Source organism: Schistocerca gregaria, chromosome 4 (assembly GCF_023897955.1).
Source record: "Schistocerca gregaria isolate iqSchGreg1 chromosome 4, iqSchGreg1.2, whole genome shotgun sequence".
In the NCBI taxonomy this organism is placed as follows: Eukaryota; Metazoa; Arthropoda; class Insecta; order Orthoptera; family Acrididae; genus Schistocerca; species Schistocerca gregaria.
The window spans coordinates 120899933-121044111 of record NC_064923.1 but is presented as its reverse complement, the minus strand read 5'-3'; the positions used below and the strand labels follow the sequence as shown (position 1 = coordinate 121044111).

General features: G+C 42.1%; 1 protein-coding gene across 4 annotated transcripts; it reads right to left on the bottom strand.

Moving 5' to 3' along the window:
• Positions 1 to 48336: 48336 nt before the first annotated feature.
• On the bottom strand, positions 48337 to 135964 carry LOC126266590 (two pore potassium channel protein sup-9). Of its 4 annotated transcripts, XR_007548899.1 has the most exons (9): positions 135848 to 135964; positions 135531 to 135702; positions 135127 to 135367; positions 110473 to 110646; positions 76449 to 76604; positions 66750 to 67093; positions 61745 to 61863; positions 51779 to 54009; positions 48337 to 51682 (listed from the first exon to the last, which is right to left on the bottom strand). XR_007548899.1 is itself a non-coding variant. In XM_049970902.1 (6 exons), the coding sequence occupies exons 2-6, from the start codon at positions 110597 to 110599 to the stop codon at positions 53709 to 53711; spliced, it is 1047 nt and encodes a 348-aa protein (XP_049826859.1). In that variant the 5' UTR covers positions 110600 to 110646; positions 135127 to 135287; the 3' UTR covers positions 48337 to 53708. The 4 variants fall into 4 exon arrangements, 1 of the variants encoding a protein (XP_049826859.1); XR_007548901.1 differs by lacking the exons at positions 135531 to 135702; positions 135848 to 135964 and having other exon boundaries at positions 51779 to 52480; positions 52792 to 54009; positions 135127 to 135287; XR_007548900.1 differs by lacking the exons at positions 135531 to 135702; positions 135848 to 135964 and having other exon boundaries at positions 135127 to 135522.
• Between the last annotated feature and the right edge of the window lie 8215 nt (positions 135965 to 144179).

Sequence of the window (144179 nt, the reverse complement as noted above, 5' to 3'; positions counted from 1 at the left end):
TCTTGCATTTGCAGCATCTCAGGAGTAGAAGTAGCGTCTGGGGAAATTTCTGTCATTTGTAAGAATTTTCAGGTTGAGAGAAGTCACATTCACTTGTATTATTTAAAATCTCTGTAATCTCATCTACAGTTAACTCAGACTGAAAGGAAACATGGATATTGTAGAGACAAACATTCCTGAATTTACCTAGCCTTAAATGCTCATTGTTATGTGGATGAAAAAAAGTTAAGTTTTGTATTTTATATGTATTTAAATATACTGAAATAATTTGTTCACTGCTTCTTATTTGAGTTGAAATTATTTAACATGTACTGATTGAAAACACATTTTCCTTGTAACAAAGGATCTCTCATATCTTTTGTGACAAAGTGGCTGCCAAATTCTGTCCTAGTGTTCTTAAGACATTCTGAGCAAGGCCAAAGTTAAGACTTTTGGACTAGGTCCACTATTCCTCACAGAATGTACTGTGTGACATATATAAATGTGTAGCAGTGGAGGTTGGCGAACTAGCCCAAGTTGAAGGGTAGTTAAATGCATGAAAAGCAGACATTACATAAATGCATCTTAGCATACTAGAGGGAATATTTGTAATTCTATTATGAGAAAAATAAATGTAAAGAACTGTAAGAATTATTCTTTTTGAACTTTGTTTTATGAATAATAATAATAATAATAATAATAATAATAATAATAATAATAATAATAATAATAAGTAATGTATTTTATTATTGATAATGCCTTTTAACCTGTCCTTACGTCCATGTTATGAAAGCACTTTCAAGCAGTAATATGTTTTACATGAAGACTACAGGTTACTAGTTGCAGTATAAGGTTATAAGTGAGAAGAATATTGCCCTAAGTATAGGAACAAGAACACTGATGACGCAAAAAGGGAATGATGGGCAGACTAAATAAGCTGCTCATAATCTGTTAATGTTAATGGCTGGTTAAATGAATTTTTATTTAGTTTTAAGGAGAAAAACATTATGCATTTGCTCCTAATATATATTCAACCATTGCATTATGTGTGCGTCAAAAACTTTACAATGTAAATGAACAGAATGTCCATTGATGTAACTTTGCAGAGTGAGGATGAAGGTGATGGCATTGTTAGTTTCTTGACTGTTAAGAATGCCTGACAGATTCCAAACCAACAACCACTTTCCTAGCTGCCATGGCCAACTATATCCTCACCCACAATTACTTCTCCTTTGAAGTCATTACATACAAAGAAATACAGGGTATGGCTATGGGCATCTCCATGGCACCATGGCACCATCCTATGCCAACCTATTCATGAGCCATCTAGAGCAATCCTTCCGAAAAACCCAGAATCCTAAGCCCCTCACCTGGTTCAGATTCATTGACGGCATTTTTGCGATCTGGATCGAGGGTGAGGACACCCTATCCACATTACTCCAGAACCTCAACAGCTTCTCCCCCATTTGCTTCACCTGGTCCCCCTCAACCCAACAAGCCACCTTACTAGATGTTGACATCCATCTCAAAGATGGCTACATCAGTACCTCAGTACATATCTAACCAACTATCCATCAGCAGTACCTCCACTTCGACAGCCGCCACGCTTTCTATACCAAGAAGCCTGGCCACCCGTGGTTGTCGCGCATTTGCAGTGACGAGCAGTCCCTCTTAAAATACACCAAGGGTCTCATTGAAGCCTTCATAGACCGTAATTATCCTACCAGCCCTGTACAGAAATAAATCTCCTGTGCCTTATCTTTCCAGTCTTCCACCACCTTCCAAAGTCCCACTGTACGGCCACAGAGGAGCATTCCCCTCGTAACTCAGTACCATCCAGGACTGGACCAACTGAATTACATTCTCTGCCAGGATTTTGACTACCTTTCGTCATGCCCTGAAATGAGAAATGTTCTGCCCACTATCCTTTCCACCCCACCCAAAGTGGTATTCCGTGTCCACCGAACCCACACTATATACTCCTCTATCCTTACACAACCCCTGCTTCCAATGCTATACCTTGTGGCTCATACCCATGTAATAGACCTAGATGCAAGACCTGTCCTATACATCTTCCCACCTCCACCACCACCTACTGCAGTCTAGTCACTAAAATAACCTATCCCATCCAAGGCAGAGCTATCTGGAAAACCAGTCATGTGATCTACAAGCTAAGCTGCAACTACTGTGCTTCATTCTATGTGGGCATGACAACTAACAAGCTGTCTGTCTGCATGAGTGGCCACTGACTAACTGTGGCTAATAAACAAGTGGACTATCCTGTTGCTGAACACGCTGCCAAACATGACATTCTTCATATCAGTGACTGCTTCACAGCCTGTGAATTATGGATCCTTCCCACCAACACCAGCTTTTCTGAATTGCGCTGGTGGGAACTTTCCCTGCAATACATCCTACGGTCCCGTAACCCTCCTGGCCCCAACCTTCGTTAGTCACTGTCCTCACCCATCCAGTCCCTTCCCTGTTCCCATTCCAGCACTATACAGCCATCATTCCACCATCACATGCCTGCAGTGTGGTTGCAGTTGCCTGAGACTGCAGTTGTGTGTGTGTGCGTGTGAGTGTGTGTTTTCATGAAGGCCTTACTGCCCAAAAGCTTTATTTGTGATAGTCTTTTTGTTGTGCCTACCTGCGACTCACCATCTTCGCTATATGGTGAGTAGCAACTTTCCTTTCCATAATATTGTTGACTGTTGATGTACGGGAAAGCTCCCTTCAGTTTCCAATAATTGCTCTCGTGTACTGTGTTGAGGTTTATGGCAAACGTGAATACTCAGTTTGTGGTCTGCAGCAAGTTTCTCAGCTTTAATCACAATTGTTATCTGTTTACAAGTTTGGTGCAGGATGTACATAAATCTGTTTAATGTCATCTAGTGTTTATATGGTGCTTCTGCATGCAAAGTTGGAAGTGAGTAAGTAAATGGTATCGAATTACAGGCTGGAATAATTTCAGAACCAAATATGAAATAATCCAGAATTCTTAAATTTCTATCATAGGTACAAAAAGATCTATAGGAGGGTGCTTATTGCTGCAAAAAAGTCATTTAATGACAAAATAATATATAAATCAGAGAATCAAGATGACCGCTGAGTGAGATAACAGGTATTTTCTTCGTCCGCTAAAAGAACTTATTTAAGAGGAAATAGCGTCAAATTTAAATTTTCTTTGTTTTGTATACTTGCTGTAGTGTCTGTTCTTGTCACACAACTAAATATTAGCATCCCAGCAGCACTTGTCCTTGAAAAAACTTGTTCTTTAGCAGAAGTCCCGATAATCGTGACATAACCTGAAATTTTGCATGACATAAACAATAAAATCTTGGTTGTATCTGATCCTCCATTCCCCTGTATCTGCATCCAGAACTGGACCAAAGATCTTCCGAAGCACTTTTCTCTCAAAAACAAGGAGCTTATGGAAGTCCTGTTTCCGGATACTCCACAACTCACTGCTGTATAGAACAACAGGCTAGATCACGGTTTTGTACAGTTGAATCTTTAGAACTGTCTGGAGAGATATCTGGACCGAAGCAATTGTGTTAGGCTGTGGTAAGATTTGATTCCTGCTTGTATTCTGGCATTGATCTCTGTTTCATATGACAAGTTCTCAGTGAAAAGTGCCCCTGGGTATTTGAATTCATGCACTCTCTTGTAGGACTGGTCCCCAGCCTGCAGTGATTGTAGATGACCAGCAGTCTGACAATGACCATGCGTCATAATGAGGTACTCTGTCTTGGCTTCGTTTATGTTTAGCCCAAATTTGCTGGCAGCCTCCTTTTGTGCTTTGGTCATTTGCTCCTCTTCCGACCTAGAGAGTAAACAGATGCCATCTGCATAGGCTAAGTATGCCAGTCTCTTTCTCACTGATTTCAATCCCTTCATTCTCTTGGAAGGTCTCACGTACGATATTCTTGAAGGCAAGGTTGAACAGGATAGGGGACAACCCCTATCCTTGCCTGAGTCCTGTCACAATTTCAAATTCCTCAGTTACCCGATTTCCCAACATCACCTTTGCATGTGTTTCGTTCAGACAGATCTTTATCAGATTGATGAGTTTCACTGCCATGCCAAACTTCCTTAAACAGTTGAGCAGGCTCTTGCAATGTATGCAATCACAGGCCTTCTTAAAATCGAAGAGTAAAATATGCAAATCTTTACCATATTGACCCAGTTTCTCAGTGAGCTGCCGGAGACTTAATTATTCTTTCGAAACTGACCATAAGTGAGAAATGTGGGAGCTGTTATAGGGTAGTGAGTAGAGGGATTTGTTGCCAATCTTGTAGGAAATATTTTCACTGGGGGGGATGCAGTGGGGAGAATGTTGGGAGAACGGAAGAGGCTCTCTCCTGGAACTGCAGAGTATGCAGTAGGAACATACTGATTGGGGAACAGAAAAGGAAAATCTGTGCCCTTCAGGCACAGTTGGAGGAAGCACGGAAGGAACTCATAAGGATCAAGGGAGATAGGGGGGGGGAGGAGGGTGGTTGGGAACTGGCAGCTGGTAGGAGGATAGGAAGAAAGAGAACGAGATCTAACAGTTTTATCATAAACACAAAAAACAGGTATCTACCACTGCCAGAGTTAAGTGGAGAAGAGCCTCAGGTAGAACGAGGAACAGGAAATGTGCAGCACACTTCAACCGAGGCCAAGAAGCCTAGGGATGTACAAAGTCTCAGGAAGAAGAAAGTGCTGCTGCTAGGTAGTAGCCATGGGCGAGGTGTAAGCCTCAGTTACAGGAAAGTTTAGGGGCAGCGTACCAGGCCACCAGTATCTTCAAGCCAAATGCAGATCTAAATCATGTGATAGAGGACCTAGGGTCTTTATGTGAGGACTTTACTAAAGAGGAACATATAGTGATAGTGGGTGAAGTGGGGAACAGTTTGGACAGGGATGGGGGGACATAGGTGGTGACCTGGACAAGATAGCTTCCCTGACTCATGGCACCAATGTACACTTTGTTGAGCTGTTCCAGCATCATGATCAACCACACCTTGATGGAGCTGTGAGGCGAATCAATGTGGGGTTAGGGATAGCTCTGAGGCGGCCAACTTAGCTCGTGTCTCTCTGGTGCCCGTCGGGACTATCAACAGATGGGGTTTCACCAGGCATGGTCTACACCTAAACGGGACTGGGAAGGGAAGATTGGTACAGCTGATTCTTGAAAGTATAGGGGTGGATCTCGGGCTACACATGGTCAAATACCTGTTGTCATAGGTAGGAAAAGTAGGTCTTTTTTAGGATAAATCCAGACAACAGGTTCCCCTGCCTAAAGAGTATCTCCAGCACTTTAAAAAATACTGAAACAATCACTCACAAGACAGATTTTAACACCTCAAACATAACTTATACCATATGTCAAAGAAAAACAAACCACTGGAAAGAGTAACATGGCGCATTTCACAGACTTAACAATCCTTCATCACAACATGCAATCAATAAAAAATAAAATACAACTATTATAAGTTGAGCTCCAATCTTTGAACTACACTGTATTTTGTATTACTGAGCACTGGTGTAAACACAGAAATCCAACATGTAGTATTATCATTATATGAAAAGGCAAACTTTTACTGCAGAACTACTTCAAGGAGTGGAGGATCATGCATTTTATCAGAAAAGGAACACAGTTTAAATCATGACATGACCACAGCACCGTAAGTGAAGAGAAACACTTTGAATTATCAGCTATTGAATTAATAGGGCTCGATATCACCAAGAAATTAATCATTTTGTGTGTGTATGGATCTCCCAGTGGTAGTGTGGAAACCTTTTTGAATAAGTTAACAGAAGTTCTAGATAAAGTCTCAAGTACAAAGGTCAACATAATTCTATATGGGGACATTAACATCAGCACTACCATCATAAATGAATCCAGCAGCACCTTCATAAACATCCTTCAAAGTTTTGGCATGTCCCTATTGGTCAATATTGCAACAAGGGTTATCACGACGACTTCATCAGTAATTGACCATGTAGCCACAAATATGGACAGGGAAAAATGTGATGTAGCTGTAAAAGATCTTGGACTATCAGACCATCTCTGTTGTAACAATTCTGATACTAAATGTAGCACTTCTGCTACTAAATGTAACTGGGTTTTCTCTCTTGATGCTGGTCACTTGTGAGGATGAGCATTACTGCAAAGGGCATTTGATTCTAAAGCATTATGTCAGGGTGAAAATACTAAATAAATTAATTTTTCTCTCTTAACAGTATGAGGTAGAATGAAACAGCATTTTTACATAAGATAACTTTTATTGAAAGTTTTGTACAACTGTTTCTTACTGGATGTTCTGGTTCGGAGAGCGGCAGCTGTGTCATTTGCGAAGCCTGCTGCAGCAGTGGCGGCGTCTGATTACACGTGGCATTGTGTATCTCGTGTCGACGTATTGCCCAGTTGACTGGAGACACGCAGCGCGAGGTGTCCCGTTTAATTATTGCGAGCGAAGTCGTGCATCGGATGGTGATACCTTGGATGTGGCGTCCCAGTGTTTCTCTTCCCTAAGCAGCTGCGTGTGTTGTGTGTCGGCCAGCGGAGCAGCGCGGCGGGGGAAGGCCAGTGTCCTGGACCCGAACAACGGACTCCCGCCTGCCAGTCTTCGGCTGTCAGATCTTCATCCCAGCACACAGGTGACTGCTGATGTGAGGCCGTCTCCTTCCCGTCCTCACGAGTCTCCTGGGTATGTAAAAATCTGTCTTCAACTACCTTTTAACTTCTGTCTTCTGGCGCTGAGGCTGCTGCTTGCTATTCCATTACAGCAGCGGACTTGGTGCGTCTGTGCATGATGTAGTCTCTTCTTGCATGATGGTTTTCAGCACCAAAACTGAATGAAAACTACTGCTACTCTTCTTCACTTCTTTTTTTCTTCATCTCTCAGGCCCACTGTGTCTCGCATATTTATTCACTTCAGTTTACTGGAGGTGAACGACTTCACGGTCATTGCCTCTTTTGTCACATTGAAAAGCTTCTCGAAGAATCTTCTTAACATCGATCATTGGCTCTAGGAATGTAGGCAAGGGCCTTTGCTCACATGTGACAACTGAGAAACACGTGAGCCGGTCGGGCGATGCCCTGACGGCTGAATCAACATTATGTGGAACTTGCTGACTTCACGGTCATTGTCTCTTCTGCTCTGCTGTTCTGCCCGGTGTTTGCCAGTATGTAACTCTCTAAACTAAACCAATTTTTTCATTTATATTCTAATTTCTACTTCACTTTGATTTCACATATTAAAAACAAAGATTCCAAGACTTACCAAGCGGGAAAGCGCCGGTAGCCGCCGGTTGCGAAAGCTCGAAATTCTGTGTGTGTGTTTTATTCATTGTGCCTATCTACCGGCGCTTTCCTGCTTGGTAAGTCTTGGAATCTTTGTTTTTAATATATTTTTCCCATGTGGAAGTTACTTTCTATTTTATTTACATCACTTTGATTTCATTAATTTATTTACTTAAGAACCACTCAACACTGTCAAATAACAACAGTTAAGTCAGGCATTGGATCATTCCCTAAACTACGAGCCTACAAACATCTATCAGAAATCAAAATAAAAGATTTTTCAAAAGAACTAGAAAAACAAAGCTGGGATGAAGTGTGTAAGGAAACCGATGTGAATATGAAATTCTCTAAATTCTCCACATTGTTTAAATTGAACTTTGAAAAGGCATTCCCAAAAGTATGCACGTCTGTATCAACATCTCACAAAAACAGATGGGACAGCGGGTATTAAGAAGTGCTCTCCAACAAACACCTCAGTTACATGAAAAAGATTCGCAATGATCCAGAATTCTTAAATTTCGATACAAAAACATCTATAGGAAGGTGCTGACTGCTGCAAAAAAGTCATTTAATGACAAAATAATATTTAATGCAGAGAATAAAAGCAAAGCAGTCTGGGATGTTATAAAAAAGGAAATGGAGAGGCAAACAAACACAGGATAACATACTGCTAAGGGAGGGCGATAACGTAATAAATGATCCACAGCACTTGGACGAGCATTTTTCAAGTATTGCAGCGAAGTTACAGCAAAAATTCCCCCAAGCAAATATAACACCTGTAAATAATGTTGCACTAAATACAATGATGTCACAACCACAGAGAATGAATCAATAAAACAATTAAAAAATAAAAAGTCAGTAGACTTAGATGAAGTACCAATGTGTGTACTGAAACAATGCGTATGGATTATGCAAGGCCCCTTAACGAATGTAATAAATGAATCCTTCATATCAGGGACATTTCCAGAGCAGTTAAAACAGGCAAGAGTTGTACCTTTGCTTAAGAAAGGTAATGCAGAAGACATAGAAAATTACCAGCCCATTTTCCTGCTGTCAGCATTCTCAAAAATAATAGAAGCAATTATGGAAGACAGATTAATGAATTACCTGAATACAAACTTTTAAGCGAATCACAGTTTGGTTTCCGAAGTAGCAAAAATACTGAGTCAGGCATAGTAGAATTCACAAATGTTGTACTTGATGCTCTTGATAAAGATGAGTGTGTCACAGACATATTTTTGGACCTTTCTAAGGCGTCTGATACAGTCAACCACAAGATTCTATTAAATAGATTAGAAGTATTAGGAGTAAGAGGGGTAGCTAACGACTGGTTTCGATCATATCTAACAGATAGGGTACAAAGAGTAGCGATAACACATATTTTAAATAGATCTAAACATTTACTAAAACACTTATTAGATCCAAAATACATTAATATAGGGGTTCCACAAGGTAGCATATTGGGATGAATACTGTTCCTGATATACATCAATGACTTTCCCAGTAGTGTTACTCATGGTGAAAAAATCCTCTTCGCTGATGACAGCAATATTATAGTCACTGAGAAAATGAGGACTCCTCACCAAGAAAGCAAATGAAACTCTCAAGGAAGTTTATGATTGGTCAATAAGTAATGAAGTGACATTGATCGTAAAGAAAACTAATGCCATGAATTTCAGTTTGAAGAGGAAAAATGACAATGTTAAATTAAATGTAGATGGCACCTCAATAGACTGTGTAACAAATGCATAATTTCTAGGAATGAATATTGATTCTCAGTTGAAGTGGTGTGAACACACAAAAGTACTTGCAAACAGGATGTCATCAGCATGTTATGCCCTTAGAATCCTATCATCAGTGTGTAGCATGCAGTGTATTTTAGTTACATATTATTCATATGTACACTCAATTTTTAGCTATGACATTCTTTTTTGCGGAACAAATGCACAAAATATGAACACAATTTTCAAACTCCAGAAAAGAGCCATAAAAATAATAACCAAAAATACTAGTCGAGCTCATTGTAAAGATCTGTTCAGAACATTTGGGATTTTAACTGCTCCATGTGAATACATTTACCAGTCGCTTGTACACATCAAAAATAACATTGGTAATTACTGCACCAACAGCTCTGTCCATGACCATGCAACAAGAGATAGACTGAACTTACATTTACCAAGAAAAAATAAACATAAAACTCAAAAAAACATTTACTACCAAGGAATAAAACTGTACAATAAATCACCAAAAGAGATTAAAGAAATTGCCAAAATACACTTATTTAAAAAGGCAGCTAAAAAGTATCCGTTATGCAATACATTTTATTCATTGAAGAATTATTTAGCTAAAACAGAGTAAGGGGTTTGATAAAAAATGTTATACAAATACATAATAATAATAATAATGATTATAAAATATCCAACATTCCACATAACACCTTCACTTTGTTTTTTTTTTTTTCCTTCTTTTTTTCATTTCTAGAAATACTTACCCCAAGCTATGCGTAGCACAATACTAACACTTCTTCCTCTTTCTGAGCTCAACATCTCATTCATTATGGAGGGATGCTGACTCAGTTTTTCAGGATAGCAAATGGTAAGTTGCGGCCCAGAGATGAGATCACCTGTGTGTGTGCGTGCGTGCATGCGTGTGTGTGCGTGTAGTGAGTGAAGCGTTATGAAATAATTGTGTGTATAGTGTGTGCAGTGACTAATAGTGAGATATGAGTGAAACAATGTGACATTACATTATTTAATAAGTTATTTGTAAAAAAAAAGTATTGTGTACCAGAAGTAAATCTAATGATTGTCTCTAACTAGAAGTCTGTAAATATATGTGTATACGAATTAGTTTATTTTTAATTTATCTAAATTTTTAAATACTTTGACAAGTCCTATATCCTTGTAAAAAGAGATCTACGGATGAATAAAGCTGCTACTACTACTACTACTACTACTACTACTACTACTAACAACTATGCAAGTCAAACCTGCCTGCGGCCTTTCCACGATGGATATATTAGTTCTCCCACGGCCTTGGCATTAAGTAACGCCTGGCCTAGTTAAGTGTTAATTTGGTTTGGTGCCCACCTGGGAACCAGGCGATGTTGGCTCAGAAACACAGGTGTCACTTATGTTGCATCCAGCTGAAAGACTTGCACCGGGCTATTGAGCCTCATGAAATTAATATTGTTAGAGCCAAATAGAATTTAAAATATTTTAGCATGGAATGAGTTGCAAAAATCTGTCATATTCCAATATAAAAGATAATACTGAAGTTATAGGTCCCACCAAGCTGGGGTGATCTAGCTACCATAAGTATGTGCAGAGGAACAAAACTGCAAGCATCGTGACTTTATATATAATAAAGTAAAAGTACAGTGAGACTTTTTCTGTGTCATAGATTTAATTTTTTCCATAACTCCTTTTTGAAACTGGACGATAACTAACCTTTAAGTTTTAGTAAAGAACAAAATACATTACTTGCTACTTATTACAGTTGAGTCATTTGTACTACTTACACACATGTATCAATACAAAATGCTTTTTTCAATTGAAACTGAATCTGATTAATGTTAATTCAATAACATTTCGTCTGTAGGACCTCATGTATGGATGGGTACAATAAGACACAACATGGATCCATACACTAGAATTCACTACTATATTCACATTATGTATGTACACTGCTGTGAACTGAATGTCCTAACGTAACACGGGCTGGGTCCAGACTAACCTGGCAGAGAGCATCCACTAGGTGATGCTCTACAGTCAGAGATATTGTGTTGGGAAGTCTCACTGGTCAAGTCCCCACAGAGACCAGCCTCCCCCCCTCCCCCATTCCATCTATTGCAGAGCACAGGATGAGGACCTGTGTCATGGCAGGCTGCAGGACAGAGCATGGGCGGGCAGACTGTTTCTCATATGGTGAAGACGCAAATGTGTATGAGGCATAACTGGACCATTTCTCACAGAGATTGTAGGTTATGAGTCATCAGGTTGAGAATTCATAACTGTGACATGGGCAGCAGATTGCATGCCCTGCTCTGCAGTTGCCGTCTGCTGTGAGAGAGGATTGTCTGAAACCAGCAAATTATATCTCATAACTTGGTCACACAAGTGTTCCACTTGTTCAAGAAGGAACAGTGTGTAACAAGTTGCCCACTATATGTCAGTGAAACCATGCTATGTTGTTCAAATTTCACGTTCAGTACAGTAACAGCGTTCTCTAGGCGATTCTGCATGTGCAATGTGGGTCACACGTGGTCGCAAATTCTCCAAGGTCATCTGTACCTGCATGTGGAAGAGCCAGATCGCGGGTGGAACCAGCATAGACATGTGGCACATAGTGAAAAACCTGCATCCATTTCACAACAAATTGTTACGTCATCTGACAGCCACTGTAGGGAAGTGTCCCCCCCCCCCCCCCTCCCCCTTGCGAGGCAGTGATCATTCCAGTCATGTCATCTTGGTGGAGGTATGACATCATGGCCTGACTGCCATGGCAGGGAGACAACACCAGCTTCTACAGTGATGGTTGGGAGACGTGATACATCAGCCAGCTGGGATGGCACGGTGACGAAGATGTCATGATCGGTGACATTTGGCTGCATTCATACATGTTCAGGTTCTTGCCACTGGGAGGTGTGTGGAGATTGCAATGTCATGATCGGTGACATTTGGCTGCATTCATACATGTTCAGGTTCTTGCCACTGGGAGGTGTGTGGAGATTGCAATGAGGCAAGAAGGTTGCCATTGTTGGTTACACATTGTTGACTGTACAAAATAACAGGGCAGAAAATAGCATGTGAGGACTGTTTTGGCTGAAAAGCACAATCATGAAAATGTGTACTGTCCGAACATGGTGTAGTTGAAACAGTAGCATTGAAAAAAAAAAAAAAAAAAAAAACTATCTAACTAGTTGGATAGGGTGTCTTCATCTGAAACTATAATGACACTTCATACTGAATTTAAGTCCCATGGAGAGCATTCAAAACGCATTTGTGGAGCACCAAACTTGTCAGCTGTATATTCCATGTCCAAATGAGCTATTTCTTGCACAGTGATGTATGGCGGAACACTGTAGATGCAGTGGGTGGTTGGTACACTGCACAGTTGATTTACTGTTTCAGATTTGAACCAGTTTGATGGTTTGCACAAGAAGGTTCTATGTCGTAGCGTGGCGTGTAAAACAAGGATGCAGGAAAATCGCTGTCGGTTTGCACAAAATGTGTAACGATAGAGTGCGTTAATAGCTGCATTGTTATCGTGTAGCAACTGACTTGGCAGTAAAGGGAGAAAATACAGTACAATACGATAGTCAAGGGTAACCAATGCAGGATCTTGGGTACGGATGGGTGCAATGAGATACAACACAAATCCATACATTAGAGTTCACTACTTTGTTTACATTATGTATGTACCCTGTTGTGGACTGAATTTCCTAACATAAAACAGGTTGAGTTCAGAATAAACTGGCAGAGATTATCTACTCATCACTGCTTGATAGAGATGTTGTGTTGGGGAGTCTCACTGTTCAAGCCCCCACGTGTATAGTTTGTCATTTGTTTATGTACTTCATTCTTTTGTAATTTTCTTTATTATAATACATTGGTAGCTTTACTGAGTATTGAGAGACTTGTGACAAAAGCAAAATTCATTTGTTTCCTTTAAAACTGACCACTGAAATCAGAGACTCAATTATTAATGATAGTCACTACAAAAATAAATTTATACAGAAACTAAGTCTTAACATAAACAGACTATAGTAATCATGATGTATTTAAATTGAAATAGTATGAAGAAAAATTATTGTCTGAAAAGGCTCTCAATGAACTGAGAGTGAAGCTTCTTTGATGTATCTTCCTTGGTATAATGCTTTATAGTGACATGAATTGTAAGTCAGATTTCATGTCATAAATATGTGTTGAAGAAGTACTGCATTAAATCGAATTCTGTTGACATGAGAAATGCTAAAAGAATAAATAAAATGTGGAAGATCCAAATGAACAGCCTGTGATAAATTTGTTTAAAACTGTGTATGAGATGCCACTGAATCTGGGAAAACACCCTTTTTTTTCAAATAGGAATCTTCAATCAGACAACTGTGCTAACAATGAGAGGGATAACAGATGGATAATCAACAGGACATAAGTAGAACAAATGTTTGCTTGTTATAGCTGCAGTTTCAATAGGTACAGAGAATCTAACTTTGCCTCTTACTTCTCAAGTTATGACAAAACTAAATACAAGCCACATCACACTGGGAAGTTAGTAATGGTTGTTAGATGATGACAATAATAATAATAATAATAATAATAATAATAATAATAATAATATAATTATTTCAAAGTGTGCCAGTGATACTACGAAGGAGGTAAGATTCTGAACCAAGACTTGTATCTTTGATTTGTAATGAATGCTTAGTGACTGAAAGAAAGAAACGTGCACAATTAAAGTTACCCACTTACAAAACATGCTTCTTATTGCAATAATATTTTGAAGTGCTCTTGCAGTCAGATAAATAAAAAATAAGTCTATAAAATCCTATTATTCTGAACCAAAAACTTTCCACTGCTAAATGATATAGTAAGTAGACCTAGACATATTCTGGAAATTAACAATGACCAGTGTGACCATGATGTTTCAATAACGTTTGAAATTTGCAATTCTCATGGATAAATACATTCATGCTACAAACTTTGTACAGCTTGTAGCATGGGTAATATTTTGGTATTCAGTGAAAGATTTACTATTTTGTTGGCCACTAGCAGAGAATTTTACTGGTGAGGGTATTTTTCAAAAAGTGATTGATGACTGCATGGCTCCAAAATGTGCAAATGAAAATGAGAAGATTTGGTGTAGAAGATGAGGATACACAAGATGAAAGTACCTGGAGGTACATTTTGAAGAGATTGTGTTAAGTGCTTGTGTAATATTCACTGTAATGAGTTACAATTGTATTGTTGTGTTGGAGAGAAAGCTTCAGCATTTGAAAGATAAATTAGATTTTGCCTGTAACTTTGTCCATGGCATAAAAACAGGGTGTATAAGACCCGGGACAACCGGGAGATCCGGGAAAAACCTGGAAATTTTTTCATCTGGGAGAAAACCGGGAAAAACACGTTTTTTTTTTGTTTTTTTTTAGAATTCCTGGAATTTTTTTATTGTTTTAGTTTTCAGTTAAATTTTTGTAACTGACAGGTAAGAACCAGTACTCTAACAAAGAATATTACTGTATCTCGCTACTGCAGAATAATACTGCAGCAATACAACAAGAATGAGAGGAAAAAAAGCGAAAATAAAACTTAAGCTGCAAAGGAAAAGCACCATATACAACAACAAAACAAAGTGCTCATACAAGCGTCTGCCAACAGCAAATGTGTCAAAGGCTTAATGAAGACTATGCAATGCTTCATAATAACAAATTGCCTCCGATGAGCGTGGCGTCACAACTGTTTCCATTAGATTCGTTCGAGTGGTTGCGAGCGAGCTTATGCGCATGTGCAGTTTAGTTGCGTATAAGTAGTACCACAGTCTAACATAGACTGTGGTAGTACCTTCTCCCGCTTCAGCTACAGAAGTGTGGCAGTTAGCTGTATAAGCAAACGTAGCAAGCAGCTAGATGCTATCCGGAAAAATTTCACTGGTGCGCCTAAGCTGTCAGATTCGCATATGCGCAACAGGCCTGGAACTAGGGGATGGGGGTAAACTGGGGTATCTGCCCTGGACGTTTCAGGATGGGGGGCAAATTCATATTATTGAGGAAAAAGACCTTGTTTCACAAAGCACCTAGCATCCAGCGTACATTGGTCTATCGATTACTCATGTGGTTTTGAACGCATCCCTATTGGTTTTTGAACAAATTGTAAGTTGAGTTCTGAATGAATCATAAGCTATTTTTTTAATGCGTGCATAGTATACGTGATATCTCTGGCAGGGGAATCCCCATCGCATCTACAAGTAAACTTATTTGCAGACATAAGCGAACGGGTCTATATGAGCTGAGTGGAATAAAGCTGAACAGGTGAATGCCAATTGGTGTTTATGTGGTTGACTGGGTTTGCAAAAGATCAGCGTTGTTATAATTACTAGCGAAATCCATAGATTGGGACTACAAAAGTGGAAATAAATGACTAACAGGAATACATATTGTCTTCTCCGTGTATCCAAGAGAATGAAATTTTGACAGAAAATTTTTGGCCAGACCGATACACTATTAAGGGCCAGTTATACAGTCCCCGGCTAGCAGCCGCTAAAGTTCTATTCTGGAAGTAGCATGGAAAACGCGTTGTACGAACAGGTAATAATGCCTAACTGGAGAATAAACGCTGGATATTAAACCGGTGATTGTGGAAGGGTTAGTGAAGTTAACCAGAGAATAAGTTTTGACACTGGCAGGAATAGTTACAGAATTAGTGATGGTAATATTGTTTGTTGGACAGAGGAAGGAGAAGAAATGGGGATGCACACAAATTATGGAGGAATATGATGATTCCAAATTTATATAAAAATTTTGTACTGACAGGAATGGGGGAAAGAAATACAGTAGAAGAAGAATGGGTAGCTTTGAGGGGTGAAGTAGTGAGGGGAGCAGAGGATCAAGTAGGTAAAAAGATGAGGGCTAGTAGAAAGCCTTGGGTAACAGAAGAAATATTGAATTTAATTGATGAAAGGAGAAAATATAAAAATGCAGTAAATGAAGCATGCAAAAAGGAATACAAACGTCTCAAAAATGAGATCGACAGGAAGTGCAAAATGGCTAAGCAGGGATGGCTAGAGGACAAATGTAAGGATGTAGAGGCTTATCTCACGATAGATACTGCCTACAGGAAAATTAAAGAGACCTTTGGAGAAAAGAGAACCACTTGTAAGAATATCAAGAGCTCAGATGGAAACCCAATTCTAAGCAAAGAAGGGAAATCAGAAAGGTGGAAGGAGTATATAGAGGGTCTATACAAGGGTCTAGTTTGGACAAGAAGAGAATAAAAGCTTTCGAAATGTGGTGCTACAGAAGAATGCTGAAGATTAGATGGGTAGATCACATAACTAATGAGGAGGTATTGAATAGAATTGGGGAGAAGAGAAGTTTGTGGCACAACTTGACTAGAAAAAGGGATCGCTTGGTAGGACATGTTCTGAGGCATCAAGGGATCACCAATTTAGTATTGGAGGTTAAAAAGTCGCAGAGGGAGACCAAGAGATGAATACACTAAGCAGATTCAGAAGGATGTAGGTTGCAGTAGGTACTGGGAGATGAAGAAGCTTGCACAAGATAGAGTGGCATGGAGAGCTGCATCGAACCAGTATCAGGACTGAAGACCACAACAACAACAACAACAACAACAACAACAACAACAACATGTACTCCAAGAAATTTAGACACATCCATTCTTTCTATTGGTTGACTTCCACATGTTACATTTATTTATCTCACTTCTTTTGTTTTTGTATGGAACTGGATAAAATTTGTCTTACTTCAGTTTAGAAAGAGACCATTGACACTGAACCAGTAATCACTTCAGAGAGTATGTTGTTAACTGACCCCTCGAAATTAACATCTGATTTTCCACTCATGAAGATGGTGGTATCGTCAGCAAAAAGAGTAAATTTGCAAGGCAGGCTTGCACACAATGGTAAATCATTTATAAACATCAAAAACAAAAGTGGCCCTAGAATTGAGTCTTGAGGCCCACCACAACTAAAAGTCCATTCCGACTGAGCGGAGGTATCCCTTGACTCATCTGAGCTGTTTAAAATTACTTTCTGTTTTCTTTCCTGAAGATAAGATTGTAGCCAGTTACCTGGGACACCCCTTATTCCAAGTAGTTTGGCTTTCTGCATGAGAATTTGGGGATCTACACCATCAAATGCCTTTGATAAGTCACAGAAAACACCAATTCCTATCATTTTTTGATTTAGACATTCAAGTACTTCATTTGTAAGTGCATACACTGCATCCTCAGTTGAACAGCCCCTTTGAAAGCCAAACTGGCTCTTGTTGATAAGTCTGGTCATTATGAGGTGCTCAGTAATTTTATTGTGCATTAGTTTGTCTAGAATTTTAGAGAAGGCTGTTAACAGTGAAATAGGGTGGTAGTTAAGTGAGCTCAGCTCTATCACCCTTCTTGTGTAGGTTCTTCACAATGGAATTCTTGAGCTTTTCAGGAAAAATGCCTTGTCGAAATGAAGCATCAAAAATATGGCACAGAATATCACTAATCCATATACATGAAAATTTCAATAAATTATTGGATCCCCCCTCCCCCCGCCCTCCGTGAACCATTGACCTTGCTGTTGGTGGGGAGGCTTGCGTGCCTCAGCGACTCAGCGATACAAATCGCCGTACCATAGGTGCAACCACAACGGAGGGTTATCTGATGAGAGGCCACACAAATGCGTGGTTCCTGAAGAGGGGCAGCAGCCTTTTCAGTAGTTGCAGGGGCAACAGTCTGGATGATTGACTGATCTAGCCTCGTAACACTAAACAAAACGGCCTTGCTGTGCTGGTAATGCAAACGGCTGAAAGCTAGGGCAAACTATGGCCGTATATTTTCCTGAGGGCATGCAGCTTTACTGCATGGTTAAATGATGATTGTTTCCTCTTGGGTAAATTATTCTGGAGGTAAAATAGTGCCCCATTCAAATCTCTGGGCGGGGACTACTCAGGAGGACGTTGTCATCTGGAGAAAGAAAACTGGCATTCTACGGATCGGAGTGTGGAATGTCAGATCCCTTAATTGGGCAGGTAGGTTAGAAAATTTAAAAAGGGAAATGGATAGGTTAAAGTTAGATATAGTGGGAATTAGTGAAGTTTGGTGCCAGAAGGAACAAAACTTTTGGTCAGGCGAATACAGGATTATAAACACAAAACCAAATAGGGGTAATGCAGGAGTAGGTTTAATAATGAATAAAAAAATAGGAGTGCGGGTAAGCTACTACAAACAGCATAGTGAACACATTATTGTGGCCAAGATAGACACGAAGCCCACGCCTACTACAGTAGTACAAGTTTATATGCCAATTAGCTCTGCAGATGAAGAAGAAATTGATGAAATCAAATAAATTATTCAGATAGTGAAGGGAGACGAAAATTTAATAGTCATGGGTGACTGGAATTCGATAGTAGGAAAAGGGAGAGAAGGAAACATAGTAGGTGAACATGGACTGGGGAGAAAAAATGAAAGAGGAAGCCGCCTGGTAGAATTTTGCACAGAGCACAACTTAATCATAGCTAACACTTGGTTCAAGAATCATAAAAGAAGGCTGTATACATGGAAGAAACCTGGAGATACTGACAGGTTTCAGATAGATTTATATAATGGTAAGGCAGAGGTTTAGGAACCAGGTTTTAAATTGTAGGACATTTCCACCGTCAGATGTGGACTCTGACTACAATCTATTGGTTATAAACTGTAGACTAAAACTGAAGAAACTGCAAAAAGATAGGAATTTAAGGAGATGGGACCTAGATAAACTGACTAAATCAGAGGTTGTACAGAGTTTCAGGGAGAGAATAAGGGAACAATTGACAAGAATGGGAGAAAGAAATACAGTAGAAGAAGAATAGGTAGCTTTGAGGGATGAAGTAGTGAAGGCAGCAGAGGATCGAGTAGGTAAAAGGATGAGGGCTAGTAGAAATCCTTGGGTAACAGAAGAAATATTGAATTTAATTGATGAAAAGAGAAAATACAAAAATGAAGTAAATGAAAGAGGCAAAAAGGAATACAAACGTCTCAAAAATGAGTTCGACAGGAAGTGCAAAATGGCTAAGCAGGGATGGCTACAGGACAAATGTAAGGATGTAGAGGCTTATCTCACTAGGGGTAAGACAGATACAACCTACAGGAAAATTAAAGAGACCTTTGGAGAAAAGAGAGCCACTTGTATGAATATCAAGAGCTCAGATGGAAACCCAGTTCTACGCAAAGACGGGAAAGCAGAAAGGTGGAAGGAGTATATAGAGGGTCTATACAAGGGCGATATACTTGAGGACAATACCATGGAAATAGGAGAGGACGTAGATGAAGATGAAATGGGAGATATGATACTGCGTGAAGAGTTTGACAGAGCACTGAAAGACCTGAGTTGAAACAAGGCCCCAGGAGTAGACAAAATTCTATTACAACTACTGACAGCCTTGGGAGAGCCAGTCCTGACAAAACTCTACCATGTGGTGAGGAAGATGTATGAGACAGGTGAAATACCCTCAGACTTCAAGAGAAAATATAATAATTGCAATCCCAAAGAAAGCAGGTGTTGACAAATGTGAAACATACAGAACAATCAGTTTAATAAGCCACAACTGCAAAATACTAAGGCGAATTCTTTACAGACGAATGGAAAAACTAGTAGAAGCCGAACTCGGGGAAGATCAGTTTGGATTCTGTAGAAATATTGGAACACGTGAGGCAATACTGACCCTAAGACTTATCTTAGAAGCTAGATTAAGGAAGGGCAAACCTACTTTTCTAGCATTTGTAGACTTAGAGAAAGCTTTTGACAATGTTGACTGGAATAATCTCTTTCAAATTCTGGAAGTGACAGGGGTAAAATACAGGGAGTGAAAGGCTATTTACAATTTGTACAGAAACCAGATGGCAGTTATAAGAGTCAAGGGACATGAAAAAGAAGCAGTGGTTGGGAATGTAGTGAGATAGGGTTGTAGCCTTTCCCTGATGTTATTCAATCTGTATATTGAGCAAGCAGTGAAGGAAACAAAAGAAAAATTCGGAGTAGGTTTTAAAATCCATGGAGCAGAAATAAAAACTTTGAGGTTTGCTGATGACATTGTAATTCTGTCAGAGACGGCAAAGGACTTGGAGGAGCAGTTGAACGGAATGGACAGTGTCTTGAAGGGAGGATATAAGATGAACATTAACAAAAGCAAAACGAGGATAATGGAATGTAGTCGAATTAAGTCGGGTGATGCGGAGGGAATTAGATTAGGAAATGAAACACTTAAAGTAGTAAAGGAGTTTTGCTATTTGGGGAGCAAAGTAAGTGATGATGGTCGAAGTAGAGAGGACATAAAATGTAGACTGGCAATGGCAAGGAAAGCGTTTCTGAAGAAGAGAAATTTGTTAAAATCAAGTATAGATGTATGTGCCAGGAAGTCGTTTCTGAAAGTATTTGTATGGAGTGTAGCCATGTATGGATGTGAAACATGGACGATAAATAGTTTGGACAAGAAGAGAATAGAAGCTTTCAAAATGTGGTGCTACAGAAGAATGCTGAAGGTTAGATGGGTAGATCACGTAACTAATGAGGAGGTACTGAATGGTATTAGGGAGAAGAGCAGTTTGTGGCACAACTTGACTAGAAGAAGGGATCGGTTGGTAGGACATGTTCTGAGGCATCAAGGGATCACCCATTTATTATTGGAAGGCATCGTGGAGGGTAAAAATCGTAGAGGGAGACCAAGAGATGAATACACTAAGCAGATTCAGAAGGATTTAGGCTGCAGTAGGTACTGGGAGATGAAGCAGCTTGCACAGGATAGAGTAGCATGGAGAGCTGCATCAAACCAATCTCCGGACTGAAGACCACAACAACAACAATATTGGATACATTATCTACTCCTGCAGAGTTCTTACACTTTAAAGACCAGATGACTGTTTGAATTTCCTCTACAGTGATAGGATTAATGTACATTTCTGGTATTATGTTGGAGTATCCATCCTGACATTAAGTCATAGCTTCCTTAACAGAGGGCCTACAGCCAATTTGTTGGGTTACTGACAGGAAATGTTTATTAAAAGTTTCAGCCACACTTTTTTGATTTTCTATTAAGTTACCCCCATGCCTGATTTTTAGGTCATCTGTGTCGCTTGCTTTTGTCTTTGTCTCACTTTTTATAGTGTTCCGAATTGTTTTCATTTTATTAATAGATTTATCTATTTTCTCCTTTAAGGGCTTTTGACTTCTGTATTACTTTCTTTAAAATTTTGCAGTACAATCTATAATTATTCCATTTTTGTGTATCATTAGTTGTTCCAATTTTAGCATAAATTTCTGTCTTATTTCTGCATGACTGTTTAATACCTTCTGTGATCCAAGGATTACTTACGGAATTTCGATTCATATTTTTGACCCATTTCCTTGGAAAAGATTCTTCGACAAGGGCTGAAAAATCATTTATAAAATAGTTAAATTTGCCATTAGAATTATCAACGTTGTAAATAAAGGACCAGTCCATTAGCTGCAACTTACAGTTTGTAACAAACCAGGCTGTATCCTCACCCGGGGAACCACATGTAACGTGCCGGTCTGTTTCCTTTGTATTAGTGCCACTTAAAGTTCACGTCACAACCGGATGTACCGGTATTGAAACATTTCCTCACCCAATAGATAGTGCGCAGTATTCTCGACCTACCTTGCTTTGTTTATTCAGTATTGTCTTCCCGGTAGCTGCACCCGTCTCATCTAAATAAGCCAAGATCCTATGTTAAGTTTACCAAAATCAAAAGACAAGATTGTATTCATTGTTGAACATTTATCTCAACCACAGTACGATTTATTTTTTATTACTCACACACACAATATTCATGTGACCAGGCCTCTTACACTTAATTGTCACATTAGGTAGGTTAAAAAATTCCAGTATTTAACAATGTTCACAATTACACTTTTTTGGTATGACCTGAAAAATTAACTGATTGCGCACTTTTTCTCCAAGAGAATCTGACCGAGAACTAACTGAAAACTGCACCAGCTCAGACCTTATATAGACGAGCGCTTGAATATTTGATTATTTCTGTTAATATATTATAGTTTATAATTTCCCAGGGTTAAAATGATCCTTTCTAACTGGTTTTGAAGTTAACTATTGGGTTTTATTATTTAAATAACATGACAGAGCTGTATCTATTTAAATACGCGGAAGTAACTTATACATCCGCCGTGGGAATTCCCGACTTATACCCACGGCAGCCCTTTTGAACAATAATTTTTACCTATTCACATATACTTAATTCTTAATTAATGCACTTACAAAGTTAAGACTGGAATTATTTTATGTAAAAAAATAAAGGTAGCAAAAGTATCGAAACAGATCTCGGAATGATTTGGTAGTTTTGTCATAATTGGCACTGAAAGTCATACAGGCTACAGATTTTAAATCTTAATATCTATTTAACTAATAGACTTTAGGTTAATTTAAACACTTTGCTGGAATCAGTAAAATTTAGGCTTTCTTTTGGATACAGTCTTATAGCTGAATTTGATCTATTAGCTCACTCGAATTTTACTTAATATGTTTTGCACAATATATGTCATTGTTCATAACTGTTAATATGATGCATTTCCAACAAAACTAATTAGCTCATTACTTTCAGAATGGACATTAGAATGTACTGAAATAATACATTTTACAGGTGGAATTTTTATTTAAACTATTTCTGAATTCTGTACTACGAGGCTGAAGACCACAGAATCTGTAGTCGGAATCTGAGTAGTGAAAATGAAAGAAAAATAAATAAAAGTTCATTGCTTAACTAAGTTACTGAAGGAGTGTAAAACCAATACAGGATAGCAGTGGGCAACACTGCTTCATTACAAGTTGAAGGATTCTTTTTCCTCTTTGTTCATTATTCTTATACATTTCCACTGGGTAGGTAGTTTAACAAGAGGGTTAACACTGTAAAGAGTGGTTAATTGACCATCATGGTCTGTGAGACCATTTATAACCCGGTTTACATTAATGTTCTGGTATCTACTTACATTTAAAAATACATTGTCTATTATAGTTTGGGAATCTGGTGAGATTCTAGTGTGAAAATTGATTACTGAATTCAGATTATAAGTGGACATCACATTCTGGGAGTTACTTCTATTGTTATTATCAGTCAGACAGTCTACATTAAAATCACCTAAGCCTACAATATCCTTTGTTTTTGAAAATAAAACTGACAATACCTGGTCCATGAGACTAAAAAATATTTTTATATTTCCTGATGGTGCCCTGTAAACAGCCAGGACTATTAATGAATTGAGATTAGCTTTTATTTCAGTAGCACATGCTTCAAAATGTTGGTCCATACAGTATTTTGTAATGTCAGTTACTTTGTAGTCAAAATTTTCCTTAACATATATTGCCACTCCCCCCATTTCTTTATTTACTCTACAGTATTGGGTTGCTAAGTTGTAACTTGGTAAAAAGCGCATGATGCAATTGCTAGGAACATGGTGAAAGTGAAGCACAATATCTGGGCATTATTTATAGTCTTTCTCATTAATGTTGATAAGCAATTGGTCTATGTTGTTAGGGAGGCTTCTCACATTTTGATGAAAAATTGATAACCCTACGTTCTTTATTTTGTCAGTGCTGTTATTTCTTGACTGAGATTCCAGAGGAGTCTGCCTAAAGTCAGTTAACTTAATTAAACTCTTGGTTCATTTTAAATGTAGTCATCATTTTCACTTCTAATTCCAGAGAAAAATGTAGTAGCCTACCTAGATTTATAAATTTAAGTACACAGTGTTTTTAACATGTGATTAAAAACACTTTATTTTAAACATGCCAATCCTGAGTACTGCAATATTTGGAAGGACGGACAGACAGAGACAGACGGATGGATGAAAAGGCTCTGCGAATGTGGTACTAACCTTTTTGGCAGATCCCCAAAAAGATGACCGTTTATTGATGTAGTGTATACGTTAAAGGTCACTGAACCTGTAATTACTTTGCAGGTTAAATACAACATTATTTGTACCTTCCTTTGAAGCATATGACTACATAGCTTGATTTATGTATCACCAAGAGAATGCCTGCTGATGAACTTAAGCTTAGCTTTCTTCCACAAGCATTCCTTCACAAGCAATTAATTTCCTCCTGGCACATTTGTTTCAATTTGTCAGCATGCTGCTAAACATATGCATATAGAAGTTTTATACAAATTCATTTTGAGCAAAATGACATCAGTTTCAGGGGTCTCAGTGGACACAGTGTGTGACTAAAATGATAAGAAGCTTTTTTTTATCAAAGGAAAAAGCTATTCATCACATTGTTCAACAGCGTTTATCGCAGTGACAGGTTTTTGCCCTGCAGATGTCCAATGATTGTGTCATATCTCATAATCACTCAGAAATTCCGTTCTTGTGTTTTCATCTAGAAATATTTGTGCTATCTTTGTATGATTTGCCTTTGTCTGGAATCATTACGAGTTTTGTCAGGCAGAAACATGGGAATTTCCTTGATCATTTCTTTATGCTGCTTAAAACAAATATCAATTTTATAATCACATGTTTAATAAAAGGAAATTTATGTTTCAGTGGTAATCAGATTACCTTCCATTAGGAATGTGGAGGCACTCAACAACTGTGATAAAAATTTTAAATGAAGGAGCACAGCAGTTGCCCTTTTCTTGCAGGTTTTATTAAGCAAATCTAGATTTCAGCTAGTGCCTAGCCATTATCAATGCATTATTTCATAGTATCAATGCATGTCCTTCGTTACAGTTCGTTCAAGGGTCTTGAATGAACTGTGACAGAAGTCCAAACATGATAGGAATGGCTATAGTGATGGTCATGGGAACTGTAACCAGAATTTCCGTGCGTATGACATTCAAAATTATAGTAATGGCATGCACCATAATTCAAATAGAAATCATAAATATAATGACAATTTTATTTGTGATAGCAATAATAATGACAGGAATTTCAATAGATAATGGGGAAATATCGTATTTACTCGAATCTAAGCAGCACCTGAAAAAAAGAGACTCGAAATCAAGGGGAAAAAAAAAATCCCGAATCTAAGCCGCACCTGAAATTTGAGACTCGAAATTCAAGGGGAGAGAAAAGTTTTAGGCCGCACCTCCAAATCGAAACAAAGTTGGTCCATTGTAATATGAGACACAATTTAGGTCGAATGAATGACGATACAGCTACAGTAGTTTGATTCGAGTCGTAAGGTTGTTAAGCTTTACCAGGAAGTCATTGCTATGCGTCAGACGCTCCGTCCGTATTTATACGTACCCTTCCTTTTTGACGTGCTTCGTCTGGTCTGAATCGATTGCGTATTTTTCTTTGATCTGATAGTGCCGTTCTCTTTCTTATAGGTGTTTACGGCACTCTATGCGTCCTGCACTATTTGTCGCATTCTGATAGTGTGTACGACCTGTCGCCGCTCTTGCTTTTGTGCGCCCTACCGCCGCTTACAATAAAAAAACAGAGGAATTGTCTCATTAGCGGAACAATGGCAAGACACTGATATTTGTTGTTACTTACACTGCTGCTTTCTTTGATAATGAGCAACAAGAACCAAATAATAGACTGCGTATGATAAAAAATGTTCTGAACGAGAGATTAGCTAAAATTTTTCTCCGTTTGAAATTCTTTGCAGAGGCCTCTTTTGTACATTACAATCTGCACAGAAATTAGAGTCATTTTAGATTTACAAATCTAGTCAATTGGCGTACTTCATTTCTGACTGTATCACTATTAGGCATAAGAATAATACGAATATAAACATGACATTATTTGTATATTCTTCCTCATTTGCTGTTGTCTCACACTAGTATCGTAGTATATTAGGCTGACAGGACGTAAATGAGACAGCAGCAAACACGAAAGAATACATGGCAAAATGTTTATATCCGTATTATTCTTATGGTGAAGAGAATACTGCATGTGATTCACAATTCATAAAAGTTCCTATTAGCATCCGTTTCTTCTCACAGGTAGGAAAATATTCAGAACGTAGAGTTGGCCATATTGACAAACATCCCAGTCTTGCCAGTCGGATTTTCATAGTACATTGGAATGCTGCTACATTCGAAGATGAACAATACGAAATTTGTATTTACTTCGTTGGATAATGTATGAAAATGCAGTGGTCGAAACTCGGGGCGGAGAAAAGAAAGCTCGTTTTCCACCTTTTTTTAAATTTATTTACTGACGCAGATATTTTGGCCCCAGTATTTATCTTTGTGCCTGCTCCCTGCCGCCGTTGGATAAGCAGCTGCAGCAGCAAGTCGTATAACCCTAGCTTACTTATTTGTTAGATAGTTTAATTAATTTCTTTGCGTGTTTTTGGGTACTTGCATTGTTTAATTCATATATTTCGGGCGTATTATAGTATTTGAGGGTTGTAGCATCGCGCCTTAGTACCTGAATAGTGTAAATTCGCGTAGTCGTCTGTCTTTTGTTTTTGTTTTGAACAGCCAGTGTCGGTTGGTCACAGCCATTGTGCTCACTGCCGCCGTTGGATAAGCAGCTGCAGCAGCAAGTCGTATAACCCTAGCTTACTTATTTGTTAGATAGTTTAATTAATTTCTTTGCGCGTTTTTGGGTACTTGCATTGTTTAATTCATATATTTCGGGCGTATTATAGTATTTGACAGTTTTAGCATCCCGCTTTAGTGTTCACTTGGTGGATTCTTATTTAAATTGCGTGTGAGTTTTAGTTACTGTAATCGTAAATTCAGCAGATTGTAGCGCAGTCGTTAGGCATTTGTACAGGTTAGTTGATACATTCTTTGCGTGTTTTGCTTGCGTTATCTAGGCACGGACTCGTGTTTCAGTAACGGTTGTTCAACATCGATTAGAATGGACAGGGACTGCGATTGATGTGTTCGGATGAGGGCTGACTTGGCATCCCTTCGCTCACAGCTGCAATCAGCGCTGACTTCAGTCGCGCAGCTTGAGGCTGTTGCCAATGGGCACCACTGTGGGGAGCCGGACTTGGGTATCACGGGGATGTCAACCTCGTCCCGTCTGTCCCCAGATCGGTCTGCCGCTGTGGTTGCCCCGGTTGCTGCCCGCAGTGGGGCTGAGCCCTCGCCTGTGGTTGATTGGGAGGTCGTTCCAAGGCGTGGCAGGCAGCGAAAGGCGTCCCCGGAGGCTGATCAGAAAGCCTCCCCGGTGCGTCTGACAAACCGGTTTCAGGCACTGTCTCTGGCTGAGCCTGATGCAGCTGCCTGCCCTGTTTCAGAGGATCATTCTCAGCCTTCAAGGTCCGGGCAATCGCAGAGGGTGGGCTTACTGGTAGTTGGGAGCTCCTATGTTAGGCGCATAATGGAGCCCCTTAGGGATACGGCGGCTAAGGAGGGGAAGAAATCCAGTGTGCACTCCGTGTGCATTCCGGGAGGAGTCATTCCTGATGTGGAAAGGGTCCTTCCGGATGCCATGAAGAGCACAGGCTGCAGCCAGCTGCAGGTGGTGGCACATGTCGGCACTAATGAAGTGTGTCGCTTTGGATCTGAGGAAATTCTCTCTGGATTCCAGCGGCTATCTGATTTGGTGAAGGCTGCCGGTCTTGCTTACGAGATGAAGGCAGAGCTCACCATCTGCAGCATCACTGACAGAACCGACTGCGGACCTTTGCTGCAGAGCCGGGTGGACGGTCTGAAACAGAGGCTCAGACGGTTTTGCGACCGTATTGGCTGCAGATTCCTTGACTTGCGCCATAGGGTGGTGGGGTTTCGGGTTCCGCTGAATAGGTCAGGAGTTCACTACACTCAGCTGGCGGCTACACGGGTAGCGGAGGCTGTGTGGCGTGGGCTGGGCGGTTTTTTAGGTTAGAAGGCCTCGGGAAAGTGTGGGATGGGCTGCAATGTCAAAGGGTGCTTGGCTATTACAGGACGTGCTTGGATCAAGGAACAGTCGGAATTATAGTTGTAAACTGTTGTAGTTGCGCTGGGAAAGTCCCTGAGCTTCAAGCGCTAATAGAAAGCACAGAAGCTGATATCGTTATAGGTACAGAAAGCTGGCTAAAGCCTGAAATAAGTTCTGCAGAAATTTTTACGAAGTCTCAGACGGTGTTCAGGAAAGATAGATTAGGCAGAATTGGTGGTGGAGTGTTTGTGTCTGTCAGTAGTGGTTTATCTTGTAGTGAAGTCGAAGTAGATACTCCGTGCGAATTGGTATGGGTGGAGGTTATACTGAACAGCCGAATTAAGTTAATAATTGGCTCCTTCTACCGACCCCCAGACTCCGATGATACAGTTGCGGAACAGTTCAGAGAAAGTTTGAGTCTCGTAACAACTAAATACCCCACTCATACGGTTATAGTTGGTGGGGACTTCAACCTACCCTCGGTATGTTGGCAAAAATACTTGTTCAAAACCGGTGGTAGGCAGAAAACGTCTTCCGAGATTGTCCTAAATGCTTTCTCCGAAAATTATTTCGAGCAGCTAGTCCACGAACCCACGCGAATTGTAAATGCTTGCGAAAACACACTTGACCTCTTAGCCACAAACAATCCAGAGCTGATAGAGAGCATCATGACTGATACAGGGATTAGTGATCACAAGGTCGTTGTAGCTAGGCTCAATACCATTTCTTCCAAATCCATCAGAAACAAACGCAAAATAATTTTATTTAAAAAAGCGGATAAAGTGTCACTAGAAGCCTTCCTAAAAGACAATTTCCATTCCTTCCGAACTGACTATGCGAATGTAGACGAGATGTGGCTCAAATTCAAAGATATAGTAGCAACAGCAATTGAGATATTCATACCTCATAAATTGGTAAGAGATGGAACGGATCCCACCTGGTACACCAAAAATGTCCGAACGCTGTTGCAGAGGCAGTGGAAAAAGCATGTGAAGTTCAGAAGATCGCGAAATCCCGAAGATTGGCTAAAATTTACAGACGCGCGAAATTTGGCACGGACTTCGATGCGAGATGCCTTTAATAGGTTCCACAACGAAACATTGTCTCGAAATTTGGTAGAAAGTACGAAGAAATTCTGGTCGTATGTAAAGTACACAAGCGGCAAGACGCAGTCAATACCTTAGCTGCGCAGTGCCGATGATACTGTTATCGACGACTGTGCCGCTAAAGCGGAGTTATTGAACGCAGTTTTCCGAAATTCCTTCACCAGGGAAGACGAAAGGAATATTCCAGAATTTGAAACACGAACATCTGCTAGCATGAGTTTCTTAGAAGTAGATACCTTAGGGGTTGCGAAGCAACTCAAATCGCTTGATACGGGCAAGTCTTCAGGTCCAGATTGTATACCGATTAGGTTCCTTTCAGATTATGCTGATACTATAGCTCCCTACTTAGCACCCATATACAACCGCTTGCTCACCGATAGATCTGTACCTACAGATTGGAAAATTGTGCAGGTCGCACCAGTGTTCAAGAAGGGTAGTAGGAGTAATCCTTTTAACTACAGACCTATATCATTGACGTCGGTTTGCAGTAGGGTTTGGAGCATATACTGTATTCAAACATTATGAATCATCTCGAAGGGAACGATCTATTGACACGTAATCAGCATGGCTTCAGAAAACATCGCTCTTGTGCAACGCAACTAGCTCTTTATTTGCACGAAGTAATGGCCGCTATCGACAGGGGATCTCAAGTTGATTCCGTATTTCTAGATTTCCGGAAAGCTTTTGACACCGTTCCTCACAAGCGACTTCTAATCAAGCTGCGGAGCTCTGGGGTATCGTCTCAGTTGTGCGACTGGATTCGTGATTTCCTGTCAGGAAGGTCGCAGTTCATAGTAATAGACGGCAAATCATCGAGTAAAACTGAAGTGATATCAGGTGTTCCCCAGGGAAGCGTCCTGGGACCTCTGCTGTTCCTGATTTATATAAATGACCTGGGTGACAATCTGAGCAGTTCTCTTAGATTGTTCGCAGATGATGCTGTAATTTACCGTCTAGTAGGGTCATCCGAAGACCAGTACCAGTTGCAAAGCGATTTAGAAAAGATTGCTGTATGGTGTGTCAGGTGGCAGTTGACGCTAAATAACGAAAAGTGTGAGATGATCCACATGAGTTCCAAAAGAAATCCGTTGGAATTCGATTACTCGATAAATAGTACAATTCTCAAGGCTGTCAATTCAACTAAGTACCTGGGTGTTAAAATTACGAACAACTTCAGTTGGAAGGACCACATAGATAATATTGTCGGGAAGGCGAGCCAAAGAAAGGTTGCGTTTCATTGGCAGGACACTTAGAAGATGCAACAAGTCCACTAAAGAGACAGCTTACACTACACTCGTTCGTCCTCTGTTAGAATATTGCTGCGCCAAGCACTTAAATGTGAATTGCAGAGTAGTCATGTAGATGTAGATGTAGATGCAAAGCATGCCTGTGTAGCGCTACATATATTCGTCGGCTGAAGTTATTTGTGGCGGCACCTACGAACATTTTTCTGAATTTCCGCTTACTTTGCACTCGATTCTAAGCTGCAGGCGGTTTTTTTTTATTACAAAAACCGGAAAAAAAGTGCGGCTTAGATTCGAGTAAATACAGTAATAATTCTGATTCTTTGAAGGTATCTAGTGCTGCTGTTGCGACCGAACAGCGTTTGCAGATACAGAATCATGATAATAATAGGAATAATTTTAACAATTCACAATCTGTAAAAGGTACAGCTAGATCGTAGCCACAACAGCCTAATCACAGTGCAAAAATTATCAAAGTTACTGACGAGTCACAAAGTGGATCTTCCACTTCATCAAACTAGAGATGGCCAATCTTTGTCTTCTGAGGCTGGTTACAGGGAAGGAGGAAGCAATGTGGAAATCCATGTTTGTATGTTAGGGTATAATGATGGAGTAAAGTTGGAAGATGAGCTCAGTACAGAATCAGGAAAGTGTAAGACAGCAAGTAAAAAGTCGATACAATCTACAGGGTGAGTCGTGTAAGACGTAACATCCCCTTTATTCCGGGGGTGATTGCACGTATCGCCAAGCAGTTTTTGGCAAATCGTAGCGGACTATGGAGCACATTCGTTGATACATGCACATTAATCATAACGTCTATATTGACTGAGATAATGAGGCAAGTACATGTTTTTAAATGGGACGCTATACTTTTTTTACCATAGTTCGAACGCTCAGGAAAAAACGCGTATAGTGATGTACCGCATGTTGCTATTGTGATTCAAACTTTGCTTAAAAGACGCTGGGAAATATTGTACAACTGAAGGTCAAGGTGGTCGGAAGTGGCTGCAGACTGTAAACACACCTAATGCAACCCAGAAAGCAGGCCGCATCATACAACTAGTAGGTCATGTGACATTGAACCAGTAGGACGTGCATCTCCTATCCAGATGTAGTTGCTGCTGGAACATTACATCCAAGTATGTACACAAATCAGGAGAAGTTAGACATGTTACTTCTGTATGGCGAATGTCGTAGGAATGCTGTTGAAACTGTACGGCGGTACAGGGATATGTATCCTGATCTTCGGTGTCCTACTCACCAGGCCATTGCAAGAATGATTACTACACTAGTGCGAACAGGCAGCTTTAACATCAAAAAATGGAGGAGGAAGAAGACTGCGACCAACAGAGACGATGAAGAGACTGCTCTGGCCATGACGTTTATTGATTTTCATTGTGGCACGAGACATACTGCCGCAGAGTGTGGGGTCAGCCAGATGAGTGTCATGTGCATTCTGCACCGGTATAAGTTCCACCCGTATCACCTTGCACTCCATCAGGCACTTGAAGGATGCGATTTCGAACGTTGTATGGAATTTTGTTGATTTGCTCTGCAATGCCTGCGAGATCATAATACATTCTTCAAAAGTGTGCTCTTCACTGACGAAGCAACATTCACTAATCACGGGAATGTAAATGTATGTGACATGCACTACTTGGCTGCTGAGAACCCACATAGGCTGCGTCAGGTACAGCACCAAAGACCATGGCGTGACAATGTGTGGTGCGGCATTGTAGGAAATTATATCATAGGACATTATTTCATTACAGGAGTATTAAATGGGAAGAGGTATGGAGACTTTCTTAGGAACATTCTACCCGTTCTGCTGGAGGAGATACCACTCAATGAGCGCCTGTGTATGTGGTTGCAACACGACGTTTGCCCAGCTCACTCCTCACGTGTTGCAAGTCAAATATTGAACGAGATATTTCCTGACTGCTGGATTGAATGGAATGCTGCAGTACAATGGCCTGCCAGGTCCTCACGGTTTGACTCCACTTGATTTCTTTTTGTGGGGAACATTGAAAGATGTGGTCTGCCGTGGAGCCCCAACAATGCCAGATGACATGCGCCGCCGAATCGTCATAACTTGCTCCGCCATATCATCCACCTTTCATCTGTTACCAGTTCTCTTGAATGTCAATTATAGATGTGTCTTGCAGTGGGGGTAAACCGTTTGAGGACATGCTAAAGTAAAGTTCAACGTCATGTTTTGTTAAGAACACTGTGAATTGTGAAGGTTATCAGTAGGTACCAATATATTATTAAACGAAATGTGTCAATGACCAGTAACATCCTTGAAGAATAAATGTAACATGTGTCGACAATGTGTATACCATGTAGGTTGTCCTTCTATCATGTTGTTTGGTGGGAGGTGGTCAGCATATGAATGTGAATAAAATGATTATCTTATCAAATTTGTATTCTCTGTAATTACAATGTCCAATACTATCTATGGAAACAGTAGTTTCACAGCGGACACTTTATTACCCCATAGGCACACTCAGGCATTACCCAGTGAAGAGTTTCCCAGGACGCATACATCAATAACATTATCAGCAGCTTACTGTGTGTCAGGTGTGGCATGTAAACAGGACGGGGGCAAAGCTTAAATGAGAAACAGCATGACAAAGCGGTTGCTATGTTCACACAATAACTATTCATTTCAGCCTGGGAATGTCCAGGCATTTGGCACAGTTCTCATAATCCCCTTTTTCTATGTGATTAGCTAGCATGTGCTACAGTTAAGTACAAAACACGACTTACCAACCTTGTACCTATAGTGTATCGTGAAGAGGGCGAATAAGGATTTACCTACGTAGTGTAGTTACCACCCTGCCAGTAACGGCATGGTTGATAAATGATGCTATTCTCTGAAGGCAGCCCTCGTGCTATGGTACATCCTGGACTTCTACTGTTCTGATAATTCCCCTGGTTTGAAGAATGATATATAAGCAATATTTGGACTCCTCGGCTGTGGAATTAGTCTATGTAGAACATTTGCTTCCTCCTGGGAGTTCGTTGAGGCCAGCTCACTATAGTTACCAATTCAAAATCAGTCAGAATTCCTTCAACAATTGAGAGCCATGTCACATGTATACAACCCCCGCAGTCTCCAGACCTGGTACACCAATGACTTATTTGCAGTGCAGCTTGGAAAGCTGCTTGCATGTGATGCTTTGAATCGGCAATGTTAAGATTCCACTGCAATTGCCTTACACTGGCCCTAATTGTGTCCTGTGACAAAGCATGCAGACTTTAGACATTGTGGTAAACAGCAAGAGTACAGCTATTTGTATCAAAGATGTATACAGGCTCAAAGAACAGCACTGAGACTACAGCAGACTTCAGTACTGGCATCACAGTTCCTACCGCAGGAGCAACGACTGAGCAATGTCGACCAATGAGAGAAACACATGACTCGTTTTGGCCACCAAGTACATTTTCCAGCCTGGTCCCGTAACACTACTCCATTTCAGCTGTGGGGGCTGATGAAACAACTGCTACAAAGTTTATGCCAACCAGTGATGTTATTGTGCTCAATGGTGCAGTGTTGTGGGTCGCAGCTGTCAAACAGCTTCCTTGTGAAATTCCAGGTGTGCTGTGTTTGGTAATACATTTTTAAGTTGTCTTGTATTGTTTATTCTTTGGCATGTAAATTTTTATATGACTTTATATGTTCTGTGGTTTCGTGTTCTATGATTGTATCTGTCAACAATTGGTTTTGTGACTCGCTTCTTCCTTATTTATTCATACATTCAGAACTTTGCACCTCTGAGTTAAACATCTGGATTCATGCTTAGGGAGTAGTCGCTTGTCTAATCTGTTCACTGTCTCTAATGACTTCTTTGTCCTCCTCCAATCTGTTCAGCAGACACTGTTGCCACAATAAAGAATTTTGTTCCACTGAAACCTCCAGGCTCACTTTTTTTCACGCTCAGCAAAGGCCAGTTAGCCCAAGCTGTGCCAGCTAGCCCAAGCTGTGCTAATCCTGACAGTACTAATTTCACTTGTAATACTGAATGGTGGTCACATACTTCTATGAAAGCAGTTGCTGGTGTGTGCTGTTAGTACAAATTCACCTGCATTCCTATTTTCTTGTTTATTATGAGATCCACTCCTTTATAAACCCTACTGACAAATTTGTAATCACCTGATCAGAAATCCTGTACCATTAGCCACCACACTACATCCCATCTATTTCTCTTTTCAAGTTTTCTAACGTAATAATATTATTAAAGAATTTTATGTTCCACATTCTTCCTTGCAGTAAATCAGACATGGTTTTTTTCTTTGGCCAGCATCACACGGCTTACTGCTGGAGGATACCACCATCATCAAACCATGCAGTAGAGCTGTTTGTAACTACCACAATAAGAATGAATTTAGTATTGGCAATGTTGTAACTGAATGCTAATTCTAATTCAGCCCAAACACATGTAGCAGCAGTAAAGTGGTTTTCATGTTATAGTTATTTAGAGGTGGCAGACTGCACAGTATATGTGTCAACTTAAACACTGACTTGACAGGGCAGTACTAGAACAGAAATGTGGCAACATAATAAGAAATTACCAATAACATTTATTAAGAATAGGTTACACAATGGTACTTAACTTCGGCACAATTTTATGCATGCCACTCGATGTTCTATACTTAATACGATGATATCTAAATAACTTTGATAGCTCTCGGCAGTCTATGATCGTGTAACTATGACTGAATATAATTATGCAGACACTCTTGATTGTCTTCTTACTCCATAAACAGTCACTTCTAAGATGGAAAGTTGTTTTCTCAATAGAACTCACAGAACTGTGCTACTTATCATAACTGTGGAAGCTATTGCAGCTTGTTGCAGGCATTGAACTGTGTCATTTTATAGCAGGGTATGAACTGTATGTGTGTCCACTGCCAGCACAAGGCAGAAGCCATGTAGTCTATGATTGACAGTGCTCTCTCTGGTGGCTGCATCATTACTGGCCAATGAGACCATGCTCAGATGGACATGGTGCAGAAGTGGAAAGTTGTTCAAAGCTCTCAGTGCCATCTGGAGCTGCTGCTCGGAAGTGAGAGGCACCAGGTGAGTGGTTATGCCTGTGTAGTGATGGCCTCACATGGTATTTGTTGTGTGCCCTTAATCCCAATACATGAAATCTATGTACACAGTGTAAATTGTGTTTGATGATATCTAACACTTAAATTTTTATCAAACCAAGATACTAGAATCCGTGAGCAGTAAACTGGATGTTCCATTGGAAAGTTACAAAATAAACGTTATGTTGAAGGAACTTAAGTGTTAGTGTGATTTTGTTTTTGAATAGGTTCCACTTAGAGCAAACATGTTTCTTTTCTTCTTTTTACACAGTCACATTTGCTGACCTTACAGAATCATCAATATTAGTTACACAGAACACAGAAGAGTGCTACAAAGTTAACAACCATCATTCTACAGTCACAGAGTACCTTATGGATATGGAACAGAGACCACCAGACATGAATACTGACCTAAAAATTCTCAAATGTTGCAACAACTCCCAACAAACTAATACTGAAGAAAACTTCTGAATACAGAAGGCCATAATAGAAGGAAAAGAAATAATAAACAAATACATATCTCTCTACAAAGTAACTCTGTTCTCTGTCCTCAAAGAACTGTGAGACGATTCATACATGCCCCCCCCCCCCCGCCCCCCTCGCACACACACACCCGCTCTCTACACATTCACTCTGATACAATCTTTTGTTTTCATATCTTCTAAATTGTGGGCGTGGAGTTTCACAATGAAGACAATGTGGAAACCTGTAAAAGTAATATTCTAACATTCCCAGTCCTAAATTTTCGATGTAAGTAAGTTTTCTATGTTAAGTTTTCTATAATGCAAATGTTAAACTGCAGAAGAAGTATGGTTACAGCACCTATTACAGAAAGCCATAGACACCAAATATGTTAAGAAGGTAGCCATATATAATCTTTTTGTGCTTTGAGATTTGTGAACAATTTACTTAAAGAGTATAATTTGATATGTGCAGACAGTAAAAAGCTATTTTTATGGTATTTGATAGAAAGAAAATAAAAAAAAACTCACTGATGATATTGTAACTTCTACGAAACATGTCTGGGAAGACAAGAAGAAAAATTGTGTTTGCTCATAGTAGAACCTAACCAAAAGCAAATTCATTTGTAAGCAAATATAGACACGAGTGAATTTCAACCTCAAACTGTTAGTGTGTTTAGATAGAGTGCAATATTGAGTTTCTTCACATAATTCTGTTCTGCTTATGTCTGGTGTTATTATAAATATATACATTAATTAAGGGGTAACTGACTTTCTACAAACACTCCAAGTGTCTTAAATAACACTACTAAGACATAACTGTGCTTTTGAAAGAAATAATGAGAATTTTTTCTGGAAAGTACACAACAATGAAATAAGAACTTACTTTTGAAGTTATTGTGTTCAAACTTTGAATTTTTAATATTAACCACTATAAAAAATTATCAAACTATTTTCGGCTGCTACGGAATGTATTGTTATCGTTTTTGTCATCTGCAGATAATGCAGAATTACTATATTACTGAAGAAAGCAAATGAATTTTCATACAGTGTTAAATGCACTGTCCTTAAATCAACTGAGATCTATTATAAAGTTACAAACCAACCATTTTCTACTAGGAGTATAATGCTATAACAATTTCCTGCCCATTGTGAAGAGTTATCTGCTTATGTATCCATGTACATGCAAGATGGCCACGAGTGTGGAAGTCGGAAATTTTAACACGAGAAATAGTTATAGTTATGTAGTTAAAAAGAAAACCTGTGAAAATTATAGAGCTGAAATTACAACCCTAAACGAACGAATTTCAAGTCCACAATTCATAGTCAATAATTTAAAAAGGGAAATAGCTGCACCGAAGAAAGAAATCGGCGAAGTACAAACAGTGGAAAATTCGTGTGAAGTGAAAATGATACACGTGAGAAATCATCCAAGTGGATAGCAGTGTCGCAAAAAGTCCGGTCTCAAATCACGAAAACTGTTAAAAGTGTTACTTTCTTAGATAAAAACAAATATGATGTCTTGTGTCATAACGAGTGTACAACTCATTGTGATTTTGTAAAAACCTGTAATTCGGACACCAACAGTAAACTTGGAAACAGTGGTAAGGGCAAGCACGTATCATTAAGGAAAAAGTGTGGTATTCGCTTGCTTGCCAACAGCCACGGCAGAAATCTATCAAGCATGCTCCAAGAGAAAAATCGAGAAACGGCAGTGACTAGCATAGTGAAACCTGGAGCGGGAACACACCATGTTGTAGACACTGATCTTCAGATGAACACAATACAGGGTAATGACTTTATAGTATGTATAGCGGGTTTGAATGACATAGCTAGAAATGAATCCGATGCCTGCATTAAAACTCTACAGAACTTTCTAGAAGTGAATAAATCCCTAGGAACACAATAGTAGCCACTGTGCCTCATAGACATGACCTAATTTACAGATCGTGTGTTAATGTAGAAATTAGGAAAACTAACATTGAAATTAAGAAATTGTGTGCAGAATACGCAAAGTGCGATGTACTGGACGTAAGTAAAGTACATCGAAACCTGCACACCAAACACGGAATGCACCTTAATTACGACGGAAAAAGTGTTATGTGCGACCACATCAGTGAAATAATTAAAGAAAGGCTATTACAAAGCAAATCTGTCTATCAGCCTCCTGAACAACTTACAGGCAAAAATGAAGTAAGCAAATTCGACAAGAATGAAGAAAGCAGGAAAGAGGAGACATCAGAAGATCCACAAAGGACTGCAGCAGCTACATCTGTAAGTGTTAATTTAAGATCAAGTGAGAATATACCCAAGAAGGAGGGTTTTTTCTATCCCCCTCTGAGAAAAGAAGAAACTTAGCATCATCAAACAAGTTAAAGATACACCATAAAACTTGCAAAGGACTCCATTAGCAAATTGTAGTAAATAAGGTAAGGTCTGAACCTCCTCACCAATGTATAAAAAAATTAAACAAAAAAATTCTTGATCTAAAAGTACACATCCATAATGTACAAGGGCTCAAAACCAAACTTAATGAATTAGAAATTTTATTATCAGGTGCAAGTGAACTGTCAGATACACAGATATTACGTATTAATGAACATTTCATGATGTCTTTTGAAATAGAAAATGTTGTGATACCAAATTTTAAACTTGTAGGTCACTTCTCAAGAACATCTTACAAAGGTGGATGTAGTTGCATATTTGTAAAAGACAACATTACACCTCTTGATATTTGCAATTCATATAGTATTGAAAAAGATATAGAACTGTCAGGTGTAGAGCTTACAGATCTAAATGTTTATATAATAGCACTTTACAGGTCACCCTCTGGTAACATAGGGACTTTCTACAAAAATCTAGCAGCAGTAATAGAAAATCTAAGTAAAAGAAAATCATATAGTGTTCTAATATGTGGTGACTATAATATAGATTTTCTCTCAGAGAACTCTAGACATCTAAACATTAAAATTTTTATGAACGGCTACAACCTAGACCTAATGGTCAACACTCCAACCAGGATAACAAATCGCAGTACCACTTGTCTGGATCAAGTAGCAAGCAATATAAATTGTACTGTATCCTCTGTCAAACTAGGATTTTCAGACCACAATGCATTAATTATGCAGGTCTGGTTGCAAAATAACAGTCACAAACACAGTAAAATCACTGTACAGAAGAAAACTTCAATAAAACTCACATGCATACTTTCCTCTTTGATATACAAAATGAAAACTGGCAAAATGTATATGAGGCTCAAACAGTACACAGCAAATATGAAGCATTCTAGGATATTTTCTGTTATTATTTTAATTGCCACTTTCCCTTACAAACAAAATGTATCAACAAAGATAGAAAACTCTCCAGCTGGATCACCCCAGGAATCATTAATCATCACAAAGAAAAAGAGAACTTTTTTACATTAGCAAATCCAAACTAGGCAGTAGTGAAGCATTTAAGTCATACTTTAGTCTATATAAAAAGATATTAAGGAACACAGCCAAAAAGCTACAGAATGAGAACTACCACAATTTGTCATCAAATAAGAGCAAAAGCATGTGGCAGCTTATTAATATGGATAGTAATAGAGGAAAACAACTACAAAGTGATATTATCTTAAAAATAAATGGAAAATTAGTCTCCAGTGGGAAAGAAACAGCAGAGGAATTCAATAACAACTTTACAGAAACAGTAGAAAACCTGGCTAACCGTCTTAAAAATAGCTGTCCCTTACAACTAAAACCAAACTTATGCTCTGAAATTCTATTTTTAAGGCCTACATCTGAAATTGAAATAGAAAAGACGCTTCATAGCAGAATTAAAAAAAAAATCAGCTGCTGGACAAGATCAAATTCCATGCTTCATCCTTCATAATTGCAGTAACTTTATCAGTAAACCCCTAGCCCACATAATAAATTTCTCATTCCTGAATGGTGCATTTCCTAGTATGCTCAAAACTGCAAAAATTATAACCTGTCCACAAAAAAGGAAGCAAAAGAATCCCAGTAATTATTGACCCATTGCACTGCTTTCAACTTTTACTAAAGTATTTGAATATATAATGGCCACCAGAATCATGTCCTTTCTAGACAAAGAAAATATCCTGTCACCTGCTCAGTTCGGCTTCCAAAGCAATTGCAACTGATGCAATACAAGAATTTATAGATCATGTACTGGAGCTTGTGGACAAAAAGCTCCCAGCCATAGGTATCTTCCTAGATCTAACAAAGACCTTCGACATGGTTAATCATAGTATACTTTTGCAAAATATGCATTCCTATGAAATAAGAGGGAATGCCTATGACTGGTTTAAAAGCTATCTGGAAGATCGACAGCAGTATGTCGAATTAAATGAAACTAAGCTCTCAGGTACAGCTAGCACTGTACATTCCTCCATACATACCATAAAGCAAGGCGTTCCCCAAGGCTCCATCCTGGGCCACTTGCTGTTCTTACTTTACATAAATGACCTTCCTCACAGCCTACCTGACACACAAACCCTTTTGTTTACTGATGACACCTCCATACTCATATCTGCGCCCGAACAAATTCTCCAATCTAATATGAAATAAGAGCTAGACTGGTATGAAGTGTATAAGGAACCCGATGCAAACTTGAAATATAACTTATTTCACAATACATTTTTAAGGGTATTTGAAAATTGTTTTCCCAAGAAAATAGTTAAACATAATTCCAAGAAAACATATAAAAAACCTTGGCTAACTAAAGGAATAAGAATATCCTGCAACCGTAAAAGAGAACTGTATCTAACAGCAAGAGGGAGTACTGACCCCGAAATTGTTCAATATTATAAAAACTATTGTGCGATACTAAGAAAAGTTATTAAAAAGTCCAGAAGCATGTGTATCATGTCTGAGATCAGTAACTCTGATAATAAAATTAAAGCAATTTGGAATATTATTGAAAGGGAAACAGGGCAACCAAGAGCACAGGAAGACTTTAGTGCAATAAAACTGAATGACAAGTGCACTAACAAACAATCAGAAATTGAAAATATTTTGAATAATCATTTTTTAAATGTTGTGGAGAAAATAGGATCTAGATCTTCACTAGAAGAGGCAAGGCTATTAATAGAAGAGGCCATACCTGTGCAGTTTGAAACAACTGTAATTCCACCAACCTCTCCCTCTGAAATCAGTAAAATAATAAACTCACTGAAAATTAAAAGCTCTTACGGAATTGATGGCATTTCCAGCAAAGTACTTAAAGCTTGTTCCCCACAGATAAGTAGGATTCTCAGCCACGTATGTAATAGCTCTTTGGAGCAGGGTGTTTTCCCTGATAGACTGAAATATGCCATTGTAAAACCATTGCATAAAAAGGGGGATACGTCGGATGTCAACAACTACCACCCAATCTCTCTTCTGACAGCTCTATCAAAAATTTTTGAGAAAGTAATGTATTCAAGAGTAGCTTCCCATATTTGTAAAAATAAAGTACTAACAAAATGTCAGTTTGGTTTTCAGAAAGGCTTTTCAACAGAAAATGCTATATATGCTTTCACTGATCAAATATTAAATGCTCTGAATAACCGGACATCACCCATTGGTATTTTTTGTGATCTCTCAAAGGCCTTTGACTGTGTAAATCATGGAATTATTTTAGATAAGCTTAATCATTATGGTTTGAGGGGGGCAATGCGCAAATGGTTTAATTCATACTTAACTGGAAGAATGCAGAAAGTTGAAATAAGTGGTTCGTGTAATGTTAAAACAACAGCTGATTCCTCAAACTGGGGTGCTATCAAGCACGGGGTCCCACAGGGTTCGGTCTTAGGTCCTTTACTGTTCTTGATATACATTAATGACTTACCATTCCACATTGATGAAGATGCAAAGTTAGTTCTTTTTGCTGATGATACAAGTATAGTAATAACATCCAAAAACCAAGAACTAAGTGATGTAATTGTAAATGATGTTTTTCACAAAATTATTAAGTGGTTCTCAGCAAATGGACTCTCTTTAAATTTTGATAAAACACAGTATATGCAGTTCCATACAGTAAATGGCACAACTCCAGTAATAAATATAGAATTTGAACAGAAGTCTGTAGCTAAGGTAGAATTTTCAAAATTTTTAGGTGTGTCCATTGATGAGAGGTTAAACTGGAAGCAACACATTGATGGTCTGCTGAAACGTCTGAGTTCAGCTACGTATGCTATTAGGGTTATTGCAAATTTTGGTGATAAGAATCTCAGTAAATTAGCTTACTATGCCTACTTTCATTCACTGCTTTCGTATGGCATCATATTCTGGGGTAATTCATCGTTGAGTAGAAAAGTATTCATTGCACAAAAACGTGTAATCAGAATAATTGCTGGAGCCCACCCACGGTCATCCTGCAGACATCTATTTAAGGATCTAGGGATCCTCACAGTAACCTCACAGTATATATATTCCCTTATGAAATTTGTTGATAATAATCCAACCCAATTAAAAAGTAATAGCAGTGTGCATACCTATAACACCAGGAGAAAGGATGATCTTCACTATGCAGGGTTAAATCTGACTTTGGCACAGAAAGGGGTAAATTATGCTGCCACAAAAGTCTTTGGGCACCTACCAAACAGCATAAAAAGCCTGACAGATAGCCAACTAACATTTAAAAATAAATTAAAAGAATTTCTAGATGACAACTCCTTCTACTCATTGGCTGAATTTTTAGATATAAACTAAGTAAAAGAAAAAAAAACTTAACCATTAGTGTCATGCAATATTTTGTGTAATGTAATTTCTTGTACAGACATCTTTTATTAACCTGACACATTCCACATCATTACGAAGTGTCGTATTCATGATCTATGGAACAAGTATTAATCTAATCTAATCTAATCTAATCTATGGATAGGACCACAGACCAAATAAGTCGATGGCTTCAAAGTAACAGGCTGCTTCTTAATGCAAAAAAAGACAATTGGAATAACCTTACACACTGCTGAAAACAGAAATCCATTATTACCAACTATATCACTGGAAAAAATAATGTTAAACTTGAAAATAAAATAAAATTTTTGGGGTCACTATTACTGATACACTCACATGGAAAAGGCACATCGATGCTACCAGCACAAAACTTAGTAAGGTATGCTTCATGATTAGATCAATAAGGAACGTCACTAACACAAGTATCCTAACCACAATGTACCATGCACTCTTTCACTCTGTACTTAACTACGGAATCATCTTCTGGGGCCAAAATTCTGAATCAATTAAGACATTCAAACTGCAAAAGAAGATAGTCAGAACAATTATGTTCAAAAAACAAAGAGACACTTATTTAAGAAACTAAATATTTTGCCCTTCCCATGCCAATACATACTAGAATTATTATTCTTTACCAAAAAAACTATCAACAAAATTAGCAAAAATATGGATTACCATGATTATGACACAAGATCAAAAACCTCTCTAAGAATACTTACCCACTCAACAAAACTATACAGTGATTGTGTCATGTGCATGGGAATAAAATTATATAACCATCTTCCAACTTTTATACAAGAAATCCAGACGGTGAAATCTCTTTTAATAAAAGATTGCTTTTATACCACCCAGGAATATTTTGAATCAAAATTGTCTTAGTGCATGATAATGTATCAAAGCTAAATGTTATTAATTCAATTTTGTCACATCATGTAACAATTCTCTGTAAAGCTATAACTTTAAGTAACATAATTTGTAGGTAATGTAAAATAATCATTCTTCTGTTTTCTTGTTTACTGTTTTGGACTCCTGTAAACTGTATATTTGTGTTGACGTATCCCATATTAGTTGTACAAGCCAATGTACTGATTTGATCTATGGGACAAATAAATAATAAGTAAATAAATAAATAAATAAATAAATAGTCATAATATCTCCAGCTGAGAGATGAACAGATTTTATATGACAATGTTGGCTGCATTTATTATTTGATGATGATTGTTTTATGACATATCCAATGAGAAAAGTAAATTAAATAATTTTCTCAAACAGTTGGCTGATTCATATTGTGAATTTTATCCTGTCAGGTGGTGTTTGAGATGTTGTGGAAGATCAATATACATGTGTGCAACATGTCATTTAATGACTCTTGTTTAATTTTTGTCTGTGGTACTAACAACTTGCCTTCATGGTAATAAACATAAAACAATTAACAGTACACAAACTTGTTAACTTAGAAACATTGTGTATTATCTACCGAATCATCAAAGAAGATATTTTTAACATATTGATGCAGGAAACAGAAGAAAACATCAAAGAATTAAGACCTTCAAGTGGACATTATCATGTACTTTCTCTCTCTTTCTCAGCCACACTACCAATTTTCCACTTTGAATTTTGTTTGTTCATGGAGGAGTGTAATTCAAATACATTTGCTGGATGTGTGTAAGTATTTCTTTGTTTCTTTTAGAAGAACATGATGAAATACTTCATATCTACTGAATCTTTTGTGCTTTGGAACAATGAAACAACTGATATTTTTACAATTTTTACATATCCCATGAACCATGGACCTTGCCTTCGGTGGGGAGGCTTGCGTGCCTCAGCGATACAGGTAGCCGTACTGTAGGTGCAACCACAATGGAGGGGTATCTGTTGAGAGGCCAGTCTGGATGGTTGACTGATCTGGCCTTGTAACACTAACCAAAATGGCCTTGCTGTGCTGGTGCTGAGATCGGCTGAAAGCAAGGGGAAACTATGACCATAATTTTTCCCGAGTGCATGCAGCTTTACTGTATGATGATGGTGTCCTCTTGGGTAAAATATTCCGGAGGTAAAATAGTCCCCCACTTGGATCTCCGGGTGGGGGCTACTCAGGAGGACATCGTTATCAAGAGGAAGAAAACTGGCATTCTGCAGATCGGAGCATGAAATGTCAGATCCCTTAATCGGGCAGGTACGTTAGAAAATTTACAAAGGGAAATGGATAGGTTAAAGTTAGGTATAGTGGGAATTAGTGAAGTTCGGTGGCAGGAGGAACAAGACTTTTGGTCAGGTGAATACAGGGTTATAAATACAAAATCAAATAGGGGTAATGCGGTAGTATGTTTAATAATGAATAAAAATATAGGAGTGTGGGTAAGCTACTACAAACAGCATAGTGAATGCATTATTGTGGCCAAGATAGCCATGAACCACAGTAGTACAATTTTGTATGCCAACTAGATCTGCAGATGAGGAAGAAATTGAAGAAATGTATGATGAAATCAAATAAATTATTCAGATAGTGAAGGGAGACGAAAATTTAATAGTCATAGGTTACTGGAATTCGGTAGTAGGAAAAGGGAGAGAAGGAAACGTAGCAGGTGAATATGGGTTGGGGGGAAGAAATGAAAGAGGAAGCCGCCTGGTAGAATTTTGCACAGAGCACAACTTAATCATAGCTAATACTTGGTTCAAGAATCATAAAAGAAGGTTGTATACATGGAAGAAGCCTGGAGATACTGACACGTTTCAGATAGATTATATAATGGTAAGACAGTGATTTAGGAACCAGGTTTTAAATTGCAAGACATTTCCAGGGGCATATGTGGACTCTGACCACAATCTATTGGTTATGAACTGTAGAATAAAACTGAAGAAACTGCAAAAAGGTGGAAATTTAAGGAGATGGGACCTGGATAAACTGAGAGAACCATATGTTGTACAGAGTTTCAAGGAGAGCATAAGGGAACAATTGACAGGACTGGGGGAAAGAAATACAGTAGAAGAAGAATGGATAGCTTTGAGCGATGAAGTAGTGAAGGCAGCAGAGGATAAAGTAGGTAAAAGGACGAGGGCTAGTAGAAATCCTTGGGTAACAGAAGAAATATTGAATTTAATTGATGAAAGGAGAAAATACAAAAATGCAGTAAATGAAACAGGCAAAAAGGAATACAAATGTCTCAAAAATGAGATCGACAGGAAGTGCAAAATGGCTAAGCAGGGATGGCTAGAGGACAAATGTAAGGATGTAGAGGCTTATCTCATGAATGGTAAGATAGATACAGCCTACAGGAAAATTAAAGAGACCTTTGGAGGAAAGAGAACAACTTGTATGAATATCAAGAGCTCAGATGGGAACCCAGCTCTAAGCAAAGAAGGGAAAGCAGAAAGGTGGAAGGAGTATATAGAGGGTCTATACAAGGCCGATGTACTTGAGGACAATATTATGGAAATGGAAGAGGATGTAGATGAAGATGAAATGGGAGATATCATACTGCGCGAAGAGTCCGACAGAGCACTGAAAGACGTGAGTTGAAACAAGGGCCCGAGAGTAGACAACTTTCCATTAGAACTACTGACAGCCTTGGGAGAGCCAGTCCTGACAAAACTCTACCATCTGGTGAGCAAGATGTATGAGACAGGCGAAATTCCCTCAGACTTCAAGAAGAATGTAATAATTCCAATCCCAAAGAAAGCAGGTGTTGACAGATGTGAAAATTACCAAACGATCAGTTTAATAAGTCACAGCTACAAAATACTAACGCAAATTCTTTACAGGCAAATGGAAAAACTAGTAGAAGTCAACCTCGGGGAAGATCAGTTTGGATTCTGTAGAAATATTGGAACACGTGAGGCAATACTGACCCTACGACTTATCTTAGAAGCTAGATTAAGGAAAGGCAAACCTACATTTCTAGCATTTGTAGACTTGGAGAAAGCTTTTGACAATGTTGACTGGAATATTCTCTTTCAAATTCTGAAGGTGGCAGGGGTAAAATACAGGGAGCAAAAGGATATTTACAATTTGTACAGAAACCAGATGGCAGTTATAAGAGTCGAGGTACATGAAAGGGAAGCAGTGGTTGGGAAGGGAGTGAGACAGGGTTGTAGCCTCTCCCCGATGTTATTCAATCTGTATATTGAGCAAGCAGTAAAGGAAACAAACGAAAAATTCGGAGTAGGTATTAAAATTCATGGAGAAGAAGTAAAAACTTTGAGGTCCGCCGATGACATTGTAATTCTGTCAGAGACAGCAAAGGACCTCGAAGAGTAGTTGAACAGAATGGATAGTGTCTTAAAAGGAGGATATAAGATGAACATCAACAAAAGCAAAATGAGGATAATGGAATGTAGATGAATTAAGTCGGGTGATGCTGAGGGAATTAGATTAGGAAATGATACACTTAAAGTAGTAAAGTATTTTTGGTATTTGGGGAGAAAAATAACGGATGATGGTCAGAGTAGAGAGGATATAAAATATAGACTGGCAACGGCAAGGAAAGTGTTTCTGAAGAAGAGAAATTTGTTAACATCGAGTATAGATTTAAGTGTCAGGAAGTTGTTTCAGAAAGTATTTGTATGGAGTGTAGGCATGTATGGAAGTGAAACATGGATGATAAATAGTTTGGACAAGAAGAGAATAGAAGCTTTTGAAATGTGGTGCTACAGAAGACTGCTGAAGATTAGATGGGTCAATCACATAACTAATGAGGAGGTATTGAATAGGATAGAGGAGAAGAGAAATTTGTGGCACAACTTGACTAGAAGAAGGGATTGGTTGGTAGGACATGTTCTGAGGCATCAAGGGATCACCAATTTAGTATTGGAGGGCAGCGTGGAGGGTAAAAATCATAGAGAGAGACCAAGAGATGAATATGCTAAGCAGATTCAGAAGGATGTAGGTTGCAGTAGGTACTGAGAGGTGAAGAAGCTTGCACAGGATAGAGTAGCTTGGAGAGATGCATCAAACCAGTCTCTGGACTGAAGACCACAACAGCAACAACAACAACAACAACCATTATTATGTTTACAGATGTGTAATTATAGCAATCTACCAATTTAGTTTAAAGAACTATGGTATCTTAAGTAATAGATGTTATCATAGGCAATAATTATATGATTGTATGGGTTAAAATATACTGCCAGAACTGCAGTTTTGTCTCAAGAGTACCATCAAATGATGTGCAGGTCTTTAATTCCAGTTTAAATGAATTAGGTCATGTGACTCTGCTGTGCCGTTCTTACATCAGCCACAGCACATCTAGTGAGCATTTTGGCACACGGTGTAGCTGTTTTACTAACAGCATGGCAGAGTCACAATTGATTTCCACTGCAGCTAAAGGTCAGTCAATATCAATCCTACCATTTAGTTACTGTTTTATTTTTAAATGCTGTGTCAGTAGTGGTGCATTCTAACACAGTTTGACAATAATTTTCAGCACCTAAATGCAGATTGAAGTTATCCAAACAATTCATGTGTTTCTCTTGCTATCCAACCTTTCTTACCTGTAAGAAGAAAACTGCTATTATACATGTAAGCATATTTTTCAAACAATTTGATATAGTAGCTTCCAGATACCTCAAACATGAACAAAACAAAGACTAACTGGTCATTGCTTAGAGTTTCTGAACAGGATTCATCAGATTTAAGGTCAGTATTGAAAATGAAAATAACATTACTAAAATAGCAAAATAATCTGAAATTTAAAAAATTATGATTCTCATGAAAGTATAATAAATATTAATAAAATAACAAAAGAGGAGCTATAACTGAAGTATGTTCATGTGATATATGTTTAACAATTAATTCTAGACTTATTAATTGATGTTGTCCAATTTTAATTATTTCAATTTACCTTAGAAAACATCTGCGTATTAAAATCAGGTAACACGTTGTTGTTAAGTGCATTTATTAACACAGACTATGTTACAGACATAAATGGGAATTATGGTCAGTGACACAGAAAATAGGATATTTTAGGTATAGAGATTAGCTTATAAATTTCTTGTAACTTCATATGGAAGACAAAATGTAAAATCTTTATTATTTGTTTAGTACACCATTTAACAACAATATAAAAATAGGAAGTGTGAAACTGGAAAAAAAGCATTTCATCCATAGTAATTATCATTTTGTAACATGTATTACAGTGTATCTTTTGTGTGTAATACACCAAAAATATACTAAACAATATTCAAATAGAAAATATGTATTCTCTGTGGAACACATGAATGAGGGTTTCTTGTGACAATTGATTGTGGTTGAGACCATCAATGAATTGTATCTTCAATGCCTTTAGCTTTACTGTGTGTTTCATTTACAGTATGGAGAATATTGTTTAGTGGCAGTCTGATGTACAATTTTGACAGCAGATTGTGTAGAAAACTCTGCAGTCATACCCTAGGCACAAATACAATTTATAAGACCTGATTTTTACTGATCTATCTTTTAAATACATTTCAGTGTTAAACTCACTAGCTGATGCTAGAATGGGCAGTTCCCAACTTATTCTGCTTGCTTGAGATTTTTCCAAGTAACTTACCTTTTAGTTTTGTTTTCATTGTTTATTCACAATCCTTGTACAGTCATTCTGTGTACCTGTTCTCAACAAGTTACCTCATAGTGTTATGCTGCTGTGATGCCATATTTGCTAATGCAGGACTCTGTGGGAGAGGTCTGTAAAACTCTGATTCCCTTTTCTGGTCTCGGACATGGAAAGCATTTTACTACCCATATCAAACCAGAAGGAAAGCAGACTGTATACAGTATGAACAAGTGTGTAAGCATTGTGGATTAAGTACTGATTATTTAGTTTCGAGTTTTCTCTCTCACATTTCAGTGAGTAATATTATGTAAATGTCTCCTCTTTCACTTTGTGTGTCAATTACATTTTCATTTTAATTACAAGTGGAAAAATCGTTCTACTTCATATGCACTCATCATCTGCAATTGTACCTTACCATGAAACTTCAAACAACAGAAAGAAATATGCACACTGAGAAGCACATGCACTGACACTTGTATACAGCTCAGTACATTTGTATATTGTTTATTGTTTTCCCATCAAGGTATAACATTGCTGCCATATCATTTAGAGAGCTTGGTGATGGTTGTATCCCAGCAAATCTAAATGAAGTACAGGCTTGTGGAACGATCCACTGACATGACTGTAGATTGCAGAGGAAATATTACAGTGGAAGTGAGACTGTGTCTGCGTTAACATACCATGGAAAACCCAGAGCACAGTATAATAGTATCATTGATTCATTGGTAGCTATGCTCATTAGACAGGTGCTTATTGGATCTTAATAAGTGGAAGTCACTTGCCTAGTGCAGACCAGTTTGGATGCAAATGACTGTAGAAATGCATGTCAGAATAATGAGGGTTATTTTCCATATCGAGAATAGGTCTATGCACACTTGTCAGAAATATGGTACAACAGTTCATTGGCATGTTGTTCACAAATCACACAGGTGCCTCAGTCTTTTTTAGAAACAGAGGTAACCCATTTTCATGATTACAATGTAGCTAACCATTGCCAACAAAGAAAATACTGCTGATATTCGTTACACTTCTAGTCCATACAATGGTTTTTTACCTCTGGGCTAGGATGAAAAGTAGATAGCTGTGCAGCTAGCCAATCAGTGCAGCTAGCCAATCAGTACTCATCCAGTTTCCGCGTTCTGTGCTGTGCGAACGTCCATCACATTTGAGCATTCTATCATGTTCTACATGTGCAAAACTATGATTGATTGATTTCTGTGTATTCTGTGAGTTTTTTTTATAATAGCTGAAACACTTAGAAGGTGCTAAGAGTTTCACAGACAGGGAAGGGACCTTATATTTGAAGTGTACTCGTTCTTCAAATGTGAGGCAGGTTCAGTCGAGTTTGTCTGTGAGGTTGCCAAACTGCAGGAACACACTGCAGTGGCTTGTGGCGATACTGGTGAATTTTCAGCTGACAATGGAGCATTTCTCAGGAGCTGTGTGGCCAGCGGCCATTAACACTGCCACCGACTATAGAAGCTGAACATTGATGAGATTCAATGGAACAAAATGTGGAGTTGCACAGTATGCCTCACATATACAGGGTGACAATCATTGAACTATATGAATTGTTATAACTTCTGAATGGTTTGTATTAGGACGTTCAAATTGCACAGTTGGCCACTGGGCACAATGGGGATTAGTTTGTGCACGCACATTTGGTTTAGTGACAAAGCCTACTCTCATTTCGATGGGTTTGTCAATAAGCAAAGTTGGCGCATTTGGGAGATTGAGGAACCGTATTTCACGATCGAGAAGTCTCTTCACCCTCAACAGGTGGCTGTGTGGTGTGCAGCATACAGTCATGGAACAATCGGTCCAATATTCCTTGATAACGTGGTGATTACCGAATGGTAAGTGAAGGTTTTGGAAGATGATTTCATCCCCATTATCCAAAATGACCCTGATGTCAAAAAGATGTGGTTCATGCAGGATGGAGGTCGACCCCATCTAAACAGGACAGTGTTTGATGTCCTGGAGGAGCACTTTTGGGACTGCATTCTGGTTCTGGGGTACCCAGAGGTCACTGGCATGGGCCTCGATTGGCCACCATATTCTCCGGATCTGAACACATACAACTCCTTTTTGTGGGGCTACATTAAAGACAAGGTGCGCAGCAGAATCCCAAAACCATTGCTGAGATGAAAACAGCCATTCAGGGGGTCGTCAAACAGCATCGATGTTCCGACACTTCGTGGGTCTCGCAGAATTTCACTATTCGTCTGTTCCGCATCATCACCAGTGATGGCAGGCATATCGTACATGTCATAACCGAAATTGGAATATGTGTAGTGACGTTTATGTATTGAATAAAGTGTGTGGACGCCATAATTTTTTTTCATATACTTCAATAATTGTCACCCTCTACATGTCGCTAGTCAAGACAGTTGGTGTATCAGCAGTTGCCTGCTGTGCAGAATGTTGTGGAGCCATTGTGTTTCCATGAGCCCTCAGTGTACATATTCCCATAAAAACACCATAAGATGTAGGCGTGAATTTCTAACAGTTTCTTCTTTTAGTTGTCGTGCGGTAGTAAGAAGTAAGGTGTGCAATCCAGAGTGAACGATGGATCTCCAGCACCACAAACACAAATGCAGTATTGTTTGCTATGGTATAAAAGATGTCCCTGTGGCACTGCAGACTGCCATAATATGCATTTCGGATTGACATCTCTGAGGTCGCCGACTAACCTGAAACGTGAAAAAAAAAAATACATGATTTCAACCACTGATGGCTATTCACACAAACTGTTCACAACTTTGCAAAAGCGATAATGTGTTACTCACTCTGCAGCGTTCGTTGCATACGCCCATTGGAACTCCTTAGACAGTGGCTATGCAGGATGAAGTGGGGGACCCTACAGAATGGTAAGCAAATGAAGACACAGTTGAAGGAAGTATGGCCATCGGACCTGTCCCTGTTATAACAGGCCCGAAGCCAAGGCTAAATGGTCAGCATCATGGTTGGAGCCTTTTACAATTGTTATAATGTGGCGATGGTAGTCTTAGCAAAAGCTGTTAAATTAGGAAATAGCAGTGCCTTTGTTATTAAGAAGTATGATGTAATGTTCCTCTGGACACGAAAGAAGGGATATTACACAGGCACTGCTATTTCACCAATATCAGGACCTCGACTCTCAATACATATGTCTTCCCAAACAGAAATACATGTAACGTACGAGTGCAAGTTGTGACACATGCAACACGACATGTCGAAGTTTGGGTCTGGCTGTGATTTGTGCTCAGGTAGCTGAAGCAGTTAAGGTGACCACTCCTATAAAATGGGAAATCAGGGATCGAGTCCCAGTATGGCACAAATTTTCAATATCGTCATTCCAATTTACAGTCAATGGTGGTTCATATTCACAACTAAGAATACATTTCTTGTTACAGTTATTCAAATTGCTTGTACATATTCCCCTCAGTCCTTTAATCTCCAGATCCCACACGGTCGTTCCACTCACGGGAAATCTTTTGGACGGTACCCACCTCTATCACAGAGTTCTGTAGTACACGTCTTTGTGGTAACACTCGAGTCGGAGGAGATAGCTTGTTTGAATCCTGAAGCAGTCAAGGTGACCACTCCTGTAAAATTGAAAATCAGGGATCGAGTCCCAGTATGGTAGAAATTTTCGTTATCGTCATTCCAATTTACACCCAATGGTGGTTTATATTGACAACTACGAATACATTTCTTGTTACAGTTATTCAAATTGCTTGTACATATTACCCTCAGTCCATTAATCTCCAGATCCCACTAGGTCGTTCCACTCACGGGAAATCTTTTGGACGGTACCCACCTCTATCACAGAGTTCGCTAGTACACGTCTTTGTGGTAACGCTCGAGTCGGAGGAGATAGCTTGTTTGAATCCTGAAGCAGTCAAGGTGACCACTCCTGTAAAATGGGAAATCAGGGATTGAGTGCCAGTATGGCAGAAATGTTCGTAATCGTCATTCCGATTTACACCCAATGGTGGTTCATATTCACAACTACATATGCATTCTGTACTCCAGTTATTAAAATTGCTTGTACATATTCCGCTCAGTCCTTTACTCTCCAGATCCCACACAGTCGTTCCACTCACGGGAAATCTTTTGGACGGTACGCACCTCTATCACAGAGTTCGCTAGTACACGTCTTTGTGGGAACGCTCGAGACGGAGGAGATAGCTTGTTTGAATCCTGATGTGGGAAGGAATTTTCGAATCCAGTATATGCCCGGCAAGTAAATTTCCTGAACGCCACTCTTAGTGCCACCTCTATGTACTGTCTCGGGAAATAAGGAAATGTGGCATTAAGCATTACGTTCCCATCGGTTGTCTTCGAAAGGAATGGGTTATGTACTGATACTGTGTTCAAGGTGTCTATTCTTTTATGAATAGAGAGCAAATACGTGATGCCACACTGTAAATACAGCCACTACACGTACACTGAAGACAAAACTCTCACAGTTCGCGGGGAGAAGGACTGTCGTGCGCCGAGGAAGCAGACACTTGGCTATTAGGCGTCCGAACCTACACCTCGCGGTTCCGCAGTCGAAAGTGCCGTACGACGCACTCCGTTTGAACGAAAAGCAGTTTTCAGTCGGTGAGAAGTTAGTTGCTGAAATTAAAGACGTCTCTTTTGAGTCTGCAAGCGGAACTGTGCGAAGTCCCCACATCTGCACACGACGTAGTAAGCGGAGGAGCCGGGAGGCGGTGCGCCGGCAAGCCGCGGCTAGACGGAGGCGCGCTTGGCGGCGGAGGCGTGCGGGGGCGGCTGCAGCGGCTGGTCGGGCCGGCAGGGCTGGTAGCAGCCCGCGGGGGTGGCGCCGGAGGCGCAGGACGAGGGCCCGAGGCAGGTGCACGAGCACACCGACACCTGGTCGGCGTCGGGCGCGTCGCCGGCGCCGGCGGCGGCGTGCACGTGCCCCGCCAGCAGCTTGCCGTTCATGGCCAGCACCTCGCCGTCCAGCGTCAGCACGTGCTGCGACGCCGGCTGCAGCTCCGTGTCCTCGCGGCGCACGTCCTCCGCGTTCCTGCGAAAACGCGTCGACACTCCTCAGCCGACAGCGTGCACACCTCCTCACGATCGTTCTACGGTCTCTCATCTCTGGAGCGAGCATTCACACGCGCAGAACAGATTTTGTGTTGTCAACATACACTGCCGGCCTGGTCACGTGTTCTCGGGGCGTCGTGTGTTTGTCCGTATAGCGCCCTGTTTATTTCGAATGTCACTACATCCATAGTACATCTACATTTATACTCCGCAAGCCACCCAACGGTGTGTGGTGGAGGGCACTTTACGTGCCACTGTCATTACCTCCCTTTCCTGTTCCAGTCGCGTATGGCTCGCGGGAAGAACGACTGCCGGAAAGCCTCCGTGAGTGCTCGAATCTCTCTAATTTTACATTCCTGATCTCCTAGGGAGGTACAAGTAGGGGGAAGCAATATATTCGATACCTCATCCAGAAACGCACCCTCTCGAAACCTGGACAGCAACCTACACAGCGATTCCGAGCGCCTCTCTTGCAGAGTCTGCCACTTGAGTTTGCTAAACATCTCGGTAACGTTATCAGGCTTACCAAATAACATTGTGACGAAACACACCGCTCTTCTTTGGATTCTGTATCTCCTCTGTCAACCCGACCTGGTACGGATCCCACACTGATTTGCAATACTCAAGTATAGGTCGAACGAGTGTTTTGTAAGCCACCTCCTTTGTTGATGGACCACATTTTCTAAGGACTCTCCCAATGAATCTCAACCTGGCACCCGCCTTACCAATAATTAATCTTATATGATCATTCCACTTCAAATCGTTGTGCACGTATACTGCCAGATATTTTACCAGTGTTTGTTCCGCTATCATATAATCATACAATAAAGGATCCTTCCGCAATACGTTACATTTGTCTATGTTGAGGGTCAGTTGCCATCCCTGCACCAAGTGCCTATCCGCTGCAGATCTTCCTGCATTTCGCTACAATTTTCTAATGCTGCAACTTCTCTCTATATTACAGCATCATCCGCGAAAAGCTGCATTGAACTTCCGGCACTATCTACTGTGACGGATTCTTTTCGTACGTGTCACGGATTACTTATATATGTTGCGCACACATTTTAACAGTACCCATTTGATACCGGGAATAAACCAGCTACGCACCTTTTAAGGGCAAGTAATATTGCATTCTGCATCTTTGCGATACGTGTCACAGTTCAGATGCACTCGATTTTTGGTAGTTTTCGGTATGATTCGGCACTTTGTAGTATTACAGAGCCTGACGTACATTTTTGCAGTTATAGTCTTGCAAAACGACTTGACAGTACGCTAGTACTTTTGCAACTGTCCGTAAAACACCGAATTTGCCACACATTAGCGATATTATCCCTGCTAATTCGTCCTTTTTTTCTGCTATTTCTGCGTATTTATTTTCTCGTTTTTGCGACCTAAAGCACAATTTTTCTTACTGGTGACACTTTGAGTGTTTATTTAACGCATTTTACGTACCTGCTCCCAGTTTATTAAATAAATAGTAGACTGAGTAAGAAGGGGGGGGGGGGGGGGAGGCGATCGGAGAATGAATGTACTGTAAAGCAAATACAGTTGGTCATGTAACAGTCAACCCATATAACATCGTTAAGGGAAGTGGAAAGAGACACAACTAAAAGAGTTTGGGGACTGGTTTACTAATATTTCACACTTCTTAATAAATTGAAGTCAAAATACACCAAAGAAGATGAATGTGTACTTTATTTAACTACACTATTGTGTTTTTTATTTGACTTGTGCTGAAAATATATTTAAGCTGAATGTGAAATTGGTAGTAGGTGCTGTGGAAAGATAAAAATAGTTGGTATAGCATCTACCTTCACCACACACGTCCAAATTTTTCTCTGTCTAAAATTCCTCTTCAAAGTGTTTTGAACATAGTTTGGAATATTTTGTGGGGACAAAATTACTCCTCCTTATTTTCTGGAGCCTGTTCATCCTTCGGTAAACTAAAATGTAAATCACACATAATCATTCTCCATGTCCTAGACACTCTTAACATGGTCTCCTACTACTAAACAAAAAGCTTTGGGCACACGTATTATACGAAGACAATCACAGACCCCAACTCAATTGAATTTATCTGTCTCCCGTCTCTCAAATCTACTGGGTTATCAAAAAGTCAGTATAAATATGAAAACTGAATAAATCACAGAATAATGTAGATAGAGAAGTACAAATTGACACACATGCTTGGAATGACGTGGGATTTTATTAGAACAAATACATAAAAAAATTAAAAAAATACAGAAGTTCAAAAAATGTCCGACAGATAGCGCTCCATCTGATCAGAATAGCAATAATTAGCACAACAAAGTAAGACAAAGCAAATCTGGTGATCTTTACAGGAAATGCACAATATGTCCACCATCATTCCTCAAAACAGCTGTAGTCGAGGAATAATGTTGTGAACAGCACTGTAAAGCATGTCCGGAGTTACGGTGCGGCATTGGCGTCGGATGTTGTCCTACAGTATCCCTAGAGATATCGGTCGATCACGATACACTTGCGACTTCAGGTAACTCCAAAGCCAATAATCGCACGGACTGAGGTCTGGTGACCTGGGAGGCCAAGCATGACGAAAGTGGCGGCTGAGCACACTATCATTACCAAACGAAGCGCGCAAGAGATCTTTCACACGTCTAGCAATATGGGGCGGTTCTAATAAAACCCCATGTCATTCCAAGCATGTGTGTCAATTTTTACCTCTCTATCTACATTATTCCGTGGTTTATTAAGTTTTCAAATTTATACTGACTTTTTGATCACCAGGTATATACATAATCGACAAGTCACTGATAAATACATGGAGGATAGTATCTGCTGAAACAACTAACCATTCCGTTTCCTGTTCCACTAGCAAATTTACGTGAGGAAACGATTGTTTGTAAGCTTTTGTACGAGCCCTAATGTTTATTATAGAGTCATAAAATCGTAGAAAAATAGGTCTACAGAATCAAGCCGTAATTATAATGCGTCTCGAAATTTTTGAACATAGTACCCATGAAAAGTTACTATCCCTCCTTTCACATATTTTTCTTTGCATCCGTAGCAACAACAGTAATTCACCATAGCTATTACACTATCAACAAACGGTGAAAACACAACAAAAACTCTTGATATTATAAACTTCAAACTCTGCGGAAAGCACACACGCACAACGAAGTCCCGAAAACACGTGACAATCCTGGTTTAATGCAGACAACATGCGCAGAACGCAATGCTCACTCCAGAGATATTTACTCTATGCTCTACCCTCCTGTTTTGAGGTAAAAATAAGAGGAGTTGACATGACGTCACAAACTTGAAGCCAACGCAAGTGGAGATCCGCCATGTTAGCTACCCCAAAACATTCGCTTCTGGTGGTTTGGTTCCGTGTAGTTGTGAAGTGTTTTGATAAAAAATGCAGGATTGTGTCGCTTACGGGTGTACTAATCGTTCTGATTGTAGTCTAAAGTTTGAACAAATCACATTTCAATCGTAAGTGGACTTATTTGAGCTCTATTTTCTTATATATACTTGAAATTCTGATGCACTGTAAAGTCTTACGGTATGGTTTTATTTCTGTGATTTGATTTCAGATTCCCTGTCAATCCAACACGAAGAGCTCTCTGGAGGTGAGCAGTACACTTGGTTTTCAGTGTTTGGTTATTCCCAAGTAACTCAAAAGTTCTGGCAAAAAATATCCTTGAAATGGGGACTAATGTTTTAAATTGCGATAATTTAATATAAAAGTAATGTAACTACATGTAGTTAGTTAAATCTTCAGTAAAATGTGTGTAGCACCTGTTACAGCGGTTAAATTATAAGTAGTTAAAGGGTTACATATTTGTTAAAGCAAAGTTCCCTATCTAAGTCCAGGCTATTTAGATCATTACATTAATCACTGTGTTGTCGTGTTACCCTGTAAATTGTTGCTATTTACCACAATGAATGTCACTTGGTAGGTACAATTTATGAACAAAGCAGATGTGTAAACTGCCGAACATAACCATTTGCAGTCAGTGATCGGTTCAGTTGGACCAGAGGATCCAGTCCATTCCATGGCCTCACCATTATGGAGCCACCACCAGCTTGCACAGCGCTTTCTTGAGAGCTTGGGTCCATTAATTCGTGGGGCCTGCGCCACATTCGATATCTACCATCAACTCTTATCAACTGAAAGCGAGACTCACCTGGCCAAGATACGGTTTCCCGATCGGCTACGGTCTCATCGATACGCTCACAAACCTGGGATAGGCGCTGTAGGCGATGTCGTGCTGTTAGCTGAGGCACTCAAGTCGGTCATCTGCTGCCATATCCCATTAATGCAAATTTCGCCGTGCTGTACTAAAGGGTACGTTCGTCGTGCTTCTCACACGATTACTGCGATTATTTCACACCATGTTGCTTGTCTGTTAGCACTGACAACTACGCAAACGCCACTGCCCTCAGTCGTTAAGTGAAGATCGTCGGCTACTGCGTTTTCTGTGGTGGGTATTCTTGGCACATTCCTGATATTGTGGATCTCGGAATACAGAATTCCCTAACGACTTTGGAAACTGAATGGCCCATGCTCTAGCTCCAACTACCATTCCACATCCAAAGCCCGTTAATTCCCGTCGTGTTGCCATAATCACGCCGATAACCCTTTCACATGAGTCATTTGGGAACAAATAACAATGCACCAATGCAGTGCCCTTTTATACATCATGAACGCGATACTACCGCCATCTGTGTGTGTGTGCATATCGCTGTCCTGACTTTTGTCACCTCACTGTGTATTGCCCTCTTTGTGAAATAGCGTAAGCATTTGGTGGTTGTGGGTAGTGCCATATAAATTTACTATAGCCGACATATTCGCCCTCTTTGTGAAATAGCGTAAGCATTTGGTGGTTGTGGGTAGTGCCATATAAATTTACTATAGCCGACATATTCGCCCTCAGAGGATCAGCACCTGTATTGGTATTTAAAATAATTCTCATTTAATTCTCGGTCTCAGTCGCACATTTTTAATTACAAGACATGTTTCGATCACTGTACTGTACTGTACTGGACTCCGATAAGAGATTCTGAACAGTAAACTGGTTGCTGACGCAATTACTTAGATCTGAAGATGATCCAGAGCGATCGAAACTTGTCAAGTAATTAAAGATGTACAACTGAAACCGAAAAATAAATGAGAATTACTTTAAATCACATAAATTCATTCATAAGAATTAAACTGCCGTCCGCACTCGGACAATTTCAGGACCTGTATTCCTTTGGGTTAGGATAGAGAGTTTCAGATTTACACTCATACTCGACAAGCCACCTTACGGCGAGTGGATGAGGAAATTTCTAGTATCACTATCTTTTGCCTCCTTTCCTTTCCCATTCGCGAATGGTGCGTAGAAAGAATGACTGTCGACAAATTACAGTTGGAGCTGTAATTGATCTGGTTTTCAAGTCGTGCTGATTTCGCGTGACTTACGTGGGACGAAGTAAGGCCTCATACGGCGTATGCTCTTGGAATTTCAACATAAACCTCTTAGTGATGCACAACATCTCTCTTGTAGCATCTGCCAGTGGAGTTTGTGGAAGATTTCTCGGGCTACTAAGCAATCCCGTGACGAAACGTGCCGCTCTTCGTTGGATATTTTCTTTCTCCTTTTACTATCTTAACCTGGTAAGTGTTCCAGAACGACGAGCAGTGCTCAGTAACTGGCTTGAGTAAGTGTCTTTTAAGCGACTTATTTGGTGGATGAAATACATTCCATTAAGGTCTCTCAAAGCATTTCAGCCTGGCATCTGCTTTTGGTACAATGTACCGTATTTGGCCATTCTAGTTTAGGTCGCTCCAGATGGTTAACCTTAGGTATTTTACGGTAGTTGCTCTTTTCCAGCGATTTATCGTTAATAGTGTAATCGAAAAGTAGAGGATCTCGTCGGCCGTTTTCGCGCAGTACGCTACATTTGTTTACTTCCAGGGTCAACTGTCGGTCCCTACTACCATCGCCGATCCTTTGCAGACTTCTGGCCCTGCAACCCTCTTACAGACAACAGCATATTATGTGAACAGCCTCAAGGAGATTCCAAGGTTATCCACTAAATCATTAATAATTATGCTTTTGTATGGCGCTACGGCTTCTAAAAATTTTGTAAAGGAAACCATGGTGCATAATAGGCTGTAATTTTCTTTCTTAATTATGCGATCGGTCGTTTTCGACGTTTATGTCATTTTAAAACACATGTGGATGAACATCACACGATGTACCACATTAGACGTGACACAGAAATTTGAATTATGTGCAGCGTCTATTGTGATACATCATATGATGTTCATCCTCATGTGCTTGAAAATGACATAAATGTCGAAATTGGCGTCTGTATGGACCATGTTTTCCTTTATAAATCAGTAAATCAGTAACATAATTCGCGACCCGGCAAGAAAAATGACACAGGCCAAAAAACGGTAATTTTTAGCATTTGTCACTGAAAAATACGTGAGAAGTGGTCCAACGTGCTCGATAAACTTCACATCTGTATCTCGAAATTTGTCAACATCAGGGCAGTTGAGTCAGTTTTATTTTAGGCTGCTGATTTTTATTTTAACTTAAGTATTAATTTGCCTGATGGAGATTAAAATGTCGTATTATATTACAGTAAGTAAGAAAACAGTTATCATTTGGGGTGGAGCAGTGGCAAAAGTATTACATGAGGGGTCACAACAAAACAAAAAAGTTTTGAGAAAAATCAAGAAAAGCAAGACACCTTAGCTAACTAATTAATAGCTACCTGATAACACCTCACGTTCAAAGAGAACAAAACTAAATGTTCATACTACTATCATATACACAATTATGTAATTTAGTGGTAAAATTAGTTACTTGAAATTTAAAGGATGCTTATACAATTTCAGTACAAGTTTTATAAAATTCTTTTAGTCAATTTTCTCGAGTCCTGCGTTTTTGAGTTGTGTCATTGTTCGTGTCGGAGTGCGATATATTGTAAACAAGTCCTTGTAAGGCGATCGTTATACAGGACGGTTGAGGGACGTCGGCTTTTCAATATATAAAAAAAAAAAAAAAAAAAAAAAAAAAAAAAAAAAAAAAAAAAACACCTGCAGCTGTCTACGCTGTGAGAAGAATCCAGCCTCGTGTGAAATAGAAATAGGGGCCAGCATTCAGTAACTGATAAAGCGATCCCTTCTTTCATCAGTAGCAAACCAACTGTAACTGATGAACGAAGGGATTGCGTAGTTAAAAATGTAGTGTTCGAATAGCAATTACTGATGCTGGCTCCTATTTCGATTGCACATGGAGCACGGTCAAGGGCCTTAAGATGGCATATCGAAACACTGAAACTTGTTGCGTAAGTAAAATAAAATTTCAAATATAGACGGCTAAAGACGTTTTTGATTTGACGTTTTACATTGTAAACTGTTATGGCCTCATAAGCCTCTCTCGGGGTACAGTTGTTCAAAAATGGTTCAGATATCTCTAAGCACTATGGGACTTAACATCCGAGGTCATCTGTCCCCTAGACTTAGAGCTACTTAAACCTCACTGACCTAAGGACATCACACACATCCATACCCAAGGCAGGATTCGAACCTGCGACCGTTGCAGCAGCGCGGTTCCGGACTGAAGCGCCTAGAACCGCACGGCTAGAGCGGCCGGCTGGTACAGTTGTATTCCGTTAGCGAACGAGTAGTCATCTCCTGAGGAGGTAACGGCGGTCACACACAGGTGGGGACTCACATGGTCATGAAGCGCAACACCAGCAGGTTGATGCTGGCCGCGACGACTGCCAGCCCGAACAGGATGAAGACCAGGCTCAGCGCCACGTAGCCCGGCTTCTCGCTCAGCGCCTGGTCGTTCTGCAACACGAGACACACGAACGCAGACGCAGCTGACGTAAAGCCCGTGTCACAAGAGCGGCGTAAGGCAACACCGACTCAAAGGAAGGCATCGGCGCTTGTTCGTGACGTCACGTCAGCTAGGCACGGCCAACGCCAGGTCTGTTGCAGGCAGCAACGCCTGGGCGTTTGGACAAAATGTTTGGTATTGTTTTGGAGTCTGCAGTTTTATTTAGATGAAAGATTTTCTTACTATCGTAAAGCTACAAATGAAGATCATAGTTCTGTATTACTGAACCCTTTCGAAACAACCGTAGATCAACATAAGAAGATGCTTTGCCCCATTACAAGCTTCGGAAATTTTACATTCGAGTAACTATATTTACTTGATCCATTTTGCTATCGAAACCTACCCCAACACCCTTACAATTAACTCGTTTCTTTTTTTTTATTTATTTATTTTCGTTTGAGCTCGCCACTGGAAATGTGAACTAATTTACATGTCAAATGTCCAACTGTTGCCAGGCATTAGATTACAGTCGTTTTCAACGAAAGGACGTCTAAACAGGAAACAAAATAGCTTCATACATCGAAAATACTGCTGACCTTAAACTTTTTTAAACGTGCACATTAGAAAAGATAAGTATTCCCCTCTTGCAACTGAAAGGAGAAACTTTATAAGATAAAAAAAAATTATTTGATAAAACAAGTATCTCTCTTTTGCCTCTTCTTCTGTCCCCCACTCCCTCCCCCAACGTGTACAATCGCAAGATATTTCATTAACATTCAGTGCTCCTCACCCCATAGTCAACACAGATACCTAAAGAAGAGCACCAATATGTTCACAGTTTCTTGTAAAAGCAACCCAGTACAAACGTAACTTCCTCAGATTTACAAGTAAGGTAAAGAAGCACCAATTCTGTTGCTGCTGGACCATGAAGTTGTTTTTGTATGTCAATCCTTAAAACAAGTGGAAATTTAAGTTCAGGAGTGCACTATTTGTTAAGAAGTGTAATGAATTGCACAATTAACTGATTGCAGAAATCTCTCAGAACAATGTGTGTTGGTCAACTACCGCCAATAGTTCACATTTTCCTGTGTCAGAGAGGGAGACACCACCATTATGAGTATGCCTGCAACAGACCTGGCGTTCGCTGTGCCTAGCTGAGGTGACGTCACGAACAAGCGCCGAGGCCTTCCTTTGAGTCGGTGTTGCTTGAGGTCGAAATTGACTGCTCCAAGTGCGTGCGGCTCTCGTGCTTGCCTGTGTTTCGGCTGACAACAACGTCGCGAGAGCATCTATGACGTCGATGACGTATAGATTTGAGCCGAATGTGGAGTTCTAAATTTTCCGAGTGCGCTACACACTGCGCACTCGCAGAAACAACGCACTGTGGTGGAGGCTGCTGAATTGGAAGTTAACCTACTATGGGCGAGTTCACTGGTAATACAGAAATTGATTAGTGCTTTCGTGCCTTATCAATCTCCATTGCGCTGTTTGCTTTCTTTTCGTGTCACACTGAAAAGATTGCACGAGGTCCTGGCATTTTTCCTATTAGCGTTCTGCTACAGTAGAGACGAAATATCTGAAAGCAGAAAGATATTTACGTTTCACGCAGAGAAAACTTACCCTATGCACATATAAGAATGTAAATAGATAAGTACACTACTGGCCATTAAAACTGCCACACCAAGAAGAAATGCAGATGATAAACTGGTATTCATTGGACAAACATATTATACTAGAGCTGGCATGTGATTACATTTGCCGGCCGCGGTGGTCTAGCGGTTCTAGGCGCTCAGTCAGAAACCGCGCGACTGCTACGGTCGCAGGTTCGAATCCTGCCTCGGGCATGGATGTGTGTGTTGTCCTTAGGTTAGTTAGGTTTACGTAGTTCTAAGTTCTAGGGGACTGATGACCGCAGATGTTAAGTCCCATAGTGCTCAGAGCCATTTGAACCATTTTTGATTACATTTTCACGCAATTGGGGTGCACAGATATGATACGCGAGTTGGGATGGAAGTCATTAAAGCAAAGACGTTTTTCGTCGCGGCGAGATGTATTTACGAAATTTCAGTCACCAACTTTCTCTTCCGAATGCGAAAATATTTTGTTGAGCCCAACCTACATAGGTAGGAATGATCATCAAAATAAAATGAGAGAAATCAGAGCTCGAACAGAAAGGTTTAGGTGTTCGTTTTCCCCCGCGTTGTTCGGGAGTGGAATGATAGAGAGATAGTATGATTGTGGTTCGATGAACCCTCTGCCAAGCACTTAAATGTGAGTTGCAGAGTAGTCATGTAGATGTAGATGTAGATCCTGAGAAATCAGGCCCAGAACAACCACATCTGGCCGTAATAACGGCCATGATACGCCTGGCCATTGAGTCAAACAGAGCTTGGATGGCGTCTACAGGTACAGCTACCCATGCAGCTTCAACACGATACCACAGTTCATCAAGAGTAGTGACTGTCGCATTGTGACGAGCCAGTTGCTCAGCCACCATTGACCAGGCGTTTTCAGTTGGTGAGAGATGTGGAGAATGTGGTGGCCAGGCAGCAGTCGAACATTTCCTGTATCCAGAAAGGCCCGTACAGGGCCTGCAACATGCGGTCGTGCATTACCCTGCTGAAATGTAGGGTTTCTCAGGGATCGAATGAGGGGTAGACCCACGGGTGTTAACACATCTGAAATGTAACGTCCAATGTTCAAAGTGCCGTCAATGCGAACAAGAGGTGACCGAGACGTGTAACCAATGGCACCCCGTACCCTCACGCCGGGTGATACGCCAGTATGGCGATGACGAATACGCGCTTTCAATGTGCGTTTACCGCGATGTCGCCAAACACGGATGCGACCATCATGATGCTGTAAACAGAACCTGGATTCATCCGAAAAAATGACGTTTTGCCATTCGTGCACCCAGGTTCGTCGTTGAGTACGCCATTGCAGGCGGTTCTGTTTGTGATGTGGCATCAAGGGTAACCGCAGCCATGGTCTCCGAGCTGATAGTCCATGCTGCTGCAAACGTCGTCGAACTGTTCGTGCAGATGGTTGTTGTCTTGCAAACGTCCCCATCTGTGGACTCAGGGATCGAGATGTGGCTCCACGATCCGTTACAGCCATGAGGATAAGATGCCTGTCATCTCGACAGCTAGTGATACGAGGCCGTAGGGATCCAGCACAGCGATCCGTATTACCCTCCTGAACCCACCAATTCCATATTCTGCTAACAGTCATTGGATCTCGACCAACGCGAGAAGCAATGTCGCGATACGATAAACCGCAATTGCGATAGGCTACAATCCAACCTTTATGAATATCTGGTACGTGATGGCAGGCATATCTCCTCCTTACACGAGGCATCACAACAACGTTTCACCAGGCAACGCCGGTCAGCTGCTGTTTGTGTATGAGAAATCGATTGGAAACTTTCCTCATGTCAGCACATTGTAGGTGTCGCTACCGGCGCCAACGTTGTGTGAATGCTGTGAAAAGCTAATCATTTGCATATCACAGCATCTTCGTCCTGTCGGTTATATTTCGCGTCTGTAGCACGTCATCTTCGTGGTGTAGCAATTTTAATGGCCAATAATGCAGATAAATATCTTTCATGAAAATTATTTCAGCACTGAAAGAGTCACAAATATTTGGTGAGCTAAATAATTTTCGATGTTATTTGCCACTTGGTAAGAAATCGAGGTACAAAGGGTAAAGGAAAAAGGCACTATTTATTGCATTCTACAGTGAGCTCACGGAATTATGGGATAGCGATATGCATATATACGGATAGTGGTAGGATCACATACAAGAGATATAAAAGGGCAGTTCGTTAGTGGAGCTGTCATTAGTACTCGGGTGATCCATATGAAAAGGATTCCGACGTGATCGTGGCTGCACGACGAAAATTAACAGACGTTGGGGCTAGACGCATGAGAAATTCCATTTCGGAAATCATTGGGAATTCAAAACTCCGAATCCACAGTGTCAAGAGTGTGCTGAGAAAGCCACATTTTAGGAATTACCCCCCCCCCCCCCCCCACCACTGACAACGCGGTGGCCAACGGTCTTTACTTAACGACCGCGAACATCGAAGTTTGCGTAGAGTTGTCACTGGTAACGGACAAGTAATAGTGCGTGAAATAACTGCAGAAATCAATGTGGAATGTACGACGAACATATCCGTTAGGAGAGTGCTGCGATATCTGGCGTTAACGGGCTATGGCAGCCGACGAGTGTCGCATTTGTCTTTCCTAATAGCTCGACGTCGGCTGCAGTATCTGTCCTGGGCTCGTCACCAAATCGGTTGCACCCCACACGACTGGAAATCCGTGGTCCTGGCCAGATGAGTCGCGATTTTAGTCGGTAAGAGCTGGTGGCAGGGTTCGAGTGCGGCGCAGATGTCCTTCACTTTGCGTTCATTACGGGAATGTTAAGAACTTTGGCAGTTTTTTGTTCTAATAAAACCCATGTCATTCCAAGCATGTGTGTCAATTTGGACCCTCAATGTACATTATCCCGTGATTTTTTCAGTTTTCAAATTTATACTGACTTCTTGATCACCCAGTAGATTAAAACCCACTGACTGTTTCCAGAATCGGAGTAACTATTTCGAAGAAGTGTCAAATTATAGATTCTTAGATGTGCAATATTGGTGTCTTCTAGTTACGTGATTTACTTGACATCTGAAATTGTTTTTGGGCGGAGTTGTATCTAGAGAAGTTGCTGCTATTGGCAGAATTGGAGAACAACGAGTAGGTGAGCATTCAGATGACCGATACCAACTGCTCACTTTGCGGTAAGTATTTTTCTTTTTTTTAGAATTAACTAATTGCGGCAAAGTTGGTTGGGGAAAGGCTAATTGTCACACAACCTCGCGAGGCAGCCGAGGGTGAAGAGGACGCACCTGCAGTGCGACGTAGTCTCCGAAGCCGATGGTGGTGAGCGTGACGAAGCAGTAGTAGAAGGAGTCGAAGTAGCTCCAGCCCTCGTAGCGCGAGAAGACGGCGGCGCCGGTGGTGATGATGGCCGAGCTGAGCAGGCCCGTCGCGAGCATCAGGTTCATCTCGGTCGCCTCGACGCGCGAGCAGCGCATGTACGTCTTGGCGCGCCGAATCACTACCGAGGCGAACTTGTTGAGGCGCTCGCCGATGCTCTGGAACATCACCAGCCCCAGCGGGATGCCTACCATGGCGTACGCCATGCAGAACGCCTTCCCACCGATCGTCACCGGCGTCGAGTGGCCGTAACCTGCCGAGCAGAAGCAAAGGGGATAACTCGGTACAGCGATGTCACTGAATGTAACGAAAATCCTTGTGCGACTCTGGCGCATGTTCCAAACGAGTACTGCCGACAGTTTGCACAGAACCGTATGAGCTTTGTGCAGTAATGCAAGTGGCATGATTCGCCAGTCAATTTAATACAGTGGTATTAAGGGGGGTAGGACGTCAAACGGGCCGTCTTGGAGCGGGAGAGACACCACAGTACATTTTAATTTTCACTGTCTATACTTTTACGAATAAATTCATAAAACTTTGTCAGCATGACCAGGAAGGATTTAGGATTCACAATCAAAGCAGTGGAAGTTAAAAAAATAACAAAATAAAAATTTTTTACATGTGAAAGTTCATCATTTTTTCATGTCTTTTGGTTGCGTTTGTTGCTATAGGTACACATTTCTTCATAAGTAAGACACATTCTTCGATGAATTTTGCACAGCATACAAACCATACCTACAGGTGTATGAAACTTTAGAAATTATTTAATTTATGGAAAAATGAATGTGCTGTTACATTTTAAACTTTATGTTTAGGAAAAACTCAAATATTATAGTTAATTATCTCAATTGTTACCACAGTTTTTAATATATTTGGAAAATTCTAGAGTTTCATACACCTGTAAGTATGGTTTGTATGCTGTGCAAAATTAATCGAAGAATCTCCCTTACTTATGAAGAAAAGTGTACCTATAGCAACAAATGCAGCCAATGGTAAGTGAGAAAAAGGTCAAATAAAAATGTCAAAAAAATAAATTATTTTCTTATAATTTTGAACTTCCACCACTATACGTGTAAATCCTGAATCCTTTCTGGTCAATCTGACAAAGTTTTACGAATTTATTTTTAAAAGTATAGACAGTGGAAGTTAAAAATTCCTGTGGTGTCTCTCCTGCTCCAAGTCGGCCCGTTTGACGTCATACCCCCCTTAAAATATTGAAACGCGAGAATATGATGATATGGTTATGTACCAATCCTGTATCAGACAGCTGGCCACAGAATTTCGTCATTGCGAGACCTACTTCACTTTGTGTTCTTTTCGGGAATGTCGACAAGAGCGAAACGAAACGGCAGCGATTCATCACGTTAGAAGGTCAGGTGGAAAGCAGGACATCAGCCCTTTGCATGAACTGGGTAGCTAGCATCAGCAGAAGCTTAGTAAAGCAGTACGACTCAGAAGTATAATGTCACCTTGTTATGTGAAGTAAGAAGCTGCACTGCTAACGAAAGAAGGCATATTGTTACGGACCTATATGTTGATGTAACAAGTGTGTTAACCAAATAGGACGCGATATGAATCGCTGATACATTCGTATGCAGTCATTACAAGTGATGTTGGGTCAACACCAGCTGATGTTTCACGCTATAAATAGGCCAGAATTTGAGTTCAGAAGAGAATTGGTCAGAAGGATCGATGGCTTACAGAACATGCGTACTTGATTCTCTGACACGGTATTAACAATAGGTATGTCTGTTGTAGATTTCCTGTTCGTACTCAACACCGCCAAAAGCCGCTGGAGAGATGTCTTCCTCTCCGTAAGCACCAGAGTTCGGCACTGCTGACAGCTTCCAGCGCAGATGGGAAAGCCTGGGGGTCTTCCGTGTCGACTTGGGCCAGGATACCAGCGTTCCAGACACTGCACGCCAGGCCAGGGTTGGCGCACTTCTCGAACACACGGCAACCGTCAACGCGGTTCGGGGAGCAGAGATGAGCCAGAGTTACGGGAGGGGACCAGGACCTCCCGGACCGGCGTGTATAAGCCACACACGTACGCGCCACCTTCTTCGAGTGCGGAGGGTAGAGACGCAGCATCCACTACCTGAATAGCTGACGGGTGGTCGCGGCACAGCCGGACAAGCAGTGGCAGAGGACCTCCGTAGCATCCCTTAAGGAGAGATGTATTTGCAGAAATAAATGGTTAAAAAACTCTTATTTTACTGCGCCCACCGACGTTCACAGGTTACAACCACCTCCTCTTCCTTGAGGAACCAGCAAGTGGAGAACTAGGAGAGTACCTACTGACACACCACCCATCTGCCACGGCTCCCAATAGTCGTCACATGCAATATTATTATTAAAAACAGTGTGGTGATGAAGCGACGAAAGTGACGTTGTATCACGAGCCGCTCAGAGGCGTTTTGAATGGAATATGGAAGAGCCATCCAGAGTGAGTTGTGTTGGGATTGGGTTGTCTGGGGGAGGAGACCAGATAGCGAGGTCATCGGTCTCATCGAATTAGGGATGGACGGGGAAGGAAGCCGGCCGTGCCCTTTCAAAGGAACCATCCCGGCATTTGCCTAGAGCGACTTAGGGAAACTACGGAAAACCTAAATCAGGGCGGCCGGATGCGGGATTGAACTGTCGTCTTCCCGAATGCGAGTCCAGTGTGCTAACTACTGCGCCACCTCGCTCGGTCAAGAGTGAGTTGATGGAGGATATCTGTACGCTCAGATGGGTAGATATTTTAAAGTACATTAGCAAAGAAGAGTATTATGTTTTCACCAGTGGGAGGAGAATATATGGAATTGTTGGAGTGAAGTGGCATTTCGTCAGGGCAGATTGGGACACTCAGTTCAGATTTGGTTTGGAGGAGTTTAGCTTTACACTTGTAGGAGTAGGTGGAATGGGAAGGGTTTTACATGTTTCAGAGAGATTGGGACTGGAGGTTAAGACTGTGTTGGTACAAGTGGTTGGCCTTGTAGTGATGGTATGAAGGGGTAGGGTTTTGCAGTCAGGAGTTACTGCTCTTCGTAGATGAAGCAGTAGTGGGAATGGTAATCTTTGGCCTCGTGTTTGCAAGGTTCTACTTTGTGTTTTCGATGAAATCAGTAGGATCCATGTCTACGGTGGCCTACGGTAGATGTGTCTTTCGAGAAGACACGGAAGAGGAAAGTGGTCATGATTACGTAGAAATCAGCACGTGTACTTCCTTTCGCCAACAACAGGTACGAGCACACAGGTCTATACAATCTTGAATGTTTGGACTGTGGCCGTTTCCACATCGGCCATACCAGTAGACCATTTGAGATTAGTTTCAAGGAACACACAGCAGCAGTAAGAACCAAAAAATACCACACATGAGCAATAGCCTCCATCCAGCATGGAAGCAAACACCAAGCTGACGATAGAAGTACATATTAGAACCCTACGTATCCAATCTAACGCTAAAGAACTAGACATCCTTGAAACATTCCAAATATAGAAACAATGAAGCAAACAACTTGAGTCCATCCTAAATGACGAAAATGACAGTAGTTATATCAGCATTATCTTTGTTTTTAACAGCAGCCTACATGATTAAATTTGAAATGCACACACACACACACACACACACACACACACACACACACACACACACACACACACACACAATCCTTCCCTTCATGTTTACCATAAATAATTATTTTTTTTACCCCTGACAGTATATCTGTATATTATTTTAAAGCAAATCTCTACCTTCAAATTATCGAAGCATGATCAATGTATTACATCGACATTTAATTATTTATAACATGTAGCAGATGAAAGCCCATCACATCCACAGCTCTGGCATAACCAAATCTTTGCCATGCTTCTGTGACTCCTTTCGTTTTCTATATCCGAATTCCAGCCTAAATTGTTATTTATGTATAATTTTGTCACTGTTGGCAACATAATTATTACACTTAATATTTTCAACAGCTCACCTGATAACTTTGACAGGAAAAGATTTGTGTACCACTTGTAATATTTACTGTCACACACTTATTAATCTCCTCAACCAAAGATCTCCACAATGCTTTTAAAGGTTGCTCTGAAATTTAGTTTTATTTTGCTATCTGTTCTTTGTGCTTTGAAATGTGCCTTTATTTTGCTATATGCTTTTTGCACCAATAAGTTTCCAGGCGCCATCTTCGTTTGAAAACTGTGACAGTTTAAATGTATTACGAAAGTGAAATGAGCCTGTGACCACTGGAGTTATTCTGGTTTAGTCGATGTATGTTAAGTTCACATTTATTATATGAATGCATGGCGTCTCTTTTTTGGACATACCTGAAAGAACAGACACCACATGGAATCGGCAGCTGTGATACGTTATATGTAAGTTGAAGGTGAAGGGGGTGGGGTGCAGAAAGGAAAGGAAAGGGTAGGGATTACAGATGTCAGCTGCACTGCGAAATTTGCGAAATCATCAGAGACGAGTGAAAATGTTACATCATCTACCTGATGATGGAGGTTTACATATCTGAAACGCTTTGTGGAAATAAACAGTGACTGTTAACATTCCATGACAGGTACGAGAATAAGCTGTATGAAATTGATTAGCAGATCACGTCACTTACATTACTGCACAAAGCTGCTATGGTTCACAAACTGTAGGCTGAAGAGCAGCTATATGGCTGCTGCCAGCCTATTACACACAACACCATGACTTCATTACATCATTGATTTATTTCTCACAAAGGAAGGTACATCATGGAATAAGCAACAGATCAAGCCATGGAAAATGAATATTGCCAGTGTCTATAATTACAAATATCAGCCCGCAACATTCTCCCCACCCAGGTAAACTTCTAAAGGAATGATCAGCTGAACGGGACGTGAGATTAAAGAATCCTTCATAAGATTGTAAGGTTACAGTTCGTATCATTCCATCTCTTCTGTCATGAAGATCTTCCATCCGCATCTTCTTCTACATGTGACGTGGGTGAATATCCTCACGTAGAAGAACGACATTCCCATCTGGAGTCTTCTTGAATCTGTCCTTGCTTGATGAGCTTCATAGAAGGTTTTGAGCACTATCACGTACTTTTTCTTCCACCTCTTCTCCCACGCTCTGGAGTAAGGAAACGTAATGCGCGACCTGTAGTCAGGGGTCGTAACCGAATCACCAGCGTGTGAGCTCCTAAGATGTTGTTAAAATGTTATTAAACTGCGTTTTGATGACGGTTTAACGTCCCATCGACAACGAGGTTATTAGAAACATTTTGACGAGAAAGAAGAGACTGCGAACAGTCAGACGTGGGCATGTTTATGATACCCGATTTTCATGGCAGCTATAAAAGGTGCTTTGAAAAAGTGAAACAGGCCCTTTTTACTAAATGTCGTAGGTCCTCGTGGCATATTATGCAATAGTCGTTGAGGAAGTAACGGACTGTGTGGTAATTTTGGCGAGCATAACAACAAATTTAACCTCTACTGAAATGAAGATTGTTTATAATCTGACTCTATCGGGAATCAGAGACAGAATGTAGTGAATTCGATATAACAGTAGGGATGTTATATGTGAAATTACAAGTGAGCTGTAAATAGAATTTCTTGAACAATGCTCCAGAGACTTGCCATTAGAGTACAGACTTGAATGGGTTTTAGGAGATGACTGTTCTGAGAATATAATTAATCTGTTCTTAAAGCACTTATCAGATATTCGAGAATCTAATTCCGGAAAGTATAACAAAGTTTCAACTACTTAAAAAATGTTACAGTCTGCGGATACACGCAATGCGGTCGCCTTTCACAGATTTTATTGGCTGAGTGTGTGTTATCTATGGCGAGGGAGCGGAATGAATGGAGTTCATAGAGGTAAGTGAAACCATCTGCTGAAGTACTGCAGATGCATGTGTCGCAACAGCTGTGCCGCCGCACGGGGAAATGCGCTCCCGATTAGTTTTTGAACACTAGTACACAGGGTGTTCAGAAATTCCCATTACAACCTTCTAGGGCTTATAGAGGGGAGTGAGTACATAATATTTTGAATAGGAAAGCATGTCAGTAAACGCCATGCAACGAAGCTACAGTCCGTTAAAGTACTAGGCGCAGACGCATGTAAATGTATGTGCATAAGGGATGATTTCGAGATGATGTTACAGACTTTCAAGGATGATGGAGAACGATAAATCTATCAATTCGAGCTTAGGCTCACTGTACCGGCAACGAACGAGTAGAAAATTTATAAGCGAAAATCATTCTTATACCTCTGACCAAAACAAGAAAAAATGTCTAGTAGACATGGGCTTTAAAATGCATACCTTAAAACCTATAATCACTTGTTTTTCTTGTTTTGATCCATACAACCCCGTCTGAAAGTTGAATACCCTACATTATTAGCAACAGCGGTATCGGTACCTGTATTCCACTCTCAGACGCATCAGAATCATTTTCGCTTGCAACTTTTGACTCATTCGTTTGCAAATTAGGGACCCTTACGTCAAATTGACACACGGACTTCGAACGTGGTCAGGTGATTGGGTGTCACTTGTGTCATACGTCTGTATGCGAGACTTCCACACTCTTAAACATCCCTAGGTCCAATGTTTCCGATGTGATAGCGAAAGGGAAACGTGAAGGGACACGTACAGCACAAAAGCGTACAGGGCGACCTCGTCTGTTGACTGTCAGAGACCGCCAACAGTTGAAGAGGGTCGTAATGCGTAATAGGCAGACATCTATCCAGTCCATCTCACAGGAATTCCGTACTGCATTAGGATCCACTGCAAGTACTATGACAGTTAGGCGGGAGGTGAGAAAACTTGGGTTTCATGGTCGAGTGGCTGCTCATAAGCCACACATCACGCCGGTAAATGCCAAACGACGCCTCGCTTGGTGTAAGGAGCGACAACATTGAACGATTGAACAGCGAAAAACCGTTGTGCGGAGTGACGAATCACGGTACACGATGTGGCGATCCGACGGGTTTGCGAATGCCAGGTGAACGTCATCTACCAGCGTGTGTAGTGCCGACTGTAAAATTCGGAGGCTGTGGTGTTGTGGTGTGGCCCTGTTTTTCATGGAGGGGGATTGCACCCCTTGTTGTCTGAGTGGTACTATCACAGCACAGGCCTATGTTGATGTTTTAAGCATCTTTTTGCTTCCTGCTGTTGAAGAGCAATTATGGGATGGAAATTACACCTTTCAACACAATCGAGCACCTGCTCATAAAGCACAGCCTGTGGGAGTGTGGTTACACGACAATAACATCCCTGTAAAGGACTGGCCTGTACAAAGTCCTGACCTGAATCCTTTAGAACACCTCTGGGATGTTGACTTCATGCCAGGCGTCACCGACGGACATCGATACCTCTCCTCGGTGCAGCACTCCGTGATGATCGGGCTGCCTTTCCCCAAGAAACATTCGAGCACGTGACTTAACGTATGCCTGCGAGAGTGGAAGCTGTCATCAAGGTTAAGGGTGGGCCAACGCCATACTGAATTCCAGCATTACCGAAGGAGGGGGCCACGAACGTGTACGTCATTTTCAGCCAGGTGTCCGGATACTTTTGATTACGTAGTGTATAGTGTAGGGCCCTTGCGAGCACGTAGAAGTGCCGCAACACGACGTGGCATGGACTCGGCTAATGTTTGAAGTAGTGCTGCAGGGAACTAACACCGTGAATCCTGCAGGACCATAAATCCGTAAGAATACGAGGAGGTGGAGATCTCTTCTGAACAGCACGTCGCAAGGCATCCCAGATATGCTCAATAATGGTCATATCTGGGGAGTCTGGTGGCCAGTGGAAGTGTTTCAACTCAAAAGAGTTTTCCTGGAGCCACTCTGTAGCAATTCTGGAAGTTTGGGGGTGTCGCATTGTCCTGCTGGGATTCCCCATATCCGTCGGAGAACACAATGGGCATAAATGGATGCAGGTGATCAGACACGATGCTTACGTAAGTGTCACCTGGCAGAGTCGTATCTAGACATACTCAAGAAACACACAGTACAATGAAAATTACTTATCTTCAGCTGCAGCTACGGCTATAAATAACACAACATTTTGTCAGGGACTAAGCCTGATAGGCCCTCCTCAGAGAATCAATGCAAACAGAACTGGCTGAGGGCCGATTATGAAAGTGCGTCTGCCTAGGTTGAAAACTAGCTAAGAAGTGAACGAGGAACACTCCAGTTCCGCCGAGCTGCACAGCCCGCTAGAGTGCGCTGTGCTCGGCAGACGAGCGGCTGCCAACCTTGCGTTGGCGTGGCGTTGTAGTAGTGTCTGTGGCAATGATACTACAGATATCCCTCAAGTGCCTACGCCCCACATCATTAAAGAGCCTCCACTCGATTGAACAGTCTGCTGCTGACATGCACGGTCCATGGATTCATGAGGTTGCCTCCATAGTCGTACACGTCCATCCGTTCGATAGAATTTAAAGAGACTCGTACGACGAGGCAACATGTTTCCAGTCATCAACAGTCCAATATCGATGTTGACGAGCCCAGGCGAAGCGTAAAGCTTTGTGTAATGCAGTCCTCCAGCTGCAGCGATGTCGGAGATTTGATGTTTTACCAGATTCCTGATATTCATGGTACACTCGTGAAATGGTCGTAAGGGAAAATCCCACTTCATCGCTACCTCTGAAATGCTGTGTCGCATCGCTCGTGCACCGACTATAACAAAACGTTCAAATTCACTTAAATCTTGATAACCTGTCATTTTAGCAGCAGTAAGCGATCTAACAACTACGCCAGACACTTGTCTTATGCAGGCGTTGCCGACCGTAGCGCCGTATTCTGCCTGTTTACGTATCTCTGTATTTGAATGTGGATGCCTATACCAGTTTCTCTGACGTGTCAGTGTGCATAAATCTTGTTGTGTTGGCAAAAGAGACAGCACCGTGTTACGAAAGGAGGCCGAAATGCACGCGTTTTAGCTCACGCAGGCTGGCGTGAGGAGGGAAGAACTATACTGACCTGAGGTCTGGAACATGACAAGGAATTAGAATTCAGAAAGCGGGCGTAATTAGTTTGATACTTAACTTTCATCCATTAATGATGAAGGTCGTTCTTGACGGTAGATGATTCACGTTATTGTCTGTTCAGAATTCATTCTAATTACTGAATATGGCGCCTTGCTAGGTCGTAGCAAATGACGTAGCTGAAGGCTATGCTAAACTATAGTCTCTGCAAATGAGAGCGTAAGTAGACAGTGAACCATCGCTAGCAAAGTCGGCTGTACAACTGGGGCGAGTGCTAGCAAGTCTCTCTAGACCTGCTGTGTGGCGGCTCTCGGTCTGCAATCACTGATAGTGGCGACACGCTGGTCCGACGTATACTAACGGACCGCGGCCGATATAAAGGCTACCACCTAGCAAGTGTGGTGTCTGGCGGTGACACCACACATCTACATTCGCCGGCGCCTATTAATTTGGCGCTCTGTAGCGTTTCTGGAAATGGGCTCCTATTCGTACTCACTCCCCTCGACAAGTACTAGAAGCATATAACGGGAATTTGCCGAGCAGCCAGTATAGTACATGGCAAATGACGCAGAGCTGTGCGCTGACAGCAAGTGATGGAGGACAGAGTGCACGACCAGGCGCTAGCAGAGCAGGCGGAGTCAGCGTGGCGCACTCACCTATCATGGCGAGCACGACGGTCGCGAAGTAGAAGGCGCCCGCGAACTTCCACTGCGGTCCCGCCTTGTGCGGCTTGTTCTCGATGATGACCACCTCGATGACGCGGTAGTCCTCCGCCGTGATGTTGTACTTCTTCACCAGCTGCTCCTTCAGATCTGCACAACGTACACACACACGTGTAAGCAACGTGGCTTCTTATTTAGCACCATCCGTACAGGCCGCTTGGTAAAAAAAAAAAAAAAAGGAAAGCACACAGAACGAGAAGAGCAAACGAAGTGAAACTTCACTGATTGAGACGGTATGTGATGCTCTTTCAGTGCTTAGAATATCGAGTCAAGTCCAACGAGAACTTGACAAGATGCACCAACTTATCAGGATGACGTTTCACCTTCTCTGAGATGCATGCATGCACTGATTCGGTTTGGAAGGGTGTCATACAGCCATTGTATCTCCTCCCGAGTCAAGCTGACCCACAATTACTGTAATTGGTTCTTACACACAAGTGACCGAAGTCGTGGAACAGCGATATGCACGTATACAGGTAGCGGTATTATCACGTACACAAGGAAAAAAAGAATAGTGCATTGACAGAGTTGTCATTTGTACTCAGGTGCGTAATGTGAAAAAGTTTCTGATGGCATTATGGCAGCACGACGGGAATTAAGAGACTTTGAACCCGGAATTGTAATTAGAGCTGGACGTATGGGACATTCCATTTTGGAGATTATTAGGGAATCGAGTATTTCGAGATCGACAGTGTCAACAGTGTGCCGGGAATAGCAAATTTCAGGCATTACCTCTCACCAAGGAGAATGCAGTGGCCGATGGCCTTCCCTTAACGACCGAGTATAGCGGCGTTTCTGTATAGTTGTCAGTTCTAACAGACAAACAACACTGCGTGAAATAACAGCAGGAACAATGTAGGTCGTACGCCGAACTTATCCTTTAAGACAGTGCGGCGAAATTTTGCGTTAATGGACTACAGGAACAGACGACCGAAGTGAGTGCCTTTGCTAACAGCACGATATCGGCTGCAGCGCCTTTCCTGGGCTCATGACCATATCGACTGGAAAACCGCGGCCTGATTAGGTGAGTCCCGATTTCAGATGGTAAGAGTTGATGGTAGGGTTCGACTGCGGCGCAGGTACTACGAAGTGATGGACCCAAGTTGCCAACAACACACTGTGGCCGGCAGCTGTGGCTGAGCTGTTCTAGGCGCTTCAGTGTGGAACCGCGCGACCGCTACGGTCGCAGGTTCGAGTCCTACCTTGGAAATGCATATGTATGATGTCCTAAGGTTAGTTAGGTTTAAGTAGTTCTAAGTTCTATGGGACTGATGATCTCGGGTGTTAAGTCCCATAGTGCTCAGAGCCATTTGAACCATTTGAACCAAAGACTGTGTAAAGTGGTGGTGGCTCCATAGTAGTGTGGACTGTGTTCACATGAAATGTTCGACTACTTGGAGACCATTTTAAGGCATTCATGTACTTCGTGTTGCCAAACATCGGTTCGGGCGAATGATTTGGGCACCCAGATCGCCCGACATGTATAACGTCGAACATTTATGGTAGATAATCGAGAGCTCAGTTCGTGCACAAAATCCAGAATCGCCAATACTTTTGCAATTTTTGACGGCTGTAAAGACAGCATGGCTCAATATTTCTACAGGGGACTTTCATCAACTTGTTGAGTGGATGTCACGTCGAGTTGCTGCAGTACGGCGGGCAAAAGGTGGTCCGACCTATTATTAGGTGGTATCGCATGAGTTTAGTCGCCTCGGTGTAATACCTCAGATCCTGGCACTGGGATAGAGTTTACATGCGAGTGGAAAATTGGAAATTGGAAATCTGTGGTAAGGTCTTATGGGCCCAAACTGCTGAGGTCATCGGTCCCTAAGCTTATGCGCTACTTAATCTAACTTAAACTAAACCACGCGGCCATGCCAGTGGTTCCACACAAGCCTCGTCTATAGAGGACAAACCTCGGGGTCTCGCTGCCAACGAAATGGTTCAAATGGCTCTGAGCACTACGGGACTTAACATCTGAGGTCACCAGTCCCCTAGAACTTACAACTACTTAAACCTAACTAACCTAAGGACATTACACACATCCATGCCCGAGGCAGGATTCGAACCTGCGACCGCAGCGGTCGCGCAGTTCCAGACTGAAGCGCCTGAACCGATCGGTCATCTCGGCCGGAGCTGCCAACCGCAGTAACTGCACACCAAGCAGACAGTTCATGGACACGAGTGCTAGCGTGGGCGGGCATTGTCATATTAACAAATGGCATTTCGACTCTGTCGAATGAGAGATAACGTCTGAATACACAGAATATCCTAGACGTACAGTTGTGCCATCAGTGTTCTCTCAATTACTAGCACCGTGACCTGAAGTCATACCCGATGGCTCCCTACACCATGATGCGAAGAGTGACACAACGCGACTATGCCTCTCCAAAACACTGGAAAAATGGTGCCGCTCCACAGGTTGCTGCCATATTCAGTGTCAGCCTTCCAGGACTTTGCAGTATCACGATTCATCGCTGAACACAATTCGACGCCATTCATCAGCAGTCTATGCTTCCTAGTCACGGCATCAGTCCAAACGAAGTCCTTTGTCTTGTGGTGTTAACGGCAGCCTAAGCACGGGACGGTAATCCTCTATTCCAGCTGCTGATAGTCTCCGACCAATGGTGCGTGATGGTACAGAATATTGCAGCGAGCCCATTACTTGTTCTCGGATGATAAACATGTAGATGTGAAGGGCTTACAGTGTGCCTGTTGCAACATATGGCGACCCTCCCTTGTGGTGGTGAGACGTGGTTGACCGAACCTTGACGATTTGTGTCTCCCCTCACGTTCCCTCGAAATCCACCATTTAAAATTTATCAAATGGATTTTTTTCGTCTTTTTCTTTCTCCTTTATTATGACTGTGGGAAAGAAGCGGTATATTTGGTATTACCAGATCGACAGCATTTATGGAAAAATACAAAGATAGGCCTAAAGGACCAAATGAAAAAAAATTGCGTCTACAAAATTAAATGCTTATTACGATAATGCAGCACTTCATTGCATTGCACAAACTGTAGCGCCTGTATTGGGAGAGTATAAGTTGCACATGGTGCTGCGAGAACTTGTATGGAAATTTAGTTGGTGGAGTGGTTCGTGGATATGTATAATGTGGGAGACTGGCTTGCCACAAACAGGAAATTCGGGACAGAAGTAACTAGGATGGAGGTATGAGAATAATTATGAGGAGAGAAGAAAATCAAAAGATGGGAAAGGAGGAGGAAAACCTTACCTGAGAAGCTTTGCAGCTTTTTCCAGATAGACAGGTTACTAATAATTATGTCTAGCAGGTCTTTAATATGCAACATGAACAGTAAGGGTCCCGACACACTTCCCTGGAGCACGCTAAAAGTAACAGCTACATTTTGCGATGACTCTCCTTCCAAAATAACGTCCTCTCAACAAAAAACTGATCATACACATTCCCAGTTGGTTGGGAATCGGGATGACCGATGACTTCGCTGCAGTGTTGCTATAACTGCAAGGGAAAGTATAGATAATGGCATAAATAGACCACTTCAGCCATGTAAAAAAGTTAATGAAGTCGCTTACTTGATCTGTATAAAAAGTGACAAGAAAAATGTTTATGGAAATGCGAAAATTGACTAATTGTGCTACGAGAAACACGCTAACAATTCCAAGCAGGCAATCGTATCCATGAGAGAATCCAGATAAACTTTTCACACTGGATGCCTGGTACGTCCTCGTTTCAAGTCTGGGTTGGTAAAGATTTTGTAACTGTACCAATTTTCGTCTTTTTCAGTTGTGTCCATTATTTCTACACTTTGCAAATACTGAACAGCTCCTCATTATATTTATCTGTTGGGACTGCACTGCCGAGGTGGCAATATTTCGAAATCTTTGATTTTATCGAATACGTAGTGACCACTGAAAATTTGTAGCAGACTGAGACCCGAATCCATTAACACTGACTATCTGAGCACGCCTCCAGGGCTCACTCACACTTTCGCTCTCATTAAAGTTTCCCCCTATAAGGTATGTACGCACAGCACCGGTGCAGGTGGAGGACTGTAGCACACTACCACAAGGAGTATGATTTCAAAAGAATTAGATGCACTGAAATGAAATGAATGGATTGACGAGAATGAAATCAAAGGAGATGCAAACATGAAATTATATCAGTGTAAATCGTCCAGATACGCTCAATCTACAGTTTAATAAATATGTAGTCATGAACGAAAATTTGTATCACACTGGCATTCGAATCCGAATTTCCTCGAGATATTCATTATGAATTTGGTGTCTTCTCCCTCTGTGTACTATCGCTTACCGGAAACTGCAGTCCTGCAACTGGAATCGCTAACGAAGCGCTGTACAAATTACGTGGTTTACCCTGCACATATTAAATCGCTATCAGCCATCAGATTTTTATTGCTCGCAAAGGTCTCCTCTAGACTTTTCCACGCTTTGTATTTTATTCAGTGAAAGGAACAGTGAGGCTGTAGACGTAAATATACCACAGTGAGCCACTTGCAGATTGTGAGAGAACTTGCAGACCAGAGAAAAATTACCACCGATCTTGCGATTTGTAGAATCGTAGCCTATCGATACTGCTGGAGCTGAAGCCTCGAAGTTTCCTGTGGCCGCCGCGAACGGTGCTTTGACCATCGCCACCAATGAAGAACCAACAGGCCGCCCACAGATCAAGATCGCCAGGACGGTGTTACAAGGGCGGGCACTTGGGCTTCAAATACACTCCTGGAAATTGAAATAAGAACACCGTGAATTCATTGTCCCAGGAAGGGGAAACTTTATTGACACATTCCTGGGGTCAGATACATCACATGATCACACTGACAGAACCACAGGCACATAGACACAGGCAACAGAGCATGCACAATGTCGGCACTAGTACAGTGTATATCCACCTTTCGCAGCAATGCAGGCTGCTATTCTCCCATGGAGACGATCGTAGAGATGCTGGGTGTAGTCCTGTGGAACGGCTTGCCATGCCATTTCCACCTGGCGCCTCAGTTGGACCAGCGTTCGTGCTGGACGTGCAGACCGCGTGAGACGACGCTTCATCCAGTCCCAAACATGCTCAATGGGGGACAGATCCGGAGATCTTGCTGGCCAGGGTAGTTGACTTACACCTTCTAGAGCACGTTGGGTGGCACGGGATACATGCGGACGTGCATTGTCCTGTTGGAACAGCAAGTTCCCTTTCCGGTCTAGGAATGGTAGAACTATGGGTTCGATGATGGTTTGGATGTACTGTGCACTATTCAGTGTCCCCTCGACGATCACCAGAGGTGTACGGCCAGTGTAGGAGATCGCTCCCCACACCATGATGCCGGGTGTTGGCCCTGTGTGCCTCGGTCGTATGCAGCCCTGATTGTGGCGCTCACCTGCACGGCACCAAACACGCATACGACCATCATTGGCACCACGGCAGAAGCGACTCTCATCGCTGAAGACGACACGTCTCCATTCGTCCCTCCATTCACGCCTGTCGCGACACCACTGGAGGCGGGCTGCACGATGTTGGGGCGTGAGCGGAAGACGGCCTAACGGTGTGCGGGACCGTAGCCCAGCTTCATGGAGACGGTTGCGAATGGTCCTCGCCGATACCCCAGGAGCAACAGTGTTCCTAATTTGCTGGGAAGTGGCGGTGCGGTCCCCTACGGCACTGCGTAGGATCCTACGGTCTTGGCGTGCATCCGTGCGTCGCTGCGGTCGGTCCCAGGTCGACGGGCACGTGCACCTTCCGCCGACCACTGGCGACAACATCGATGTACTGTGGAGACCTCACGCCCCACGTGTTGAGCAATTCGGCGGTACGTCCACCCGGCCTCCCGCATGCCCACTATACGCCCTCGCTCAAAGTCCGTCAACTGCACATACGGTTCACGTCCACGCTGTCGCGGCATGCTACCAGTGTTAAAGACTGCGATGGAGCTCCGTATGCCACGGCAAACTGGCTGACACTGACGGCGGCGGTGCACAAATGCTGCGCAGCTAGCGCCATTCGACGGCCAACACCGCGGTTCCTGGTGTGTCCGCTGTACCGTGCGTGTGATCATTGCTTGTACAGCCCTCTCGCAGTGTCCGGAGCAAGTATGGCGGGTCTGACACACCGGTGTCAATGTGTTCTTTTTTCCATTTCCAGGAGTGTAGTTCAAATGGCTCTGTGCACTGTGGGACTTAACTGCTGAGGTCATCAGTCCTCTAGAACTTAGAACTACTTAAACCTAACTAACCTAAGGACATCACACACATCCATGCCCGAGGCAGGATTCGAACCTGAGACCGTAGCGGTCGCGCGGTTCCAGACTGTAGCGCCTACAACCGCACGGCCACTCCGGCCTGCGGGCACTTGGGGTCCAGTCTTCTAGTACAAGATTACTCGTATGTTTTAGTTCGTGCTAAACATTACCCCGAGATGTCAATAGTTAGCTCTATCGACAAACATTCAATCTACTTGCTGCGCCTGTCACAAGTTGTCAACAACGTAGTATTTCTTCACCCACAAGTTGAGTACGACATGTTTATTTAAAGTTCGCTTGAGTCAACCAATCATCTGCTTGCCCCTGCAAATTATTACGGCGATAGATCCCTTTGGATACCTTCCATCAGTTTATCACTAGCAACCAGGACACAACGTTTGGGTCCTTAGAACAAAGCAGTTGCCGACTCGCATCATAACAAGACTCATATATTTTGATAAAGCTTCACTCATTTTCCAACAAAGCACGTACTAACAGTAGTGAGAAGAAAAGCTTTCATTCCATCTATGTAAGTATAGCATAGAAAGAAAACACCAGTGCCACATATCCACGAAATTTATGAACATAATGGAAATAGTAACTGGAAGAGGAGTTAGACCAAGAGCTTTCTTAGCACTACAACTCTTTTCACTAGCCCTAGAGGTTAGTTTGCATGTCCCTGTACCTTTTATTGGAACACTATCGTCTTGAAGACGCTACTGTACTGTTTGTCCCTAGTGCGGATAAACCCGAACGGTTAATGTAAAAATATAATACAGTAATATTGAAACTCAGGCTGAATATCAATCATAATACGTCTAAATTAATCTGATATGAACGAATCGAAAAGAAAATAGGATCAATTAGCAGTGAAGACATAGAACCAATTAATTTGTGTATTTAGAGCCTTTGGTGATAACTAGTGGATGGTGTACACTGTGGTGTGGCAAGATATTGGAGCTTATATACTGCGGGGCTCCCTGCCTAAGCGATTGCAGGTGAAGAATGTGAAGTATATGTTAAAGAAATTTTATGCGAATTTAAATCGTTGAGCGCGGAGCCAATTTTACTGGTTTTTTCCGTTGAAGCGTGACGGCGAGTATTTGACGGCCGCTTAATGGCGCGCCTGCACGCACGCAACCCATTCGTCAACCGCGCCGTACTTGCCACATACAACAAAGGCGTTACCGTGGAAAAAATTGACTTGGCAACTGCCGCAGAGCAGCGTACGTAAACAAAATGGCGGTTCTTGAGTTGGCGTATGAATGAGCACCAAATGAAATTGTAAGGTTCGATAGACATTTTCAAGTCTCAAACATCTGTGATGTATACACGCAGATGGTAGCGAGAAATGAAAATTTGCTAGAAGGACAGGATTCGCACCCAAGTGTCTTGCTCATTAGGCAGACGCACTAAATGCTACACCATCGATGAAGAATATTTTGATCCTGTCGAAATACTATGTATCGACGAGTCTCTAATACCATCCCGATAATCAATTAAATTCAGGTAACATTTAAAACATAAGAAACACAGGTATGAGATCAAAATGATTCAACTGCATTGCGATAATGAATACTGCTAGAATTCTCGAATTTACGCTACCGAAGTACTTGATAAGGAAAATACCATGCCAACAAATGATGTGATGAATTTTTGTTACGATTTATTCAATAAAAGCCATACATTAACTTCCGAAACGATGTAGATTTGGCAAATTTGGCAAGCAGACTCATATCGTAGAATACGCATTTGATTTGTACCCTTCGATTAAATCGCAAAGGAATTCCCAAAGAAATTATAACGACCAAACTAAAATGCGGCGAAGTGGGGGCAAACGAGAAAAGTAAAGGAATTACTGTTTTGAAATGGAAAGACAAAAAACACCCTTTGGTTTTTTGCACTAAACATGCGAGTGAAACGGGAAACATGACAACGAAAAAAGGGGTTTTCTGAAACCCGAAGATTGTTACTAAATGTAATAAGTGAAAAACTGCTATTGGCCTTTCCGATAAAATGCGTACATACAGCAGTCTATTTAGAAAGACAGTAAATGGTATCGAATGTCCGTACTTCGATCTTTTCTTGAACACCGCAGCTGTGAACGCTTCATATGTATTCCAAGATGTGACGGGACGAAAAACGTCAATCACAAAATTTCGGAAACAGTTGGCAGATGCGCTCTTTACGGCTTTCACATGGACGAACTCCAGTCAGTGTTAATACAAGAAGACGCAAACAAAGGTGGGAAAGGTGCATAAAGCGTGTAGATATTATTCTGAATGTTAGAAGACAAACACGAAAACAATCTGGTGCAATGCACCTAGAAAATTAACTAAACAGGTAGTTAGCTTTTGTAATACGTTCAAATCTAAACCCCATCTTTGTACTGAATGTTTTAACAAACTTAATTAAAATTCATTCGTTTGCTAAAACTTTTACTGTCGCTCCGATGCAGTGAGGCCATCCACGGGAGTGCAGACTTACACATTTCTTAACATGTTAAATGATTTTACGTGTGTATTACACCGAAGAGCCAAAGAAACTGGTACACCTGCCTAACATCGTGTGGGGCCCAAGTGAGCATGCAAAAGTCCCGCAACACGACATGGTATGGACTAAACTAATGTCTAAAGTAGTGTATGTGTGTTCAAAATGTATGTGAATTCCTAAGGGACCAAACTGCTGAGGTCATCGGTCCCTAGACTTACACATTTCTTAAACTAATTTATGCTAAGAACAACACACACATCCATGCCCGAGGGAGGACTCGAACCCACGGTTGGAGGGGCCGAGCAGTCCAAGACATGGCCCCTCAAACTGCGCTACCGCACCGCACGGCTCTGAAGTAGTGCTGGAGGGAACCGACACCATGAGTCCTGCAGGGCTGTCCATAAGTCCATAAGAGTACGAGAGGGTGGAGGTCTCTTCTGAACAGCACGTTGCAAGACATCCCAGATATGCTCAATAATGTTCACGTCTGGGAAGTATGGTGGCCAGCGGAAGTGTTTTAAGTTAGAACAGTGTTCCTGGAGCCACTTTGTAGCAGTTCTGGATGTGTGGGGTCTCGCTTTGTCCTGCTGGAACTGCCCAAGTCCGTCAGAATGCACAATGGACAAGAATGGGTGCAGGTGATCATACAGGATGTTTACGTATATGTCACCTGTTAGAGTCATATCTAGACTTATCAGCGGTTACATATTACTCCAGCTGCACACGACCCATACCATAACAGAGCCTCCACCAGCTTTAACAGTCCGCTGCTGACATGCAGGGTCCACGGATTCATGGGGTTGTCTCCATACCCGTACACGTCCATCCGTTCGATATAATTTAAAACGAGACTCGTCTGACGATGCAACATGTTTCCATTCATCAATAGTCCAATATCGGCGTTGACGTGCCCAGGCGAAGCGTAAAGCTTTGTGTCGTGCAGTCATTAGGGGTACACGTGTGGGCCTTCGGCTCCGAAAGCCCATATCGATTATGCTTCGTTGAATGGTTTCCACGCTGACACTTGTCGGTGGCCCAACATTGAAATCTGCAGCGCTTTGTGGAAGGGTTGCACTTCTGTCACGTTGAACGATTATCTTCAGCCGTTGCTGGTCCGGTTCTTTGAGGATCTTTTTCCGGCCGCAGATATGTCGGGGATTTGATGTTTTACCGGATTCCTCATATTCACGGTACACTCGTGAAATGGTCGTGCTGTTCAGAAGAAATGCCGTATCCCGTCGCTCGTGCGCTGACTATAACACCCCTTTCAAACTCACTTAAATCTAGATAACCTGCCATTGTAGCAGCAGTAACCGATCTAACAACTACATCAGATGCTTGTTGTCCTATACAGGAGTTGCCGACCGCAGTGCTCTACTATGCCTGTTTTTTGTATTTGAATACGCATCCCTATACCAGTTTCTTTGACGCTGGGTGTGTAATATTGTGGAAAACATATATTTCTTAAACGTCTTTATTTTAAATGTTTTATATAGAGAGCGCCAGCGACGCAACATTCCGACAGCAAAATCTTAATTCCAGCGGCGATAGACGCCGCCACAGCTTACGCAACAGTAAGCTATCGATAGAACTTCCCGCCGTTCATTGTTGCAGACCTCTGACTCCACTGTTGCTTAGAAAAATCCATTGCAAAACTAAATTAACTGAAAGCCTATTACGCTTACGCAATGCAATTGTTGTAATGCTTCAGTTCTAGTTGAGTTCTGATCTAGTTCACACTGTTAAGGCCCAGTTGTTATGGTAATGCCTTATTGATTTATCTGACGTCCAGAAGGGCATGATCATTGGCTTTCTGGCCAAAGCTGAGCGACTCCGAAGTTTGTAATATCTTTGGTGTCGCCGAGGTTGAGGTATACAATGTACGGCAGAATGGCGCTATTCGAAGCCGACACTGGTGGAACTGTGGTGCATCACTGGCCACAGATGAGAGGGTGAAGGATAAATGAGGAGATTGTCTGGGGGCAAACAGACGTGCAGCTCTTGAGCAACTGATCCCCAGGTGACCCAAGGGGCTACCAACGGGGTCTCCTCAACGATCATTCAGAGAACATTGATGTGCATGGACCTCCGCAGCAGGCGCCTGTTTCGTGCTTCCATGCTGACTGCTATTTATCGGTGACGAAGGCGGGAATTAGCACGCCAGTACCACAAATGGGCTTCAACTGAGCGGTGACTAGTGTCATTTTCAGGTGAATCTTATTTTACGCTCTCCAGGCCCGAGGAGAGAGTGTTATGGTCTGAGGAATATTTCATGGCATTCCTTGGACGATCTCGTCCTTCTGGAAGGCACAGTAGATCATCAAAAGTACGCACCTATCTTTGTGGACAACGTCCACCCCCACATGCACTTTGTTTTCTCCTTTGTTCGATGGCATCTACCAGCTTGACAATGCAACATGTCACAGAGCTCGCAGTGTACATGAGTGGCTCGAAGAGCACCAGGATAAGTTTACTGTACTCCCCTGGCCATCAAAGTCCCCGGATTTATGCCCAATCGAAAATCTGTGCGACTACCTCGGTTTGACTGTTCATGCCGTGGATCCTCAACGAAAAAACCTAGCGCAGCTGGCCACACACTGGAACTGGTATGGCTCCACGTCACATTCGGTACGTATCAGAACCTGAGTGACTCTGTTCCTGCACGTCTGCGCTACAAAAGGTGGTTATTCAAGCTTTCGACAGATGCTCACATTAGTGTGAAGGTACCACGTATATGCGTCTGCATTTGTGACGACAGTAAATTATTTTGCACTGGGAGAGTTTTTTCTATGCAATGATGATTTACTCTATGAAAAAGATATGCTTTATGCAGGGTGGTCAGAAGCAGTCTGAAAAGTCTGTAAGGATGTTACAGGGTAGACGGCGCAGAGAAATAATTCTTGAGAAAAAAATTCGATAAGTTGCTCCGTTTACGAATTAATTAGCGTGGACAGTATAAATGAGTTTTTCTTCGTGTGTAGTACGTAGGTTTCAGTGGCGCTCTTTACATATCATAATTTGTCTGACGAAGCCGAAACTGCTAATGATTTTGACTGAACCATCCCAGCTGATTATGTGTCATGCGACAGGTTTGTACTCAGGCCTGAAGATGGTCATTATAGATCGAAACTAATAACCTGCGTACACATAAAAATTGTGACACAATACTGGAATTATAATAAAGTAATTAGCATTGGAGTTAGCAAATCAGGTCACTGTGCGCACAAATTCAAGCGGTCCGCCAGAGATAGTGTTGCCGAACGCGCTCTTCGTTTCGTTTCCTAAAACGAACAGGAGAGTTGTTTTGACCTAACGAAACTACAATGGTATAATATAACTATGGGTTCTTTGACTGCTCTGTGCGATGGTCGAGTGGAACAAAAACGTATGAAATATTAGTTCACTTTTTTACAATAATGATGAAGAGATTTAATTAACTTTGTTCAATCAATTGTCATAGGAATGTGCTGAATATTTACCACTGCCTTTGGTCGGCCGCGGTGGCAGTGCGGTTCTAGGCGCTTCAGTCCGGAACCCAGCGACTGCTACGGTCGCAGGTTCGAATCCTGCCTCGGGCATGGATGTGTGTGATGTCCTTAGGTTAGTTAGGTTTAAGTAGTTCTAAGTTCTAGGGGACTGATGACCTCACATGTTATGTCCCATAGTGCTCAGAGCCATTTTACAACTGTCTTTGAATATTAAAGTGTTACTTGACGCTCGGATTTACTGATCTCATCTCTTGAAGTTCACACAATTCAGAATGACGGTTCAATCTAAATCATGAGTAACGCATGTGTCATGTCTAGTCGATGCTGTCTGCTTGATCGGAGGTCACGAACTGGTCTGACACCCAAACCTTTAGATGTCAGACATTCATTCGGTACCGAACGTTGTAAATCGATAGATTATCAACCAAAACTCCGATTTAGTTCGTGCTGTGTGCTGTCGTCCAGTAGCACTTGCGTAAAAGGCAATCAACAATATTATCAGAGCTACGGAGCAGAGTGGTTGAATTGGAGATTTCGGCTGGGTGAGAAGATAGAGCGTTCAAGTCCCACTGATGACAATTTTTTTTATCTCCTTACGCTTGAAACTGTTCTATGGATAAACATTTTTCTGACATGCAAAAGGACTTTTTGGAGTCTGACGCAATGTTATTTTGTCAGTCTGCTTTTGCTTGTTAGTAGAACGTTATGTAGGTATAGATATTATTTTGTTTGGTATTAATTATTAGTATTACTGTTCCTTCCGCACGTGTGATGCAGTTATTTATTTTTATGTTCTGATACATATTATGTGAAACTACAAATGCACTCTATAGGTTTACTATTTTCAAAGAAACGAAGCAAAAGCAGACTGTCAAGAGAACATTTCTGTAAACTCCAAACAGCCATTTCACATGTGATGAATTCTTGTCCCATATAACACTTTCATGCATAACACAGTAAAGAAAAAGAATTGCTCACGATTAAACGCTGTACCATAGTCATGCTTTTGATGTGATCAGTAGTTCTGGTGTTACTTTTAATTAACGTTTACGTCCGTTCTGTTGGACGACAGCATATGATACGAACTATATCGGAGTTCTGCTCGGTATTTCGACGACATACAACGTTTGGTACCTATCTGAGTGACATCTGGAGGTTTGGGTGTGACCCTTTTGTCTACTCGGCTGTATATCGACCTCCTTGCGGTGGGGCTGCAGCGCTGTGAGAGAGGGTGTGGCTTCGCCAGCGTCTCACATTCGTCGTTGCGGACTGCAGTGAGATGTCGGCAGCTTACGGGGTATCATTGAGAGATGTCGACTTTGTTGCGGCACCACGATCTTTGGATGATACCACAGGAGTGATACAAAAATTAGACACGGGACTGTAGTAAGGATCGAATTCGAGCCGAAGGCTACCTTCTATACCGTGAGAGCAACTGATACAATTTTATCTGGTGGGCCGCTTGAATTTGCGCGCTCACTGGCCTGATTGGATGACTTCACTGATAATTAGCTCGGAAAAGGCGCAACGTATCGATTTTTTTCGTTAACAACTATTTTTCTTTCAACCTGCACTACAACACCCTTAGAAGTTTTTCAGACTGTTTCTGGCTTCCCTATACAGGGTGGTCCATTGATCGTGACCGGGCCAAATATCTCACGAAATAAGCGTCAAACTAAAAAATTACAAAGAATGAAACTTGTCTAGCTTGAAGGGGGAGAGCAGATAGCGCTACGGTTTGCCCGCTAGATGGCGCTGCCATACGTCAAACGAATATCAATTGCGTTTTTTAAAAATAGGAACCCCTATTTTTTATTACATATTCGTGTAGTACGTAAAGAAATATGATTGTTTTACTTGGACCACTTTTTTCGCTTTGTGATAGATGACGCTGTAATAGTCACAAACATATGACTCACAATTTCAGACGAACAGTTGGTACCTGGTAGGTTTTTAAAATTAAAATACAGAACGTAACTATGTTTGAACATTTTATTTCGGTTGTCCAATGTGATACAAGTACCTTTGTGAACTTATCATTTCTGAGAACGCTTGCTGTTACAGCGTGATTACCTGTAAATACCACATTAATGCAATAAATGCTCAAAATGATGTCCGTCAACCTCAATCCATTTGGCAATACGTGTGACGACATTCCTCTCAACAGCGAGTAGTTCGCTTCCGTAATGTTCACACACGCATTGACACTGCGCTGACGCATGTTGTCAGGCGTTGTTGGTGGATCACGATAGCAAATATCCTTCAACTTTCCCCACAGAAAGAAATTCGGGGAATTCAGATCCGATGAACGTGCGGTCCATGGTACGATGCTTTGACGACCATTCCACCTGTTATGAATTATGCTATTCAATAGCGCTTCAACCGCACGTGAGATATGTGCCGGACATCCATCATGTTGGAAGTACATCGCCATTCTGTCGTGCAGTGAAACATCTTGCAGTAACATCGGTAGAACATTACGTAGGAAATCAGCATACATTGCATCATCTAGATTGGCATCGATAAAATGAGGGACAATTTTCCTTCCTCCCATAATGCCGCACCATACATTAACCCGCCAAGGTCGCTGATGTTCCACTTGTCGCAGCCATCGTGGATTTTCCGTTGCCCAATAGTGTATATCATGCCGGTTTACGTTACCGCTGTTGGTGAATGACGCTTCGTCGCTAAGTAGAACGTGTGCAAAAAATCTGTCATCGTCCCGTAATTTATCTTGTGCCCAGTGGCATAACTGTTCACGACGTTCAAAGTAGTCGCCATGCAATTTCTGGTGCATAGAAATCTGGTACGGGTGCAATAGATGCTGATGTAGCATTCTCTACACCGACGTTTTTGAGATTCCCGATTCTCGCGCAATTTGTCTGTGTGCGGATTATCCGCGACAGCAGCTAAAACACCTACTTGGGCATCATCATTTGTTGCAGGTCGTGGTTGACGTTTCACATGTGGCTGAACACTTCCTGTTTCCTTAAATAACGTAACTATCCGGCGAAGGGTCCGGACACTTGGATGATGTCGTCCAGGATACCGAGCAGCATACATAGCACACGTCCGTTGTGCATTTTGATGACAATATCCATGCATCACCACGATATCGATCTTTTTGGCAATTAGTAAACGGTCCATTTTAACACGGGTAATGTATTACGAAGCAGACACCGTCCGCACTGGCGGAATGTTACGTGATATCATGTACTTATACGTTTGTGACTATTACAGCTCCATCTGTCACAAAGCGGAAAAAGTGGTCCAACTAAAACATTCATATTCTATTACGTACTACAATAATAAAAAATGGCGGTTCCTATTTAAAAAGAGGCAGTTGATATCCGTTTGACCTATGGCAGCTTCATCTAGTGGGCCAACCATAGCACCATCTGGTTTCCCCCTTCAAGCTAGACTAGTTTCGTTCTTTGTAGTTTTTTCGTTTGACGCTTATTTCGTGAGATATTTTGCCCGGTCACTATGGTTAGTGTTTAACGTCCCGTCGACAACGAGGTCATTAGAGACGGAACGCAAGCTCGGGTTAGGGAAGGATTGGGAAGGAAATCGGCCGTGCCCTTTCAAAGGAACCATCCCGGAATTTGCCTGAAACGATTTACGGAAATCACGGAAAACCTAAATCAGGATGGCGGGAGACGGGATTGAACTGTCGTGCTCCCGAATGCGAGTCCAGTGTGGTAACCACTGCGCCACCTCGCTCGGTTCCGGTCACTATCAATGGACCACCCTGTATATGTTGAATAATACGAATATCCCACTAAGAATATTCGCTTAAATTAAAAACTTAAAAAATAAACAGAAAAGAATATAATTTTTTAATGATGCGCTCAGGAGGCATAAAGATTTACTCCGCATATACCGAAATACATTCTATAACAATAAACTGTCATCTACGCAAAACATACAACGAAAAAAGTGAATCTACTTAAACTCTTACTGCGATAAATGAATCTGGAGCAAGAAAAAAAATTATGCACTACATTCCAACGCCTGAGAATTAAAGTGACCTACGCACTGGTGGCAGTTATTCTTACGTGCACGGTCGTACCAAATGTTTGGCAGCCGAATGTAACACCACAGTGGGCAACAAAAGAAGTACACAGAAGAACAAAAATGAAATTGAATGACTTGTAAATGGACCAAGGTATTTGTTTAGTCGATTGCAAGAGATGAGAAAACAGAGAGGACCACCTATTGGAAGGTATCTAATGGTTCAAATGGCTTTGAGATGGACTCAACATCTAAGGTCACAAGTCCCCTAGAACTTAGAACTACTTAAACCTAACTAACCTAAGGACATCACACACATCCATGCCCGAGGGAGGATTCGAACCTGCGACCGTAGCAGTCGCGCTGTTCCGGACTGACGCGCCTAGAACCGCTCGGCCACCGCGGCCGGCGAAGGTATCTAACATTAGAAAAGCAGTGACATGTATGCACGTAGCTGACGACTATATTGCGTGGAAATTTCTATAGTGAGCTTTCATCTATTAGTAGATGGTAACAGTCGATGCTGATGACGATGCGGTACAGTACAAATATAGAGTGTTAGAGGTATAAATGCAGATATTTTTACTGGTGGCTGAGGAGAATGTACTGGACAACACTACCTAAGAATTTACTTCATTTGCAGATTAATAATTATAGCTATTAGGTGTGGTATGGTTTTTAGCATAGTTAGTTTCTCCAAGAACATGTGGCTAGAGCAAGCCATTCATGTTTATTTTCTCCTAGGTGGCAGGTCAGGCGTTGAAGGGTGGACGTGTGGACGTAAAATGGTTAATGTCTACTTCGAAGCGTAATCCACTTAGTGGTGCAGTTGCGACCATGCAGAAAACACCAGGTAGTAAATTATGTGACATCTTTGCAGAGAAAAAGCAACTAACACACTGATGTGCGTGCATATTAAGGCAGCAATGATCACAGTATATGCACTTACACCGTGTATAAGCAGTACAATGGAAATGAGCGATGAGCGTCATTGGCCGGGAGGCTCCTTACGAGGCAGGCCTGGCTGCCTTGGTGCAGGCCTTACTACATTCGACGCCACACTGGGCGACCTGCGCCCCGGATGGGGATGAAATTATGATGAACACAACACAACACCAATTCTCTGAGCGGAGAAAATCCCCGACCCAACCGGGAATCGAATCCGGGCCCCTCAGGACGGCAGTCCGTCATGCTGACCATTCGGCTATAGGGGCGGACTATAGGCAGATATGGATACCGCAAGCTTTTGATCTTCCAGGTACGGATTATGGGACTCGCAGATTATGCGTGCTTACTTCGTCTATTTACGAAAAATATAAAAAAACTAAATATGAAGTGTCGTTATAACTGCAAAGAATATTTTCATTTAGAATAAAGATTTATTATTGTACGGATGTAGACGACAAAAATAAATGCGCGTGGTTAAATAAGAAGCATATGAAGTGGGATTAGAGCAGCTAAGTGGCGCGGATATAGTGAAAGAATTGCGTTAGGTAGGGGAAGAGAATGAAGACGGAGCCGTTATCACACACACCGAGACACTGAAATACGTAGTCAGAAATGCAGCACAAAATTCATTTGGCTGTACCGATGTTTTTACTCTCTGAAGAATCAGAACCGTGGTGAAGAAAAAGTAAATAAATAAGAAAGCTGAAAAAATTGGACGATTATTTCCGGGAAGTGAACTGAAAGCAGGTGATACGAAATACGGTGTGTTGTGTTATTTTCTAAATAATTCGCCACTTTCAGGCAAGTAACGCAATGGGTTCTCAAATGTGACATGTAACATGGCCTGTAAATACAGTAATCAGCAATTTTCAGTAATAAAATGTGTTTTTTTAATTACCAGAATTCTGCGTTTATAGTGCAGTCTGAGGTGTACATTAACCCGAATAGTCGGAAGCTTGAGCAATTTTCTTCTTGTGCCGAGTATCGTATTATTGTCCGTGCTATCATTCTCAGCTGAAAGATGGGAAATATACTACTGGCCATTAAAATTGCTACACCGCGAAGATGACGTGCTACAGACGCGAAATTTAACCGACAAGAAAAAGATGCTGTGATATGCAAATGATTAGCTTTTCAGAGCATTAACACAAGGTTGGCGCCGGTGGCGACACCTGCAACCTGCTGACGTGAGGAAAGTTTCCAACCGATTTCTCATACACAAACAGCAGTTGACCGGCGTTGCCTGGTGAAACGTTGTTGTGATGCCTCGTGTAAGGAGGAGAAATGCGTACCATCACGTATCCGACTTTGATAAAGGTCGGATTGCAGCCTATGGCGATTGTGGTTTATCGCATCGCGACATTGCTGCTCCTGTTGGTCGACATCCAATGACTGTTAGCAGAATATGTAATCGGTGGGTTCCGGAGGGTAATACGGAACGCTGTGCTGAATCCCTACGGCCTCGTATCACTAGCTGTCGAGATGACAGGCATCTTATCCGCATGGCTGTAACGGATCGTGCAGCCACGTGTCGATCCCTGAGTCAATAGATGGGGACGTTTGCAAGACAACAACCATCTGCACGAACAGTTCGACGACGTTTACAGCGGCATGGACAATCAGCGCGGAGACCATGGCTGCGGTTACCCTTGACGCTGCATCACAGACAGGAGCACCTGCGATGGTGTACTCGACGACGAACCTGGGTGCACGAATGGCAAAACCTCATCACCTGCGATGGTGTACTCGACGACGAACCTGGGTGCACGAATGTCAAAACGTCATTTTTTCGGATGAATACTGGTTCTGTTTACAGCATCACGATGGTCACATCCGTGTTTCGCGTCATCGCGGTGAATGCACATTGGAAGTGTGTATTTGTCATCGCCATACTGGCGTATCACCCGGCGTGATGATATGGGGTGCCATTGGTTACACGTCTCGGTCACCTCTTGTTAGCATTGACGACACTTTAAACAGTGGACGTTACATTTCAGATGTGTTACGATCCGTGGCTCTACCCTTCATTAGATCTCTGCGAAACCCTACATTTCAGCAGGATAATGCACGACCGCATGTTGCAGGTCGTGTACGGGCCTTTCTGGATACAGAAAATGTTGGACTGCTGTCCTGGCCAGTACATTCTCCAAATCTCTCACCAACTGAAAACGTCTAGTCAATGGTGGCCGAGCAACAGGCTCGTCACAATACGCCAGTCACTACTCTTGATGAGCTGTGCTATCGTGTTGAAGCTGCATGGGCAGCTGTACCTGTACACGCCATCCAAGCTCTGTTTGACTCAATGCCCAGGCGTCCCATTCCAGAGGTGGTTGTTCTGGGTACTGATTTCCCAGGATCCATGCACCCAAATTGCGTGAAAATGTAATCACATGTCAGTTCTAGTATAATATATTTGTCGAATGGATACCCGTTTATCATCTGCATTTCTTCTTGGTGTAGCAATTTTAATGGCCAGTAGTGTATGTAACTGGGACAAATTCAGAACTGTCATTCAATTTATTCTAATTTATAATCACTTTGGCACTAGCAGGTGGGAGGACTGTGCTTATATTCACTGGACTTTGAAATGTTGTATTTTAAACATGCCATTACGCTAGTGTATCTTGAGAGCAAACTTGCCAAACTGCAGTTCCAGTGTAATTGATAAACTGCTGGGACACTTGCACTGTCAAGGGACACGGCTGCCGTTCGCCGAGAAGGAACCCCGCTGGCAGGTCGAGCAGGTGGTCTATTTTCAGAACGCCACAAAGCCCTTACACGTCAGCGCTCTTCAAGCTGGCCGCCGCTTTGAGGCAAAGCCTGGTAACTGACTCTCTGGGCGCACATAAATCTTTGCTTGGCGAACGTCTGATTTTCTTTAAATACGTGACCTGCTGTCCTTTGATAATGGAAAATGAAGAACTTCTTTAGTGTTTTGGTTCCAGTGGTTTTTTAGCTATTGACTGTCATGGCAGGTAATCATTAACTTTTCTTTGCGAGTGATCACTGATGGTGCTATCGGCTGACGCAGACAGGTTGAGATAGAGGGCTCTTGCTACGAAGGTAAGAGTATTTTCTATTTTATTCTTACTCTCAGCCACGTTTCAGGCATAAACGAACTCCGCATGCTGTGTACGATGGGACCATAACTCGTTTCACGTTAAACGGAAAACGTTAGAGAGTTGCTGATCTGTTTTCACCTTGAAGAATACTTAAGCCTAGTTTACACGACTACATTGGGTTGCGCCACTCGTTGCGTGGAATGAGATGCACGCAAATGGTTTTATATTTGACTGTAGACAAGGCGAAACCTGTATATACTTCAGTTTTGTCGTTTTGTGAGTTCCTGAGTCGTGTCTGAAATGAAAGTTTTGGCAGCTGCACATCGCACGAGTTGTGATGGAGTTAAAGTTTGTTGCGTGGAATCGCTCCATAAGAAAAAAATAAGAAGCGTGTTTCGATTCGTGACTGTATGAAGAAAAGACGTCAGCTCTGTTGCTCAGCACCCTTGCTGAAATAATTTGTAAAGGAAGACCCAAGAAGTTCTTTTAATTATCTCAGGATGTCACCAGAACTGTTAAAATGTCTTCGAAATAGAGTTAATTATGTGATAAGGAATAAAGATATTATAATAAAAAACTTTTACTCTTTCCACATCCCACAGCCTCCTTTCCAAGGGATCCATGGAAAACGATAAATGTAATGTAGTAATGTAATGCATGAAGCACTGTCGCCAGAACTGAAATTATATATCACATTGCATGCATTACAATCAAGAACACTCTGCATACTATGAGATGCGGTTTTAGTTGGCGATGACACATTTTCATTAACGCCGATAATTATTAAGAGTAATAATTATGAACATTAACAGCAGTAATTATTCGAAGCAGGCCGCATTAAGAAGAGAATGGTTTGCAAACTACTCTCTTCAAGATAGATCTGTACAGTGCCAATAGTTCAAAATTCAAACATATGTGAATGGGGAGCACAGCAGCAAAGTATTAAATAGATGAATATTTGAGTAAAGAACGTAGCTTCTTGATTTGTGTAGCCTTCCCTCCTGTCAACAATATTCCTTAAAAAAAAAAAAAAAAAAAAAAAAAGATTGGGCCAACTCGAACGATGGGATTTCAGTCTCATAGACAAGAGCATTTCTACAGGTGGAATTACATTTGCTTGTATTTTTCTTAATTCAGTTGTATATGCGCTCCTAGTTCAATAAATTTTGCCCTGCAGCTCAGATATTGTAAAACTATCTATGCTCTGATCACACATGATGGTCTCAGGAGCAGTAATATGTTCTTATTTTGTAATCAGCATCACTGCAACCCACAAACACCTATGCAAAGCATAGATATCTAAAAAGCGAACATTATTCTCCGTTCCCCACTTCATATTTCAGTTTGCCTACACTCTACAAACAAACATAACCCCAAAACTCATGCAACTAGTGTCACCAAAGTTCTTAAATCAGTTGTATATGCGCCCCTAGTTCAATAAATTTTGCCCTGCAGCTCAGATATTGTAAAACTATCTATGTTCTGATAGCACATGACGGTCTTAGGAGCAGTAATATGTTCTTATTTTTATAATCAGCATCACTACAACCCACAAACACCTATGCAAAGCATAGATATCTAAAAAGCGAACTTTATTCTCCGTTCCCCACTTCATATTTCAGTTTGTCTACACTCTACGAACATACATAACCTCAAAACTCATGCAACTAGTGTCGCCAAAGTTGGAACACGCCGAATCTGTTTAGTTTCACCGATGAGTTGCGCAAACGTGCGGCGCGCATGCGCAGTGGCTGGTAGCGCAGTTGCCTGCAACCTAGTGTTGTCGTGTAAACTGAGCTTTATGTAAGATGACAAGTTACATGGTTCGATGGAGAGAAGCCGACGAACCTAGAGCCCTGTGCTCTTACAGTGAAGAGAGGCAATTTCGTAGCAACAGCGCGTGCTCTGTACATGTGTAACATGACACACAGTGAAAAATAACACAGGCGAAGGTATACGACGCTGAGAGCAAAAAGCTTCCTCTAAACAAGGGTCCTTAAAAGAGCAATTTACGAAATAGTTGCAAATTTGTGGTTATAAGCAGCCACTTACTTCAGCATCAAATACTATCCTACACGATATTACAGTGCCTGTGTTTTTAAGGAGAACGGTGCAATGTTCCTTCGGACACAGATACACTGCCTTTTTCTTCTTAACAACTCAGGTACTGCAATGCAGTATAAAACCTTCATACCAGACAGCGACTTTCGATTAAAATGTCCTCTCCGGTATGGTAATTCCATAATGTGTGTACGAGTACAGGTTGTGACGTACGAACAACGACATACAGAAGTTTGGATCTGCGGGTGGGTCACGCACAGATAGCCAAAGCGGCTAAAGCGGCACAAATCTACATTGTCGTCATTCCATTTTACATCTGATAGTTGTCCGTATTCGCGACTGCGAATACATTTCGTGTATAAATACTTTCCTATTAGTACAAATGTATTTCAACCATAAACTTTTCTGTTATGTCCTCATCTAATTGGGTTCAAATTTCTCCCAAGGCACACATCAAAAAGTTCTTGGATTATCCCCTTATTTTGAAAATCATGGCACAGTAAACAAAAATTGAAACTGACGCAAGAGTGTGTATTCATTAGCGATGTATTCAGGTGACTAGATCAAGGAAGCAAACATCTGTGCAACGACAAAATCACCTGTTTCCCACGAGTATTTTACATAGCAGTCCTGAGTGACGTCAGTACGTGGTGGAACGTTCCATTGCTTGGATGTAGGATTGAATCCGTAGTCGCATACGATCTGTGGGATCACCAAATCAACCATATTTTAAATTGTCGCACTGTTCATGGACGAGTACGCACAGTATGCGGTCTTTGTCGACGTCCAAAATCAATCGATCTCTCGCATTTTCGATTGGTATGATGTCCAAGGAACAGGCAGACACTCCATTCTGGTGACCCTAGCATGCTGAAGGATTGTGTTACGAAATTGTCACCACAATGTTGGTTCCACTATTGGTTACAGAATATCGCCACTGTACCGTACAGCGTGGAATGTCAGAAGCTTGAACGTGTTAGGGAAGCTAGAAAATCTGAAAAGGGAAATACAGAGGCTCAGTCTAGATACAGTAGGGATCAGTGAAGTGAAATGAAAAGAAGACAAGGATTTCTGGTCAGATGAGTATAGTGTAACATAAACAGCAGCAGAATAGGATTCGTTATGACTAGGGCAGAGCGTGTGTTACTGTGAGCAGTTCAGTGACAGGGTTGTTCTTATCAGAATCGACAGCCAATAAACACCGATATGGATAGTTCAGGTATACATGCCGACGTCGCAAGTTGAAGATGAAGAGAGAGAGAAAGTATATGAGGATACTGGAAGGGTAATACAATACGCAAAAGGAAATGAAAATCTAGTAGTCATGGGGGACTCGAATGCAGGTGTAGAGGGAGGAGTAGAAGAAAAGGTAACAGGAGAATATGGCCTTGGGATAAGGAATGAGAGAGGTGAAAGACTAATTAAGTTCTGTAATAAATTTCAGGAAATAATGGCGAGTACTCTCTTCAAGTATGACAAGAGGAGGAGCTATACTGGGAAAAGGCCAGGTGATGACTCTGTGCACTATGGGACTTAACTTCTGAGGTCACCAGTCGCCTAGGACTTAGAACTAAATAAACCTAACTAACCTAAGGACAGCACAGACATCCATGCCCGAGGCAGGATTCGAACCTGCGACCAGACTGTAGCGCCCAGAACCGCACGGCCACTCAGGCCGGCAAAGGCCAGGTGACACGGGAAGATATCAGTTAGGTTACATCATGCTCAGGCAGAGATTCCGAAATCAGATACTCGATTGTAAGGCTTACCCAGGAACAGATATAGACTCATATCACAATGTAGTAGTGATGAAGAGCAGGCTGAAATTTAAGAGATTAGTCAGGAAGAATGAATACACAAAGAAGTGAGATATGGAAGTACTAGGGAATGACGAGATACACTTGAAGTTCTCTAAGGCCGTAGGTACAGCAATAAAGAATAGTCCAGTAGGCAGAGCAGTTGAAGAGGAATGGACATCACTAAAAAGGACGATCACAGAAGTTGAAAGAAAAACATATGTACAAAGAAGGTAACTGCGAAGACGCCGTGGGTAACAGAAGAAATACTTCAGTTGATCGATGAAAGAAGAAAGTACAAAAATGTTCAAAGAAATTTAGGAAAACAGAAATACAAGTCACTGAGGAATGAAATAAATAGGAAGTGCAGGGAAGCTAATACAAAATGGATGCATGAAAAATGTGAAGAAATCGAAGAAGAAATGACTGTTGGAAGGACTGATTCAGCATACAGGAAAGTCAAAACAGCCTTCAGTGAAATGAAAAGCAACATTCAGAGTGCAATGGGAATTCCACTGTTAACTACAGAGGGTAGGCGGAAAGAGCACATTGAAGGCCTCTATGAGGGGAAAGATTTGTCTGATGTGATAGAAGAAGGAACAGGAGTCGATATAGAAGAGGTAGGGGATCCAGTGTTAGAATCATAATTTAAGAGGGCTTTGCGCGACTTAAGATCAAATAAGGCGGAAAAAATTGTTCCAAATGGCTCTGAGCACTATGGGACTCAACATCTTAGGTCATCAGTCCCCTAGAACTTAGAACTACTTAAACCTAACTAACCTAAGGACATCACACAACACCCAGCCATCACGAGGCAGAGAAAATCCCTGACCCCGCCGGGAATCGAACCCGGGAACCCGGGCGTGGGAAGCGAGAACGCTACTGCACGACCACGAGATACGGGCAAATAAGGCGGAAGGAATAGATAACATCCCATCAGACTTCGGAGCAAGTGCCAACGAAACGACTTTTCACGTTGGTGTCTAGAATGTATGAGTCTGGCGGCATATCATCTGTCTTTCGGAAAAATGTCATCCACACAATTCCGCAGACTGCAAGAGCCGACAAGTGCGAGAATTATCGCGCAATCAGATTAACAGCTCATGAATCCAAGTTGCTTGCAAGAATAATGCATAGAAAAATGGAAAAGAAAATTGATGGTGTGTTAGATGATTATCGGTTTGGCTTTAGAAAAGGTAAAGACACCAAAGAGGCAATTCTCACGTTGCGGTCGATAATGGAAGCAAGACTAAAGAAAAATCAAGACACGTTCATAGGATTTGTCGACCTGGAAAAAGCCTTCGACAATGCAAAATGGTGCAAGATGTTCGAAATTCTGAGAAAAATAGGGTTGAACTACAGGGAGAGACTGGTAATATAGACGGTATACAGGAGTCAAGAGGGAATAATGAGAGTGGACGACTAAGAACGAAGTGCTCGGATTAAAAAGGGTGTAAGATTGGGATGTAGTCTTTTGTCCCTATTGTTCAATCTGTACATCGAAGAAGTAATGATGAAAATAAAAGAAAGGTTCAGGAGTGGAACTGAAATTCAAGGTGAAAGGACATCAGCAATACGGTTCACCGATGACACTGCTGTCCTGAGTGAAAGTGAAGAAGCATTACATGATCTGCTGAATGGAATGAATAATGGGATACAGAATATGGATTGAGAGTAAATCGAAGAAAGACGAAAGTAATGAGAAGTAGCAGAAATGGGAACAGCGAGAAATTTAACATCAGGATTGATGGTCACGAAATAGATGAAGTTAAGGAATACTACTAACTAGGCAGCAAAATAACCAGTGACGGACGGAGCAAGAAGGACATCAGAAGCAGACTAGCAGTGGCAAAAAGGGCATTCATGGCCAAAAGAAGTCTACTAGTATCAAACATAGGATATAATTTGAGAAAGAAATTTCTGACAATGTAGGTTTGGAGCATAGCACTGTATGGTAGTGAAACACGAATTGTGGGAAAACCGAAGCAGAAGAGGGTTGAAGCATTTGAGATGCGGTGCTATACACGAATGTTGAGCATTAGGTGAACTGATAAGGTGAGAAATGAGGAGGTTCTGCGCAGAATCGGAGAGAAAGCGAATACGTGGAAAACACTAACAAGGGGAAGGGACAAGATAGGACATCTGTTAAGACGTGAGGGAATGATTTCCATGGTACTAGAGGGAGTTGTATAAGGCAACGCTCTAGAGAAAGAGACTGGAACACATACAGCAAGTAATTAAGGACGTACGTTGCAAGTGCTACTCTGGGATGAAGAGGTTGGCACAGGAAAGGAATTCGTGGTGGGTCGCATCAAACCTGTCAGTGGCCTGATTACTAAAAAAAAAAAAAAAAAAAAAAAAAAAAAAAAAAAAAAAAAAAAAAAAAAAAAAAGAGAGAGAGAGAGAGAGAGAGAGAGAGAGAGAGAGAGAGAGAGAGAGAGAGAAACAACGGCAGAGCTGAGGGATTGCCTTCAACTACCACGCGAGATATACGGTGACCATATGTAACACCACTCCAGAACATGACTTCACCACGACCACCTTGCTGCACGTATGACAGACAGTGACTGAGCTGTTCGATATTAAGGATATTGGAGGCTAAAGTAGAAGCCCTGCTCGACTTATGCATCTTGACGCCTCAGAAGTCATCTCTAGCACAGAAAAAAGGGATATAGAGTTAAGTCCATAAATAATAGCCGATGCCGATCCTGGAGCGTCCATTCTACATTATATCTTTCCCGTCCGTAACGGATGCCATGATGTTCTGGTGTCCGACGTGCTGCTCTCCATGGTCGTCAGGAGTGGAGATACAACAGTGTCCTAAAAGTGTGATGCGATAAATAGCGTCCTGTAGCCTCTGCGAATGCCTTATGCAGCACTCAGCCCACGGTTCCTTTCACTCTATCATCCCCTGCACCTATCGAACGTGAACGACCCGTTCGATGTAAGTCCTCAACACTGACTGTCAACTGGAACCGATTCAAACCTCCTGCACGTAACCCGATATTGTGGACCCAATAATCGTTAGAGATTGTCCTTCGTGGCATGATGGATGCCCGCTCTACTGTTCCACAGACGTTCTAGCGCGTCCCTACAGGTACTTTACTTTCAACGGAGTTGCTGCAATCCATTCTACCGTGGCTGCCTGTCATGAGGGGCCCAGGACTCAATTCGCAGCCATCTAGGAGATTTTATCAGGCAGGGGACTGGGTGTTGTGTTGTTATAATTACACCATCCTCGACGTGCCTGTCGTCGAATTAGAATTAATAAAAAGACTTGCACTAGGCTGTTGAACAATCCCAGATGGGGTCTCCCTGCCAAAAATAAAAAAAGCCATACTATCATTTCACTTTATGATAATTGTATACATATTTACAAACAACGTCAGAACGTCAGAAATGACCTTCCCATCGGTACACGAGCAGTCACAATAGCAACACACTTGCATGACATCTCGGGATAATGCATAATGTTTGTTGTTGCATTTCAGCACGTTACAGTTAACTGTTCACTGGCATCTATTGAAAGAGTTGTTCCACATATCGTTCTTCGTTTGGATGCAATACTGCAGTCCTTCTGCAGTGAGGCAGGAATTCTTTACAAAGTCCCCGCATCATCTCGTGAATCTTGTCGTAGCTGTACGAGTCGCTCCCACAGTACTTCAACTGTGTCGACAGGAATGTTGTACACTTTTGAGATGACACAGACAGAAAAATCAAGAGGAATCAATCACGTGATCTTGGAGAATAAGATACAAGCCCTGCTCGACCTGTCCATCTCAACGCGTTACAATTCGTCTCATGCCAGCAGCGAAATGTGTCAGTGTTTTATCAAGCATCTATTTCCTTTCAGGAAGCAGGAAATCATGAAGGACGTACCCGAAATGTTCGGACACCAGATTTAGAGGAAAATGTGATTAACATTGTGGAAGGCGACGCCGTGTCAGTGCCAGGCAGTTGGTCTGCCAGTACAGAGTAAGCCAGACGACAGTGTGGAACATTCTCCATGACAATTGTTACTGACCTTATCACTTACAGCGTGTGCAGGGCTTACTAGCGACAGACTTTCCACATCGGGAGCAGTTTTATCATTGGTTTCTTTACCAGGCATTCATGATTCCGGCGATTCCGGGATTTGTGTCATCCATCCTTTTCACAGAAGAGGCCACCGTTACGCGGAGTGGTATCTTCAGCCTTCATAACAGTCATCTGTGGGATAGGATGCAGAGCCCCAATGGTAAGGTGATAGCGAATCATCAGCATCGGTGTAAATGGCTCTACGCACTATGGGACTTAACATCTTAGGTCATCAGTCCCTCAGACTTAGAACCACTTAAACCTAACTTACCTAAGGACATCACACACATCAATTCCCGAGGCAGGATTCGAATCTGCGACCGTAGCAGCAGCGCGGTTCCGGACTGAACCGCCTAGACCCGCTCGGCCTCAGCGGCCGGCGCATCGGTGCAGCTGGAATGTGTGAGCCAGGATAATTGGCAACCATATTTTGGGACAAGTCTTCCTTCCACGTCACCTAACAGGCCGGAAATATCGGCATTTCTTGCGGGTGACTTTGTCTTCACTGCTAGTGCTTGAATCATGCTACGAAGGACAATCACTAACGATTATTGGGTCCACAATATCGGGTTACGTGCAGGAGGCTTGAATCGGTTCCTGTTGACAGGCAGTGTTTGAAGGGTTATATGACTGCTAGATCATGGTGCTGCAGCACACTTCAGCGTTAACGTCTGGACGCATCTCAACCGTGTCTTCCCAGCTCGATGGACTGGACGAGGGGCTCCAGTTACATGGCCTGCTCGTTCACCGGACCTCAACCCGTGCGATTTCTGGTTATGGGACCATCTCAAAAGTATCGAGTATGCAGAGCCCATTCCAGATGTGGAGCACTGGAGCAGCGTATTCATGCTCTCTTTGACACTGTTCGGATGCAGCCTGGCCGATGTGAATGTGTGAGACACAGCTGCTACGGCGCGCACATATGTGCGATGAGTCGCATAGAAACAACTGTCAGCACACACTGTAAATGTGGCTGCGTGGTACAGCGCTTATTAGACCACAGTTTCTGTAACAATGTACGATTGAATAAATGGCCTCTAGATTGGAAACAGTACATTTCTGGGCATTCATTGAACCTTTTTTTTATTCCGTATCCTCTCATCGCTCAATCCCTAGAGTTTGTACACAGTGGAAAAAATCATCCTGTATATCTCCCTTGTTTTCAAAGCTACTATTTTCAAAATACAAGGTGAAGAAAAAATGCAACATTTGAAGGTCGGCATGCGTTTCCGCATCCAGAGATAAATATATAGCAAAATCAGATCAGGTGCATTTCGAAAAAATGTATGTAAAAATGGTTCAAATGGCTCTGAGCACTATGGGACTCAACTGCTGTGGTCATCAGTCCCCTAGAACTTAGAACTACTTAAACCTAACTAACCTAAGAACATCACACACATCCATGCCCGAGGCAGGATTCGAACCTGCGACCGTAGCAGTCGCGCGGTTCCGGACTTAGCGCCTGAACCGCTAGACCACCGCGGCCGGCAAATGTATGGAAACAAGGCCCTGACGACAATGTCACTTTGTACAGAGCATCGAAATGTACAGAGGAACGTGTGTCAGCCTGCACCTTTTTCCAACCGTCGTAGCCCACTGAGTAGACTGCTCGAACATCAAACCCACATCCAACATGTAGCTACGGTCAGAGGTCTCATCAGGTTCCTTTTTTATTTTTTTCGTGTTCATCCGCTAGATCTCGTCGTTTATAAGCAAGTCATTATTTTGTCACATGACAAGAGCCTATCACATGACAGTGGTTGCACGTGTTACTAATTACGCATTGCACAGCTACAATTGGTGCTATCAAATTCATGTAGGGCGCCCCCCCCTCCCCCTCCCCCCCCCCCCCCCCCTCCCCGCAATGGAGTACACAAACGATGAACTCGTCGATATGCGGTTCGTGCTGCGTGGATCCGATGACCGAGCTACCGCTCCTGCTTTTGAGTATGTTGCCTGGTACTCTCAAGGGTGCCATCCTGATAAGAATGTTTTTCGTCATCTGAAGCAACACCCTTAGGAAGCCGGTAACTGTACCCTCAAGTAATGAAGAGTGGTCGTCCAAGGACTAGTTGTACACCACAAACAGAGGACGTGACTCTTGACATCGTTCAGCAATCACTTCTGGAGTACCTGTGCTAGTACAAGGCAGTTCCGGATGTCTCAAAGGTTGTTCATTGAGTTGTTGCGCGATGAAGAACTGCATCCATAACATTACACGTTAACTCAAGAAGGCCGCATTCCACGAGTTCAGTTTTGCGACTGCGTTTTGCGCCAAGTGGATGATTATGAACATTTCATAAATAACGTGATATGGACTTGTGAAGGTATTTTCAACCTCCACCACAGCCGTTGTTGGTCAGAACACAACCCACAGTCACCCATGAACGTGGCTTTCAGGCTCACTTCGGCATAAACATGTGGTCTGGAAACGTGGAAGAAGTGCCTTTGGGCCCTTACCTATTGCCGGACAAGTTGAATGCTCCCCTGTATCGTACGTTTCTTTGTAATATGTTAGAAAACGTTCCAATTGGCATTCAGCCACAGTTATAGTTTCAGCACGATGGTGCACCGCCACATTTTGGAATGAATGTGCGTAACTATTTAAATGAAGCGTTTCCAGGGAAATGGATCGGTTGTGGAGGGCCACTGCTCTTGCCTCCACGTTTCAGGGACCTCAGTCCACTAGATTTTTGTTTGTCGGGACTGTTCCGGCGTAACGACAAGCGCCAGCACGGATGAAGAACGGAAGTTAAGTGTTGTCAATTTAACTTACTGTAATAAACGCCATTAATACGAGTTGCTTGAATTGTTGTCTAGCGATCAGAGAAAACAGCTTCCTAGGCACCCTACAATAGACGAGTGTGCTGGATACTACAGGGACACTTAAAAAAAAAGATACCACATTTAAGGAGTGTAAACTGGATACAAATTGATACTTTAACTGAAAAACAAACTTTTGCTATAAACGCAACTCGAACTTTAGTAAGTCGGTGTATTTTCTCCCCACCACGGCATTGCCTTATCTCACTGAGCTAATGGAACAGCCCCAGCACAGTGTAGGGTTCGTGCTACCTGTTCTTGGCCACTCTGCAAGCAGTTACAGCGTTGCCAGAGCTTCGATTTTTTTATTCGCCTTCCTATTAAACCTGTTGTTGGGATTAGGTTTTGCTAGATACACTTTTGCCTTGAACTGGAATGAGGAATTGTATGCCGACCTCCAAGTGTTGCGTTTTTTCTTCACCCTGTGTATGACTTTCTTCTCCTGACTCAATTATATCCAATAATGTTTTGTTCAGCTGTATATTTGGAAAACATTAAGGTTTATTTACAGTTTTTGCAGCGAGTATCAAATGGCTCTAAGCACTACGGGACTTAACATGACTTAACATCTGAGGTCATCAGTCCCCTAGAACTACGTGAAACACCGCCTTAGAAAAATTTAGGAATTACTGTGCTGGTAAACCTCTTACGTTATTTTATTTTCAAAGCGCTGAGCAAAACTGAACGTACTCAGACATTTACTCTTTATTTATTCTGATCATCACTAAACTGACACACAATATTTTTGGCGCAACGCAATCTGACTTTCAATAATCCCTACAAAAGAATGGCCGTGACTAACAATAACCTATACTTTATGAATTACTTACCTCACAAAAATGTTCGTTACTCGAGCTACTGCAATACAGCGAGCGCCAATACTGCCAGCTAAATAAAAGATTCTAGCTACTGAAGGCACTAACTACTGACAGGCATAGTTAGCAAATGAAAGATTTTGATAGAGAACGAACAAAGTATTTACCTTAATAGACTGTTATTTTCACGTTGTCTGTCGGCATAAACTGTTAAAATACAAAACTACTACCGTTTGTACAAAATTGATCAATCATGTTCAACACTTAATCCAACAAAATTAGTTACACCATTTTACTTGCAGTATTCACATCTTTCTTACACCCTCGATATTCCATGCCAGATAATTTTATCTGCCTTATTATCACGGGAGAGCAGTGTGCCGACCCCAAGCCTCTCCGTACCGTATCTGAGTGACGCCACACGGCAGATAACGATACGACAGCGGTCGACACTGCGTCCTCTTCAGACCCTGATTGTGTTTAGTAGTTCAGTATAAAATATGGCTGGAGAACGTTTTGACTCTAATGAGGCGACAACTGATGTTGAAAAATGAAACTTCCTGGCAGATTAAAACTATGTGCCGGACCGATACTCGAATTCGGACCTTTGCCTTTCGCGGGCAAGTGCTTTACCAACTGAGCTACCCAAGCAGCGGACACTCCGATGCAGAGTGATTCTGGAAACATCCCCCAGGCTGTGGCTAAGCCATGTCTCCGCACTATCCTTTCTTTCAGAAATGCTGGTTCTGCAAGGTTCGCAGGAGAGCTTCTGTAAAGTTTGGAAGGAAGGAGGCGAGGTACTGGCAGAAGTAAAGCTCTGAGGACGTGGCGTGAGTCGTGCTTCGGTAGCTCAGTTGATCCACCTAACCCGATTGAACAAAAGTTCCGCCAGGTTGACTGGCGTCATGTGATGCGCGCAGCGTTCGCCTGTTACCTTGACACGAATGTTCAATCTGTCTGGTACCTAACTGTCAATGGTAAGCAAATCAACCAATTTCGCCTTCATCGTATCCACCTCGCCCAATCACCTCTATGTTCCACGTGTGGAGTGCCAGACAATGATGAACATCGGTTTGTTTGCGGACCGGCGGCGGAGGTTTGGCACTTGATTCGTCGTATTGTCGCTTTTCTAACGCGGGACATTCCGGATCGGATTACTCCCCTTTCATTATTATTTCCGGATCGTGAATATTTTCCTCGGACAAAGACCAATGCTGTGAATTGGATTCGCGGACATGCCACTCACTACCTATTTGGACAAACTGTAGACTCTGTACTCGATTTTTGGACATACCTCAATGACCGTCATTATGTCGTTGTCCGTCACCCAAAATAAGGACAATTTTTCTCAAACTTCCTTGGGAGTGCTTTCCACGACCCTCCTCGCAGCTATAATGTGTTAAGCAAAGAGAGAAGTAGGTTTCCTGTTTGAACCAATGAACATTTCTGAACAATTGAACGGAACACATCAATTTCGAGAAGACGTGACTCAACATATTACCAGCGGGGCGCAGAATGCCTCTGGTCAATTACACATCAAAATTAACAAAAAAAAAAAAAACATAAAAACAATAAAAATAAAAAAAATTCAGAGAAAGGAAGATTTTGTTTTGTTTGTAAGAATAACCGTAACCTTGATTTCCCATATTTCCCCTGGTATATAGGCAGCTCTCTGGGGTAGGTTTAGTCAGGAGCCAACGCCTGAAGTGAACCAGATTTTTTTTTTTTTGTTATAGGATGAAAAGTGGCGGTGGCACTTAGGTTTTTTTAATTAAGGGGCTTTCTAAAAATTAAATTAAAATAAAAAATAAAAAACACAAATTAAAAAATAATAAAAAAGCGGTCTAAGGAAAAAAGGATGGATAAAAAAAAATAAAAAGTTGGTAGAGCACTTGCCCGCGAAAGGCAAAGATCCCGAGTTCGAGTCTCGTCCCGGCACATAGTTTTAATCTGGCAGGATGTTTCATATCAGCGCACACTACGCTGCAGAGTGAAAATCACATTCTGGATGTTGAAAATGTTTTTTTTTTTGTAGGATTTCGAGAAATTCAATTTAGGGATGGTATCCAATCAGTGAAAAACCAGTGGACAAAGCCCATCGGTGTAAGAGGGGCTGCGATATAAAGCAGAGACAGCTGAGGTTCTCCTACCTGACAGCACCTCCCAGCGCTTGCTCTCCGTGTCGGACTCAAGGGCGTCGAAGACGGCGGCGCCGACGAGCAGGTAGGTGAACGTGCACACCACCAGCGACAGGGTGCGGACGTTCTGCCTCTTCATGGTCGCCGGCGCCGCCCCCGCTGCCGCTCCAGCGAGGCCTCACCGCACTGCGCCGTCAAAAGAGACAAGTTTCAAAATGTGGCTGGGGGGGTACCTATGCAGTAACACCGAGACAGAGGGTCAGAGGCTATGGTGCTCGTTTACAAGGAACTGGAATTCTATTACAATACTTGCTACACAGCTAAATACACGAGTCCTTGTTGTTAGAGCTCACTTTTTGTCCGAGTATGCTGTCAAACATAAAATTATGGATATAGGGTTCTTTCTGCCTTGAAAAAACATAGTTTTCCTTCATTAACACCGATACATGTTTCTGTGAAGTCACCATCAGGTTTGGTTTAATTTTTTTAGTGTAATCACAGATAAAACTTTTGTGCGATAATATACAGGGTGGTCCATTGATAGTGACATAGCCAAATATCTCACGAAATAAGCACCAAACGGAAAAACTACAAAGAACGAAACTCTTCTAGCTTGAAGGGGGCTATGCCGCTATGGTTGACCCGCTAGATGCCGCTGCCATAGGTCAAATGGATATTGTGGTGTCAACGCCAGACACCACACCTGCTAGGTTGTAGCCTTTAAATCGTCCGCGGTCCGTTAGTATACGTCGGACCCGCGTGTCGCCACTATCAGTGATTGCAGACCGAGCGCCGCCACACGGCAGGTCTAGAGAGACTCCCTAGCACTCGGCTCAGTTGTACAGCCGGCTTTGCTAGCGATGGTTCACTGTCTACATACGCTCTCATTTGCAGAGACGACAGTTTAGCATAGCCTTCGGCTACGTCATTTGCTACGACCTAGCAAGACGCCATATTCAGTAATTAGAATGAATTCTGAACAGACAATAACGTGAATCATCTACCGTCAAGAGCGACCTTCATCATTAATGGATTAAAGTTAAGTATCAAACTAATTACGCCCGCTTTCTGAATTCTAACTTCTTGTCATGTTCCAGACCTCAGGTCAGTATAGTTCTTCCCTCCTCGCGCCAGCCTGCGTGAGCTAAAACGCGTGCATTTCGGCCTCCTTTCGTAACACGGTGCTGGCTCTTCTGCCAACACAACAAGATGTATGCACACTGACACGCCAGAGAAACTGGTATAGGAATCCGTCATATGCTACGACCTAGCAAGGCGCCATATTCAGTTACTATGTCTTCTGAACAGATAATATTCTGACTCATGTACCGTCAAGAGCGACGTTCATCATTCATGGATTAAAGTTAAGTGTGAAACTAGGTACGTCCGCCTTCTGAATTCTAATTCCTAGTCATGTTCCAGACTTCACTTCAGTATAGTTCCTCTCTCCTCACGCCAGCCTGCGTCAGCTAAAGCGCGTGCATTTCGGCCTTCTCTAGTAACACGGTGTTGGCTCTTATGCCAGCACTACAGATATCAACTGCGTGTTTTAAAAATAGGAACCCCCATTTTTATTACACATTCGTGTAGTACGTAAAGAAATATGAATGTTTTAGTTGGACCACTTTTTTCGCTTTGCGAGAGACGGCGCTGTAATAGTCACAAACGAACAAGTACGTGGTATCACGTAACATTCCGCCAGTGCGGACGGTATTTCCTTCGTGATACATTACCCGTCTTAAAATGGACCGTTTACCAATTGCGGAAAAGGTCGACACCGTATTCATGCATGGCTATTGTGATCAAAATGCCCAACGACCGCGAAGCCCTGACAAGAATGAGGGTCGCGTTGGTGAGCGCAGAAGGGTGTGGGCGTGAGCCTGCCTGGAGCCGCCGTCGGTGCAGATCTTGGTGGTAGTAGCAAATACTCCAGCGAGGCCCTGGAGGGCTGACGCGGAGAAGGGTTTCGTGTGAACAGTCGTTGCACACGAGTCAGTCGAACCTAAACCCTAGGAGATATCCGATGCTGATGGGGGCCGTCAAATTAGCACATAGTGTCGGAAGTTCCATGCGGCATTTCGCGGGTGATGCTGTAGTATACAGAGAAGTTGCAGCATTAGAAAATTGCAGCGAAATGCAGGAAGATCTGCAGCGGATAGGCACTTGGTGCAGGGAGTGGCAACTGACCCTTAACATACACAAATGTAATGTATTGCGAATACATAGAAAGAAGGATCCTTTACTCTATGATTATATGATAGCGGGACAAACACCGGTAGCAGTTACTTCTGTAAAATATCTGGGAGTATGCGTACGGAGCGATTTAAAGTGGAATTATCATATAAAATTAATTGTTGGTAAGGTAGGTGCCAGGTTGAGACTCATTGGGAGAGTCCTTAGAAAATGTAGTCCATCAACAGAGGAGGTGGCTTTCAAAACACTCGTTTGACCTATAGTTGAGTATTGCTCATCATTGTGGAATCCGTACCAGTTCGGGTTGACAGAGGAGATAGAGAACATCCAAAGAAGAGCGGTGCGTTTCGTCACAGGGTTTTTTTTCTTAAGCGCGATAACGTTACGGAGGTTTTTTATGCCACTATTACCGTAACAATTCGGGACGACTTCTCATAGACATTTTGTCAGCTGTTGCTTTTTTCCGAGTTTCATGTACTGTTGTTGTTGTGGTCTTCAGTCCTGAGACTGGTTTGATGCAGCTCTTCATGCTACTGTACCCTGCGCAAGCTTCTTCATCTCCCAGTACCTACTGCAACCTACATCCTTCTGAATCTGCTTAGTGTATTCATCTCTTGGTCTCCGTCTACAATTTTTATCCTCCACGCTGCCCTCCAGTACTAAATTGGTGATCCCTTGATGCCTCAGAATATGTCCTACCAACCGATCCCTTCTTCTGGTCAAGTTGTGCCACAAACTCCTCTTCTCCCCAATTCTATTCAATGCCTCCTCATTAGTTATGTGATATACCCGTCTATTCTTCAGCATTCTTCTGTAGCACCACATTTCGAAAGCTTCTGTTCTCTTCTTGTCTAAACTATTTATCGTCCATGTTTCACTTCCATACATGGCTACACTCCAAACAAATACTTTCAGAAACAACTTCCTGATACATAAATCTATATTCGATGTTAACAAATTTCTCTTCTTCAGAAACGCTTTCCTGGCCATTGCCAGTCTACATTTTATATCCTCTCTACTTCGACCAACATCAGTTATTTTACTTCCTAAATAGCAAAACACCTTTACTACCTTAAGTGTCTCATTTCCTAATCTAATTCCCTCAGCATCACCCGATTTAATTTGACTACATTCCATTATCCCCGTTTTGCTTTTGTTGATGTTCATCTTATATCCTCCTTTCAAGACACTGTCCATTCTGTTCAACTACTCTTCGAGGTCCGTTGCTGTCTCTGACAGAATTACAATGTCATCGGCGAACCTCAAAGTTTTTACTTCTTCTCCATGAATTTTAATACCTACTCCGAATTTTTCGTTTGTTTCCTTTACTGCTTGCTCAGTATACAGATTGAATAACATCGGGGAGAGGCTATAAACCTGTCTCATTCATTTCCTAAATTCTGCTTCCCTTTCATGTCACTCGACTCTTATAACTGCCATCTGCTCTCTGTTCAAATTGTAAGTAGCCTTTAGCTCCCTGTATTTTACCCCAGCCATCTTCAGAATTTGAAAGAGAATATTCCAGTCAACACTGTCAACAGCTTTCTCTAAGTCTACAAATGGTAGAAACGTAGGTTTGCCTTTCCTTAATCTTTCTTCTAAGATAAGTCGTAGGGTCAGAATTGCCTCACGTGTTCCAACATTTCTACGGAATCCAAACTGATCTTCCGCGAGGTCGGCTTCTACCAGTTTTTCCATTCGTCTGTAAAGAATTCGCGTTAGTATCTTGCAGCTGTGACTTATTAAACTGATAGTTCGGTAATTTTCACATCTGTCAACACCTGCTTTCTTTGGGATTGAAATTATTATATTCTTCTTGAACTCTGAGGGTATTTCGCCTGTCTCATACATCTTGCTCACCAGATGATAGAGTTTTGTCAGGACTGGCTCTCCGAAGGCTGTGAGTAGTTCTAATGGAATGTTGTCTCCTCCCGTCGCTTTGTTTCGACTTAGGTCTTTCAGTGCTCTGTCAAAGTCTTCACGTAGTATGATATCGCCCATTTCATCTTCATCTACCTCTTCCCTTTTCATAATATTGTCATCAAGCGCATTTTCTCCGAAATTGTTCTCTCCATTATTAGAAAAACTTGTTCTTACATATACATTATAATGCGGCGGCTAATATACACGTTGACTTTTGCCTACATTTCCAAATATACTTCGGAGCTGTCAGTTGTGCCTGTGTACAGTGGCAGCTACTGCAACCTCTCAGTCTCAATATAGCCAACTACGAGCGACTGTCAAGGGACATGTTTCATGGAGCGCACACCGTGACGCACGCCTCTCCCGCCGACCATTGATTGCCAGCGAAGGCGGCTACCCGCAACCCGCTACACGCGACCGCTAAGTGCCTTGGCTTATTGCACGCTGTAGACGTGGTTGGACGTTCGTAAGCTTTGTATATTTATACAGAGAAGTCCAAAACTGTATCCACTATTTAAAAGTCCATAACTGGCAAACTAATTGACGGAGTTGTCTGATCTTCGGTAGTGTAATAGTTTGTAGTTCCGGCAATCGCCACACAAGCGCTGTATTGCGTTGTTTTGTTTTGTCAGATGACAGTCGCCAGACAGTCAGTGTTTTATTCTCAGTTGCACCTAGTTACTCGAGTAAACATGGCTGGTGCAAAGATTACATTCGACGAGAGGAAGTCAGTTTTGAAGTGGTATTTTAAGTACGAAAACATTAATGAGGTTCAACGGTAATGGCGCAATGAGTATCAGACAGAGCCACCGACACGTTTAACGATTCGTCGCATTTGAGACAAATTTGAAGTCGAAGGCTGTGTTAAAGAAGTACACAAACAACGATCTGGGCGACCTGTAACAGTAACAAGTCTAGCTAACTCCCGTCGTGTGTTACAACAATTCACTCGCTCACCACAGAAGTCTGTGAGACAGTGCACCCGTAAAACTGGAGTGATTCGCTCAAGTGTATGGCTAATTTTGATGACAGCAAAGTGGAAGTGCTACATCCCACGATTGGTACACGCAGTGAACGAGGACGACCCAGGTCGTAGAATGGAGTACTGCGAGTGGTTTACTAACATGGTGCGCAACGATGAAGAGTTTGCAGAGACGATTGTGTGGTCTGATGAGGCCCAGTTCAAACTCAGTGGTACAATAAATTGCCACAATTGCATCTACTGGGCCGCCGAAAATCCGAACGTCCATGTAGACAAAGCCGTGGATTTTCCAGGAGTAAATGTGTGGTGTGGGTTGTCTTACTGGGCCTTGATTGGGCCATTCTTTTTTGATGGCACAGTTACCGATGAGGTGTAGCTTCAGAAGCTTCAGACATTCATTTCACCTGCCATCTGAGACCTGTATGGAGACGGAAGGGTTTACTTTCAACAAGATGGTGCCCAAGCCCACTACCAAAATCGTGTTAGGGCGTATCTCAACGAAAATCTACCAGGAGGATGGATAGGCCGTAGAGGTGCTGTGGAGTATCCACCACGTTCCCCAGACCTATGGACTTTTACCTGTGGGGAACACTAAAGGACGTCGTTTATCGACAAAGCCACACACATTGGATGAACTTCGAGAATCCATCCTACATTCATGTGCAAATATCCAACTGAACACTTTGCAGTCAGTAGTTCGTGCTGCAGTTCGGCCGCATCGTTTGTGTGTGGATGTTAATGGTGACCATTTCGAACACCTACAGTGATATCTTTAAGTAGGACTTTAAGCTACACTTTCACCAAAAATGAGACAACTCCGTTAATTAGTTTGCAAGTTATGGACTTTTAAACAGTGGATACATTTTTTTTATCCCTCTGCATGTGGTGGTTATCTGTCCGCTTTATTGTCTTCACTCTTCTGACTGGTCCGAAGACTTCCTCCCATCTGCCAATCTCTTCATCTCAGAGTATCACTTAAACCCATCGTCCTCGACTATTTGTTGGATATGCTGTTCCCCTGAAGTTCCCTCGAGTGTCGTCAGATGCCATGACTATTCTTTGTCTGAATGCTTGTCCTATCACCCCGCTCCTTCTTCTTATCAGTCTTTTCTACTTGTCCCTCCCGTCGCCTCTCTATAGTCAGTGTTTTGTTCTTAGTTGCACCTAGTTACTCGAGTAAACATGGCTGGCGCAAAGATTACATTCGACGAGAGGAAGTCAGTTTTGAAGTGGTATTTTAAGTACGAAAACATTAATGAGGTTCAACGGCAATGGCGCAATGAGTATCAGACAGAGCCACCGACACGTTTAACGATTCGTCGCATTTGAGACAAATTTGAAGTCGAAGGCTGTGTTAAAGAAGTACACAAACAACGATCTGGGCGACCTGTAACAGTAACAAGTCTAGCTAACTCCCATCGTGTGTTACAACAATTCACTCGCTCACCACAGAAGTCTGTGAGACAGTGCACCCGTAAAACTGGAGTGATTCGCTCAAGTGTATGGCTAATTTTGATGACAGCAAAGTGGAAGTGCTACATCCCACGATTGGTACACGCAGTGAACGAGGACGACCCAGGTCGTAGAATGGAGTACTGCGAGTGGTTTACTAACATGGTGCGCAACGATGAAGAGTTTGCAGAGACGATTGTGTGGTCTGATGAGGCCCAGTTCAAACTCAGTGGTACAATAAATTGCCACAATTGCATCTACTGGGCCGCCGAAAATCCGAACGTCCATGTAGACAAAGCCGTGGATTTTCCAGGAGTAAATGTGTGGTGTGGGTTGTCTTACTGGGCCTTGATTGGGCCATTCTTTTTTGATGGCACAGTTACCGATGAGGTGTAGCTTCAGAAGCTTCAGACATTCATTTCACCTGCCATCTGAGACCTGTATGGAGACGGAAGGGTTTACTTTCAACAAGATGGTGCCCAAGCCCACTACCAAAATCGTGTTAGGGCGTATCTCAACGAAAATCTACCAGGAGGATGGATAGGCTGTAGAGGTGCTGTGGAGTATCCACCACGTTCCCCAGACCTATGGACTTTTACCTGTGGGGAACACTAAAGGACGTCGTTTATCGACAAAGCCACGCACATTGGATGAACTTCGAGAATCCATCCTACATTCATGTGCAAATATCCAACTGAACACTTTGCAGTCAGTAGTTCGTGCTGCAGTTCGGCCGCATCGTTTGTGTGTGGATGTTAATGGTGACCATTTCGAACACCTACAGTGATATCTTTAAGTAGGACTTTAAGCTACACTTTCACCAAAAATGAGACAACTCCGTTAATTAGTTTGCAAGTTATGGACTTTTAAACAGTGGATACATTTTTTTTATCCCTCTGCATGTAGTGGTTAGCTGTCCGCTTTATTGTCTTCACTCTTCTGACTGGTCCGAAGACTTCCTCCCGTCTGCCAATCTCTTCATCTCAGAGTAGCACTTAAACCCATCGTCCTCGACTATTTGTTGGATATGCTGTTCCCCTGAAGTTCCCTCGAGTGTCGTCAGATGCCGTGACTATTCTTTGTCTGAATGCTTGTCCTATCACCCCGCTCCTTCTTCTTATCAGTCTTTTCTACTTGTCCCTCCCATCGCCTCTCTTCATTTCTTTCACACCAGTCCACCTAATTTTGAAAATCCTTCTGCCACATCTCTAATGCTTCGTTTCTTTTTTTTCTATTTTTCCCGCAGTCCACGATTACTTTCATAGAATTCTGTGTTCCAAACGTACATTCTCAGTAATTTCTTCCACAAAATATGACCAATGTTTGATACTACTATACTTCTTTCGGCCAGGAATGCTCTCTTTGCTTGCACAAATGTGCTTTCTACATCCTCTTTGTTTCGTGCATCATGATATCAGAATCCCTTCATTTCATCTCCTTCGTGGTCACCAGTTCTGCCGTTAAGTTTACATACCGTGTCATACTTCCTCTCAATCAATAGTGTGCGCTCATTAGACTATTCATTAAATTCAACACTATCATACTACGATATGAAATTGGGGTTGAAAATTATTACGACAAAATAAATAAATGTAAATGTCGCGTGACTAGGGCGTCCCGTTGGGTAGACCGTTCGCCGGGTGCAAATCTTTCGATTTTACGCCACTTCGGCGACTTGCGCGTTGATGGGAATGAACTGATAATGATTAGGAAAACACAACAGCTAGTCCTTGAGCGGAGAAAATCTGCGACCCAGCCGGGAATCGAACATGGGCCCTTAGGATTGACATTCTGTTGCGCTGACCACTCAGCTAGCGGGGGCGGTCTGTTACGAAAAAATTTCGTTACATCAAGACATTTTTAACGCTAAATCTATGAAAACTGACATTTGGCTTCTCGGCCAGAGGATGAAAGTTCCTATGGAAATATCATCACAAGAACTTAAAAGGCAGGATTAAAAATAACCTCCGACTCCATGTGTCATTCTGGTTTTTTTCATTAGGAATAAATTCTGGAAAGGCCATGCTTCTATGGCCTTAATTAGTGTGACAAGTTTAGAAGATTTTGCAATTTATTAACTAAAACTAAAACAGCTCTATAACAGTCATCTCGATAAATCGATCTCGTCAGAATTAGATACAAAAAGAAACGATTCTTTAATACATTAATTTTCTGTGATCCTACTGGGTGATCAAAAAGTCAGCATAAATTTGAAAACTGAATAAATCACGGAATAATGTAGATAGAGAAGTACAAATTGACACACATACTTAGAATGACGTGGAGTTTTATTAGAACCAAAAAAATACGAAAGTTCAAAAAATGTCCGACAGATGGCGCGTCATCTGATCAGAATAGCAATAATTAGCATAACAAAGTAAGACAAAGCAAAGATGATGTTCTTTACAGGAAATGCTCAATATGTCCACCATCATTCCTCAACAATAGCTGTAGTCGAGGAATAATGTTGTGACCAGCACTGTAAAGCATGTCCGGAGTTATGGTGAGGCATTGGCCTCGGATGTTGTCTTCAGCATCTCTAGAGATGTCACGATACACTTGCGACTTCAGGCAACCCCAAAGCCAATAATCGCACGGACTGCGGTCTGGGGACCTGGGAGGCCAAGAATGACGTTAGTGGCGTCTGAGAACACGATCATCACCAAACGACGCGCGTAAGAGATCTTTCACGCGTCTAGCAATATGGGGTGGGGCGCCGTCCTGCATAAACATCGTACGTTCCAGCAGGTGTTTATCGGCCAGGCTGGGGATGATGCGATTCTGTAACACATCGGCGTACCTCTCACCCGTCACGGTAGCAGTTACAAAACCAGAATTACACATTTCCTCGAAGAAGAAAGGTCCGATAACGGTAGATGTGGTAAATCCAACCCACACCGTGACTTTCTCGTCGTGCAATGGAGTTTCCACGACAGTTCTAGGATTTTCGGTAGCCGAAATTCTGTAGTTGTGGGCGTTGACAGACCCTCGGAGCGTGAAATGAGCTCCGTCGGTCCACAACACGTTACTCAATCAATCTTCATCTTCCGCCATCTTTTGAAACGCCCACACCGCAAATGACCTGCGCTTCAATAAACCGCCAGGTAACAGTTCATGATGCCGATGGATTTTGTACGGATACGGAGGGTACACCTAAGTGCCAACCAAACAGTAGTGTATGGAATGCCCGTGTGACGTGCGACTGCACGAGCGCTGACTTCCCCGTCCGTAGACGAACCCGCTACAGTCTCCATTTCTTCCTGAATTGTCTCAGCAGCATCACGTCTTGTGCTCGGTCAGCCACTACATGGTCTTTGTCTAAACAACCTGTGGCTTCGAACTTCGAAATCATTCTCGCCACAGCTGCATTTGTCAAAAAATGGTTCAAATGGCTCTGAGCACTATGGGACTCAACTGCTGTGGTCATTAGTCCCCTAGAACTTAGAACTACTTAAACCTAACTAACCTAAGGACATCATACACATCCATGCCCGAGACAGGATTCGAACCTGCGACCGTAGCACTGCATTTATCAACGGACCTTTACCCGTTCGAATTCCTTTCCCATGGCGATAGGATCGTAACGCTGAACTAGCACATTTCCCATTCTGATAATACAGCTTCACTAAAAGCGCCTTTTCAGGTAACGTCAACATGCTGCGACTGCTAGCGCATCTGATTCTCTCTCTAATTACAGCTCCTTTTATACACGATTGTCATGCGCAGTCACTGACGTTTTGCTGTCCAGCGCCATCTGTCGGACATTTTGTGAACTTTTTTTTTGTTCTAATAAAACCCCATGTCATTCCAAACATGTGTGTCAATTTTTACCTCTGTATCTACATTATTCCGTGGTTTATTAAGTTTTCAAATTTATACGGACTTTTTATCACCCGGTATATATGTTTATAAAATTATTTCTGTTGTGATTACTAAGCAAGCGTGAGCGAAGCAGCAGTCGCTGAGCTGGTTGTTAACATCGGTTTTGTTTTCCTTCTTATGTGGTGCACATATCAACACACTCCACCGGTATGTTCTCAGTTTGCTAAATGCTCTGGATGATCAATATAACTTCGGGCCAACTGATTTCAGCATGTCTGCAACAATTCCATCTTCACCAGATACTTTGTTATTTTTTAATCTTTTAATTTGTCTAGCAATTTTCACTTTATTTCCTGATTGTTAATCTGGATTAGATTTTTGAGAATTTCGGGTGGAAATATTTCTATAGGCTCTGGGCGGTTTAGGAGTTTTTCAAATATTTTCAAAATTCTCTGCAGATTTCTTGGTTGTTAAATGTCAGTTGTCTATTTCCTTTTTAAAGCAGAGATTTTGAGGCTGGCACTTAGATTCATTTTAAATGGTGTCTTGTTTGTCTGTCCCCACATTGCCTTTTCGTTTGCCTTATTAATTTTGAAGTTTCTTTTCCAGTTGCAAGGAACGTGTTGCGTGCATTTTCTGATTTGTTACCAAAATCCTTTTTTCTGGCTTTGGCTTTGTAAAGGAATTTGGTTTCTGACAGTTTTGGTATACACAAAAAAGAAAAAAAAGAAAAAAGAACGACGTGCCACGAGGTAATTATCCGAATGGGACGGAAATAGGTAGATGCGAAGTACATGTACAGATAAACAGATGATATAATTTCAGACAAATTGGATAATTTATTCAAAACAAAGACCTTCACAAACTGCACAAGTTAATAACGCATTGGTTCACCTCTGGTCCTTATGAAAGCTGTTGTGCGGCTTGGCTTTGAGTAATGGAGGCATTGTATGTCTTCCTGAAGGATATCATGTCCATTTCTGTCCAACTGGTGCGTTAGATCGTTAAAGTCCCAAGCTGATCTAAGGGCCTGCCCATAATGCTCCAAACGTAATCAGTTGGGAGACCTCGCTGGTTAAGGTGGAGTTTGGCTAGCACCAAGAGAAGCAGAAGAAATTCTCCACGTGTGCGGGCCTGTGTTATCTTGCTCAAATATAAGTCCAGGGTGGGTTGCGGGATATGTATGTAGACGTAGAAGAGGTGCGTTTGCATGACGGAGAGGACCACTGTTGAACTTTCGAGAACATATATTACAAGAAGAGTCCGGCAACAAATTATTTTCTCCCATGTATGTCCTATGAAATGACCACAACTAGACTATTTTAGAAATTATACTTAAAACGGAGGTCCCAAGCGCCATTCGCGAATTGATCATGGAAGGGAGGAAAATGTAGTAGGACTAGAAGTTGGTATCAAGTATAACGATTCACGACACCCAGAGATTTATGGCTCCATACGACATTTTTGTTTGTTTGGAGAGATGCATATGGGGCCTGAAGACGGCATAATGAAATGCTGAAGCTGGTAGCCTTAAAAAAAAATTTAAGTTACACGCCTGTTGGTGAATTTCGATGACATTGACAATTACTTAACCAGCCGATGTCCCTGTCCATGATGGACCAACAGAGATTTCTTCTACTGTTGTGACTGTTTCGTCTTTTTTCTACTCTTTTATTTTATTTTATTTATTTTTTTGGGTCATCAGTCTTCTGACTAGTCTGATGCGAACCGCTATGAAATCGTCACTTGTCCCCCCCCCCCCCCCCTTTCGTCTCAGAGTAGCGCCTGCACCCTACATCCTCAAGTATTCGTTGGATGTAATGCAATCTCTCTCTTGTCCTACACGTTTTGCCCTCTACAGCTCCTACCATGACCGCAGAAGTTATTTCCTAATGTGTTAACATATATGCTGTTACCCAGTCCCTTCTTCTTGTCTGTGTTTTCCGTATATTCCTATCTTCGCCGATTCTGCGGAGAAACTTCTCATCCTTTATCTTATTAGTCCACATCAGTTGACAGTCTTCTACAGCGCCATGTGCCAGATGCTTCAGTTCTCTTCTTTTTTAGTTTATCCTCAATGAATGATTGGCAAGCATTCAGTCCCGTGCTCCAAAGGCAGACTTTCCGACATTTCTTTCTATAATCAAGCACTATGTTTGGTAGTACTCCAGAAATGCCCTTCCTTCACCCGTGCTAGTCTGCTCTTCCTGTTAGCTACGTCCGTTAGCTTCAAAGGAAGCAGAAATACTTAACTTCCTTTATTTCATGGTTACCAATTTTCATGTTATGTTTATCGATAATCTCATTTCGTCTTCGATAATCTCTTTCTTCGATTTACTCTCAATCTATATTCTGTACGTATTACTTTGTTCATTTCAGTCAACAGGTCCTGTAATTCTGTTGCATTTTCACTGAAGACAGCGATATCATTCGCGAATATTATAGTTGACATTCTATCGTCCAGATTTCTAGTCGCCTTCTTGACCTTTCTTTTATTACCATCATTACTTTTTTGCATAGATAGAAGAATAGGGGCGAAACGCTACATCTGTCTCTCCGCCCGAACATGCCTCGGAAGGCCCAACGGTACCGACCGATCGCCTAGTCATCCTCAACTGATGTGGTCAGAACACCACCCTCCCAGCCAATGTAAGTTTTTGTGATCGGAGCTCCTACTTTTCAGTCAAGTGACTTCTCAATTGACCTCACAAGGTCTGAGTGCATACTGCTTGCCAACAGCGCTCGACAGCTCCGACGGTCACCCTTCCAAGTGTTAGCCAAGACCGAGAGCTTTTATCTTCGGTGATCTGATAGGAAGGGTGTTAACGTTGCGGCAAGGCCGTTGGCACATCCGTGTCTTATAGCCTTTTTAATTCGAGCTCTTCGTTCTTTGTCTTCCATTCCTATTGCTCGCACTTGGTTCCTGTAGATCTTTGGTCCTTCCGTCTTAATAAGTTCTATTATCTTGTAAATAATAGATTTCAGCTATCAGTCGCCCTTTTGAAATTTTATTGGCAGTTCTAGATTTCAGCTAGAAACTAGCCATCCTCAATGCATTATCATTTTTGACCAATGCATGTAATGCCAGTTGGTGGGGCTTCATCCACAGTTCATCTCAGTCAGAAATTAAATAAACGGGAAGAGCAGGGAAGCTAAGGCAAATGGCTGAGGAAAAAGATGAACAAATAGAAATGTTCAACAGAAAGATTGACTGAGCATATTTAAAAGTGCAAACAACCTTCGGTGAAATTAAAAGCAAAGGTGTCATCACTGATAGGCAGGAGGAATTGCGATCTTAATAGCAGAAGAGAGAGCATGCAGCCGGAAAAAATACATTGGAGGCCCCTACAAGAAGGAGGAGTTGTGTGCTGAATTGATAGAAGATGAAATGGAATTTGATTTAGAAGGCAGGGAGGGTCCACTATCGCAGTCTGAGCTTGACAGACCTTTGGAAGATTTGTTGTCATACAAGGTGGAGGGCACAATTTCTTCGCAACTTCTAAAATCATTGAGGGAAGTGGCAATTAAACGTCTATTCAAGTTGGCTTGTAGAATCTAAGATTCAAATGGCTCTAAGCACTATAGGACTTAACATCTGAGGTCATCAGTCCCCTAGACTTAGAACTACTTAAACCTAACTAACCTAAGAACATCACACACATCCATGCCCGAGGCAGGATTCGAACCTGCGACCGAAGCAGCAGCGCAGTTCCGGACTGAAGCGCCTAGAACCGCTCGGCCACAGCGGCCGGCTAGAATCTAAGAGACTGGAGAAATGACATCCGCAGAACCCTAAGATAACAACGGCAGATACGTGCTAGAGCTATCGCACAGTCAGCTTATATCCCACGCACCAATGATGCTGGGAAGCGCGGTTTGTTAGTTGACGATTAGTTTTACTTTCAGAAAGATGGACACACCAGACGGGCAGGTCTGACGTTAAGGTTGATAATGGAAGCAACTCAACCCGAACAGGCCATGAAGGCCCAAAGCTATCGACCTGCCGCCGTATCATCCTCAGTCCAGAGGCGTCACTGGATGCGGATATGGAGGGGCATGTGAGGGGCAGTGAATGAGTATTCAATGAACTGTGGACGAAGCCCGACCAACAGGCATTACATGCATTGCTCAAAAATGGTAATGCATTGAGGGTGTCTTGTTTCTAGCTGAAATCTAGAAGTGCCAATAAAATTTCAAAAGGGTGACTGGTAGCTGAAATCTATTACTCACAAGTCAGTGTAATAGTCGCTGCGTGCAACAGCCTGTGAATGGAGGGTAACCTGATGAAGTTCTACACTCCTGGAAATTGAAATAAGAACACCGTGAATTCATTGTCCCAGGAAGGGGAAACTTTATTGACACATTCCTGGGGTCAGATACATCACATGATCACACTGACAGAACCACAGGCACATAGACACAGGCAACAGAGCATGCACAATGTCGGCACTAGTACAGTGTATATCCACCTTTCGCAGCAATGCAGGCTGCTATTCTCCCATGGAGACGATCGTACAGATGCTGGATGTAGTCCTGTGGAACGGCTTGCCATGCCATTTCCACCTGGCGCCTCAGTTGGATCAGCGTTCGTGCTGGACGTGCAGACCGCGTGAGACGACGCTTCATCCAGTCCCAAACATGTTCAATGGGGGACAGATCCGGAGATCTTGCTGGCCAGGGTAGTTGACTTACACCTTCTAGAGCACGTTGCGTGGCACGGGATATATGCGGACGTGCATTGTCCCGTTGGAACAGCAAGTTCCCTTGCCGATCTAGGAATGGTAGAACGATGGGTTCGATGACGGTTTGGATGTACCGTGCACTATTCAGTGTCCCTCGACGATCACCAGAGGTGTACGGCCAGTGTAGGAGATTACTCCCTACACCATGATGCCGGGTATTGGCCCTGTGTGCCTCGGTCGTATGCAGTCCTGATTGTGGCGCACACCTGCACGACGTGCACGGCGCCAAGCACGCATACGACCATCATTGGCACCAAGGCAGAAGCGACACTCATCGCTGAAGACGTCACGTCTCCATTCGTCCCTCCATTCACGCCTGTCGCGACACCACTGGAGGCGGGCTGCACGATGTTGGGGCTTGAGCGGAAGACGGCCTAACGGTGTGCGGGACTGTAGCCCAGCTTCATGGAGACGGTTGCGAATGGTCCTCGCCGATACCCCAGGAGCAACAGTGTCCCTAATTTGCTGGGAAGTGGCGGTGCGGTCCCCTACGGCACTGCGTAGGATCCTACGGTCTTGGCGTGCATCCGTGCGTCGCTGCGGTCCGGTCCCAGGTCGACGGGCACGTGCACCTTCTGCCGACCACTGGCGACAACATCGATGTACTGTGGAGACCTCACGCCCCACGTGTTGAGCAATTCGGCGGTACGTCCACCCGGCCTCCCGCATGCCCACTATACGCCTTCGCTCAAAGTCCGTCAACTGCACATACGTTTCACGTCCACGCTGTCGCGGCATGCTACCAGTGTTAAAGACTGCGATGGAGCTCCGTATGCCACGGCAAACTGGCTGACACTGACGGCGGCGGTGCACAAATGCTGCGCAGCTAGCGCCATTCGACGGCTAACACCGCGGTTCCTGGTGTGTCCGCTGTGCCGTGCGTGTGATCATTGCTTGTACAGCCCTCTCGCAGTGTCCGGAGCAAGTATGGTGGGTCTAACACACTGGTGTCAATGTGTTCTTTTTTCCATTTCCAGGAGTGTATTATTCTCAGAATTTCAGTCTTGTACCATTTAGCGTTGTCGAATGCTTTGTCTAGGTGGACAGTTCTTATGAACGTGTTTTGATTTTTCTTCAGCCTTACTTCCATTATCGTCAACGGCCTTGCACTGGTAACACCGATTCCTGTCAGATCACCGAAGTTAAGCGCTGTCGGGCTGGGCTAGCACTTGGATGGGTGACCATTCGGTCTGTAGAGCGCCGTTGGCAAACAGGGTGCACTTAGCTCTTGTGAGGCAAACTGAGGAGCTACTTGATTGAGAAGTAGCGGCTCCAGTCCCGTAAACTGACGTACGGCCGGGAGAGCGGTGTGCTGATCACATGCCCCTCCATACCTGCATCCAATGACGCATGCGGGCTGATGATGACACGGCGGCCGGTCGGTACTTTTGGGCCTTCATGGCCTGTTCGGGAGGAGATGAGTTGAGTTGCTTCCATTATCAACCGTAACGTCAGACCTGCCCCTCTGATGCCTCCACTTTTCTGAAAGCCAAACTAATCGTCACCTAACATATCGCGCTTGCCAGCAGGTTCGGTGCATGGGATATAAGCTGATTGTGCGATAGCTCTTGCACATATCTGCCGTTGTTAACTTAGGGTTCTGCGGATGTCATTTCTCCAGTCTCTTAGATTCTAGCCGGCCGCTGTGACCGAGCGGTTCTAGGCGCTTCAGTCAGGAACTGCGCTGCTGCTTCGGTCGCAGGTTCGAATCCTACCTCGAGCATGGATGTGTGTCATGTCCTTAGGTTAGTTAGGTTTAAGTAGTTCTAAGTCTAGGGGACTGATGACCTCAGATGTTAAGTAATATAGAGCTTAGAGCCATTTGAACCATTTGAATCTTAGATTCTACACGCCAACTTGAATAGACGTTTAATTGCCACTTCCCTCAAAGATTTTAGAAGTTCCGAAGAAATTGTGCCATCCACCTTGTTTGATAACAAATCTTTCAAGGTCTGTCAAGCTCTGACTGCGATAGTACCCCCCCTGCTTTCTAAATCAAATTCCATTTCATCTTCTATCAATTCAGCACACAACTCCTTCTAATTGTAGGGGCCTCCAATGTATTTTTTCCGGCTGCATGCTCTCTCTCCCGCCTATCAGTGATGGCACCTTTGCTTTTAATTTCACCGAAGGTTCTTTTCACTTTTGGATGTGCTCAGTCAATCTTTCTGTTGAAGATTTTGATTTGTTCATATTTTTCCTCAGCCATTTCCCTTAGCTCCCCTGCTCTTCCCGTTTATTTAGCTTCTGACTGAGATGTATTGCTTTAATCTTTTTTTTCCACCCGAGTGTTTGTACATCTTTCCTTCGTGTATCAACTGAAGTATCTCTTCTCTTACCCTCAGGTTTCTTCGCAGTTGGGTTTCTTCTACCTGTATTTGTCTGTCCAACTTGTGTGATTGCGCTTTTTAGAACTATTCATTCCTTATCAAATGAACTGCCTATTGGCGTATTCTTTACCGCAGTATCTCCAGACCCAGGTAACTTCAAATACATATCATCATTCCCCAATATTTCAAAATCTCAGTTTTTTCCACTTTGATTCTTGCTCACTATTCTCTTAAACTATAATCTACTCTGCCGGCCGGGGTGGCCTAGCGGTTCTAGGCGCTACAGTCTGGAACCAAGCGACCGCTACGGTCGCAGGTTCGAATCCTAACTCGGGCATGGATGTGTGTGATTTCCTTAGGTTAGTTAGGTTTAAGTAGTTCTAAGTTCTGGGGGACTGATGACCTCAGAAGTTAGGTCCCATACTACTCAGAGCCATTTTTTTTATAGTCTACTCTTCATCTTTACTTAATTGTGGGTAGAGTATATATCTGCTCATGCGTAAGCCTTACAGTCCAATATCTTACTTCTGAATCTGTATCTGACCATCTTGTCTCCAGGTGATTTTCACGTACACCTCCTTCTCTTATGATTTTTCAACAGTACCTTCGCTATCACTAGCTGAATTTTTTTTGCAGAACTATATTAATCTTCCTGTTTTCTCATTCGTATTACCGAGCTCATATTCTCCCTTGACATCGTCTTCAATTACTTCCCTTGTCTCATCGTTCCAGTCCCCCATAATTATTTCATGATCACATTCCTCTGCATATGGTAATGAGTTAATCTCTCGGTGCCCCTATATATTTTGTCCCCATCTCTCTCTTCATCTTCTGCTAGTGAAGTCGATATGTATACATGAATGATCGTTGTTGGCCTTGGTTATCTGCCGATTTTGATGAGAATGATCCTGTCACCGACTTGTTACATGTAACTCACTCTTTGACATACCCTCCCATTCAAAACGATTCCTACTACTGTTGTACCATTTTCTGCTGTTTTTGATACTATCCACATTATTTTGAACATAAATCTTTTTCTGTTTTCCATTCCACTTCTCAGAGCTCCATTATATCTAGATTGAGTCTTTGCATTTTCATTTCCAGGTTTGATAGCTTCTCTAGTACATTCAAATCTGTAATATTCTACGCTCCGATGCGTATTTATTCTTCCGTCGGTTATCAACACTTTTCTCATAGTCACTCCACATCCCGCCTTCAGATGGGTCAAATGGCTCTGAGCACTATGGGACTTAACATCTAGCCGGCCGCGGTGGTCTCGCGGTTCTAGACGCACACTCCGGAACCGTGCGACTGCTACGGCCGCAGGTTCGAATCCTGCCTCGGGCATGGATGTGTGTGATGTCCTTAGGTTAGTTAGGTTTAAGTAGTTCTAAGTTCTAGGGGACTGATGACCACAGCAGTTGAGTCCCATAGTGCTCAGAGCCATTTGAACCATTTTTGAACTTAACATCTGAGGTCATCAGTCCCCTAGAACTTAGAACTACGTAAACCTAACTAACCTAAGGACATCACACACATCCATGCCCGAGGCAGGATTCGAATCCGCGACCGTAGCAGTTGCGCGGTTCCAGACTGAAGAGCCTAGAACCGCTCGGCCACAGAGGCCGGCCATCCCCCCTTCCCTCCCTCTTTGGCTGTCCCCTCCCGAAGATCCAAATGGGAGAATACTCTGATGGGGGAATAATCTGATGGGGAATAATCTGGAATCTTGCGATTACGTAGTCTTTCCCGGCGTAATAAGTCTTGACAGTCTCTTCGTGTTTGATACCGGATCTAAAAATAAACTTGACTCGATATTTCGGCGACTCAACTGGTCGCCATCTTCAGGTAAATGATGCGTCTGCTGATGAGTCCCGTTGAGAACTGAAACCATACTGCAAATCGACGTCCTATATGGGACGTATCGTGTTTGATGCCGGATCCAAAAATCAACTTGACTCGATATTTCGGCGACTCAACTGGTCGCCATCTTCAGGTAAATGATGCGTCTGCTGATGAGTCCCGCTGAGAACTGAAACCATGCTGCAAATCGACGTCCTATATGGGACGTATCTGGAGATACGTGGATGATACCTTTTTCGTCTGGCCGCATGGACGTGAGGCTCTTAATAGATTTTTGGACCACTTCAGCTGTTTGCATTCCCGTATCAAATTTACTATGCAGGTTGAAAATTATGGGTTGCTTCCATTTTTAGACGTTATGGTTTATAAAAAGCCAGATGGTACTTTGGGACACAGTGTTCACCGAAAGCCTACGCACAGAGCTTGGTATCTGCATCCTAAGAGTTGTCATCCACCACACCAACGCAGTGGCGTCCTTAGGACTTTGGTATGGAGAGCATATGCCATTTCCGACGCGGACAGCTTAACCCAAGAACTTAAGCATTTGAAGGCCGGGTCATCCACCACACCAACGCAGTGGCGTCCTTAGGACTTTGGTACGGAGAGCATATGCCATTTCCGACGCGGACAGCTTAACCCAAGAACTTGAGCATTTGAAGGCCGTTTTTAAGGAAAATGGATACTCAGAGAAGCAGATTCGTCGGGCTTTGGAGTTTGGGCCATCTCCGGGGGTGTGCGAAGAGGAACATAGATCGGTGGCCTTTCTTCTTTATGCTGGAGGCTTATCGTTTAAGACTGGACGAATTTTAAGGGATTTTAACATTAAGAGTGTGTCCCGTCCACCTTCTAAGATTAGGGCACTGCTCGGCTGTGTGAAAGATGACTTGTGGCTTAGGAAACCCTGTGTGTACAAAATTCCGTGTCAATGTGGGAAAGCTTACATTGGCCATTCGATTCGCACAGTGCATGACAGGTGTGTGGAACATCGCCGTCATAGGAAGCTACAACAGCCGGAAAAATTGGCAGTAGCAGAACACTGCTTAAATGAGGGACACAGTATGAAATTTGATGAAACTGTGGTAGTTGCTAACATTTCCGGTTTTTGGAACAGTGTCTATAAAGAGGCGATTGAAATTAGGTTGGCTGATAATTTAATCAACAGAGACAATGGGTTTGGTCTTAGCAAGACGTGGAATCCGGTATTATCTGGCATCAAAATTGAACGTTCTTCGGTGCGGCCCTGAGTGCGATATATTGTTGCCAGCAGCGTTCCACTAGGGGCGGCGCCACCTCCCAGCAACCGTGATGGGCGCCGCATACGCCGTGTACTGAACGGTGGCCTATATAGGACGTCGATTTGCTACCTGGCGTCAGTTCTCGGCGGGACTCATCAGCAGACGCAGCCTTTTCCTGGAGATGGCGACCAGTTGGATCGCCGAAATATCGAGTCAAGTTGATTTTAGGATCCGGCAGCAAACCCGAAGAGACTTTCAAAAATCTTTAATCTTTTTCCAATGGAGACAGCATCGTGACACTTTTACACCCTCAGGCACGTGTGCTGATACACTTCATGTATATTTAATCCAATGGTTTCCACTATCCCCATGTCATTGATCACTGCTGGTTCTTCATCGTTTTAGGGTTAGTTCCCATCCCAAGGGCAATAGGGTGCCCTGAACCTCTTTCTGCTCCTCCAACCTCCTTAACAAGGCCGTTTCCAGAATGCGGATGACTCCTTATGGCAGGAATCCTAGTGATATTGCTGGTAATTTTTATTTAAAATTTTAGCAGTGGCTGAGACCGAAAGCTGGTATATAGTAAGAAACTCTATACCTAGATCACGGTGCAAATGCCAGTAGCGAGAAGACAACTGAATAATCGTCCACAAGTTCTGAGCAGTTTACTCGGCTCCTATCTGCGGGACGTTTACTATTAATGAATGCAGCAAAAATTCTTATATTTAAAATAGTGAACTGAGTGATACCATTTACCTACTCAATCTCCTAGGCAGGTTTTTAGCAAACAGGTATCGAATAAGAATATTGTGACAGGAAGTACTGTCTGATGGTAGGCAGTCGTCCCCCGAAGCCGTTTTGATGGAACTGTCCGATAATATTGTCTCCAATTAGTGTCAACTGTATGACGAATAATGTAGTTGATACACCTCCTCTACCGACTCCGATAGCGGGTAAGGATCTGTAGGATACAGACAACTTCAGTGGTTTCAGGGGGGGGAGGGGGGGGGGGGGGGAGGACGAAACTGCCTCTCTCCTTCAGATTTTTCTTTCTGTGAACTCTAACTTCTCCTTGAGACGATTCCTGTCAACTGGGAGTCCTTCTGTTGTGTACAGTGCCTCTGGTCTTATGACTGGACAACAGTGCCTAGCTTTGGGCTAAACTACACGAACTGCTTGTCGCGGACACCTTTAGTCTGGCATTACGTCACTTCCATCTTGTTCATCCTACATTTGCAGACTCAGCCGTTCCGTCCAGTCTCCTGAGTGAACATCCGTGCCCGCCTCATTGTTTTTCCTCACGTACAACTACGTCTCTGGGCGCTGATTACAAATTATTTATAAACTCTTTTTTCTCAAAGGAGGTTTGGAGGCACGTATGCGTTACTTATTTATTTTACAAATTTAAAACACTTCGTATTACATATCTAACAATATTCATATGTCAGGATGTCCACAGTCAAACTCAATTTATACTTTCGTCCTGTCATAAGAATATGTTGCGTTGCAAGTCGTAATACGTTTTTATATTCTTTAATAGTTTACATCTACACATACTCCTCGAAACCTACTGTAAAGTGTATGGCGGAGCATACATCGTACCAACATAAGTTTTCTGTCCTGTTTCATTCGCGTATCGCGTGAGGGGAAGATGACTGTCTTGCGGCAATGTACGTGCGCTAATCATTGCAGTCTTACATTCACGACCCCTACGGGAGACATCATGGCGGCAGTACAATGGTGTCTAAGTCTTCCTCGAATACAGGCTCTCTATTTTTACCCAACATGATTTTTGTGATCCATGATGCGACTTAGCAGTTCAACTCGTCTGTGTCATTCTTCAGTTTTCAGCTAACACCACGATAAGTGTTATAGAGCTCGTGTTGACTAGCTGTTGTACTACTATGACCGAGCTATCGACTGGAGAAAGTGCAGTTCAGGTGCTGCCACATATGTATGGCAGAATGTGAAGGGTCTCCAAAAGGCTCTAATGCACCACACTGCCAGACCCATAATATAGTGGTGTGCAAAACTTACAGACGAAAGTAACTTTGGCATGATGCGCCATTGCTAAGTAAGATAGCTCGCTGAAACTTGGAACTCACTTGCAGGGTGAAACTTCCCGTTTGAAAATTAAGAGTGACTGTGCTTCTAAACTTCTACGTTATTTGATTTTCAAACAGCTGAGCAAAACTGAACGTACTCAGACATTTCTCTCTTTACTTATTCTGATCGTCACTAAACTGACACACAATATTTTTAGGGCAACGCAATCTGACTTGCAATAATTCCTACAAAAGAATGGCCCTGACTAACAATAACCTATACCTTTCATGAATAACTTACCTCACAAAAATCTTTGTTACTCGGACTACTACAATAGGGAGGAGGAGATTAGATTTTAACGTCCCGTCGACAACGAGGTCATTAGAGACGGAGCGCAAGCTCGGGTGAGGGAAGGATGGGGAAGGAAATCGGCCGTGCCCTTTCAAAGGAACCATCCCAGCATTTGCCTGGAGTGATTTAGGGAAATCACGGAAAACCTAAATCAGGATGGCTGGAGACGGGAGACTACTACAATACAGCGAGCGCCAATACTGCCAGATAAATGAAAAATTCTAACTACTGAAGGCACTAACTACTGATAGGCATGGTTAGCAAATGAAAGATTTTGATAGAGAACGAACAATGTATTTACCTTAATAGTGTTCAAAAGTCGTTATATATATTCTCAATGGAGAGAAGTCTTTCGAAGTAAGAGTGATTTCTGGTGTGCCGCAGGGGAGTGTCGAAGGACCGTTGCTATTCACAATATATATAAATGACCGTGTGTATAACACCGGAAGTTCACTGAGGCTATTTGCGGATGATGCTGTAGTATATTGAGAGGTTGTAACAATGGGAAATAGCACTTAAATGCAGATGGATCTGCAACGAATTGACACATGGTCCAGGGAATGGCAATTGAATCTCAATGTAGACACGTGTAATGTGCTGCGAATACATAGAAAGAAAGATGCTTTGTCATTTAGCTACAATATACCAGGTCAGCAACTGGAAGCAGTTAATTCCATAAATTACCTGGGAGTACGTATTAGGAGTGATTTAAAATGGAATGATCATATAAAGTTGATCGTCGGTAAAGCAGATGCCAGACTGAGATTCATTGGAAGAATCCTAAGGAAATGTAATCCGAAAACAAAGGAAGTAGGTTACAGTACACTTGTTCGCTCACTACTTGAATACTGCTCACCAATGTGGAATCCGTACGAAATAGGGTTGATAGAAGAGATAGAGAAGATCCAACGGAGAGCAGCGCCCTTAGTTACAGGATCATTTAGTAATCGCGAAAGCGTTACGGAAATGGTAGATAATCTCCAGTGGAAGACTCTGCAAGACAGTCGCTCAGTAACTCGGTACGAGCTTTTGTTGAAGTTTAGAGAACGTACCTTCACTGAGGAGTCAAGCAGTATATTGCTCCCTCCTACGTATATCTCGCGAGGAGACTATGAGGATAAAATCAGACAGACTAGAGCCCACACAGAGGCATACAGAGAATCTTTCTTTCCACGAACACTACGAGAACCGATAGAGGTACTAAAAGTACCCTCCGCCACACACCGTCTGGTGGATTTCGGAGTATGGATGTAGATGTAGCAGTTCGTACCATGGGTCATCCGTATTTCATCGAATTATATTACTCGGCAATGAAACATCACGCGAAAGTTACTTCCCTTGTTAACTTTTGAACACCATCGTATTTAACGACTAACCGTTACATAGATAATAATTCCAATTCTTGGATGTGGAAATATACGAGATCGGGACTCATTAACGTTTGATTCTTTATGTTGCACATTAATTAGTACGGAGCCTACCAAGTCACATACTTTTTTTTTCTTTAATTCAGTGGCTGAGGAAATCCTCAGCTATACTCTCCAAAGCATCTATTTCAGTAATACTTAACGAATGGAAATAGAAATTTTATGTTAGATCTTCAGAAACCGTAAGTGCAAACACTAAGTACGAAGTATAAATTGAATTGGATCTTTAGCTGCGTATAGTAGAACTGAATGACACATTTGTTTACAGTAAATAAGAAGGAGTAGTAACGTCACACTCACCGGCGGCTCAGTGCGGACTGCCGTGCAGTGTCAGTGTGCCGGGGCGAGCGGCAGCAGCAGAGGCAGCCTGTTCCTGTCTTCGCCGCTGTCGCCGGTGCTCGAGTGTCAGCCCGGCCGCAGCCGCAGCCAGGCACTAGATAAGAGCTGGCGCAAGTATCGATCCGGATGCTGGCAGCCGGAGAGTGCGCACGCAGGACCCGTGGCGCCGCGCGCGGACGACTGACACACTACTACCTGCAGCCTGTATGGAAATATAAAAGCTGTATGCAAACGGAATCATTTATTCTAAGCATTATATGGTTCTCACTATTTATTATGTTATCGTCAACCAGTCATCAATTTAGTCATGCCTACTCTACAGGTTACATTCATCCTATGTCATTATAAGTTAGATATGAGCCTACGCAAGTATCGATCCGGATGCTGGCAGACGCAGGGTGCGGCCGCTAGACCCGTGGCGCCGTGCACGGCCGACTGACACACTACTACCTGCTGGCCCCCGGTTAGCCACCTGTTTCGAGATTTACCTGTAATTCCTCAGCAACCACTGATGTACGCCCTAAATAAAAGCGGCATCTGCAAAAAGCAGTTCATATGGAGTCAAAAATGTATTTGCAACTGCAAGAATACTTCCACACCAACTATACCGAAATGGGATTTAAGGAAAATAAAAGCTATATGGAATCGGAATCATATATTCTAAGCATAATACTGTTCTTACCATATATTATGTTATCGTCATCCAGTCATCAATTTAGTCATGCCTACCCTAGATTTACATTAATCCTTTGTCACTATAAGTTAGGTATGAGCTGATGCAAGTATCGATCCGGATGCTGGCAGACGGAGGGTGCAAACCCTACACCCGTGGCGCCGCGTGTGGCCGAGTGCCACACTACTGCCTGCTGGCCCCCGGTTTGTCACCTGTTTCGAGATTTACCTGTGATTCCTGACCAACCGCTGATGTACGCCCTAAATAAAAGCGGAATCTGCAAAAAGCTATTCGTATGGAGTTAAAACGAATTTCCAACTGCAATAGTACTTCCATAGCAACTATACCAACATGGGTTTTAAGGAAAATAAAAGCTATATGGAAACGGAATCATATATTCTAAGCATTATACTTTCACCGTTTACTGTGTAATCGTCATACAGTCATCAATTTAGTCATCCCTACTCTACAGTTTACATTCATCCTTTGTCATTATATGTCCATTTATTATTTTATTGTCATCCAGTCATCTATTTTGTCATGCCTACTCTACAGTTTAGCCGGCCGGAGAGGCCGTGTGGTTCTAGGCGCCACAGTCTGGAACCGAGCGACCGCTACGGACGCAGGTTCGAATCCTGCCTTGGGTATGGATGTGTGTGATGTCCTTAGGTTAGTTAGGTTTAGGTAGTTCCAAGTTCTAGGAGACTGATGACCTCAGAAGTTAAGTCGCATAGTGCTCAGAGTCATTTGAACCATTTCTACAGTTTACATTCTTTGTTAGTATAAGTTAGATATGAGGTGACGCAAGTATCGATCCGGATGCTGGCAGATGGAGGGTACGCACGCTAGAAAGTGGCGCCGCGTGTGGCTGACTGACACACTACTACCTGGTGGCCCCCGGTTTGTCACCTGTTTCGAGATTTACCTGTAATTCGTCAGCAAAAGCTGATGTACGCCCTAAATAAAAGTGGCGTCTGCAAAAAGCAATTCATATAGAGTCGAAAACGTATTTGCAACTGCAATAATGTTTCCACAGCAACTGTACCAACATGGGTTTTAAGGAAAATAATAGCTATATGAAATTGGAATAATATTTTCAAAGCATTATACTGCTCTCACCATTTATTATGTTATCATGATAGAGTCATCAACTTAGTCATGTCTACTCTACAGTTTACATTCATTCTTTGTCAATATAAGTCCATTTATTATGTTATCGTCATATAGGCATCAATTTAGTCATGTCTACCCTACATTTACATTCATCCTTTTTCACTATAAGTTAGGTATGAGCTGATGCAAGTATCGATCAGGATGCTGGCAGATGGAGGGTGCACACCCTACACCCGTGGCGCCACATGCGGCCGACTGCCACGCTACTACCTGGAGGCCCCCAGTTTGACGGTTGTTTCGAAATTTACGTGTAATTCCTCAGCAACCGCTATTGTGCGCCCTAAATAAAAGTGGGATCTGCAAAAAGCAATTCGTATGGAGCCAAAAACGTATTTGCAACTGCAATAATGCTTCCAAAGCAACTGTACCGACACGGGTTTTAAGGAAAATAAAAGCTATATGGATTTTGAATCACATATTCTATGCATTATACTGTTCTTACCATTTATTATGTTATCGTCATCAAGTTATCAATTTAGTCATGCCTGCTCTACAGTTTACATTTATCCTTTGTCACTATAAGTTAGTTATGGGCTGACGGAAGTATCGATCCGGATGGTGACAGACAGAAGGTGCACAAGCTAGAAAGTGGCGCTGCGTGTGGCCGGTTGGCACACTACTACCTGGAGGCCCCCAGTTTGACGGTTGTTTCGAAATTTACGTGTAATTCCTCAGCAACCGCTAATGTGCGCCCTAAATAAAAGCGGGATCTGCAAAAAGCAATTCGTATGGAGTCAAAAACGTATTTGCAACCGCAATAATGCTTCCAAAGCAACTGTACCAACATGGGTTTTAAGGAAAGTAAAAGCCATATGGAATCGGAATCATATGTATTCTAAGTATTACAAGGTTCTCACCATTTACTAGCCGGCCGCGGTAGTCGTACGGTTCTAGGCACTGCAGTCCGGAACCGCGGGACTGCTATGGTTGCACGTTCAAATCCCGCCTTGGGCATGGATGTGTGTGATGTCCTTAGGTTAATTAGGTTTAAGTAGTTCTAAGTTCTAGGGGACTGATGACCTAAGATGTTAACTCCCATAGTGCTCAGAGCCATTTGAACCATTTACTATGTTATCGCCATCCAGTCATTAATTTAGTCATGCCTACTCTACAGTTTACATTCATCCTTTGTCATTATAAGTCCATTTATTATGTTATCGTCATCCAGTCATCTATTTTGTCATGCCTACTCTACAGTTTAGCCGGCCGGAGAGGCCGTGCGGTTCTAGGTGCTACAGTCTGGAACCTAGCGACCGCTACGGACGCAGGTTCGAATCCTGCCTCGGGTATGGATGTGTGTGATGTCCTTAGGTTAGTTAGGTGTAAGTAGTTCCAAGTTCTAGGAGACTGATGATCTCAGAAGTTAAGTCGCATAGTGCTCAGAGTCATTTGAACCATTTCTACAGTTTACATTCTTTGTCACTATAAGTTAGATATGGGCTGACGCAAGTATCGATCCGTATGCTGACAGACAGAAGGTGAGCAAGCTAGAAAGTGGCGCTGCGTGTGGCCGGTTGGCACACTACTACCTGGAGGCATCCAGTTTGACGCCTGTTTCTAAATTTACGTGTAATTCCTCAGCAACCGCTAATGTGCGGCCTAAATAAAAACCGGATCTGCAAAAAGCAATTCGTATGGAGTCAAAAACGTATTTCCTACTGCAATAATGTTTCCACAGCAACTATACCAACATGGGTTTAAAGGAAAATAATAGCTATATGGAATCTGAATCATATATTTTAAGCATTATACTGTTCTCACCATTTATTATGTTATCGTCAGCCAGTCATCAATTTAGTCATGTCTACTCTACAGTTGACATTCATCCTTTGTCTCTATAAGTTAGTTCTCAATGGTTAGTTGCCTTTCTTAACGCCGTTTTAACATTTGGATCGTTGATTGCACTATCTTTGCAGTAAATTATTCATGTTACCACAGTGTTGGAAATTTTCCGCGACCTTCAACGTCTTCTAATTTCCAAATCAGATATCTGTTATTGTTGTGTTGTCTTCACTTCAGACAGTGATCTGATACATCTCGCCACGCTAATCTATCCTGAAGCTGTCGTGACACGAACCGCACATTTGGACGTCACCGTTGAGCATGCCGAATACACCGAGCTGCTGAAAGCTGATATGATGTGCCTTGTGCAGCGACCTGTGTTAACGTGACATACGCGATTACAGTGTGCTCCAGCGGCAGTTCTCTCGGCTCTATCTTTCTCACAAATCACACTGTTTGTTTACGAAATGGACGGGTGCAAAATTCCTAAAAATGGTTCAAATGGCTCTAAGCACTATGGGACTTAACATCTGAGGTCGTCAGTTCCCTAGACATAGAACTACTTAAACCTAATTAACCTAAGGACATCACACACATCCATGTCCGAGACAGGATTTGTACCTGCGACCATAGTGGCAGCTCGGTTCTGGACTGAAGCGCATAGAACCGCTCGCTCACAGCGGCCAGAGTAAAATTCCTACATCAATCTATTAAAATGCTCATTGCCTCGCTTGTCCATTGGCTAGTCATGGTTTTCTGTCTGTAGAACACACGAATGAAAACTTGTATATCCATGAGTAAGTTTTAAGACAAAAAGGAAAGTTTCATGTACAGTTAGTAAGGACACCAGCTTACAAAAGTGCCATTGAACATAAATTAGTCCAGTAGAAATTAACAGTAGTCTTCCACATAGAGAAAAAATTTTTCAACAGTGTCACATTTCAGTAAAACCCTAAAGTCATTATGATTTGATCGCTACATCTATTCAGCAGCAGAATCTTTGCGACATGTCAAACACAAGACAAAACGAGAAAGTGCAAAATATCTCACTGCAAGCAGTACAAGCTCTCTTGCAAATAAAGCTAATGGAACAAATATATATTACTGAGAGAGAGTACATTCATACATACATATCATCGAATATTATAAGATATACTTGTGTTGAATCTATGAGGAATTCTCAGATCCTATTAGAAGGCGTGTCGTGAGTAAAATAATAATAATAATAATAATACCGGCAACAATTTGTATATAATGAGACGTGAGCCTGCAACACAAAACGTATCAATTTTACAACTCTGCATCTTTGGTCATTATACTACACTGTACTTTCACAACATGGGACCTTGTCACGTATGTTACGATCTTCTGAAGGCTTTAATCACAGATATGTTGCTACCTGACGTTTAGTTATAACAAATCGTGCCAAGATATATATATATATATATATATATATATATATATATATATATATATATATATATATACTTTTGATGATTCTTCAGTGTGCCTTCACGTTGAAACGACATTCTTTCATAACGTGTAAGTTACAAATCGAAAAGTCTGTAATCACCTATATGATTTTTCCCATCATTTTACCGCAACAAATCATACTAATAAACGACAGGTTTTCGAGAGACCAGTTTGCTGGTACTCTGAAATGGAATACATTCGTAGGATGTAAGTTATAAAACTCACCAAATATGGTCTTTATCTCAAATCCAATATGGCGTCTGCGTCTGAAAAGAGATGGCGTGCATGTGACGTAGGCGGCGTTGTTCCATCTATTGATCTATTGGCCTACGTTCACATGCACGTTCAGAATACCTGTCATGCTTGATTTTGCTCTGCAATTTCAGAAAGACTCCCCATCGTTCTTTTTCCACGCTATGGCGTCAGAAACTTGGCGCGCTCAACGTTGACTATGATTTCACGGTGCTTAGGCAAGCTGCTTCATCTTTGCGTAACTGTTGCAGTCTTCATCCATTTGAACCTGCTTACTGTAGTACAGCCTTTATCTCCATCTCCCCCCCCCCCCCCCCCGTCCATACGTTACGAAGCAGACAATTCGTCCATGCCTCAACACGTGTACTCTCAACCGAGCCTTTCCTTTAGTCAAATTGCATCACAAATTTATTTGTTGCTTAATTCGATTCAGTACCTTATCATTAGTTATTCCATCTGCCCATATAATTTATTTCTTCTATAGCACCACATTTCAGAAGCTTCTGTTTTTGTTGTTGTTGTCTCAACTACATATCCTCTACCTATCACTACAGTCAAGAAACATACCTGAAAAATAGACTTATTATCAACTTACATTTATATTCGATGTTAACAAATTTCTCTTTTTCATAATTGCTCTTGGTGCTACTGCTATCCTGCATCTTATTATATCTTCTCTCCGCTCATCAACAGTCATTTTCATAAATGCTGTTCGTGCTACTGCCATCCTGCATTTTATCATATCTTCTCGTCGCCCATCAACAGTTATTTTGCAGCCGGCCGGAGTGGACGAGCGGTTCTAGGCGCTACAGTCTGGAACCGCGTGACCGCTACAGCCGCAGGTTCGAATCCTGCCTCGGGCATGGATGTGTGTGATGTCCTTAGGTTAGTTAGGTTTAAGTGGTTCTAAGTTCTAGGGGACTGATGACCACAGAAATTAAGTCTCATAGTGCTCAGAGCCAATTGAATCATTTTTTGAGTTAATTTGGAGCATAAATAACAACGCTCATCGACCCCTTCCAGTGACTCTTTTCCTAATCTAATCCCATCAGCATTAAATGATTTAATTCGACTAAATCGCGTTACCCTGACTTGCTTTTCATCATTTTCATCTTATATTCTTCATTTAAGACACTGCCCATCCACTTAACAGCTCTCGCAAGGCCTTCTCTGTCTCTGACAGAATTGTAGTGTCATCGGCAAACCTCGAAGCATTTATTTCCTCTCCCTGAAAAAAATCCCTTTCCAAATTCCTGTATGGTTTCTTTTTAATGTCTGTTCACTGTACACGTTAACTAACACCAGCGGTATGCTACAGGCCCGTCTCACTCCCTTCTCAACTACTCCTTCCCTTTCACTTTCTTCGTCTCTTGTAACTGCAGTCTGGTCTCTACAGAAGTTGTGAATAACCTTTCGCTCCCTGTATTTTACCCCTGCTACCTGCAGAATTCAAACAGTATAGTTCAGGCAGCGCTGTCAATGCATTCGTTAAATCTACAAATGTTGTAAACGTACATTTCCCTTTCTTTAAACACTCTTCAAAGATAAGATGTGCCAGTATTGCTCCAAATGTTCCTATATTTCTCTGCAATACGTACAAAAACCTTGGTCGTCTGTCAGTTTTTGCATTCTCCTGCAAACAACTAGTGTCAGTATTTTTCAACCATGAGTTATTAAATTCTTGTTTCAGCAGTATTCACATCCATCACGACCTTCCTTCTTTGGAATTGTTACATCAAGTCTTGAGGGCCTCATGCATAATTCGTACCAGATGAAATAATTTCGTCACGGATGGTGTTTTTCAAGGGTGTCAATAATTATGAGAGAATACGGTCTATTTCAGGGGTCTTGTTTCGACTTGGGACTGTCAATTCTTTGCCAGATTCCTTTCGCAGTATTATATCTGCCATCTCATCTTCACTTACTTCCTGTTCCGCTTTCCCTTCTTTGTTTCATATTGGATTGCTATCAGAGCTCTTCATATTCATTCTTCTTTTCTCTTACTTCCAAGCGTCTCTTTAATGTTCCTGTAGGCACCATCTAAATTTCTCCTAGCCATGCTTGCTTCTGAGTCCTTGCATCCGTTCTGTAGACACTTCTGCTTAGCCATTTTACACTTACGTCAATCTCATTTCTTAAATCTATGTGTTCCCTTTTGTCTACTTCATTTGTTGCATTTTTATGGTTTCTCCTTTAGTCATTTGAATTCAGTATCTCCTTTGCAATTTGGAATTTCTAGTGGACATCTTTTTGCCTATTGGAGTACGGCCTCTCCTGCCTACATTGTTTGAAAATACGAAAAAGTTCGTGTTTTGAATGTGTCCTATATGGAAGACAGCCAACACAGAGTAGCCATTTTCCTCATGGTCCACTGTGCTGCGACATCGGCTCTGCTACGCACGTGTGCAGGAATGTGGCACCTCTAGCAATAACAACGACTTTAATGTTCATTCATTAGATCAAAATTTAGCAGCGTCATTTCTTGATATTACGTAATGTTGTGCTTTGGCTTTGATACTTTTAAGGTAGCTGCCGTCTGAAAGTCAAGTCTGTTTCAGTACAACAGTGACACAGTTTTCATGAATTTTGTATTTATATTAGGATCAACGGTTTATTGTGTGTTATTGCAATTTATATCATATCTGGATAAGTGTTATCGTAATGACACCTCTTCCTGTGTGCTCTTGAGCTCTGACAAACAACGATGGTTGCGTGCTGTAACGCTCAGTGGTGTCTCCTTCTGGTTCTATACGCACACGCTGACAAGTATGCTGTGGTCAGACTTCGGATATTTTTAACAAGTTACTCGTAGTAATGGTTTTGGGCTGATTAACACTCATTTATCAGGTACCAATTGTAGTCAAAGAATCATACGTTTTCTGTTATTAAAATGTTGTTATTTTATAATTAAAATTGAATATATATTCAAAAAATCAGTTATATTAGATCAGGACTATTAATATTCAATACTTGTCCTTAGTGACTACAGTTCTATTGGCCTCCAATTGAAGAGATCTTTGTTGAGCCCTGGATGCATTTATCAAAGGCATTGGCTTGAGATTCTAACGAAATGAGCATCAAACTGTAAATTATCAAATGTAGTGACCTGATGAATAGAACATTATGTTATTTAATTTATGATATTGGTACTTTAAAAAATTGACTTTTTGTAATTTTAGTTGAAAATGGTGTGTGTGCTACTCTTTTAATGTGAAGTAGACGACTATTTGGCAAATACTGAAATATCAGTAAAATAAAAGCAAGTACCTGTCAGAAAAATTTTGGAATTCTAGGATATCCATTTACATTAAAGGTAACTTTGTTAAATGAATCACAGTTTTACTGAAGTAAGTTGTATAAATGGCTTTCTGGGTAAATGGGCACACATTATTTTGAATAAAACTTTTAACGTTTTCTTTTGGTATTTTGGTTAGCAACAGGTCCTGATCATTTTCAGAAAGTGTTGGTACGGCGCAACCAGATCACTTGTTTCGTTTCGTATACATATAGACGTACACATCACGCACTCTTCTTCTGATTTTGACACATAAACTCTATTACATCATCTGCTAGAGTAGCACAGGTAACGGCCTTTCGCAGAGACAGATCTGCACTGAATTGCCAGTGGTATTCCAGTATATTGACGTATGTTCTTCCTGTA

What these genes read in the sequence shown, in the direction of transcription:
- LOC126266590 (XM_049970902.1), bottom strand. Translation starts at nt 110,599, where the DNA reads ATGAAGAGGCAGAACGTCCGCACCCTGTCGCTGGTGGTGTGCACGTTC. An exon ending in GCGCTGGGAGGTGCTGTCAG is followed by an intron (nt 76,605 to 110,472) that starts GTAGGAGAACCT and finishes TACGTTGTGCAG; the next exon opens with ATCTGAAGGAGCAGCTGGTG. An exon ending in GTGTTGCGCTTCATGACCAT is followed by an intron (nt 54,010 to 61,744) that starts GTGAGTCCCCAC and finishes GCGTTTTCGCAG; the next exon opens with GAACGCGGAGGACGTGCGCC.